The sequence below is a fragment of the Homalodisca vitripennis genome, chromosome 1 (assembly GCF_021130785.1).
Source record: "Homalodisca vitripennis isolate AUS2020 chromosome 1, UT_GWSS_2.1, whole genome shotgun sequence".
NCBI lineage: Eukaryota > Metazoa > Arthropoda > Insecta > Hemiptera > Cicadellidae > Homalodisca > Homalodisca vitripennis.
The window spans coordinates 27484742-27628920 of record NC_060207.1 but is presented as its reverse complement, the minus strand read 5'-3'; the positions used below and the strand labels follow the sequence as shown (position 1 = coordinate 27628920).

The window sequence follows — 144179 nt, the reverse complement described above, 5'->3', positions numbered from 1 at the left end:
CTTTATTCTTAGGAGGTTGTTTAAATAACTCTTTTGAGCCAAAATTCTTGAATGCATTAGTATTATTAACTTGCACAAGATGTCTGACTCTGTAATAACCAATACAATGTTGGTTGTGACAAACATTGGAGATGTAGAACAAGGAAATATAATTGCACAGGTCATAATTAATTCCACTTTTATTCCTCTATAACTTTGTTAGTTGTCATTTTCACTCTAAGCTATATATTTTTATGTTGTGGATGATTGTAATAGATTAAGAACGTGAATCTTATATTTTGCTACTCCGTCATTTATTTTCATATTCACCCTTTTATCACATCTATAAAATTTATATATTTATGATTTAATGACCTTGACAGTATATACTTCTTTCTTGTTTGGTTGCAAATTGATATGAAATATAAGCTTAGGATGTTGTGATTTCTACTAATCAAATTTGTACTCCTTTGGTAATATTAGGTTTAGGAATACTATCAACGACAATCTAAAACTACAAATTTACAATATACCTGAGTGTGACAGTTTTTATTAGAACCACAAATGTTAGGGTAAAAGCTATTAAAAAGTAACCTATCACAATTTGATAATAACAACCAAAATTTAACCTAACATCCACTTAACTAGGGAACTGGGAGTGATTCATTGGTAATTTTGAGCAGTTACCAACTTCAATTTCTTCCATGTTTTAATATAATTATCAGTCAATGCTAAGAAAATAAGAAACATCAAAATTAAGAGTTTGTTATATCGAGGGGTGTTTTTTTCTGCCACCAAAATTGAAATAAAAATTGTAAGATGTGTTATAAAAAGGCAATGGTAAAGGGGGATAAAAAAAAGCCAAGAGTGTATGTAAAATTTCAAAGTATTGTGAGAAATGTCCGGACCAACCTGACTTGTGCAGGGAATGTTTTCAAAGAACACCATAAATAGATGAGTGAATGGCCAAATCGTAGTTTTCTACTAAACTTGCTTATTTTAATTTAATACTTTTTAATTATAAGAGTAGTCTTTTTATAAACTCCGAATAAATTAATGTTATACTCTTTGAATAAAATTATTTATTTTAGTTTTTATCCATTCAAATAAAACTAAAAATGCATAAAAAGAATAAATAATCACATTTTTTGTTTGTAAATATTAAAAGTTTGTTTATAAAATAAAGTCCTAACAAATCATATTTCTAAATAGTAGGAACGCAAAATAATCTGATTTCCAAAAACTGATCAGCCAACCAAACAAAGCCGTTACAGTAAGGCAATGCAGTTAGCTTGGTCTGTATTCTGCACAGTTCGTTAAAAAACATGTGCAAGAGCGCAGCATCGGAATAAACTCGTCTCCAACACAATAGCCTGTTCCGCCATTGTTGCCGTACCTATAGGTACGGCATCATTAAGGCCGTGATGATAATGACACTTTTGTGATGTGTCTGATGAAGACAGCCTTGCTATCAAAAAGCCTCACAAAAATAAAAATTATTAGTATTGGTTGGTGTTCATAATGTTAATGTTTTTTTTTTCAAAATTAAAAAAAATTATGTTTAAAATTAACATTTTCTTTAAATTAATAATGTATTACAAATATAATTCATGTTTTCAAGGAAAATTTTACTGAAAAGACGGTGGTAAAAAATTAATGTTCAACCTTTTAAGGATTTAGTTTTAGACAGACTTTTTACCAAAGTCTTGACCATTTTAATTACTGTTACTGGTACTGCAGATGCCTCAATAAATACTTCTTCATTGGGTTAATATTGTACAGAAACCATCCTGCAGATTGTACTTTATCCTTTTCTGTGTTTTTTGTTCATGTTGTGGTTCTCCCTGCCCAATTATCCAGATTAACTCTCGGTTTATTGAGTAGTTTTTTATGTTGGCATAGAGAGAAGGTGGATTTGAAAGAAATTAGGATTTAATGAAAAATGTATAAATGTGTCTGGTGATTAAATTTTTTATTTTGAAAGGCCTCATCATAAAATTAACAATATTGGGAATGTGCAATTGTCAACACCTGCAACAAGTATTAGTCAGTATTCACATCTGGTTTTATCAGCTACAAGCTAAACTCCATTTTACCTTCTGCTCAGTGTAGCATCTGAAATCTGACACTGGTATAGATTGATTTCTGAAATCTAGAGTCCATGTCTGTCTGAAAAGATCCATAAAATGTCAGTGACAAAGACATTCCGAATGAACTCCTTGCATTATTTCAATGTCAGAGACAACTAGTCTTCAAAGGAGCTCAGTCTGGTTACCCAGCAGCTATCCAATGTTGTCTAAATAAAGAGGTATTTTAATTGTTTCATCAGGTGCACAATTGTGGAAATAAGGTTGTAACAATTTCTTCAATCTAACCAAGATCACACCACGATTGCCAGTATGCTAAGCTGACTGCTGCAGCTTGTTACTCAATCAGTAATGGATTACTTTTATAGAACACATGTTAAATTCTTAAAATGTCATCAATGAAAATTCCTTTTTCACTTCTTATTTCCTTTGTATCTCAGAAATAAATCGTTCCACGAAACAGTTACTACAATTTTATTTAAAGTGATATAAAGCCCATTTTCTTTTTTCAATCTATGATCTCGCACCATGATGGCCAGACATGTCGCAGGTCTGCAGTGTGCTCATTAGATCGATCGCACATCTTCCCCGTTACAACTGCCGAGTTCAAGTAGCTAGTTTGCGCAGGTCTGCAGTTGCATAAAAATGACCACTTTTATTGTTTCTCCCACCAAATGTAAATTGAGAAGTGTTATTCGTTTCCTGCAAACTGAAGGGAATACTGCAGAAGGAAATTCTTTGGAGAAGGACCTGCTACTTATCTGGCCGTCATGGCATGATATCAGAGGTTGAAAAACAGCCCCCATATATGATAGCAATCTGGAGTAAAATAATTGTAAAACATATAATGTAACAATTTTGTAATAGTTAATTTAGGTACCGTACATTATGATATAAATTATCGTCACTTAGGAGACAGTACCAAGTTAGTAATACTGTAAGATTATAACTGAGAGTGCAGAATTTTAAACAATATCCATATTATTAATATAATTACAAAAAATATAGTATGAATAATGTTGAGCATTTCCATTCACTCAGTTTTCCAGTACTCAGTGTAGAAATTGTTATGAATAACATATAGTAAAATGATGTATAAGCTGTTTATTTATGAAAAGGAGTTGGGCAGAAAAGTGCTCTAAACAAATAAATTGTATTCCTACAACAGTTTGTTTTGTCCTGTGATTTGATCAGTTTAGTCTCTCTGTCATGTACTAATGTTTTAATTTGTCTTGATCAAATTTAAAAAGAATGGAGCTTATTCATCTATAAAACAAATTACCTTAACCACACTAATTGAGCTGGTCTGAATAACACAAGTCACTTATAACACTTTCAGTCTATACTTTGTTTTAACTAAGTCACTAAACTTGTTCCACTGTTTTTCTGCAAGCTCCTGCTTTTTATAAAACTTGTCTATCTGGTTGGCTGTGATCGGCATCACAATGGAGCACATGGTCTCATCCAAAACTTGTGTTATGAACTTGGGCATTTGACCGTTCCAAATTTTCTCCGCTTCACTGTGTATCGTTTCATGTGTGTTACTGAGTATTTCTTCAACCAAGTTATTCAAGCTTTTCAGGTAGAAATCCATAGTGACTAAAAGGTTATCCCAACTGTTCAGTGATGCTGGATTATGTATACACTCGACTATCTCGTCATCCAGCGCTTTGAATTCCTCAGCCTTTTTAATCAAATCCTTGCACATGACAGAGGGGAGTGTGAGTACAATTAATGTATATATGACAGTAATGTTAATGTCAAACACTTGATTGGCCATGTGATGGTCAATACGCTTAAAACTAATGTGTTTATCTCATCAACAAGTGGAACACTCAACCAAACTAATGAGTGATGCTAATCTGAAACATCATCTTTGTTAGTGATAGGTGAGCGCTTTATAATCACCATCAATAACATTAAGTCTTTGTTTAAAAAACAGCCCTTGAGTAAACAGTGATTATTTTATATCTCATCTAACTGTTAAGTACAATAGTTTTATATAAAAAAATCATTATTTATGCTCTTAATTATAAACCTGAGTCACATATTTTAATTTCTAAGTAGTCTAACTCATATACAAACTGTCTGTATTTATACATAATTAGAAAGACAATTTATTAGTTTCTTTCATATGCATATTATTGGAGAAAGTTTATGATGGTGTAAAGACTTGATTTTGAGTATTGAGTGGAAAAATCCATTTTAGAATTCCTTTAGCTGAAAAAAATAAATTTTATAAAAATTTTGTCCATAATATGTTCATATTCATAGTGTTTGTTTTTGCTGTGGCCTTAACAGATAGACTAATTTTAATAAATACATTATTGTCGATGAAAATTGTAATTTTCCTATCTAAATGGTGGAAAACAGCTTGTCCTGTCAGAAGCATTTTGGGTGACCTTTTATGGGACTTGTGTTTTACAAATCCCTAACTAAACTAACACACAATCTTTTTGAATTAATAGTTTTCAACAAACACACATGAAGAAGAAGGAAATTGTGTTTGGTTCACTGTTCACTGTGGTATATTTGTCTCCTAGTTAGAATCTTCAATCTGTCTTCTGTCTCTTAAGCAACAACAATATATAAGCCTCTTTTCTCATCTGCATTGTTCTAGAGGGTACCATTTGTAGATATGTTTAGTCAAGATGATGTCGCTCTAGCACAACACAAACACTTATGCATCATCAATTAAATATGTCACTACACCAATTAAAAGTAACAAGAACTGGAAACAATCAACGATATTGCAACAACAATAATTGTCAGACAGATCTGCAGCGCATGTTTGGTGTTAAGTGCCTTTGACAGAAATGCTGCCCTATTGCACTGAACATATTAAAATGTATACCATACCATATTTATCTTTTTATATTTTTCAATAAACTATTTGGTATATTTTAATTTGATAATCAGAAAAAATTTCAAACGTTTTTGTCGTTTATCATTTAAATATTCAAAAATATACACTTTACAAGAAAAAAACTATAAAGCATTTGGATATTTATTAGCGTTAGCTTTAAAATGAGACATCTGTCATAATTCTACCAACAAAAATGAGGAGGTTAAAGTACTTAAAGTTTAACATGGGTTTAATGGGGTAAAACTCAGCGTTTTTCACTATATCCAGCTCTTAAGTAATAAAGTCAAATTCTTCGAGCACAAATATTTGAAATGGTTGATGTTAACAATCTCACAGTGGCTTACATAATTTGAAAAGTCTTTGGTTTTTTTGTCTTTATCAAAACATTGAGCCTTGATGGTTGATTTTATTGTTGTGTGTTTTGCTAAAGAACAAAACATACAACAATACACAACATTACAACATACACAACATATACAACACACACATATACAACATTCTGTGTATTTGAAGAAAAGAATCCATTACAAAGTCCTGCACCCTAAACTTCCTAAATGTAATCTCTTTTTATGGGAAGGTTAGATAACTTTTTTGTTTTTATTGAAAATAATTTTGTATTTAATACTTGTTCATTTTAAGACTAATATCATACAAAATCTGCCAAGTGGTTATTGTATTATAAAATTTTTTGTGACTATACAGACTTTTTCCGTGTTAGTTACACCTATGTAAACAGCATAGCACATCATTTTATATAGTGCTTAGTTATATAGGTGTTCTTAAATCTGTTGTTGCTCTGGATACAATTCCTTTGAGTGATTTTTTAGTTTCCTTGTTTATTATTATTGAATTGGGATGGATTTTTTAGTTTCCTTGTTTATTATTATTGAATTGGGATGAACAAGGACAGTTTATCCTATGAAGTGTGTATGGGCCTAATGACTGAGTTGATAAAATTATTCATGTTATTATTTTGATGTTTTTGTAACCTGTTAAGATTTACTTTGTATTATCCTTTGTTATTTTTTTTATCTAAATTAAATTTTGTAGCAGGTTATATACGCTATCGAATAGTGTTAATATGAATGGCATTTCATGTGGAACAATTTTGTTTATGACATGGTAATGCCTAACCGAAACATTTTTTGGCACAAAAAATTAACTTCAGACCAAAATATTGGTACGAAAAAATTATATTTTTATTCAATGCAGATATATTATAATATTATTATAAACAAACAATAATGAGTATCACTATCACATAGCAATTACTAAAACAAACAGCTGTGTCCAGGTACTAACAACCTAAAAATTGATTACAGATAGTGTTATTTACTTCAGAAATAAACCAAAACAGTTCAAACAAACTTTAGAAGTTCGTAAACGACTTATAAAAGATTTTTTCCTAAACAGCTGATTAAAAAACTACTGCTATTAAAGGTTTTCACCTGGACCTCGGCACTCTGGTTGATCGGATGTTGAGGTTTTTTGACTAAACTTTGATGGTCCGATCAATCAGACGTTGGCATTCAAAGGACCATCAAAGTAACTATTTAAAATTGGGTTCAACGAACATTAAAAAAAAGTTTATTTATAACATGTGTTGTTTGCAGGCTGTAAATAGGGCCAGAAGAGAAGGTGCCCCTGTTGAAACACAACAGAAATGTAAGTTACATATTTGTAATTAAAAATGTACATACATATATTTAAACTACATAATAAATAGCAAATGTTTTAAAGATGTAGTATCTAAGATGTCTAGACATCAGATTAAAAACTAAGTAGATTTGAGTTTAAAGTAACAAACCCCTAGAGCAAGAAATTTATATTCAAACTAAAATAAATTTGAGGTTATCCAACTTCTCGTACCAGCATTACAAGAATATTTAATTACATCAATAATGTGCACCATTAGAAATTAAAATTGAAGATAAGGATTTGCTATAAAAATTATTTATGTATTTTTTTAATCTATACAGAGTAAACCTAGATGATTCATTCCAAGTATGTTCTCCGGGTTTCATAAAATATCAGTTTCTTCTTCTATTATATATCTTCATATTGTAATTTTTTCTTTGTATTAAAACTGTGATTAAGGTGGTATTTTTGTGCATAACACTTCTCCTTTAAAAAGACTTGCACTGTTTTAACAATTCAAGTAATTAATCTCTTTGTAATAAATTTTAGAGTCTCATTTATGGTGATAGTAGCAATTAGCCAAACACTATTCCTAACTCCAGGATAACATTGAGTATGCTGGATAAATAATTTAATAAGATTACAGTTTTCTTAGTCTTATCCATTAAAATCCGCTTCCTGCTGTAAAATTAAAAATATATTTTTTTACGTTATTACTAATGTTAGATGAATTTAAACATAAACAACCTTGAACTTAACCTTTACTTCAATTCAAATGGGATGTTGTTTCTCGAGATGTGATTGCTAAATTTCATGGATTATTTACTGGGAATGTCTTGTGTGCCTCATTGTAATGTATTACACAGCTGGTTAGTGTTTGTGCAACTGTTTACATATCTTAACACTGGTGAAATAATGCTTTTAGTGTTCTCATCAGAATAATGTACTGACATTTTATAGTTTTGCAGAATATTTTTTAACCAAATTGTCAATGTAGTAATTTATAAACCTCTGTTTGGCAAACACTATCAAGCATTTTACTTTCAGTATTTGTAAAGTTGAATTAATCTGTATTGATTAGTTACATGAAAACAGTTTTCTTATCATGTTTCCTACATCTCTTGATTGTTGATATGTTAGAAGAAAATAATAGATTAACAATTTCTGTTTCCAGTTTTATTAAAAGTCAGGATAAAGGATACATATGAAACGTTAATACTGGTTTTCGTTTATGAATCTATAACTAGTTTTCAGGTTTATTATGGGTTAAAAGTACAAGCTGTATACCAGGCCCATGAAAGCAGAAAAGTGCATAAATTATTGGCAGAAAACAACTGGAGGATTAATGAGGATTTTGGTACCAATATAAATTCTGTTCACTCGTTTTTAACTGGTTTTTTGGGTTTAAAGTGTATAATGAAAGACTCCAACATCCTCAACAGTTTTTAGTAAAATGTAAAATTCTACAGGCTTAGCAGATACACTACTCATGTAATATTTCTCTTTCTAATACTTTTTCTCTGGTATCAAGAATGTGAGGATCTTTATCTTGAATTTAGTGAAACAGGATTGTTGATCTACTGTTCTGCCTCCTCGATATTGCTAGTAGAGAAAAGTGGGAGAAAACTGTAGAATCCTTGGACATAGCAGTCAAAAAACTTAGTAACTTTTAAGGTAAATCTCCTCTGAAAAGTCTTTCAGCCAAAGTGCATACATCCACACCCTTTGGAATTTCCAGGCCCTTAATTCTGAGAGAGTTTGAAGATGCGATCTCCTTTCTGCCAACTGGAAAAGTCACCAGTGTGTGCAAAATATGTCCTAAAACATGCCAGAATAAAAGTAAATCTATATCTCTTAATGCTATTCAATGTGACTATTCAATTAGACAGCGATAACTACCAAAGTCTTCAAAAAGTCAGGTAAGGAAATGGATCGTGTTGAAAGTTATTACCCAATAGCCCTCATGAGTGAGATGTTTAAAAGGATGCTGTACAATAGAATTTCACCCATTGTCAATGCTAGAATTCCTGTTGAACAAGCGGGTTTAAGACCTGGTCGTAGTTGGTGTGACCAGGTTCTGGCTCTAACATCTTGCCATCTAGGCGTCAGAATGTTCCTACATTCAGTGCGCAATCAGCCGTAGTAGATTGTGTATTGCACCTATCGTACTTTTAAAATATACAGTGGTGTGAAATGAATGCTGCAATTAAGAATTCCGCTAGTTGTCAAGTGTGATCTGTGATAGGGTTTTCATTGGTGAAAAATCACAAACCAATTAAAATGTATCGCCACATTTGTAATGTGTACAGTCAAGGAATAATGAGTGAAAGCCGAGTGGGAAAACACACATTCGCCCAAGAAACCAAGGAATTTTCTGTTCATTAACAGGTCAATCAAAGTTGTCTTGAGTTGTAAAGAAAGCTTTTTTTAGACAGCTGAGGAAGTTTTTCTAAACGCTTTCTAACTTATTTATTTGTTATTATTTGGCTTCCAAACATGTGTTTATACACAATAAAAAGTAAAAGATTTAGTTTATGTAACAAACCAATTGATTATGAACAAACCAAAATTAATAACCAAAATGTTGTACATCAAAAATATAAAACATTGAACCCAATACTATATCAGCTGCAAAACAGACTTAGTGCATGCACCAAAGTAGGCAGGAGAGACTGACGAGGAAGTCACCATCTTGACACATCACGGATTTATCACTGACACACTTGAAGCACGCACCAAAGTAGGTAGGAGAGACTGACTATATTTATTTCTGTTTTTTGTTATTTTTGCAAAACAGAATTATTTTATCGTTGCACAATAAGGTCATCAGCCTCTCTGTTTTGTGAAAAACACTAGTGAAGTGTCGGATTAAATTAGTAAGCCAGTAATTTAAATATTAAACAGTTTATTTTGTTGTTAGAATGAAAAAATATACAAAGTTGTTTTCCAGGGGGCGGAGGACAAAATAAGCAACATGCTACTACCAAGAACACTGCCAAGTTGGATAGAGAAACAGAAGAATTGAAGCATGATAAAGTGTCTTTAGATCTTGGCAAAGTCATACAGCAGGGTCGTCAGGCAAAGGGCTGGAGTCAGAAGGATTTGGCTACTGTAAGATATTTTATGTAATGGAACCATTAAATATGATAACTGATATATAGAATAATATGCTTTGGCCTAGTTTAACCCCTTTAACTACCGCGTTCCTGGATTTGAGGCGATACCCGTGCACCGGGTTTAGTTACATACTAAGACCCTCCAGCGCCAAGTATTTTTCCATTTATAGGAGTTTTTGGTACAGCACATTATAGGTCAAAGGTCAGTCATAGGTGGTTGGTTGGTTGGTTGATCTAGACCTATTGTGACATGTATTCTGTAGTTCAGTTTTTATAATTAGTGTTGTGTTTTGTTTTATTAAGTGCATGTTTTAGAGTTAGTGAAGTTGACACACAACATGGTGGTTGTAATTCCTGACTTATGCGTGTCACAACGCTCTGGTATGATTTGTTTAGTTTAACCTAGATTTTAAATTATGTGCTAGGTTAGTTATTTAACTGATGAAAAGATCAGATTGCAGATATTGAAATGAAAAATAGTGTTACTGTTTTTTTTATCACTGAACAATAGCAAATGCCCGGAAAATTCCTGTTTCCTTCATCAAACTTTAAACTTTTCTTAAAGTTTAATAAATAGAGTAAACAATTAACAATGTTTACAAACATCTCAGATAATGTCAATTTTTCAAATAATTACAACATATTACTACTATCACACAACTATTTACAAATAAACATAGGAAAAAACCATGTAAAATACCAACGTATTACACAACCATTCTTGAACTCGTGTATGATACAAAGCACTTGGCATCCAAGTGGTTTGAGTAATGTTCACAAGATTTCACCACCAACGGGACAGCTATCTTGTAGACATTCCTAACATAAAATTGTGTAAACCAGTTGATACAACAAAAATAAACCAGCTGATATGAAAACGGGAGTGGCATTTGTTTACACAACTACAGTTCTAAGGCATATCTTTGGCCGTGGCAGTTTAAAGATTTAATTGTTTGATTTATTACAATTCCTTCTTTTGACTTCTGTTTCTTTTTCACCAGAAATGCAATGAGAAACCTCAAGTTATAAATGATTACGAAGCTGGTCGAGGCATTCCAAACCAAGCTGTAATTGGGAAAATAGAAAGAGCCTTGGGTAAGTTTTACCTAAATTATATAAACTACTATATAATAATTGTTACATTTATATAACATTTTCTTCTCTCTTATATATATATATATATATATATATATATATATATATAATAAATTATTAGATAATGAAAAGTCAATTAAAACCTTTTTTTAATGTTTTTATTGCCATACAAGTGTTTTGGTATCAACCATCATCAGTGAACATTAACCTTTAAATAAATAATAAGACAACTAAATATACACATGTGGATCATTTAATCATGTGTTAAATTTAAATTACACAGTTGTAATTTTTATTAGTAATCTGTATTTTATTTTTTCAAAAATTGGGTTTTTCTTATTTTTCAGATTACTTTAGATACTTTCAGATTTCTATTTAAAATGTTATTAGGATCTTTATTATAATTTAGATAGATATGTAATTCTTTTTTTGTGTTTAATTTTTCCCCTTTCCTTTCGATATCTAAAATTTCCTTGTTCTTTTCAATATATGTGTGGTTATGGTCAGTTTCTAATAAGTGGTCAGCAAAATTTTATTTTATTGTAGACATGTTACTTGTTTTCAAAGCTTGTATATGTTCCTTAAACCTTTTTTAAAATTTCTGCCAGTTTGCCCAATATAATAGCTTTCACAGTCACTACAGTTAATTTTGTATACTCCAGATTGTTTCTATAATTCTTGTTTGTAATAATTTTATTTCACTTTGTTTTCAATAAGTTTAAATATATTATTTTTTGTTTGGCAACTGATGAAACATGTTGAAATAAACAAATACTTTTGGAGTTGTAATAAAAAATTAAGTATCATTATTTATGTAATATTAATTAATTGGTCTTAGTTATTTTAAAATTATATCTAATTTGTAATTTTCCTACCTTATTTACTAAAATGTCTACAAATTATTGTAATAATTATTAGTACAAGATGTTTATATGTATGAACCTGTTGGGATTCATCCTCATCTTAGGATTGAATAGAAGCAACTAATGTAAAATGATCACTTCTAAATCAATATTAATTGATGTATTTGTTAGAAGTTTTAAAACTAAAAAACGTAATGTATACAATTAGATTTAATACCAAAGTTATTAGTTAAAGAATATCTTGTCTGAGGATTTTATTATTTTTCTCAAATGGTTTTAATTGAGGCTATCCGTCATGACATCCTAAGTATGTCATTGCTGGTTAGACAGAAAAATTCGAAGAAAATTATCATGTAGAAAAAAGCTAATTATAAGAGAACTGACAGTTTCTGAAAAAAATTCTTTCATGAGCTCCCATTTTCCAAAAAACTCTCAGCACAGCAACTTGTTGTATATGTGTATCAAAGTCAAAGTTGTACTGTTATAGGAATAAAACTTCGTGGTAAGGACATGGGCAGCCCGTTACTGCCCCCTGGAGCCAAGAATTGAGTTCCTGGGGGCAGAACCGATCTCACACACCAGACACTGCTGGCCGCACGCCGCAGTCTCCTGCCCTCACTACATGGGCCATCACATTGCATCGTTACTGCAGTCCTCTACTTAGCTACAAAATTGATAACCAAATAACAGACGTAGGTGTGTGCACATTATATTGTCATTTCAACTTCCTTTATAAAATTCTACAATCCCGGCTGTTTTTTGTTATTTTTTTACTTCTAATGTTTGATAAATAAATATGTTTAACAGTAGTTAAAGTGAGTTTATTATTTTTTGACCAAACTTCTATAATTATTGTAAACACAATATTTATTAGATTTACTTTTAAGTTTTATAACAAAATAATCGTTATGTCTTTGTGGTTATTGGTACTGATGCTCAAACATATTGAATGAGACAATGTTGGTGCAAAATATGTTAGACACAACTACTCTTGTCAACAACATTAGATAATATGTTTAATTTAGAGAAGTAGAAGATAAATTGATATAGAACAGCAAGTCAGTAGACTAATGACAGATGTTGCTAACATCATATACTAGGCTTGTCTAAGTGAAGTTTTTAGTGTGGAAACCAACAGAATACTCACTAATTGCTCATAGGTATTACACAAAACAACTTCACGTGTAATTTAAGTATAAAAATAGGTAAGACAAGTGCCAAATCAAGAAGTCACACGACTAAATATTACACCACAATGCTGATATACTTTGACAGACAGCAACTAATTCTTATTAATATATACCTACTTTCTCATGTTATTTCAAGAACACACCTGCAATATACACCTTTCACATTAGTAAAGGAACAAAAATAAAAGAACCAAAAAATCCAGTAAACAATATAATACACTTTTGTGACGTCACTCTGCAACATTAAACTCATACATAGCTAGTAGTAGCGCAAGATTTAAGACGTAGCAGTGCTCAATAACTGAACACCAGCTGTGTGTCACACAGTCACCCAGACTGTGAGTGTTGAGCGGCAGCTAGACATCTGACAACACTCAAATCCACTCACTCGACTCCATTGCCATAAATCAGCACTGTTAACTTGTTTATTGACATCATATTCTGAAGAACTCAACATCACATCATTTTAAGTATTAATAATACTACACCATTTTAATCAACAACTATACATTTCATCACTCAGACAACCAAATCTTTTATTTAAGCAGTATGCCAAAGCTTCAATAAAAAAAAAAATTGGATCATGTAGACCATTTTTTTACACTAATCGTTAACAGAGAGATTCTACTACCTACTACCTACCTAGGCGATTGATAGCAATACAACTACTTTTTTCACATTTAACAACAGGAAACATTGAAATCTAGCACAAAAACTAGAATATTCTTTTACAATTTCTTTAACATAATAATCCTACAAATAATTCCTGACATTGGACGTTAACAACATTGGTGCAGTAATGCCAGGGTGTCCATTTGTAAAATGTATGTGAAGTACCAGACAACTCAATGTACTTTGTCCTGTGAACAATAGTAGTGCTCTAAATGCTTGAACATGACTGACAAACATTTTAAAATATGACAAAAGCAGAAATTCAGTCACGGAAATGTGACGATTGTGTAATGACATGTATACCTAAAAGCCCTGAAAAATCTTTCAAACTAAACTACAACACCCTTCTCATTTAACTTCCCCAATACTGGTTATGCAATGTTAACAGAATGATATGCTGTAGTTATTAATAAAAAATAAAGTCATGGATATCCTCAAGACATCAAGTCAGGATGGCTGTGTGATCTAAGATGCTACTCTCGGATGCAGGCGATACCATTGGAGTCGCAGATTCAATTCCTGCATACACCTGACAGTGTTTTTTTGTGGTCTGGCGTACACTTATGAGAGTTGTGGTCTATGGTAAAGGTGGCCCGTCCTAAATTAATGGTTGGCTATGGTGGCATCAATGATTTTCTTGTAAAAGTGTACAAGACACAAAACACTCGTTTTGTATTCTTTGTCTTTACTATTGAAATATAAACCACTTGGTTTGTGTTATGTTCTGCGAGGCATTTATTATTGAATCATAAGCATAATAGGTTTCAAGAGTTAAAAAGTTTTTATACCACAATAAAACCCAAATTGTATTATGCTAAAGTCCGTACTCTACGGTACATTTCGTGCACGTCTTGTGACATGAATACTCCCTAGAAAGTTAAAACCTTGGAAAACACCCATCTTAAAAGTAAGTTTTAAAATAATGTTGTTGTTTTTAACCTCTTATGACCTACTGTTGCGATTTTGCAACATAACTATTTGTATGTATTGCTTTTATTAATACTTATTTCCAGCCATAACTACTTTGTAACAGACTGTTGGGAAGTTTGGTGTGTCTATAATGACTAAACTGACTCCATCTTAGGCCATATTGTAATGTTGCTCTCAATTTTTGGACTAAACACTCATTAGCTTTTTTTGCATTTCTTTTCTACAAAAAAGCAAGTTATGATAGTTATAATTAGACCATAAGAGGATTGTTTTGTACAAACACTTTTTATTGAAACTCTAAGAATAAAAATTAGGGCTTACATTGTTTTGACATCAGAGACACCTAGACTACAAAGTATAGTGTGCTTAGAGATTGTGTCCAAAACGTTGTTCAATGTGACAGACAATGAGCATACCTCTTCACCTAGACAACAAAGTATAGTGTAATCTATACAATGAGAATACCTCTTCACGTAGACTACAAAGTATAGTGTAATCTAGGTGAAGAGGTATTCTCATTTTTAAGTGTAAGAGTGCCCTACGATGTTTTAGACACAATCTCTTAGCACAGAGCTCTACACATAACATAGCTATGGTGGATCTCATCATATTCCAGATGCTGCACTAAGTAGAGGTTGAACTGGAACTAAACCGAACAACCCTTCCTGCCAGAGCTACGTTATGTGTAAAAAATCCTGAAAAACACCATTTTGGAACATAAATATGGTAAAAAGAATTTTTTATGTGTTTTAAGATTTGAGTTGTAACAGGTTAAAATAGGTATTGTTGTATTTCATAAAAATAAGTTTATTGGATATACTCCAGTTTAAATTATGTATTAATAAAATGTTCCAAATATTCTAAAAAAATTTTAACGAAGGTTGCCTCTGGGAATTAATAATTGTTATTAGTTGTTATTTATATAACATGAAATTATAAACCTAGTTTAAAGGTAGAACTTTTTAATGATTCAATTTTGTTAACTTTAAATAAATTAAGTTCAAATTACTTTGTTAACACAATTATTTGTTCAAAAATGGATTCTGTATTGTTATGAAGTAATTATGTGAAAATACAATGTTTATTTAATACTTTAAATATAAAATTCTTTTGTAGCTCGGATGATATTTGTTTTTAGATCCTTAAAACAGTTTTAATCTATTTACAATAAATTGCAAAAAAATAAATATTTGTACTGCTACTAATTTGTAATGCCACTATTGATTTTTTTAATTCTAATAATGCATTAATTCCTAAGTGCCAAATGTAATATAATGTGAAAAGTGTGTTCATGTCAATTTATAGATAAGATAATATTGACAGTTTCTGTTGTTGCAGTGGTTTGACGAGGTCGTTTTACTTCGCTTTTTATAAATATCACTGTTATTTCATACATTTCAGAGTTGAAACACGTTTTAAAATACTGATCGTGACAATGGGTAAGCAGTCATATTTTTTTCTAATCCAAGGGTTAATACAATAGTTCAATTTTTAGTGCAATGCAAGTTTGGTGGATGTAAATGTTATGGTGATGAAAAATAAAGCAATAAGAAGTACGTCTGATTCAAATAGAAAGTAGCAATGTGGGTGTGAGTATGTCAATTCGAAATACAATTTGAAAATATTGTATGATTTGTACTGGTATTTGTTATTGTTTTATTAAAAATATGTCTGAAACACAATGTTTCAATAGAGACGTCAGCTTCCACCTTCATGTAATATATCCCTTTAACATACTAGAATCATGCAGAATAGTAAATGAATAAACAAACATAACCCACTAAACTTAACGCTAGAAATGTGGCAGGTGCACATGGGTTTTCATGTGATTAAACATGTATTTATGTTCCAAATTTTAGTTTATTTTGTTCAGATGCATTATCATTAGTGTAGGACATTAAATAAAAACATGCTACATCAACTTTGACATCATGTGCAGTTGTTTATTGTGTTTGAAGAGAAGACACAAAATATCGATTCATCTCTAAGAAATGATTTATGTAACTGTGTGTAAATTGTGTGTGAAACTAAAGTGATGCTATGACTAGAAGACAAATCCAGTTTGAAAGTTTCTGTTCTTGTCTACTGAATGGCGTTGTGATGTTCTTTAATTTACAGTTTTTGTGCGTGTAAGTTACTAGTGTAAAGCAAACCGTGTTTTATAAGTGTATTAGTGCAACAATGCTTTATTAATACAATTTAGTTTGATTATAAATTACTATATCAAGTATTTGTAGATTTTAAAACATTGATTTATCTTACAACTTCTAAAACTTTGTCTAAAAATAATGGAAATATATTTAATTACAACATAAACATATCCATATAATATATGCTGTACAGTTTTCAGTTTTACCAGAATATTCATCATCTTAAATAAAAAATTGAATCCTTACATACAACGCTGGATGAGCTAAAGCCTCATATTGTTATTTTAAGTGAATATGACATGAAAGACAAAGAAATTGAATGTTAAAATATCAAGAACTGCATAATTGGCACTCAACTTTTCTCACAGATTGTCATGTAAGGACGGAGTTATGTTATTGTGCAATAACAAAGTAAAACAGAAACAAATTTACAATTTCTATGTCCTTAAAAAAAATTATTAGAAGAAAAACAGTTTGAATTTTGTGTTTGCAAATATACAATTGACAACTTTCAATTTATTGTAGAAGCTATCTATATCAAATGCTGAAGAATTCCTGAATAGACTGTTTACTTATAGAATACATGCAAGAACAATCTAAAATCTTAATAATGGCAGGATATATCAATATTATTGTTTTAGTTTGTTCCAAAGATCACACTATGTTACAAAAAAAAACTATGCTAAAAAGTAATAATATGAACTACTTAGTGAATTTTCTAAAGAGAATGTTTATATAACTTTCAAAAGAGCAATTGCCAATTTCATAGTTACAAAATCCCATAATAACTTAATGTATGTCAGCTGTGTGGTAACTTTATTGTCCGATCATGATGGTCAGTGTCTAAAAATAACACCTCCGAACTTAAAGACTGTAAAGAATTATTCTATTCATCATGAATGTAGAAACATTGGTCATGAAAATATAAATCTTTCTGAAAATGTTAATTAAGGAGACTTGGGTTGAAGTAATTTTGGCACCCTGTGTAAAGAACCTGTTTCAGACCTTAACGTATTTATTTAATATAGCCTTCTCCCCAAAAAATGTATTGGTAAAAACATTTGAAATTAGATCAATTAAAAAATGAAGAGTGTAAATTGGTCATACTTGTAAAAGAATTTAGATTTAATGGTTGTTCTGAAAATAATTTAGTATTTAATAACTATTTTGTTGATGTAGTAAATCTTACACAGTACATTACTATACAGTAGCATAGAAAACAATAGTACTGTATTTTATTAGACCCTAATCGTGTATATCTAAAACTAATATTCAGATTGAGAAACAAAATGATTTATTGGCCCAATAGAACATTACACTGTTATATGACTCGTCAATATAATAAAAACACTAAATAACAATAGAAAAAATAATAACTAAAACACTAGTAACGTATAGCTAAAACTAGGTGAAGTATATTTTCATAACTTAATACATTTTCTGTTGAATTCAGACAAAATTGATCAAAAGTATAAATTGAAGCATATATTCTTTAGTAGTTTTTCTTTTTAAACCCTTTAATTTAGGAATCTCCTTCCATGCTAAAGGTACTTTATTAAATAAATGCTGACTGTTGTAAGAGATAGATGTTTTAAAATGCGTTGTTCTGTGTATAGGCATAGGTAGAGAGTGACTGTTACGTATTGTGTGGTTATGATGTGAGATCAAAGGATTAGACAGTATTCTTTTATAAGTTTGAATTAAAACTTCCGTTATTTAAATACTTCTCACTGTCAAAATTTGAAGAGTAAAAAATTGGCCTTTACATTATTGATTAAGATTTAAATTTCCTAGAATTCAGATTGATTTCTTTTGAGTTTTGAGAAAACCTGTTCAATAAATGGGGAACTATCCCAGCAAACAATTCCATATCTCATCACAGATTCAAAATAGCCAAAATAAATAGTTATTGCTGTTCTTAAATCCGTCTCGAGTTTTACGAATTGCGTAACATGCTGAATATAGTTTTCCGTTTAAGTGACTGATATGATTTTTGCATCTCAGATTGTCATCCAAAGTAATACCAATAAATTCACAATTTTTCGTGGAAGTTAGTTTATTTTAGTAAAAATTTATTTAAAGTTGTTCTCTAAAGTATCTAATAAAGGGAAAATTAAGTATGGATGTTTTGGAATTATTTAAGGAAAGTTTATTATTTTTAAGCCAATTATAAAACAAATTAATGTTTTAATGTAATTTTTTAGATAGATCAAGTTTCTTGTCAGATTTATCAAAGTTATTGTATTGTCAGCAAAGAAAATTAATTTTGTCATGTAAATTGAGCTGCTTGGGTAAGTCATTTGTAAAAATTGTAAATAATATGGGGTCTAAAACAGATCCTTGGGGTACACCTGCCTCTAAATAGCGAGAAAGAGACAGAGATATGTGGACAGAGCAAGCACTGTTTCCAACTGTCTCTACTACCTTGCTGAGACCCCTCAGGAAGCTACTAAACCAATTGAGAGCAATTCCTCTGATGCCATAATACTCCCAATTTATTTTACAAAATTTCATGGTCTACACAATCAAAAGCAATCCGGAGGTGACAGAACAGGCCCCAAGTTGCCTCTCCATGGCCCGCAGCCAGCACATAGTCAGTTAAACTTATAATAGCATCTGAAGTTGACAAATTGGATTGGAAACTAAATTGACATTTACTTATTATTGAGTATGATTTTTAAAACTGTTCAACCCGTGATTTTACAACAGTTTCTAATAACTTTGACAAAATTGAAAGACTGAAATAGGTCTGTAATTTATTGTAAAGTTTGAATTATTGTTTTTAAATATCGGAATTACTCAGGATACTTTGAGACATTCAGGGAAGACGCCATCAAGCAGAGAGCTATTTGCCAGAGAACAGAAAGGTTTTGACAGGATGTTGATGTGTTCCTTCAATATCCTTGGGAGTATTCCATCCAATCCTGGTGATTTACTTGATTTAAATTTACTTACAACTTCAATTATCTTTTTTCGCAAACAGAATTAAGATAAATTAAACTACTTTAGTCAATCTGGTTAGATTATAATATGAGGTACACTTGTGAAGTGGCTATTAAATGCTATTGCGACATCCATTGGATTAGTTATATCTTGTCCATTTATAATTAGATTAATATTTTTTGTGGACAAAAATAATTTTGTTTCTGAATTAATTACATTCCAGGTTGTTTTTGGAATATTTTTAGAGGATCCTATTTTATATACTAGTTCTTTTTCTGCATCTAGGACTATTTTCTTTTAATGTTTAAGATAAATACTATATTCTAAAACCTAAAACAACTAAATACTTTTTTCCTTTTTAAATCTAATTCAAATAATAATTACAGTTTATTAGAATTAGATGAAATTATCACTATGGAGGAACATTAAAAAAAAAGTCTTCACTAATTTTACAAATATCATTTCGTTCATTTAATTGTATATTATTCTTTACAAGAAGACAGGTACTTCCCCTATCAAACTAATTCTACAATAAATTGAGGCTGTAACGTAATTTTTGACCTGAAAATACTTTTGAAGTTGAATACTGAAGTTTTGTGCTGACAACAAATGATCGTCCTGAATTTTTGTTACCTACAAAATGTATGAAAAAGCAGTTTACAACCAATTAACGATTTTTTTTGTTAAAGCAAAATTTTATAGGTAGCATTGAGCATAGTTTCTTTAATAGAAAATCATTAAAGTGAACAAGTGTCTTTTCCATAGAACCCCTAATCAACGCAGTGCTGGAGAGTTTAAAAATTGTGTAAAAGTTTTTATGGACCTTTGCAAGGCATTTGGTAGCGTATTCAATACATCACAAACTACTTCATCACAAATTAAATTCATTTGGTATTAAAAAGTATTGTTGAATTGGTTTAGATCAAATTTAGATAACAGATAACGATATGTTTATATAATTCATATCACAAATCCAAAATTGTTTGTGTTATTCATTACACTAGCCACGGTAAGTCCAAAAGGGACAAGGTACAAATGACGTCACGAGTGACGTAGGAAGGGCCGGGGGTTATAGCGATTAAGTCAGGAGTCGGGGACAAGCTCTTGAGGCGTGCAGACCACGGATGGATGAGTACCTTAGTTTAAGATTGTAGTAACTTATTAATACCATGTTCTAATTCACTTTAATTAGGGGTAGAGTCCCTGGGGTGAGGTGTCAGGAGGGAAAATTAGTTTTAACAATGTAGTTGACAATTATTCAGTTCAAAATTAGCAGGCCATGTGGAATCGGCAGGAATCAGCCAGCACTAAATTAGTTACACGATGATTATTATCTCAATTATTCGTAGGTCCTCATTAAAGCTGGGTGTGATTTTAATTAGTAATTTAGTTTAGGGAAACAGCTCTGGAGTAGAATTAACTATTTTTCGAACTAATAAATAAGTATTTGGTCTTCCAATAAGTCTTCCAGTCTTGAAGGAACACGATGTCGAGGCGAATTGTTGTATAAAATTACATATCGGCATTACTATTTGTAACCGCAGGTTACAGCCATCAGAATTAAAACCAGTAAATTTTGGAGTGCCACAGGGATCAATATTGGTACTGCTGCTTTTTGTGTTCTACTTGAGTCACATTTCTCAGTGCTTGATAAACACCTAGAATAGTAGTTTATGTTTATAAGCTGATAATTCAAACGTCAGAATCTCAGCTGAATCCATAGAAGAAATTTAAATTCTATCTTCTATAGAACTAGAAAATATAGTTTATGGATGGTCAAAACCTACAATTGAGTATTGAGGAAACAGATTATGTTTGTTTTAAAATGAACATAAATAAGATCTGATGGTAATATTAATTCTAATATCCAGATATAAACTTTAAGAAAAATATCCAGTTTATATAAGGAATCTACACTCAAATCATTTACCACTCCAATATTTACTCCCAATGTTTTATTTGGAATAAGTTTGTATTGATTAACAAAAAAAAGAAGAAAATCACTATAACATTTTTAAACAACAAAATATAGCGGAAGAGATGAGTCAAAAGTTTGAAAGGGAGATAGCCAGTCTCAATGGTCAAATAAAGCTGTTGGAAAATAAAATTCTCAAGAAAGATGAGAAGCTGGCTGAGCTGTATATGAAGTTAAAAAATATTATTTCAGAGGAACTGAATTACTTTGTCTCCAAAAGTGTGCATTTCAATTAGTACCCAGACAAAAGAGGAAAATAAAAGTAAAAAAAAATACAGAATGCAACATTAATGAAGAACTTGTAACTAAACTGGAAGAATATGAAAAAGAATTAAATGAAAAAGAAATACTTATTTTAAAAACTTAAAGATGATATTGACGAACTCAATGAATCAGCCATAAATAAAAAATGTCTCCACTGTTTTCCTCCCTTGCAGGGACTCTGAGTTCAAAGAGGTCAAAATTAAATTCTTGAATAAAGAAACAAAACACATGTCACCTCCCACAAAAAAACCATACTCTGACAAGCAATAACCGTTTTAAAATTCTAGAAATAGAAGATGATGTTGAAGATGATTTAAGAGAGAATGAAATAGTCATTTTAAATAATAAAAACCCACCCAGACATCGCACTTCTTAAATAAAAAATCCTGTAAAAATGTCAAACAAAAAAATATATAGAAACTCATACACACCCAAATTCTGTATCAACATCAGCTGCTTCAATCAAGAAACAACTTCTCATCATGGCTGATAGTCATGGAAAAAATTTAAGTTCACTGTTTCAGCAAAGATCTTCAATTAACGTATTTTCATGTGTTCGGCCTGGAGCAAAGTTTAGTGGGGTGGTGGAAGACATTACAGCGTTAAGCAAGAACTTTACTAAAGATGACAGTGTCCTTATCATAGCTGGAACAAAACAATATGGAAACCATGGGTATAAAATGTTTCCTGAATGAGGTTCAAGAATTGCTCAATAAGTCCAATGATTTGAATCTGATCCTAGCCACATTACCAATGAGGCATGACCAGCCTAATTTAGATTTGAAAATTTCTAGAATTAATAGAGAAATTGAAAGTATTGCTGCTAACAGAAATTGTCCTGTGCTATCACTCCACCATCTACCTCGCCATCTTTATACAAATCATGGATTACATATGAACAAGAGGGGTAAATCAAGAGTAGCTGAAATGATAGTAAAAATCATCAACAAAAATAATAATCTAAATAACACTCACTCTATGCTTGAACAACCTTGTCCATCTTTATTACCCATAGAGGGCGGAATTTCTGTTGTGGAAGCCGACATGAGGGAAGTTTTCGAAGAAGTCAAGAATACTTCATCAATTGCATTAGCACATTCTGTGTCATCAGATTTTCATATATGTCAGCCGGAGTGGTGGCTGTGACTTTTTACAGAGACTATCGTTCGTGAATCAACATCCCCCAGGTCCCAGGATCAGAGTGTTTTGTGTAGCCCTGAAAGTCAGTCTAGTTTTAATGAGTGTGTAATTGAGGTAGAGAGTGCAGTGCAAACAATACTACACACCAACTAAATAGTTTGTATACAACTTCACCCTTAAACATAAGTAAGCAGGATATTTAGCACTATCAAAAGTAGTAAGCCTACAAAACAAAAAAATCAAAAGTCACCATTGGCCTATAAATCTGAGAACTTAACTTTAATTTTTTTTATTTTTAAATATTCAAGGCCTATTCAACAAAACATTAACCCTAGAAACTTTTTTAACATCTAATAATTTGGACGTAATTGGTTTTATCTGAGCATTGGCTTAAAGAAGTAGAAATTTTCTCAGCTTTGCCTGATGGTTATTTTTGTAAAAGTGCATATTGTAGAACTGAACATATTAGAGGGGGTTCCTTAGTACTTATACATAAGAGTTTGAATGTAAGAATATGTGATGTTGGTCAGTTTTGTTCTGAGTTGGATTTAGAGGCGGCAGCTGTTTTTGTGGATAATTTAAAATTGATTGTTTTTAACTATATATCACTCTCCATCAGGTAACCCAAATACTTTTCTTGACTCTTTTGACAAATTGCTGCGGTTTTTGACAAAATGGTCAAATTATACATCTGTGATTGGAGGGGACTTTAATTATAACTTTGATGTAACTAAAGGTAGTAGATTCTCAAAACCAATTCCTTAATCTCTTGGGACAGTATAACTTTTATCATTTGAATACTAAACCTACTCGAAAAAATAACTGTCTTGACAATATTTTTGTAAATTGCCATAGAAATAATGTACTAAATTGTAGTATTTTTAATTTTCCATATTCGGACCATTGTGGTCTCACACTGAATTTGAATATCAATGATTTTACTTCAAAAATCCACACAAACATACCCAATTGTATGCAGTTTCTTAAAGTTATTTTACCTAAACAAAAGGTCTCCAAGTTAACAGATAGATTGGGATGCTATGATTGGAATAATATTTTGAGCTCTGATGTTGTCGGTGCTCGGAATGTCTGTTCTGTCATTCTTTATATATTGACAAACAATATTAACCATTTCTCTAAACCAGTAAGAGTTAATTCCAACAGTGGTAAAAAAAGGAATAATGCCTGGTTCAATGAATGAGTTAGCTGCTATGAAAAGTAGATTAATTTTCTTAGACGTCTTAGTTAAGAATAATATGAGAAATTTCCATGAAATTAAACAAACATACAATTACTTGAAGAATCATTACAGAAAAAGTATTAAAGAAGCTAAAATCAAATTTAATACAGATATAAATAGAGAATAGTAGTAACAAAATGCAGAGCGGCATGGAATATCATTAAAAGTAATAATAATGTTAGTACCGTAAGTTTAAAAAATTCAGTAATATCCCCAGACACTTTTAATAATTAACTTTTTGGATTCAGTGGAGACTATTAAGAACAAAATAGGCACTGCCCCTTCTAACTCAGAGCAGCTGCTTGCGTCTGTTGAGAAACCTGTTCCAAAATGTACATTTTACGTGGATATATAATAACACCACTGGATGTAATCAATGCAACTAAGCGTTTAAAAAACTCTAATTGTAATGATGTTTATCAAAATGTCCATTAATCTTCTAAAACAAATCATTGATAACATATCTTTGCCACTATCCTGCTGCTTTAATCTTTGCCTGTTAGAAGGAATCTTTCCTGATGAATTCAAAATTGCAAGAATTAGTCCAATTTTTAAAAAGGGGATCTAAAGACAAACCTGAAAGTTACAGACCCATTTCAGTTTATTCCTGTAATATCAAAAATATTTGAGCTTTTAGTTTTTGATCAGCTAAGTGCCTATTTTGAGAAAAATAATCTTTTAAGTATTTCTCAATTTGGATTTAGAAAAGGTAAATCCCACAGTAGATGCAATAGATAAGCTGGTGCACGAATTGCTACTAGCATTTAAAAATAAGGTTTTTGCTCAGGCTACCTTTTGTGACCTGAGCAAAGCCTTTGATTGTGTAAATTACTCTGAATTATTGTTTAAAACTTAAATACTATGGTATTCAAAAATTTGCAACTTGAATTTTTTAAATCTTATCTTTTTGAGCGGAAGCAAAAAGGTTCTAGTGAATAGTGATTTGGTCACAGGTAGTTACAATTAAATATGGTGTCCCCCAGGGATCGGTTTTAGGTCCTCTTCTCTTTTTAATTAGTATAAATTACCTCTCTGCTTTTATTGACTGTAAATCAATATTGTATGCAGATGATACCACTTTCCTCAACATTAATTCAAACATTGATGAGCTTAATATCTTGGCACAAAGTGCTCTGGATAAGGCATCGGATTGGTTTAAAGCAAACGGTTTTCTTTTAAATGAAGATAAAACCCAAAACATAATTTTTACTTTAAGAGCTATTGGACGGTGGTCTCCAATCAAGAAGTTCCTAGACCTGAATGTTGAGTTATCAACAGATTGCTCAAGAGTGGAGTGACAGTTTATCATCATTTTAATTTTAATCAGAACAAGAAACTCCATAAAATAGTAGTAAATGTTATTAAAACAACACTTTTCCAATGTAATTTATTTTTTGGACGAGGGCTTTCGAAGCCAAAGGTTTCATCGACAGGCACTTCACAAAATATGGTTTTGTTTTGTTTTTTGTAACCTGACGATGAAACCTTTGGTTTCAAGAGGTCTTGACTAAAAAATAAATTACGTTAGAAAAGTGTTGATTTAATAACATTAGTACTATTTAAAATTTTTTTCTAATTGTTCCAAGAATTTTCATACTCCATCATAGTCAGCATTATTACCATTAACCAAAGCAGATGGTTTGGCCACAATTTTCCAAAGGCTGCTTTGATGGGAGCAGCAGGAAAATTGAAGATTTGGATTTCTTGGGGCATAGAGAAGTGATGAATCTTGGTTTGGAAGTCTTGAATTTGATCACTTCAAAATGTATAGTCCTGGTCACAAGGGTACAAATGTACGTCTTAACGAGCCACACTGCACACAATTCAAACATTTTCACTTCACTGAAGAATGGCAAATGTCCGGAAACCCCCTGTTTCCTTCACAATCAAAGAAGATTTGATAAAAGAACATGCAAGGGTCTTAGGTGAGGGGAGGAGTTCTTCCATGAGAGGGAATTTGTTACATGGTTTATTCTTGAAACGCAATTGAAAATTCAAGACAACAACATCTCTTTTACAAATAATCCAATACATCTGGTTTATGAGTCAATTTATATCCTGATTGAAGTGTTTCTGGTGGTAATACTCTATATGATGTAATAGGTTAAATTTTGAGTTTTTTTGTAATTATTGGAATAAATCATATCCGAGGAGAGTGAAACTTGAAATGTTAGATTGTTGAAGATTTGGAGACTTGCTCGGCATACCCTGTAATTAGTCTTTGTACAGACTTTGTTAGTCATTGTTAGACTTTTTACAGGCACTGATTAAGAAATTAAAACCCCAGATAGTAAACGATCAATGGCTTTAAGGCAGATGGATTAGATAAGATGGGGTTGGTCAGAGAGCTAATGGATAGTGCTCGCATCACCAGCCATGCTTGCAAAAGTACTTCTCTACCAGTAATCCAGGAGCTGTTTTTAAATGCTGTGACACCCTCCACGTCTATCCAGGATTGTCAAAATGCTGCATTGCTAGAGTAAGGGCTTTTAGTAGCTTCATTCCTTCGAAATTACACGTGTAAATCATATCCTGACAGCAGTTTTAGTGAGCCATCTTGTAGTTGAAAGTCCAAGGAACTTGATATTTCAACACTTAAACAACAAAGTAAATCAGTCCTATAAAGAGTGTCAAATCATCCAATAAACATTGGAGAGAAAGTGAATGTAAGAATTAAAAGATGTCAATTCTCGATAGCTACAAAACAAACCATCTCTATCAAAAACACAGTTGCTGTATCAGTCATCTGGAAACGTGAAACAGCTAATATCTTTCTGGGAGTGGATCTTTACTAAGCCAATCGCTTACAAGCACGCTTTGAGATTCCAAAAAAAGGGCAAGACTGAAACTTTGTAGAACACTCCTGTTATTTAATCAAACAAATAAATGTTTTTAGAAAGAATTAAGATTTCCAAGTGTTGTACTATTTGAAAATGAACTGGGTTAAGTCATTGGCGAAAATAATTAAGTAATGTTCGGAGAATTTTAGCAAGTTTATAGTTGTATAAAAATCTAGAGCGATGTAGGCCTTTATACGTTGTAGGGTCAGAGACGAGAATTTGTGTAGCAGTTCTCATTCAGAAAGGGATTAACGGTTAAGTCAGAAAGAGAGATTAGATTTGTGTAAGAATCAAATTAAATTGTTCTACTTTCGGATATGCCGTTAGCAGTATGAGGGCATGTAGTTCTTGTGAATTTGATCCATGAATTGATATGTATGTTTTTAATGATACAATATGTTCTCATATAAACGAAGATTATAAAAGTTGTACACTTGTAAGAAGATTTTTCAAACTTCAAAGACCAATGAAAATCAAGGATTGAGACTGTTGGCATTATTCCAATAATATGGCCAATAGTCTCAAAACAATCCTAAGGTAGAGCCTGGAAAATCTGACTATATTTATTCTACTGTTTTAGGGGATCAAATCCACCTCGGTTGGGCATGGAGTTAGGTTGAATTTATTTATTATAGGTTTATTATTTATTATAAGATTTTTTGTTTATTTTTGTATATGTGTTCCAACAGCTTACAGCTATCACACAATGAATAAGATAATTGAATTTGTAAGAACAAAATACAAGAATGAACAAAGGCAAGATTCTGACCATGTGCAATCATTGTAATTTAGAATAAAAAAGCCAATAATAAACAAGTGTAGTGAAACAATGAAAAAAGAATAGCTATAACAATAAGTTAACGATAACAATGATATTAAATAACGATAACAATACAGATATAATAACGATATAACAAGAATCCCCAGCAATAAGAACATTAAATAACTAACATCATAAAAAGGCAACAGCAACAAATAATAAATAAACATTTTTAATAAATAATTTATGGATAGACATAAATAGTGCAAGTGGAAAAGGCAACCCAACCAAGCACTGCTCTACACATGCAAATGTTTTGATCCCTTAAGCCACCACCTGAAAATGATCATTAAGATGCATAGAACTTAAATAACAAAGAGGATGTGCAAAAAAGGTCCAAGTGGTCTAGTAGTGGTGTGCAGGTGCTGGATTCTTGGTATGGAGCTATTACTCGCATAGTAGGTATGTGACTTCAAAAAGTGCCTTCGTTATTGTGCGATAGGGTGCTATGAAATGTATTATCTCCAGCACAACATCAATTTTTCCATTTAATAGCGAGAGTCATTCAATAATTAAAGAGACGAACAGGATTGGGGAGAAAACTGTTGGTAGGGTACATAATTTTGGTATTTTATAGCTTTAAGTTGGCATCACTGGGATAAACCATGATTAGCTGATTAATTAACATTGTTGTTTTTATAACCTCAAAAATATATTTAATTGTGATTGTGGCAAGTCCACTTGAAAATTCCACTTTAGTTTAACAACGTTATGTTTTTCGTGTTTTTACTTGCTGAAGATGAACATCCGTGAATATGTACTCTAGAATGACTAAAGTGTACGGTGAAAATTGTTTGAATCATGCAAATTTTACAAGTGGGTAGAACAGTTAAAAGTGGCCGAGTCTCAGTAAAGGCGCGTTCACACCGCAGTCTGCAACTAACAAATCGGCATTTTTTGATAAAAGTCTGCAATTTTTTAAGAAACGCCAAATAAATTTGTTGCCAACTTTTCGTGTTGCCAACAAAATCCTCGAGTTGCAGACAGAATTGCGTGTTTCCGTTCAGAGTCGGTAAATATTGCAACTTTCTTTTGATCTTTGTCTGCAACAAAAGAAAACGCCAAAAGTTGCCAACATTTTAGTTGCCGATTTTTATCTGCCTCCTTGCGCAGGCGCGCGCGCAGCGCCTCCACTGGTCTCTCGTTGCGTCTGTCTCTGAACCTAATCTATTCGTGCGTTTTATTCGTTGTTCTCCTATTTGTGCTTTAGTGGTTGTGTTGTGGTTCAGTTGTTGCTATATTATATATTCAGTTGTGGTTCAGTTGTGCTGATGATGGAGGATGCTGCTGAAGGAACCTTCGACGAATTGGTTTGGTCTAAGGACAAAGTATTAAAACTAATAGAAGTGTACAGGGAAAGGCCGCTTCTTTGGAACGCCACAAACAGCTTCTACAAAGACAAAATTATGCTTGGCTGGAGATCGCTGATGAACTAATTGCAACGAAAGCAGATGTCAAAACAAAAATTCGAAATTTAACAACTCAATTTAAGCGAGAAAACAAAAAACCAAAGAGTGGCTCTGGCGTTGATTCAGAGAAGAGGAAATGGTTTGCCCTGGACCACTTGATGTTTTTAAAAGACACTACAGCTCCTCGTCACTGTCGTGATACTGCAAAACATGATAGCATGTCTGAGGTAAGAGAGTGTACAAAGTTTATAGAGTAGATTTAATTTTACGAGCACTTCGTATTAAACAACTGTTTTAAAACATTTTTAAGTTTTATTTTAGATTTAAAACAATACAGGAGTAATAATAACAATGCACATTACGAAAAGGCCAATAGCAGTATAGTAACAGAAAGTCTACTAAATGTCTGTTGTTTAGGTCTAATTCACTTTATTTTACATATAATCTACTAATATACCACATGTACGTTGTACAATATTCGTTTCGAAATCCAATTTCTGCTAACATTTGCTTACATCAAAATAAAATGATTTAAAATGAACAGATAACATAGAACATTACATGAACATTAAAATGAACATTACATCTGCATAGATTTTATCTGCTTCTCGTACCAGCATGTTCGTGGTATACACTGTAGCTTCTGCACTCATTGTTGATTCTGTCATGAGACAGCACCTTCTGCACTGTTAAAGTATGCTGTGAACTCTCCTCGAATTTCCTTTGCTATTTCAGAAGGTTTCTTTGGAATTAGCTTCAAACGCACTAGTGTTCCAGAGGGCATTCCATCAGCCCTCCATTGACCAGGGAGGGCTGTTGCTGAATCCTCATAGTCAAATGACCCAGGTGGTGTGTAGGATCCTTGAGATGCCTCGCTAGTTCGTAAATAGTTGTGTAAGTGTGTGCATGCCAAGACAACTCTTTCTACGTTTTCGGTTTGTAACAACAGTGGTTTTCTTAGAACTCGGAACACAACCGATACAATCCCAAATACGTTTTCTACTACCCTCCGTCCACGACAATGTCGGTAGTTGAAAACTCGTATGGGACTGCCTATACGATGTAAACCTGGAAATGGTTTCATTATTATATTGTCGCAAGGGAAAAGGCATCATCCGCCAATAGTACATATGGTATGGGATATAGATCTGGCCTGGTAAACGAGACGGATTTGGAAATGCCCAAACTTGAATTTTTCAAAAGTTTATTGAGGTTACTATGCTCAAACACTCCACCATCAGATAACCGCCCTTGGCATCCAACTGACACATACGTAAAGCAGTACTGTACTTGGCATCCACAACAGCAAATAGAACAATGCTAAAAAACTCCCTATAATTAAAGTAGTCACTTCCTGAATTTATTGGGTGCTTGTATCATCACGTGTTTTCCCATCCATGCTTCCAATGCAATTGAGGAAATTCCATAGTTGGTTGTACTGCTCAGATAAGTGTAACCACTCGCCTTTTGATAATGGTAGCTAAAACCAAGAAACAAAATTGATAAATAGTTATCATTAACAACTATTATATATATATCAGAAGAAGCGTATAATGCACAGAGGCTTCTTATAAAAAGAAAAAACAAAGAAAAGACCTTTTATTCCTATTAATAAAAGGTCTTTTCTACATATATATATAAAATAATATAATATATATAATTTTATTGTATATTTTATATAAATGTTATTTATATATAATAAATATAATGTTCATTTATCTCAATGAGTGAAATATTATAATATATATAACGTAACTGGTCTAACATATCCTATAATTGCCAATCTATATTGTGACTCTAAAGAATGTAAGTTATGAAATTAATTGCAAATTTTGTAATAAGAAATACATTGGACAAACATCTAATCACCTTAGAGTCAGATGACAGGGCACAGATTCGATATATTTCATAAGGATAAGGAGAAGCTATTGGCCAAACATGTTTATATTTATTGTTTAGCTATTTCTTGTTTATATTTATATTATGTTTCCTGAAGATGTGGGTATAGAATCCCACGAAATATAGAAGCTTTCCCAAACCTTTTTTTCTTTTTATTTCAATAAATGGAATATTATATATAAATAACTTCACACGTCCATGCCGCATATGCAGCGGGCTGGGTTTTAATAATGCGCGGGAGGTTTTTTACAATAGCGGTCTTTGTTACAGGAATATTTGATGAATCTGCTGACACGACTTTGGATACGCCAAGTCCAGGCCCGTCAACACCGCTCCAGAGCACATTGACAAAGCCACCAAAGAGAAGGCGGTATAACCCTGTTGCACAAGAAGCGCTTTCTGTAATGAAGAATTTAGGAGACAAAATAAAACCAAGGGACGAGTTTGATGCTTTTGGGGAGTACGTCGCTGGCCAATTACGTAAATGTACTGATCTACGGCAAATGGCAGTGACAAAACACAGGATTAACCAGGGCACTATTTGATCTGGAAATTGCCAACCTTCCCTCGAACCAGCTAACTCCTAACACTCTACGCCTTCAAGAATGTCATATGAAAACAGATGAATCTGTGTCTTTGCTTGATAATTTTCTTTCTGACGATACAGAAACTCCAACTTACACTTTGACTAATTTGTAAATAACTTTATATAACTATTTTGTGTTCATTTGATTGAATAAATACAGTTTTTTAAAGTAATTACTGTACTTACTTTTATTGTTGTCCTTCAGCACATCTATTAATGCCTCGCACACTTGTGGAACAAACTCCGACGAAATAGCACTTTTGGAGATTTTAAAAATAAGTAACTTAGGGTTGTGTAAGAATCACCACTGGCTAAAAAACGTAGTGCCACTACTAGTTTTTCTTTTGCGGGAAGGGCAAGTCGATAATTAGTGTTTTTTCTGACAATCCTTGGGTCCAACTGGAAGTAGCAAATGTTCAAAGTCACTACTTGCCATTCTTAAAAAGTTCTTGATACTCCCATCGGTTTTCAGTTTACCTGACATTGGATCAGTGTCATCCTTTTTCAAATCATCCAAAAGCGCACTACCACTATATCTACTTCTAGCCCGTAGCGATGGCCTTATCTTCTTGGCGTTGGTTGCGTAGCTAAAATGTAGCAAGCACTTGCAGCAGCAACCACATCCTGCACTTTCCACATCTTGATAGAAACTAGCCTAGTACCTAAAAAAGTTGCAAACAGTGCAAAATAGCGCACACTAAATTGTTGGCAATTTTTGTTTTGCCAACAATTAAATCTGCAACTAAAAAGTTGCAAACATTCCTAAAAATTGCCGACTTTTTAATTGCAGACTGCGGTGTGAACGCGCCTTTTCTGGCCGACCAATCGAAGATTCAACTCCCTCACTGGAAAGTCGAATTATGACGTAATTCGTGCTGACCGACCAGTCACCGTGGAAATGATAGTTGAAACAGTTCTTGTGAGTACAGGTACAGTTCTTCTTATTATTAAAAACAAGTTGAAGTACCGCAAAACACGTGCAAGATGGGTCCCAAAGGAGTTGATACGGCTACACAAGGAAACAAGGTTGAGAGTGTACAAACTACAGGAACGTTATGAAATAGACTGTGAGCACTTCCTCAACAAAATATTAACATGTGATGATACTTGGGTTCACTATTTTGAGCCAGAATCAAAAATGCAAAGCATTGAGTGGAAACACACCAACACACCTGTCAGGAAAAGCCAAGCATCAGCAGGAAAAGTCATGTTGACGGTGTTTTGGGATGCTGAATGTCCGGTTTTTATGATTATCTTGAAAATCAGCGTAAAATTAACAGCCAATACTACTCGGATATACTTTTGAACAAAGTGAAGCCAGCCGTGAGAGAGAAACGTGGATCTCAGAGGAGAGGTGTGGTTCTCCAACAAGACAATGCATGCCCTCATATGCTCAACTAACCCGAGAAACCTTTAACAAAATTTGCTGCCTCATCTGCTTCATCCCCTCGTACAGTCCCAATTTAGCACAAAGTGATCTACACTTGTTTGGTTCGCTGAAGAAGGCATTGCGTGGAAAGAGGTTCCAGGATAACAAGACTTCAAGAAGTTTGTTTGAAATTGGCTCAAACACCAAGATAAAAAGTTCTTTGCAGCTGGTATAAAAAAGCTTATGGTCCGTTGGAACAAGTAAATACATGTTCAAGGCGATTATGTTGAAAAGTAGTAAAAGTGTTGTTTTGTAAAAATTGGTTTCCTCTCTAGACCTGTTTGTCTCTTTAATTAATTATTGAATGACCCTTCGTAACTTGGAAACGTCTTCTTTATAGAATTACACAATTTATTTTTTATATTGGCACAATTGAATATTATCAAGTTAAATATAAAATGGTATAAATTAACATGGTTTCAATATGGTATAAAATGTTATTGAAAAAAATAACACTAAATAAATGAGATATAATTGGTTTACAATACTTTTTCTGTTGGCTAACCTGTAACAGCTGATTACACAGCTGGCAGCTGGTGACTAAACTTCTAAATCTGATTAGAACTTTTTGCCATTTTAGGGTTAGGTTTTATACGTGCATCAATTTCATTTCTACTTGTTTGTTCACTCAGTTAATCGTACGATGTAGTTTGGTTATGTTTATATTAGTTATGTAGTTTCTATTTTGAATGTTGTTGTGAATTATGGTCTAGTTATAAGGACTGTTTTGATGCTTGCTTGGTTTAGTATTAATTTGTTGTAAGTATTAATTATACACTTAAATTAAATATATCATGATAGGCTAATGTGTAATTGTTTACTTTAGCCTCTTTGCTGTTTTTTCTATTGGAAAATGCTTAAAAAGTAAGTAAAAAAATATATAAAACAATGAAGTTTTGGAAAGTCAGAAGATTTTTAAGAAACCTCGTAAAAGGAACTAGTAGTTGACAGGGCTGACAGTAATGCTTCTGGCTCACCTAGGTGGCCTGCCCCACAATGATGGTGACAAATGAGTCATCCTTCGAGATAGTACTGATCAGTAAAAACAAAATTCAAAAAGGCTGATTACTAACGCTTCAGAGCTAAAATATTACAAAACTCACTTAATCTTATTATTTTACTTAGTAGGGCAATGGCCGCTACTCTAGAAGTACACAAAGAATTTAATTATATTTTAAAGAAATCAACGTAACATCTTTTCTGTCCATTCTGACACACTAACAATAAAGCTAGTCTACTTTAAAGTGCACTCTCAACACATCACTCACCAGCACCATTAAAGAGAAAGAACAAAGTCTGTTTCTTTTAATGAACTAAACTACCATATCTAATTAATGAGGAAAAGCAGCACTAAGATGCCCGAAGAAGTTCCGCTTAATGGCAAATAAAACCGAAATAACAAAAGAAAAACAATTAATTATAATTAACTTAATTTCACCATGGAACCTGTGGCCAAAATGATTAATTAAAATAAAAAAAGTATCAAAAAACGTTAGAGTACGATAAGCGGTTCCAGTTTTTATATTGAAATTGATAAACAATATTGCTAAATTATAACCATCTGATACTGATCAATTAATTTGATAAATAGTTAACTTATATCATCTGTAGCAACTGAAAACACTTCTTCAAGCACTAAAAATAATATTTTACTTCTTAATAAATGACTTTGTCGAATTAAAAAAGACGGCCAACTTTGGAAAACTTAATGAATTTGCTTTAACAGATGAATTTCTCATTATCTCTTATAAATGTTTGTTATGTTGGTACCATTTCATTATTATGTATGAATGTTTCCTATATAGGTACTGTTCTAATTGTTTGTTTGATTGTTATAGTTCCTTTATTATTTATGAAATTATCACTTTATATATTAAACTAATTATTTTTATTTCAAACATGATTGTTATTATGACTAGTAAAAAATAACTGAGATATTTTGATATCGATTGATAGTCTCGTATTCAATATAGAATATTATGTATTGATAATTATACTAATTGATACAAAAAACTGGGTCTTGCAGTTGGTAGACCTAATCTTCCTGCTCAAATTCTTAGCCTTTGTGTGAATGTTGATAACCCTGTTATCCCCAGCGTCTTATACCTACCCCTCCTTAATTTGTTATCCTCCTCTACCCAGAAACACTGAAACTCTACGGTCCCCTGGATCGATGAGTATCATTTTATTTTTTTGTAATGTTGCAATAAATGAATAACATAATAAACACGGTTTTATAAAATTATAGATGTCACCTCAAACGTTAACACTTCTGTCAATCATCATAGACTTAATTAATGAACCAACCAAGCTCTCCCCTTTGTAGTCTATATATAAAGAACTCATCTCATAGGTTGCTTCTCTTATAACCATCTCATTATGCATGACGTAACCCCTCTTCATTTTTTTTGTAACCAATCAGTAATTAAGAAAAAATGCAATATATCACCATTTAAAGTACCATTAAACACATTAATAATGATGTAATAAAATATTATGTTTAATACAAGTCAATATTGTGTTAATTAAAATTGAAAATTTTAGTACCATTGACCCCCAACAAGGATTAAGCAGTGCCAATAATTTAAATTTATAAAATACAAGTAATTTTAACTTTCTTATTCTTTTTATTTTAGAAAAGATTAAATAAGTTTTATGGGCCTATAATGAATAGGTCTATTGATATAGTGTGCAAATTTAAATTTTTATTAAGGTTTCGGAAATCATATAGGCCTAGCTTAAGAGAAGTAGGGTAATAACAATTTGTGTATGCATTGGATGTATATCGATCTGTATATATATCGAATTGTCCTTCGATAATAGGGACTTAATGAATTTCTGGTGGGTTGTCTTTAGTAATGGGTGCCTAATACTGTTAGCAAAGTTTTTTGTTACTTTATTTTAATAAAGTAATTGATTTTAATAATCAATAACTAGATATAACTTTGATCAATAACTAGAGTAGCGTGTTGTCATTGTATGAAACAAAGTTTTAAATGAAAAGCAGATGTGTGTTTGGATGTTAATATTTCTCTGGAAATTTTCACACATCCGAATACTCTCAATTCAATCTAGCTGCCGTGGAGTTATTTTGATGGCCGGAGATATAGTATCATCCCATTTAATTACTAGTTCCTCTTGAGTTTAAATTTTTTTTTAAATTGTCTGTACGTGATTGTTTTTTATTGCTTTCGTGTGCACGTTATAAGAATTTTTTATTGAAAAAATCAATAAACGAAATGGTATTGGGTGTAAGTAAATTCAGGAATGTATTTTGAGTCACTTCCATGTGTTGGAGCTGAGGAAAATATCTGGAAACCTCACATCTATTATAAGCACCCTTATTCCCTCAGTAACCTTCAGTTTAAAAGATATCCTGTGGGAAGGCGCAGAACACTTCTTTTGTTCCTCTGCTTGGTGTTTTTTTTATCCATTTTTGACTCTTTCTTCAGATGTCCGTCAGGGTGACAGAGGTCACTTTAACCTCTTCTCTACCTGAGTCCGTACTTTGTACTTTTTGTATTAAGCTTTTTTTGTTTTGTTTTTAAGGACACCTCCATGACCTATTTTACACAATACTCATTTTTGTGCAATATTTGACTGAATGTGGTATATTGCTCTAGTCTCCCATTTTAAACGGATACCGTTGGTTCTTATTTTCATATTTCAAATCGCAGAGAATGGATTTCAAACAACATTATTTAATAATGGAGAAGAAAATAAATGTGACAATGGATGTCCTACCTTGCTCTAAAGCACATACAATAAAACCATGACGCTCACTTTCCACTTTAGTTCCTATCAAATTCTATTCATAGAGGCCTGTCACCTACAACTACTCTCAAAACCCATTGGCATTCCTAATTTTTCCAAAATATATTAACAGTAGTAAAGGGATTTACTATCTAATACCTTCAGCACATCTAAAGATGCAATGTGCAACTGTTTTTTAAGTCAAGGTGTCAAATACTTCCTCTGTCCAAGGTCACTGGATTCCTCTGGAAGAATTTAAATTGTGTCTCCTAGACATGTGGTCTTTGAGATGTCATGGTCAGCCTATAAATGTTTCACCATTCCTCTTTCAGGAGAAATTTCCTCATCTCTGGTCATACCACAAAGCACCCACCTCCATTTCAGCTCTGCTTATATCTTTTCTGAGCAATATTTGAACTCATACATACTCTTATTGCCTCATCATCTTATATGAAGGATTAACGAAAGTATATGAACACAAAACAGTGAACTGTTCAAAGGAAAAGCATCATTCATTTTTCAAGCCCCTCCTTCATTAATATCCAAGAACTACTGGTAATAGAAAAATTATCCTTGTGCATGACTCTGGACACTCAGATGATGTTAGTGTTTAGAGTGTCTGTAGATAGTTAGTTGTACCAATGGTGGACTACTAACTATCTAAAGATGAGAGAGTGGATATAAGATATATCTACTATTGATTTCAAGTCCTGAGCTGTTTCTTCCACATGGACACTAGACTAGCTGTCTGTCAGATATCCCTGGTTGCATCAAAAGAATGATTAGGAACAATCTAATTAAGATATTGATTTAAAAACTGAACACCTTCCTGTGCAGCCACTACCTCTTCCCTCACTATATTATATAACTCCTCTAGAGTCCATAACACTTTGGAATTTTCTGAGTACGCCTGTCTTCATTCACCTAGATATGCTGATGAATAACCAGACCAATAGGTTCTTAGCAATTTAGACACTCAAGCTCATCAAGAGCTGCAGGACCTCAATTTAATCAGGTCTAGATGAAAGTGGAGGTCGTTTTAAATCTTTAACCATGTTTTAAAAATTTGTGTTCATTCAAGATTGTAATCTCTAGATTTAAAACATGTTTAAATATTTGCTCTTTTTTATAATATTGTTAATGTTACTAATTTTGATTTACATCAAGCTACAATATTAATATTTTTAACTTACCATATTATTAGTAGTAGGTTGTAATATTGAACCCCCAGCAAAATGAAACAAATGTTGTCATAAAAACTTTTATTTAATGTATTTGTAGAAATTATTAGAATATAAACATCTGATTATTCATTGATATGTCGTTTAACTTACCTTTAACCGATATACACGATGTGATGAATCATAATGATTGTGTTCCATAGCAACAGAATTGTTACCCAGAATTGCTTCACGGTTTCTGCGAACTTGTTACAATGGTTCCGTGAATGGAACGGGTTGGCACACTTGTACATTACCACTGCAGCGCTTGGTAATCAAAACCATTTCTTAAGTATAGATTTACCAATGTTAATCCACTTATAGTAGTAGTCAGCATGTCTTGTACGTCATTGCAAGTTATAGTTTATTTTGGAAATCTATTGATCTAGAAGTTTCTTTAAATTCCTTTAAATTTAATTTGGAGTAGTTTTTTCTCTGAATTAAACTAACTTCAATTTCTATTAGGCAGAACCAGGACAACATTAAGACATGGCTGTGGTGAATGGTGTGATGGTTAGCTTCATACCAGAAATGGAGCAAGTTATCAGCCAACTGGAGAGGGGAACGGTGGTGACACGATTCTACCCCAGAAAGAGGCCTGAGAAAAAAACCCTTATGATCAGGAGAGAAACGAGGCAGATTGTTTGGGCACGCTCTGCAAGTACAAGGTCATTTGAAGGAGCAGGTAATATATAGCCTCAGTGAATATATTCATTTTCAGGTAACATATTCATAACAGTGAATGAAAGATTTATATTTACATTGTAAACTTATAAAGTTCATAAATGCCAGAATGTATGTAAAAATATCTATGCTGTTCTTTAGTAGCACATAGAACACACTGAAAAAGATCTTGAACTAACAATTACCAAAAGGACTATAAAAATACATTTTTCATATCAAAGACATAAGGTATACTACGTTATGTATACTTATTATTTTCGATAGTATTAATAGCTTTATTTGTCATAAGGTAAACTGGCACTGACAATGTCCATACAGGCCATCATACAAGATATGTTTTGTCAAAATTTTTCATTTATACAGTATAACTGAACATTAGAGGTAAAACAAATAAAAATATTATGTGAATATTAAGAAATGATTATAAAGTGATCGGGCAGAGGAGTGATAAAATAGTACAATAAACTATTAAGCAATAGTAGAGTTGGCTACAATATTTAAAAGCTCACAGAACATAGCCAATAAACAAATAGACAACAAAGTTTAGCCGAAGGATCACACATTCAGTAAAATTAAAAAGTGATAGTCTTTAAAATTTAAATATATAAGAGCTACTCCAAAAGTAACCGCCTTTCGCTTACAGCACTAGTAGTAGTGCTTTCTCTCGCACATTGGCAGGCGTGGTAGGTCAGTTAGCATCTAGCTGTGTCAGTTAGAAAATTGTAAGAGCGCTCGTTCATTTTCTATAGCTTCATAAAATGTGTGCTGCAATTAAATTTCTTGCTAAATGAGAAATAATTAGGTTTTTGGGCAAAACAATATTCAGTGGCAGCTATTCAAAAGGAGCTTTCTGCCGTTTATGGGCCAAAAATTGTGGATGAATGTGATTGATCTTTTTTCAATGTGGATGAACAACAATCCATGACGAAGAAAGGAGTGGCAGGCCATCAGTGGTGAGAGATGAACTTGTAAATATCAATGAAGCAGTTAGGGAAGATCAACGTTTTACAATCTCTGAGCTTTTGGATATATTTCTAAACCACTGACTTGGTTCTCAGCGTTTCAATGACGACGGTGAACTCAAAAACGTTGGGTGGCTAATGGTGCAGAATTTTTGGAAGAAACCATTTTTAAGATAGTAAAAGGATATGATAATTGCTTAAATCTTAATGGAAATTATGAAGAAAAATGAGGATATATGTAGTTTTAAAATTCAAATAATAAAATAATATTATATGGCTGGGTGTTTTTTAAAAACCAAATGGCAGTTACTTTTGGAATAGTATTTGTATACAAACATGAGCAAATAAAAACATAATTAGCACGCATATATCTCAGTTCAAAGTATAATGTTTTAAACATTTTAAAATTTTTCTAGAGTATAAAATTAGTTTTCTATTAGCCAGGTGCAAAGCTTATTCTTTAAATTATTTTTACTGTAATTTTCAATGAAAGTTATAATTTTATTAGAAATGATTTTAGTATGACATTAATTTTAAAAATTATGTACAACATTCATCTCTACATAAAAATTTTGGATTATTACTCTTAAATTTACATGAGAAATATCTCTGCAATGAAACAAAGTCCTAACAAAATATGTTTCATTTTTATAGTTGAGATGAGAGAAGTTCATGAAATTCGAGTGGGAAAAAATTATAAGGATTTTGAGCGATGGCCGGAGGAAGCAAAACGCATTGAAAATCTTCGGTGTTTCGTCGTCTTCTATGGTTCAGAGTTTAAACTCAAGTCACTATCCATAGCAGGTAAGAGTAGATTTTTGTGTTTTACCTACAGTGTATTAATAACTGATACTAATTTGCTTAGTAAAAACATGAAATATTACAATGTTGAATATTTTTGATACTTCATGAAATAACTATCAAACTAGAATATTAATACTTCTAATTAATTAGAATGGATCATTGAGTGTGAAACAGGATGTAGCTTTCTGTCCAGTCAAGCACATGTTCAAGGTTGTATTTCAAGAGCATACTGATTACTGTACAGTCCAATCTAATTAAATTCATTTTGCTGTATGGAATAATAGAAACAGATTTAATACTTTTACTGATCATTGTTGTTTTTACCTTCAAACTGGCAGTTATTTTTTCCTCTTTGAAACTCTTCTTAACTGACTGCTGGAGAGAGAGTTGTATTCCATTGAAGAATTTCTGGATAGAGCAAGATCACCACAATAATTTATATGAACCCAAGAAAAACTCTGACACCATGACTGTACTCTATGTCCATGTCAATATTAAAGAGAATTTTGTCTTTGTCTTTGTCCTCAAAAGGCAGGTCTTTTTTGAGTGAAGTGGTGGGACTGCCCCTGGTAAAGTGTGATAATATTACAAATATTAGAATCTGAGATAGACAATTTATTTTTCATTTGAAATAGTTTCAGAAAATATACTATGGTATCGAGGTTCTCTTGAAAAAACATTGTATATATTGTATTGTGTATATTGTATTGTATTGTGTATTGTATATATTGTATTGTGTATATTGTATTGTATATATTGTGAAAACCACAACTAGTACACAAAAGGCTAAATTTGTTACTATAGATATGATTATTTTAAAAATTAACAAAAAATATAATTACTATACTAAATGTTACCAAAATATACAAACATTTAGAGAATTATATACACTAAAAAAAAATTATAACCAATTTCTATTTTTTTAATTTTTTAAAAGTGTGGAGCATACCTAAATTTGTTACTATTGATACGATTATTTTCAAAAATTAACAAAAAAATATAATTTGTATACTAAATATTTCAAAAATATACAAAAATTTATCATAGTATTGCCTAAAAGTCTATAACAAGCCATACACCAACATAATAAACCATACCCATTATATAGAGCCAATTTTCAAAATAGGTAGATGAAGATAACGTCACTGTGACATCACTGTTGTCAAAACATCAAGACAAATTTCACCATTGAAATCATCAATTCTTTCTGTTTAAAATGGTGTATAAATAAATAGTGGTGGTAGTATATATATGTACTATATCAACTGTCAAAACACTTGCATGTCAGATCAATATTATAATGTAGATTGCCACCCATAAATTGATTCAGATCGACATTATAATGTTGATTGCCAGTTATAGGGTTAAAAAAAGAAGCTAATCACCATTTTAGTCTTATTCTTATCATAGGCTACTGGTCCTTGCAGAATCTTATCAAACAGAATAAGGAGGAGAGTTGGTACAGTACAAAGTCAACAGTACTGATATAGTCACAGAAAGGATTTAGACCTGCACTTTGTCTATAAGTGCAAAACCAAACCAAAAGGCTGCAAATGCTGCATCAATATCTGGTTCCCTGCATAAGCAACCAACAGAGACTGCCCCAGTGCTATCTCTAAAGCCTAACATGAAACAGACCAAAAGCCCACCCCTAAACTCAAAGCCAAGGGCTAGAGACGAGACCTGTGAGGTGTTTTTTCTCTAAACACATCATGTTCTACAAGAACCACATGACTGAACACTATGGCTGGACTGACAGTGACGACCCATCCCAGACCGGCTCCCATGCGCTGGTGCCACCCCATCAGGATTTGGACCAACGACCCCCAACCTCGGGCTGGCTGTCTCCCCCCGCGCGGCGCTCTCAAGGTCGGATGTCCTGCTAAATCGCCCCTACAGTTTTTTTTAGACCACAACAACTTAATAAACAGCAAGCAGAAGTAATTGTCAACTCTCCAGCCAACCCGGACATGCCCACTCCAGAAGACAAGATATCAGAAAAGGCTTTAAAGATACTACACCAGAATATTGACTCTCTGGCATCAAAGTCAAATAGACTTGAACACCTTCTCCAAGACCTCAATCCTGATATTGTGCTCATCACTGAACATGGTCTCAAGGATGATCAACTCCGCAATACAAGACTCCCTGGGTATAATCTGGTTGGTGGGTTCTGCAGGAAAAACTCTAGAAAAGGAGGAGTTGCCTTTTACTCAAACGAGGCTCTTGGAAACACTATACACATTGTCAACACCTCAAACAAACCTATTGAGCTTACATGCGAACTCTACATGATAAGCTTAAAAATAAACATGAAAACCATAAACCTGCTCGGTGTGTACAGGCCACCTGAAGGAAATTTAGAAACTTCCCTGGACATCTTATCCGACACTCTTGATCTGGTCCCAACCTGGAGGCCCAAACCATCATAATGGGAGATGTTAATGTGGACGGACTTGCAGAAACAAAGAACAAGAAAAAACTTGATAACATGCTAGCACGGCACAACTTAATACGACTCAACCTTCCACCTACGAGAGTCACCCACACTTCATCATCTTCCATTGATTTTGTGTGCTCCAATGTGAACAGGGAGGATATAAAATGTTGAAGTGATTACCACTGGTCTCTCAGATCATTGTGCCCAACTCTGCACCATCAACTTGCAAACCAAGAAAGCAAACTGTCCAAGCTCTACTCATAGAAGACTTTCTCAAGAAAACTTAAATTATCTGAAGCACCTATTGGCTGTGGAGTCATGGGACAATGTATACAACTCCCCAGATGCAGACCAAGCCTACAACTTGTTTATTGGGAAAACTACTACAGCGCTCAATACAGCCTGCCCCCTGAAAAAAATCCAGACCAAAGGGAAAACTCAAATCAGCTCTAATAAAGAATGATGATGTCTGCCACCTTAAGAAAGAGTACCTGCAGGCACTCAATAATCAGATACTCCGAGGAGGAGAAGAGGACAAAGCACTAACAGCAGCAAAGAAAAAAGACTACGACTTAAAACTAAAACAACTTAAACAACAAGACACCACTAATTTTATTCAAAATGCTGAAAACAAACAAAAAGCACTATGGAAAGTAGTTAACCGTGAAAGACAGCAGAACAACAAAATAGCTGAACCCATAAAACTACTAATGGACGGGACACTAATTAAAAAACCCCATCAAGTGGCTCACCAACTCAATCACTACTTCACAACAATAGCAGATAAGACTCTAGGAGATGCTAATCAAACTCATGCACACAACGGTCCCCTTGAACCAAACGGGAGACGAACCCCCCGAACTTATCCTACAGCCCCACAAACTACCAGGAAGTGGAAAATATCATTTCCTGCCTGAAATCCAAAACATCCGCCGAACTGACGAAATATCCTCCATCATCCTCAAACACTGTAAGGAAGAACTGACATCCCCTCTCACATACATAATAAATAAATCCTTTTCCCAAGGTATCTTTCCACAAACCCTTAAACTGGCAAAAGTGTACCCAAAGCTTAAGAAAGAACCATCGGACCAAATTAGCAATTACAGACCAATATCCTTGCTCTCAACAATATCAAAGGTGATCGAGAAAGTCATGCTAAACCAACTGATGAAACACCTGACTGACCACAACATTATTACCAGCCAGCAGCACGGTTTCCTCAAGGGAAGATCCACAACCTCTGCCCTAATCCAACTTGCAGAATTCATTATTGACCAGAGAGAAGAAGGAAAAGAGGTCACTAGCCTGCTCTTAGACTTCAGCAAGGCTTTTGATTGCCTGGGTCACAACCTTCTTATAACAAAAAGTAAGAGCCATGGGTGTTAAAGGGATGGCAGGAAAATGGCTGGCAAGCTATTTAGAGGGACGATCACAAATGGTAGAAATAACATACAAAAAGAACAACACCATCTACAAAACAACTTCAACACCATTACCTCTAAATAGGGGTGTTCCACAGGGTTCGGTTCTTGGTCCTGTACTTTACATACTGTTCAGCAATGACCTCCCCAGGTGCCTGGAAGAATACTGTCAGGTAATTTTATACGCGGATGACGCTGCCATGCTAGTGGCAAAAAAAAGAAGTCCAAGACCTTGAAATAACATCATATGTGTCTTTAAGCCTGGCAAAACAGTACTGTCAACAAAATGACCTTGTGCTAAACGAACAAAAAACCCAACAACTTACTTTTGGAAGAAGAAATACAGAAGCTGCAGGTCTGCCAGAAATAGAAGCCAGCTATGAAGCCAAGTACCTGGGAGTTATCATTGACAATAAACTGACTTGGACACCACACATTGACCAACTAATCAAAAAGCTCAGCAGTAACACTTATGTCATAAGGCGGATAAAAAATATTAGTAACATGGACACAGCCAAAACGGCTTACTTCTCTCTTTTTCGAGTCCCACCTGAGGTATGGGATAATAATCTGGGGTAAACTCCTCCCATTACAACCTGCAACGTGGTTCTAGTGGCACAAAAGAAAGTCATCCATCCGAATACTGGCCGACCTAAACCCACTTGACTCCTGTAGAGCTGCTTTTCCTGAACTAAAAATACTTACTGTGGTGTCGTTATATATACACGAAGTTATCTGCTTTGCCATGTCCCCGCAATCTTACAAGATTAGGAGAAACACACCCCTACAATACAAGAAACGCTAACAACTTTGGCACTGCCCATTCATCACCTTGCACTGTATGAAGAGAAACCCAGCTATACGGGATCAAAGCTGTACAACCTGCTGCCAAATCACCTTAAGGCAATAACAGAGGAGCGGCACTTCAAGAAAGAAGCTCGACAATGGCTACTGGAGAGGACATTCTATACCATTGAAGAGTTTTCTCAACTGGAAAACCTAATCTTAAGATACCTATAAAATTGTTAATATTTGCATCTATGACACCATTGTATTTCTCAAAGAAATTATAATAAAGATGATATGACTATGACTATGACTATGACTATGATCGAATATCCTTAGACTGTGAGGTTACTGGTACTCTCCCACATAAAAACTAAGGTGTTTTGAAGTTTTACTTATTCTACATTTTACAAAGTCGTATTATGTCAAAGTTGTTGTCTTGAAATAACTACTTAATTCTTTATCACATAATAACAAAAGGAGAATATTTTAGTGATTAAAATGTTATTTTTAAAAGCTGGATGAAATAACTTGTTATTCAAAAGTAGTTAAATTTATGTACCCCAGACTTCCAACTGTTAGTAATTTTGCCATTCATTGTAATTGTTCCAAGAAAACTATCCACGAGATGGATTAGATTCATGTAGTTTCCTGCTATCTCTTCAAACCAGTTGACTTCATCCAATTGATTCAATGTAGAGGCCAACAACAAATCACCACTAAACAGTGATTCATGAGTTTATTTTGACACATTACTATGGACCTAACTGTAAGTTACAAAACTCTGTTTTAACTAACAACTACATATTTACTATTCCCACTCATCTATATATATAAAAATGAATGTTTGTATGTTTGTCCTTTATGGAATCGTGAACTATTGGACCGATCATGATGAAAATTTGTACGTATATGTATTTTTCCACGGAGAAGGTTTATAAGCTATGCCCATCCCTTTCCCGATTCAGGATTCCGCCCCACTGGTTACAGAAATACCCATAAGAAATGCATTGCAGCAAACATATGTTAACGTCTTTTCAAATTTTTAATCAGCTGTTCTTTGTAAACATATATTACACTTATAGTTTTAAAGCATAGAGTAAGCTTAAGAGAAACGACAAATTTTGTTTAAACTGTTTTTTTGCAATCACTGTTAAACATAGACTTTACTATCCAGATAATACAATTCAAATTTGACGTAAAAATTCACCTTTAACTGCAATATTTATTTAATATAAACCATGCTCATGCTTGATCAGAAGAGTAATGCAGATATCATAATTACTATCTTACGTTGGCTACAAATATAAAGAATGTTATAAAATCAACCTTAGTTGTTTTTTTTGACAGAAGTATGGTTCTCAAAACTCCGTGTGTACATATTCTCTCGATCGAGACAACAAAGCAAGCTCAATCGTGGCATCGGAGATATAACTAATTTCATCTAAAATTTATTATAGTAAAAAAAAAAATTTACTAAGTAATATAAGGACTTCGGTTCTTAAGATTTGCGTGCGAAGCCGTGGGTAACAGCTAGATAGAGGCAGGAATATGGTACATACCTTCATAATACGCCCAAGAGGCTCACGATGGAACGACTATCAATTATCTCAGCAATGTTTAGAATGTGATAGAAAAAGAATAAGTGAATATAGTGTACTGTTTTCAACGGGAAATTGCGTGCGAAGCCGCGGGCAACTTTTGCAAAAAATTATTGAAATGCGCAGCAAAGCGCGCCGGGCCCGCTAGTTGTTTTTATAAATTAATAGATGAATTCCAGTATTTACATTAATATATACTTTAAAGTATTATACTATCATTATTAATGTTAACAATAATAAAGTTACAATTTTGATGTACTTATGTTAAAAAATTTTAACAAGATAAATAAGTGATTAGTTTTTGGGCTGGTGAAAGAAAAACTAAAAGTAATAGAAATTTACCCCTATTATAAATTTAAAACATACCAAATGTGCCACAAACTGAAGTTCTTGTGAACTTGTAAAAGTAGTTTTTAGGAAAAAGAATTGTATATTTAATTTTGTTATTAACTTTAGTGGATTATCAAACATATTAGCTTTGTTTTGAAATTTTGTAATATTTTTCATAATTTGTTGATATAAATGCATTATAATTGATTAGTGAACTTAGTGGATGAATCTATCCATCAGGTAGCGAGAAATTTCGTTTGTGTGTATTTGTGCAGTAAAGAGGAATAGACATATAAATCTTTAGCAATAAGCTTAATTTCTTAATGAGAACATTAGATTTTCTCTGCACAAGGTCCTCAGAATTTATGCAAAAATATGCTTGTTTGTAATGAGTTAACGAAGCCCATTGCTCGTGGGACTAGAAACATTTCATTTCTGTCTGTCTGTCGGAACAATATCCCACAAAGGAATGAATAAGATAAACTTGATAATTTGCACAATACTTCACATTTCTACATGAGAAACACTGAGTTTGATGATGGTGCATGTCACTTCATGGGATTTGGCTGAGTGTTAGATAATATTTTTACAATTTTTTTCCTATGGGTAACTATGGGGAAGTCAAGATTTGATTTCGGTGCATACTAGCATTGTACGCTTCCGAGCTCAACGGAACCTTTATTATTTGAACACTGCTATTGAACCAAACTTAATGAATAAATTGGAATGTAGCATATTGGAAATTGTCTTGAGACAGATTTCATCTATAGACTTTATAATTTGCTTGAAACTATATTTCTACATAGACAATAATAAGTTCTATTTACTAATGGTGGTGAGGTAGTGTATGTTCGTTCAACCATGGATTTGGCTGAGCATCATTGAAGTCTACCATTCAGTAGGCTGACACAATTTCTCTTTTGTCTACTGGGGGATGTAATCATTTCTTTTCTCTATGATTGTCTGTCTGTCTCTCTGCATGTTCTTGCTCTGAAATGAGCTATAGATTTTAAATTTTGCGTGCTACCTCAGTGAAGCCCGTTACGTGACACATGGTGTGATGTGCTCCTATCTTCTATATAAGAAAAACAATGGACAATTTTGATTTATAAATACATTACTTTTTGAATTGTTAAATAAGTATGTATACAAATGTCCTGCAAAAATAAACAGTCATGTTTGTCATTTACCTGAAGGATTCTAAGGATTATTTGAAATTTTATAATTAATTACCCATGACCTCCATTTATTGGACAAGTATATTCCAAAGCAACAGATATGATATGTGTATTCAATAATCATCATGTAGATTAGAGATGCTGGAAAACATTTTGCTTTTTAATTTTTGGTTTGAGTTAATCTTCTCCTTATTGGTAAATTATAAACCGTCTTAAAGCAGCGTTATAAAATTGAGTGTAAAAAGATCCGTCTTTAGAATTTCTCAATTTAGTTTAGAAATATTAGGAAATCATTAATTTTTTATGTTATGGTTGTGGGTAACCTCGTTGTTGGATTTTTACTGTTGTATTTTTTGGTCAGCGTGGAGTGTTTTCTTTTAATTCTTGCCACTCAGGTTTTCTTAAGACAATTTTTAATTTAATACAGTCATAATAAATATTTGGGAATGCTTTTCTAATGTTCCGAATCAGGATAAACTGTCTGGGTTACCTGGAGAGCTGAGATAAAGCAATCTGACTTAAAAAGGTTCCACTGTATTTACACCACATTATAGAAAATTGAATAAGCTTAATTTCTTATCTATGCATTTCTCATACAGTATAATATCGTCTATAATATGTCTTAATGCACAGTAAAAGTAGAGGTTGACTGTCTGTTTTGTAGCTCTGTCGGAGAAAGAATGTGAACTATGGGTTAAGGGGTTGAGACATCTTGTCCCAGACACGATTCATGCACCTTACCCTCTCCAAGTGGAACGATGGTTGAGAAAAGAATTTTACGCCATGGAAAATAGCAGGGAAATGTAAGTATCTTGTTTTACTTTGCCAAATGGGTGTAGTTAAGTATAAATGCACATGTCATCTTATAGTAGGTAGTAGTGTTTAATATTATGTTATTGTTATTCAAATAATTTTGCATTCTAATAATCATAAATACCCTGGAAGTGTGATTATTTTAACCTGATAGCAATAATCCTATCGCATTTATCCTAGGTTTGGTGCCATAGTGAGCACTCAACTTCTTTCTGATTCTTAAGACAATTTCTTCGGTCACAATGCTTGGCTGTCCACATTGTTCGTCATCATACACATTAGTTCGGCCATTTTTAAACCTAATGCATCACTGACGCACTCCACTTTCAGTAATCACATCGTTCCCATAAGCTTCATAGAATTGGTGATAAATCTCAATTAGTTTATTGTGCTCATCCAACAAAAACCGTATTACCGATTGCACTTTACAACTCGCGGGATTTTCAATTGTGTCATACATTTTAAACTGCTATTGTAAAGCAACAAGGAGTGACAGTAACCTCTCACTAGCACGGTTGGATAGTCACTGAATGGAGGAACACCCTGACATCAAAATGGCCGTGATAGTCCTGGCCCTAGCGGCTACAGAGCGAAATGTAATCTACTTTCTGGTTAGCCCTCGTATATATAAATTTTAAGGACTTTTATCATCAAAAACAAACTAGTATAAACTGACCTCATTTATCAAGGATCCTGGATAGCTCATCCAGTTAAGTAAGACTTGTAATGTGGAGTCCCTGAGTTCAAAACCTAGTTAATTAGATACTTTTTGCATATTTAATAATATAATAAAGGTGGATCACTGGATTTAGTATTATAAAAATAAAAATTTCTTATTAGGGTGTCATTCAGATTTATAGTAAAATACAATTTATTTTTAAAATTTACACTAAAGTACAATTTAATTAACCCTTGCTGAGCGGCATCCGTATATATGCGCCAGCGCTCAACTATAGAGGTTGAGTGGCATCCGTATATATGCGCCAGCTGCGTTCCAGCTGGCTGCCGCGCTGTTGCCACACGTTACTTTCAACGTCACCTACTACGTAGCAGCACTTGTCAATGTAGCTCTGTACACTTAGTACGCCTTTCTGTTTAGTAGGTAGCAGCACGTATCAATAAACCTGTGTGTTATTTGTTTTCCCGCCTTTTCCAATGCGATCATTGTAAAGTAAACAAAACAAATAACTCGTGATCAGTGATTTTGAAGTAACCTTACATTTACATTATGTTTATTTCAGCTGTGTTTTATGTGTTGTGTTTTTAGTTATATATAAATAATGTAGAGACTCTAATGTAGGAAATTAGTGACAGTAATATCGTGCACGTTGTTCCCGTGCCTCGCTCGTCTTGGTGTTGTGACCCCCGCCAGTCCAAGGACGCTACACGTTCACCACAGCCATTTCAAGATAATATATTTGAGTTATACTAACAAATAATATTTCTAAACATATAAATATGGATAATATACAAGTATTTTACTCACTAACAAAATATAGGCATTGTAACTTATTCATATTATTATTGATTGAAAAATATCGAGTTTTAATTATTAATTTTTGTAAATATATAATTAAAAAACATTTTATATACTTTTTTCATGCAGTTATGTAATTATAATGTTAAAACAAAAAAGAAAATTTAATTAAAAAAATATGCGTGGTAAAGTGTTTTTCTATCTTAATATGCCGCTCGGCAAGGGTTAAGTCACACTGGCTGGTGAACCAACCTAAAAATAAATTTAAAATTGGCAATAAGGTGTTGGTGGTCATTCTGCCTGATATTATTAATGTGAATCATTTGGATTCAAAGCTGTCTAAATATGATGTAACCTTTTTTGGAAATAAAGAAATAGTACATTTAAAAGAAGGAGTTTTTACAAACAAACTGTACAGTGGTTTTGAGGCTGTTTGTGCTCATCTCCATGTGTTTAATAAATATTGGAAAAACCAATAATATTAAACAATAATGATGATTTATCGTCCTAGGACACCTCTTGACGTTACAATAGATGCTATAGCAACGGGTTATCATGGATTGAGCATGCCATTCCATGCATTTTACAGTGTGGTAAAAACTGGTCACCGCCATTATGTACAACCTCTCCTTACACAAGTACCACTTCTAAACATCACGGGAAGGTGGGAAATGTTCTTACATCTGTGTTGTGTTGGTATCAGTGTTGTGTTAAAACTCAGCTGATGAAACTGTCTTCGTGAAATTCAAATTCAAATATAAACAATATGATTTGAGGTAATCAAGTCCACTCAACATGGAGGATATTAGGAGAGTCTGGACTAGGTGACATCAACTCTAATCATTATCAGTGTCACTTAAAAACATTACGTTCATGTCAAATGTTATATGTCCGTTTGTCATTTTGTAGATCAGTAACAAAATTCCCCTTAAATACTGATCAATTGAATACTCCATGGAGAAAATTTGTTTCTTATAACAAGTTAGCCTAATCTTTTGTTATATTTAATGTTGATAGTTAACACCTTGCTGTTTTCTAAACCGACTGGGCTCAAGTGACAGAGTATTAAATCATATGAGTAGGAAACACTGTATCATGGACCTGGTGAAGGGTACATGAAGGATTCATAACCTCATTTTTTGGTGATGCTGACATACGTTTAAAAAAAATTTAGTAATAACCCTGTTTACTGTTTGATTTAAAAAACTAGTTTAATTCAGTTCATAATAAAGTTGTAGGCACAAGCATTTTCTCAAATAATCCTATCTTTATTATAAAATGTTGAAGCTGGGGCTTATATTAGTTTATAATTGTAGTCACTATATTTATAATTCGTAATAACCGAAATTCAAAATTTGTATTCGCGGGGCCTTTTTCTTCATAAACTTCACAAAAGTAAAGTGTCTGACTAAAAGTTTTATATATTGGTTGTTGTGATTTTTCAATATAGTGATTTAATATAGTACGTTTTATATTTTTGTAAACCAGTATTTTTATTGCTTTAAATTAGTTATAACTTGCAAATCTACTTAACATATGTAGCTTGGTAGCGTGGAACTTTCTATTGGTAGTTTTCGGAAGGATCTTGGATTGGGAAGAAGTTCTGTTGATGATCATTGATGTTTTTTGATCTATGGCTCAACTTGAATTTATATGTTCACTGGTTTCCCTGATTGGTTTATTTAGTATTTTTTAAGGTACTTATAAAATTTCCTTTATTTTTCTATAGTAATATTAGTAATAGTTCACAGTAATATTATTTTCTACTTGGATGCATCATAACGACCAAAGTTTAGTAAAATAAAATTAGAAAAGGTTTTTTTCACATTAAACTTGTGCTACCAAATCATAAAAATTTGCCACACTTTGATTGGTTGTTGTGTTAAGCTATTATATTTCATTGATTAACCAATGCCACTATTATAATTTGAGATTTTCCCTCTTTTTTGTTGTAATGCAGTCTTTCGAGTACAATGACATAGGGCAGTACCAGCTTCATTTAGCAATTTTCCAAGTTCTATGGCTTCTTTGCCATGCTGATAATTTCTGAAACCAAGATCTTGCAAACTAGGTCTAATATTTTGTCCCACTTTGCTTCAACGTAGATTGTTTGTGAGAGTCTTTGTCACAGAGAGATCAGTTAATTTTATAATGTTGTTTACATATGAATTGCAAGAGCCTTTGTCACAGAGAGATCAGTTAATTTTATAATGTTGTTTACATATGAATTGCATAACAAAGAAGCATCTGAGAATGCATAACTGAGAAGTTTTCCAGTCAATTTAATATAACAGCAATATTTCATGTTTCTAATTCTTGTCTTTTAAGATATTGGACAATGATAACCTTTGTATTTTTGCCCAACAAAACTATCTGTTTAGATATCTGAATCATAAAATATGTATTTTAACATACTATCACAACAGTATTTGTAGTATAATCATATATTAGTGATTATTATCCTAAATAATACAGATATTTTGCTGAAAACTATTTTAGTTACAGTCATACTAATAACAAATGTCCACTATTTACATTTTCAAAGCGATTGTAAAATGTGAATAAAACATTTCTTTATGCTCTTTATATTATTTTCTGTATTTTGATTTCTTATTGGTGGTTGTAATTTAAAAATATAAATTTTGTTATTTTTACAGTAAAACATGCAAAATGATCACATTTGTTTTAAATTTTAATTACTATTTTATTCAACAAAATAATGTACTTATTGTTTACTTGAAATCTAGTGTAATAAAACGTACAATCCATAATTGTGGTATAAACTGTCTACTCTGAGTACTGTTGAAATATGTTTATTGTCACTATTACGTGTAAGTTATTAGTGCTCACCAGCGTGTTATAGTAAAGATAATATTGGTGTTGTTTTTCAGAGTCACACTGAAGGATCTAAAGGGATTTTTACCCCGTGTTAACTGTAAAATATCTACTAATAAATTAAGGGAAGTCTTCCAAGAAGTAGACACAAGAAAGAGAAATGAACTGGGATTTGATGATTTTGCAGAACTTTATCACAAATTGATGTTCGATGAAAGTGTAAGTAGGCTTATTTGACATTCTTAACACATTCGAGTCTACGCTCGAGCCAGACTCGAGCGCCGTTGTTTAATCACCCGGCCGGCGCTCGAGCGTGACTCGAGCACAGCTTTGCCGATTGATATACGGAGTTGCCCGAGTGATATTTGAGTGCCGTCTGCTGCATTAAAAAGCCAGCTTTGTTGGTTAGTTCAGAAAAATTCCGCTAGGCGCTACTACGTCATACCCGCTTGAGGCTTTTGTTTATCGACTGACGTGGCATGGCGCGTCGTCAGTCTGTCTACGACAACAATAATTTTTTTAGCATTTGGAATTTTTTTGACAAATAAAATAATTATTTGTAAATATGTATATAGTAAATGCCTTAAAAAAAATTGAAATTACTTATATTATTTATTCAAAAGTTAATTTTCAATTAATACAAGATATGCGGGAGTTTTTATTTTTCTTCAAAAAATGTAAGTTTTGAAATTTTTTTTTAAATTTATTACATTTTATAGGAATAAAGTTTTACATATTAATTTAAAGAGGAAAGATAGAACTTTCAAGAAAATATAATATCATATACATAATATTTAACAGTTTTCTAAAGAAAAAATCTGAAAACCCAATAATTTGTGCAGACCAGGCTATTAAAACAGCAAATAGCGAGCCAGACTCCAATGTGTTAAGATTCTAATAGTAAAACTCTAAAGTCATGATTATATTTGGGTTCCTTATTAAAGTTTTAGTGAGTAAAAACTTGAGTTTATCAATTGAAATGAATGCCTGTTAATTAAAGGGTGTGCTATGCTACAGAATGAAAATATGGTTTTTACACAAGTAGTGATTGTGGGTCAAATTTATATATTTTTTTTAAATTTCCTAGTGGTCTAAATAAGATTTCCTAATAAGTTCATAATTAATTGTATAAAGGATTTCAAGTAGCTTGTTATCCGTTTCCACTAACACATGTTGGTATTTTATTTATTAATAACATCATTTTTGTGTAGATGTTTGGGAAACATGTTTTTGACACATGAAGAAGAATGAAAATTTCAGTCCTTGAAACAGAGTTTTCTATTTTTGTAATATATAATGATGGTAAATGTTTGAAATACTATTATCCTTTTTGGTACATCAATACCTGCAATCAGCTGTGACCCCTGTCCGCCCCTACTTAAGACTAATCAATTAGCCTGTTACCAAATGCTACAATCAAGTGAAATACATTGAATATCTTTATTACCTATCCAGAGTTGATGACCATGTACTGACACAACACAATCTTTACACATCAACACATCTTTACCCAATACCCAGTTTTAGCGTTTGCTATCTCACAATGAAATGACTTTCTTCTCATCTGTAAACATTTTGAAGAAACTATCAGTGTAATTTTTATTTGTATTACTCACAGCATTTTATAGATTGAATACAGTATTGTGCTATAAATTTTATTTAATGTATTGACATCGTAGTTAACAAAATTAACTTAAAATATTGTATGTACTCAAGAAGAAAACGATATAATCAAGCTAATTGTTGGATTTTTTTCCAAGTATTAGTTTTATGAAATCACTTGTTGCTAGAACCATATGTTATAAATCCTTTGGTTTCAAAGCTTTTAATATTTTTATGTTTGTAATTCCACCTAAATCACAACTTGTGATTGTATAATCATTATGATTGCAGATATTCCATGAGAGGTTAGAATCTTACAGTGATGGAGGGAAGGTTGTGAGTGTCCAGCAGCTGACCAGGTTCCTGGTGACGGAGCAGGGAGAGAGGGTGGAGGAGAGGGAAGTCTCCCGTCACATGCGGGAATATCTGCAGGATCCCCAGCGCAATGTGCAGGAGCCTTACTTCACCACTACTGAGGTACGTACTTCTGATACCACTAAGACTCAACAAATAATTCGCATACTTTGTGTTACAAATTTGAGTTGGAAATCAGTTTGCAAAACTAAAAAGATCTTTTTAGTGACCTGTTGTCAGAAACACAATTCTTATGACTGTAGCATACTAATTGTTGATTTTTATATACACAGTAACCACAGATTTGAGTTAATTGAAAACAGAACTTGTATTTCTTCCAATACTTGAAACACTTCTCAAACTCGATCTTTGGAATAGCCTTTAGCTCTTTCAATTATGTAATTTTAATGTAATCTATGATTGTAAAACAATTACATTAACATTTTTTTAATATTAAAAAGTATAAAATAAAAAATGTCACACTGAACCATGTCAGGAGAAAATGGAGGCTGAGACATCGTTATAGTAATATTTTTGGCAAAAAATTCACGATTAAGCAATGAAGTGTGAGCAGTAATATTGTTATGGAGCAAAAGCCATGAATTGATTTTTGAAAATCAACATTTTTTGGAATACTTCATGCAAACGACATTGAACTTGCAGGTAGTACTCCTTATTGACCAAGACCATTGTGGCAAACATTCATGATGCACTGTGCTATTAAAATCGAAGAACACAGTGAGTATAACTTCATGTTTGAATGCAGTTGTCGAGCCTTTTTCAGTCTTGATGATCCAGAATGCATCCACTGGGATGATTGAGCCTTTGTTTCGACATCATATTTGTAAACCTATATTTTGTCATCTATTATAAAATGTTTCAGTAATTCTGCATTGTTGTTGAGTTCATTTAGAGACTCCTGAGCAATTTCCATTCACTACTTTTTATTAAAAATCCAACAATTATTAAACCAATTTTGCTGCTACACTTTCCATAACCAAAAAGTTCCAGAGACATGTTGTTGTGATTTTGACAATGCTCGCCCTCACATATCTTGAGAACAAATTAACTTGTAGCCAAATTCAAATGGGACAATTTTTATCATCCCTCATACAGCCCGGACTTGGCTCCTAACAACTTTCAACTGTTCTTGAAAGTGAAACGTGACTCGTATCATCAGCAGTTTGACGATACGAAGATCTTCAAAATGCTGTGGAAGATCGACTAAATTCAAAGGTAGCAGATTTTGATACAGAGGGTATTTCAAAAATATGGCTAGTGTTTGAGTGTAATAAAATTTATGGTATCTTTGTTGTTTTACTTTTTATTTTAAAACGGAAGTTACTTTCTGAATAACCTTTATATTTTGTTGTTTTTTCAAGTGTATACTTTAGAGTAATATTTAACAACTTGATATAACTGAACTAAATAACTAAAATAAGCTAATTTTGACAATGCAATTTTTCAGTTCATGGACTTCTTGTTCTCCAAGCAGAATGAACTATGGGACCAAAAGTACGACCAGGTGTACCAGGATATGACCCGACCATTGTCACATTATTGGATAGCTTCTTCTCATAACACGTAAGGCTATATTATTTTTAACTCCTAATTCATAAAATTAACCATACAACTGAATGTAGAAATCCTACCTACTTAGGGATGTGAGAGAGAAATTATAATGAAGAAACAAAAGCAACTAAAATTTATTTTTGCCACAATTATTGATAAACCAAAAATCTTCTCCCTCAAAACACTATCAGTGTGAGATGTAGGAGACATTTGCTGTGCTAGAAATTAAGTTAGTTTTATTTAGTTTTGTATAAAGATTCTCAATTCTTCATACAGTCTAATTTGTTACAAGCCCTTGTTCTGGGTACTTTGTTCAGATTAATTATAACATATTTAGTTTTCCACAGTAAAAATAATTTAAAGTTACAAGAATTAAAAAAATTTTCTCATGTAAAAGTTTAATCTATTTGGTTTCATATAAGTCATTTTGAATTTTTGTATTATAGTCATTATTTTATTATAAATTCCAGTTAATTCAAATAATAAAAATTGAAATAACAGTAATATACTAAAACAAAACTTTAAAAATATGTCATAAGAAGAATAACTGGGATATATTTCTGATCACAACAAAGCGTTTGTGTCGATACAGTAGTGGCATGGTGACTAAAATTCATCACGATTATGCCTGTTCTATGCCTGTAAAAAACTTATCAATAGTGAAGAACCACAAGGATCAGTTTTGGGCGCTTTGCTTTTCCTTATCTATATTAACAGCATTAGTGAGACAATTCTGGAGAGCAATCTCTTTGTGTTTGCTGATGATACAACTATCATTGCTAACCATACGATAGTAACAGGTCAGGGGCTGAAGTCTTTATTAATATTAATTGTCTAGCCCAATCATTCATACAAAAAATTATATCAAATTGGATCTAGAAAAAAACAATTATTGTCTGCTTCCAAACAAACAAAGAAACCATTGTAAAAATTCCTACTTACAACTGATCTTTTCATCAATGAAACACAACTTACAGTTACACCCTTAGTTGACTTCTAGGAATGAAGTTGCACTAACATAAATAGTTTTCCAGAATTTTAGATAATTTTTCGTAATCTAGATAGTTTGTATCAAAATAAAATTATATTGTGTTATCCTTATGTCATGATTAAATTAAGAAACTTATTTTATAAGCTCTGTATTATAGAAGTTACACAAATGCTCTTATTGTTTCTATTTAAAATTTCTAATAAATAAATAGCAAATATGAGAAGTAGGAATTAATATGTTACAGATATCTAACTGGGGACCAGTTCTCCAGTGAGTCGTCGGTGGAAGCTTATGTGCGTTGTCTGAGAATGGGCTGCCGCTGTATAGAATTGGATTGTTGGGACGGACCTGACGGCATGCCCATAGTTTATCACGGACATACACTAACTAGTCGCATCAAGTTCCTAGATGTTGTACGGACGATACGAGAACACGCCTTTGTCACATCAGAGTAAGTACTGACGCATGTCCATAGTTTACCACAGACACACACTAACCAGTTGCATCAAATTTCAAGATGTGCGGATGATATGAGAACCTTTGTCACATCAGAGTAAGTACTGACGGCATGCCCATAGTTTACCACAGACACACACTAACCAGTTGCATCAAATTTCAAGATGTGCGGATGATATGAGAACCTTTGTCACATCAGAGTAAGTACTGACGGCATGCCCATAGTTTACCACAGACACACACTAACCAGTTGCATCAAATTTCAAGATGTGCGGATGATATGAGAGCCTTTGTCACATCAGAGTAAGTACTGACGGCATGCCCATAGTTTACCACAGACACACACTAACCAGTTGCATCAAATTTCAAGATGTGCGGATGATATGAGAGCCTTTGTCACATCAGAGTAAGTACTGACGGCATGCCCATAGTTTACCACAGACACACACTAAACAGTTACATAAAGTTCCGAGATGTTGTGCGAGCAATATGAGAAAATGGCGATTTTCACAAACTTTGTCATTGATTTTCAACTTCAAATCTTCAGTCACTAGGCCAGGCCAACCGCTACGACTATTGTCACGAATATTGGTGCGGCCATTTTTAAAGTCAATACACCACTGCCTTACTCTGCTTTCACTATTCCATTTCTATAAACTTCGCACAGTTGGTGATAGATTTCAATTGATTTATTATTTTTTGCTAACAAAAACCTTATCCCTGAACGCACTTCACAAATGGCGGGATTTTCAATTTTAATTAACCATAGTGAGAAAAGTAAAAGAGATACAGACCACGTGTCACTACAGCTCAATGCGTACTGAAGAGTGGTTTGACACCAAGATGGCGGCTGTAGCCCCACCATTCAAAAACGTATGTTACTGTCTGGATAGTCCTTGGAGTATAATACCTAGAATTGTAAGGTATTGGAGAGAGGTAAGACAGCCTCCCACCCAGTGCAGTGTTAAAGTTAGATATACAATTGAGTTGTACTATATACCTCTAATAGCTGAATCTAGAGATTTTAAATCGGAACATTTTCTCTTTTTGAGACCATTGAGGTAAGTGTCGTAAGAGTTTTGAGATTTTAAAATGTTTTAGCTTCCCAGTAATCCTGTCCATTGAAGACAACTGTTCTCTGCCGCAACAACGGAATATGGCTGCTACAATGCAAGAAGTCTTTGGTGACCTTCTACTTGTACATCCTGTGGAGAAGAATGAGACCAAACTGCCATCACCAGCTCAGCTCTTCCGCAAGATTCTGCTGAAACATAAGAAACTGCCGGAGGGAGCAGATGAAGCTGCTCTTCTCATGCGTTCTGAGGAAGGTGAGTAAACTTCTAGCATGTATTAGTTTACAATGTGTCTTTTAAAATAAATTTGTATATTTTTGTCTTGGAGTTCCATTACCTTTTAATCTTTTTTCTTTAATTTGGATTTTTTGAGACCTTCATATCAAAATTACAACTCTTTTATAATAGTGGTTCCAGACTAAATTTTTTGAGCAATTCCCAACATAACAACATTTGTAAACAATGATCAAAAACATTTTATTTCTTTAAAGGTTTATTTTGGACTTGTACAATTTGTGAGTAGAACACATTTAATTATTATATACACTTTTTATATGATTATTTAATTGTATATTTCTAATATAGTCATAATTATTTATTCATTTATTTTGTTTTAGAAGTAATTATGATCAGCTATAACAGAAAAAAACAGATCTAATTTCATTAAAGTACAATTAATATACAGAGCCTAATTGAGTAAAAATAAGTTATGAGACAAATAGTCATAAAAGAAGTGAAATTAGTATCTACTGTACTTGATAAAATTGTTATGGATGAATTTACTCACACTAATTAATTAAAATACTCTAATTATAAAAAATGTACAAACTGCTAAATCAGTAATGTAGCAGTTATAAGTGATCATGCTTACACATTGAGAAAATTCTTTTAACATTTTTTGGTTGACTAATATTTTGTAAACTGTAGTAAATATATTTGTAATATGAAAAATAATACTAAAAAGCTTCATTCTTGTTAACTGATTCTTCAATTGTAAATTTTTATATTTAACGTACCAATACTGTGATTGCCTATGTTTTTGTTTGGATGACATTGACACTACATATGTAGATGCAGAAGAACATCTTGCCTAAATTTAATCTGAATAATTATAATAACTTGGAACTAACATTGTAAACATTATTACAAATTCAAGTATTTAATTACATCAAATACTTGTGGGGTATTTTGTGAGTTTTTTAGTACTATTAGATAGAACATAAAGGTTAAAAAAGTCAATTAAGTGACCCGAATACCATGCTATCTACATGTAAAATCTTTTGATCAAAATATCGTGCTTAAAATAGTGAAAAAAGAACTTCTATACATAATGAAGTTTTCCTATTAATTGAGTATTTAATATTTAACTCCAACTTTTTTTTCAGGTCGAGGAGAAATGGACTTAAGAACGACTGTCAAAAATGGTGTCCTTTACCTCGAAGATCCAGTTGATAAGGAATGGAACCCTCACTTCTTTGTTCTCACTCAGAATAAGCTGTTCTACACTGATAGTTTTCATGGTGATGAAGAAACTGATGATGACGGTGAAAATGAAGAAGATGAAAACCATTCTGGATTCCAAAGACCAAAAGAGGTCTGAAATTATCTAGAAATAATGTTTATTTTTGTTCCATTATATGCTTGTATTTTAAATAATTTAGTTTCAACAATATTCACCACGAGAAATAGTATTTGCTAATTGAAATGATAGTCTCAGACAAATGGATATATTCTTCTCAAATAACCTGTTGGTTCACTATCTAATGTTTTCCATATAGTTTTTGTTATTTTAGCTATTTGCAATGACAAATTTTTCTCACTGTGAATAAGAAACTGAAGTATACCTATAATTAGTATAATTGTTATGAAAACCATATATATATATATATATATATATATATATATATATATATATATATATATATATATATAGGAAAACCTTTTTGTGAGTTTATTACATTCTTTTAATATTTTTGTAGGGGGTACCTAATGATGAGTTGCACTTTGGAGAGAAGTGGTTCCATGGGAAGCTGGCAGGGGGCAGGAGTGAGGCAGAAGACTTGCTGCGTAAATACTCTCGTCTGGGTGACGGCACTTTTCTAGTTAGAGAGAGTGAGACGTTTGTGGGGGATTATTCACTTTCATTCTGGTTAGTTGTCATATTTCTTTAATAGAGTTTACATTTTGTAATAGTAATCATTGGTAGTAAGAGGTTCAAAGTGTATTCATTAATTATGTATTAACTCTAATGCTCATTGCAGGCGGCAAGGAAAAGTTAACCACTGCCGAATTCGATCCAAGCAGGACAGGGGACAAACCAAATACTTCTTGATAGATAGCAACTGCTTTGATTCATTATACAGCCTTATCACTCATTACCGGAGTCACCCACTGAGAAGTCAGGTACGATGTTCTCCTTACTATAGAGGTCAAGTTGTAGAGAGCACTTAACTTTGCCTCTTTAATAAAGGCTGATAATAAATCTGTTATACAAGCTTGTTCGAATCTTGATTAATTTATGGATTTATTTTAGTTATGTATTTTTAAAACCATTTTCTTTCACAAAAGACCTGTTATACAAGCTTGTTCGAATCTTGATTAATTTATGGATTTATTTTAGTTATGTATTTTTAAAACCATTTTCTTTCACGAAAGACAAACTTTATCCAAGATAACCTGATCAGATGGCAGAAATCTGGCTGTGTACCTGTATATGCATATCGTTAGTTATGTCATTATCAAGAAGAGATTTTTAACTTTCATTTTTATATATAGGTGTCCATATTGACTATGCCACCACTGGTATCTAAAAGTAACTAGTCTTGTAGGAAATTTTAAATTGAAGATGCCAACTACCATTAAAAATATGAATTTTAATTTCAAAATATGGCCAAACCCTTCCTTTTAATTTTGAATATAGGATAAAATTTTAAAACTTATTTTTAACAATTTTTTAATTAATTTACTGTATCCATCAAAGTTTTTTTAAATCCCTGTTTTGCCATATTCAATCACCATTTTGAAAGTAATTTCAAATGTAATAAAACTTGAAACATTAATGGAGTTATTAACAAGTGAATTATTAGTATTACGTCCAAAATCAGTTTTAAGACTTAGTGTAAGTAATTAGTTACCGATATAAATTTTAAAATAGAGCACTAAAAATATAATGGCCGCCATAGCCAACAAACGAGTATTTTATTCAGTAACTTAATATCAACTCATATCGAAGTTATTTTGCTTTACCTCTTAATATGTTTACTGTGACAATTAAAAATAGCTGTTTTTCAGCAGCCAGCAAAAATAATTATTGTTAATTTTATTTTTTTCCGTTTGTGGTATACTTAGTGCCGTTTGTCTAGTGCAAAACGCTAATCAACTGTGACATTTATTTTGCTGTATTAGTTTGTTTTGCGTATATTTTGTATTTAGCTTTAGTCTGCTGAAATTTGTTACCAAAAAAGTAGTTTATTTGAAGTAATGTTCACTAAGTACATGTTGAGATAGACTACATTATTAACGGATTTAGCCCAATGATACATGGTTATGAATTTTGAATAAAGTCCTTGTTTATTTTGAGATTTTAATTACCAGTAATTTATTTTGGAAAACATACATCAAGTACTTAAAAACAGTTATCCTCCCTGGCAACAAGCTTTAATTTTGTTAACACAAGAATAAGTATTAAAATGTTTTTAATGTAATAGGCATGCTTTATGAAAAATGTAACATAGTACAAAATACTTTAAAGCATTATATATTTTAAAAGTAACATTAAGGCAGCTTAGTACTAAATTTTAACATTGATCAGCATTTAAAATGGTTTAGTTAGTACTTTTTGGAGAGTTAAAGTAATTCTTAACAAATAATATAAAAATATTCTACAGAGTGTTCAAGAAAAATATTTTGGAATATGGCTAGATAAGTGAAAATAAACAAATAGTTCACTATGACACTGTGGTCTATTTCAAATTTTTACTGTATGTATTTGTAAATAAAAATATTGTAAATCAGAGACGGTTTAAGTACAGCATTGAAATTTTGATTAGTATGTTACTTCTAAAACCAATTGCGAAATAAACAAAATTAGTGATTGTTCGTTTGCTTCCCATCGGGCAGTTGACTTCCACACAGCAGGTGCAGGGTATTGCTGCAACATAATTTGCAACCTCAATTAGGTTACTATTTACAGGTTTTAAAACACTAAGTTCGGCAAAAACATGTTTTAGTGATCAGTAGTAATTTGAGTACTGCCGGTCGGCCTAGATAATTAATGACATGGTGGATTTCCACAGATTTGATTATCGAGTCCCGTCAATTGATTCTCGAATCCAAATTGTTTCTGAAGATTTGGTGGATTTGAGATTCAGACTCAATAAAACACTAGTATATAGTAATATTTATGTTTTTGCATATAGATATTTTTAGTAGATTCAAGAATTCCTATCAAGTTCAGCATTATTAGTGATAAAAAAATGTATAAATTCCTAGTAGGAGCATCTGTGACATGTAAACGTTCATCTATGCTTGCAAGAGAAAAATTGGAATTGTAATTTGTATAAAAAAAATAAGGATGTATACGCAATAACTCCATACACATTTATATTTACAGCATGATCTGGATTGTGAATGTTCTGTTAAACAGGAGTTCTTGATAACTCTGAAGGAGCCCGTGCCACAGCCTAACAAACATGAGGGTAAGGAGTGGTACCACCCCCTGGCTACGAGGTCAACAGCTGAGGAGCTCCTCAAGAAAGTGCCTTCAGAGGGAGCTTTCCTGGTCAGGCCTAGTGACAAGGACCACAATGCATACACGATATCCTTCAGGTACTCTCATATATATATATATATATGTTTCACATAATAATCTAAAATCAAATAATGTAATACACTTTTGTTTAATTGATTTCTGCCAAATATACTATGTGTTCATTATGTTACAGATTGATTTAAAATGGAAACTTTGAAAGCAGTGTATTACAAACAACTGTCATGTGTTTTGTACTGTTTATATGGTTTGTTTGGTACAATTTAAAGAAAAGTTACAATAAGCATTTTCAAATTTAATTTAATATTTTTGTTTTATGAAAAATTTATCACCTATGTGCACTTAAATGTAAATCATCCCCAGTTAATTTAACAATAAAACCTGATGGTAGTGGAATGGTGTGATGTGTTGATTGGTGAGGAGAGAGGAAACAAAGAGAATCAGGATTACGTGGTATGGTTATTGGTGAGGGGAGAGGAGCAAAGAGGCTACCACTCACAAAGTTGATTTCTGTAATCTGCGTATGAGACCTGTGATATTTATCAGTAATAGATAAGTAGTGTATGTTATTAATTTTTTTCAAAACATGATACTTGGTGTTGTAGAGCTGAAAAGAAGATCAAGCACTGCAGAATCAAGGTGGAGGGCCGATTGTATACGATAGGGACTGTACAGTTTGAGAGCTTGGTGGAGCTAGTCAGCTACTATGAGAGACATCCCCTGTACCACAAGGTCAAACTCTGGTACCCGGTCAGTGAGGAGCATGTGCACCGGTTAGCTCTGGTAAGTCAAACATTAATGTTACGTTGACAATAAATATTCAGGAGAGCTTCTAGACTAACTCAGACAGGAGGTTGATAGTTCCAAATCCAGCACCCAAAACAGCCATGGGTGGGTAGAGTAGCATTCCGGTAAAACAAAACTTTTCCTTTATCATACTCTTGTAACGTTAAATGATGTTCTTAAGGTTGTACATATGTCAGCATCGCACACCCAGACTGCTAGGTCGCATGCTCATCATGGTTTCCTGTTTATAGCAGTTGTAGCGATAATACAGTCTGCTGCCCCACTCCTTCTTCACTCTGAGTACCGCGAAATGGTTACGTGTTATCTTTGTCCAACCTGCTTTCCACCTCTCATTCAATTCTCCTAAACCCTAGATCTGGCAGTTAGAAATTTATTTAGTGGCAGGATACGTTTTCATATTTTGCAAGCATTCTTTTACCCAAATTTGAGGTTTTTGGAAAAAGAGTTATAAAAAATAGAAAAAATAACAGTAGCTTTAAATTTCTTGAACATTTTTTTAAATTCTGATTTTTGTTGTGCAATATTCGAGATTGAAATTTTGCACAAATGTGAGTGGCCGCCATCCTAAAACTTTCTACTGGTTGGGAGTAGCTAAAGAACTTATCCAAGTAAGTTCAGTATGAATTGGGTATACAATATTGCAATCATGTGTTCAAGATTATTCTGAAATGATACTGTATATAATTCAAAGGTTTGTACCACCGTTATCTAAAAAACTTTACGAGAAACATGTAACAAATGTTGTGAATTACCTGACAATTCTAAAACACTAGTTTGTTTTTCTTTAGGATGAATAAAATACGAGAAATAACCATTCCTTATCCAAAACTTAAACGGCCTTAACTTGAAAACTTAAGAAATATTGTAAAAAGAGAAAGAATAATAAAAGTTGTTAATAAATGTCTTATATTAAAAATTGTCATTACATTTACATTTGTGCTAAATTTCTTTCTCGGGTATTTCACATGATAAATCAGAATTAGCATGTTTCTTTTAATTTCAAGCAGTTTTTTTATCAATCTCCAAGCTGCAAGGTAGTGGTTATATCAAAGTTTGAACATTCAATTTCCAACCTCAGATGTGAATCCATTATAGATCCAATTGAAAACAAAGTTTATTTGAGTATTCTGCTCAGGTAATTTTCAATTAAATGTGATGTTTTCATATTTCATGAAGTTTTGTGGTATTGGCCAACAGGTTTTGGGAGTATATTAAGTATATATTTAAACAGTTATAAGTAAATACAGTAAAGCATCAGAAATTCAAATGTCAAAAATTCTGGTGAAAAATAGTTTTTTTATGAATGTAGAGTACTTGTATAAAACAACAAAAACTCGCTGTCCCAGAGCACGTGTGAAAAGTGTACAGTTTTTGTTGATTACTTAGGAGTCCTTTTTCGTTCTAAGGAAACACAGAAACAGATAAATCGGATGAGAATAATAATGAAAATGAAATTGAAGACACTGGGCCGACACATTCTGAAGATTTTATGGCAGCAGGGACTTTGATGGTGTAGTTTGTAAAACAGACTTAAAGCACACCAATTCAGCTAGTTTCCCTTAACCAAATAAAGAATATGGGTGCAAAAAAGAAATCAATAGAGTGGTTCAGAAATCAAAAACAGATTCTTTAAAAACTTCAAATATTTCGTAATTTAAGTTAGTTATTTATCACGTTTTTACATTAGGAACAGTTTTTTAGTTCTGTATAGCTTAGATGTACATTACACAAAATAAGATGACTGTATTTTTCTTAGAGTGTTTAACATTTAGAGATTTTATGAATACAGTAATGAATAGTTTTGTTTATCCATTCCACTTCCGTAAACAACAACGTGATTTGTGCTCAATTGCACATAACTTTTTATTACCTCTTTTTATTATTCATTTCGAAAATCCGAACTTTATATTCATGCTCTACTGTATGTTAAGAAACATAATTCTGATTGATTGTTATTTAATAATTTGCATGTTTTTACAAACAAATTTATGTGTCTAAGTATTTTGTTTGTAAGGTTTCAACAAAACAGAGATTTTAAATATTTATAAGTGTTGTTACGAGTATCATGCCAACCCTCTTAGTCATCGTACCATCAGTGTTGTACAAAGTAACCATGCATGTTTAGTTTGACCATTTCAAGATGGCTATCTAATGTAAAATCTACTTTATTGATTTATCTGGAAGAAATATTTACTCTTAAAGCATATATATTTTTAATCAGATGTAGATCGTACTCGCAATGTGGGTTTGTCGTATCCATAGAGTGTCACTCTTTTTTTATGTTATAAGGATAAATTTGAAATAATCATAGCACAGGAAGTCCTCCAACAACTCAAATATGTTTTGACTGTTTGATTTTGTTGAAGTTTAATATGTGGGTTTGTGTCGTATCCATAGAGTGTCACTCTTTTTTTTATTTTTTTTTGAAATAATAATCATAGCACAGGAAGTCCTCCAACAACTCAAATAGCACAGGAAGCCAACAACTCAAATATGTTTTGACTGTTTGATTTTGTTGAAGTTTAATATGTGGGTTTGTCGTATCCATAGAGTGTCACTCTTTTTTTATGTTATAAGGATAAATTTGAAATAATCATAGCACAGGAAGTCCTCCAACAACTCAAATATGTTTTGACTGTTTGATTTTGTTGAAGTTTAATATGTGGGTTTGTCGTATCCATAGAGTGTCACTCTTTTTTTATGTGATAAGGATAAATTTGAAATAATCATAGCACAGGAAGTCCTCCAACAACTCAAATATGTTTTGACTGTTTGATTTTGTTGAAGTTTAATATGTGGGTTTGTAACACTTGTACATCCTTGTAAGAAGGATAAGATTGATATAGCTACTGAACTGGAAATCCTGCGTTAGATTCTATCAACTCGAAAGTATATAGGAATTTACGATAGTATATTATAGGATAACACAATAGTCTTACTATTCCAGTAGATAGGGACAACAACTTTTATTTGGTACTGTGTAAGAAACATTTAACATTTAAGGTGAGAAGATTTGACAAAATTATAGGCATTTTGTATAAAGTTTAAGTTAAGTTTTAGCATACTCTCCAAAATACATAAATTTACAATTTAAGTAGGAAATAAGGTTAACAAAAAACTCATAATTTTTATTTTATCCAAGTTCATATGTTTGCATAATCTTGGGTTATTTTGACTTTGGGAACCACATATTGAAACCATCATTGAACACTATCCTGTCTATATAGAAATGAGGTATGAGTACAACATACATGTCACTTAATACGCTTTGCTGTGGTTGCAGTAAACATTTCAAGTCTATAGCTCATTATTCCATTCTTGATGTGCCTTGTGGATAGATAGACATCCCTCGTAGACTAAAGAGAAATTGTGTCAGTCTTTGACTTCAATGACACTCATCCAAATTCCATGATTGGACATGCACCATCATATAAATAATTCTTGTCTTTGTAGAAGTGAAATTTAATGCAGATTTTAAGTATACAGATGAAATCTTTCTCAAGACATCTTGCCACATGATACATTCACATTTTTGTTCAGTTTGTTAAGTTGGGTTTCATAGCAGTGTTTAAATAATTAATGTCCACACAATAAGCTACCTGTGTAGGGGTAGTCAGGCTACATGTGTTAATATGTCACATGTTAAAAAAATCTAATTTGACTGTACTCGATTTGTTTACTTAATTTATTTATTCTGCTATTTTCTTGTTGTCATCATGGTTACCTATAAGACCAATGTAAATATATTCACTCAGCCAAATCCCATGGTGACACGCACCATCATCGAACTCAGTGTTGCCTGTATAGAAATAAAGCTTTATAACAAATTTCATGTCTCTAAGTCAGTTTTTTTTTTTTTTTTGAGATAGCTTGTGGATAGACAGACAGACAGACAGACAAACCCCCGACATTTTACTTTTCAAGTGATTACTCATATATATAAGTTAAACCTTTGATGTTATTAGTTGAATAACTATCCAGTTGAATAGAACAGCAACAGTGGGTGTTCTAAGTAAGCCATATGAACAGAAAGACATCAAGTCAGGATGGCTGTGTGGTCTAAGGCACTACTCTTATCTACTATTGTTACTTTTGGAGTCGTGGGTTCAATTCCTTTACGTTAGGGATTTTTGCGGTCTGTTGTACACTTATGAGAGTCACTGGTCTGCGATAAAGCCGGTGGGAGGGCCTACCTTAACCCTCCATCAGGCGCTTAAAATTAGAAACACCATCAGGCGCTCACGGAGGTTTCCTCCAGGTTAGCGAATAATGGATATCATAGTCGTTTAAACTGTTTTTATTTGTTTACATATTCATACTGATTTAATTACAATGTAATATATTCATTTTTAGAAATTAAATAAAAATTACTCTCTTATGTAATGAATTTTCCAAATGAGAAATTCAAAATCTTAAAAAATTTTATTGTATAGTAACAACATGATTTATTTTAAGGAATAATGCAATTAATTGTAAAAATGTTTAACCTGCTGTAATAATATATGGAAATTAACTTAGTTTTTAACTTCTTACAAAAATAACATAATTCAATTCTTGAGATATTATACAATTTTAATTTCAATTATTACTCTGAAATCAAAATTTATTCTTTACTAAACATTTTTTTACACACTACACAAAGTTTCAAAACATTTTCCTTCTGGTTCTTATAACGACAATGTTCACTCCATAAACAGTACTGAAATGTTCCCTAGCACACTGGTACTGTACTGACAAGTCTCTCGTCTTCATTCTCCATTTCACAAAATTCAAATAAAATATATTGTAAAACTTAAAAAGAAACCATCACAGGTCACACATTTAGGCGCACACGGATTATTACTCCATAAAAACTATACACAATAAGGCGCTCACGGAGATTTCGTCCAAGCACTACAAACACAACATCGGGCCATCACGGAGGAATCGTCCAGTCTCGCACGGAAGTAGACCTCATACTGACAGATTTTGACAAAGATAAGCGGGAGGCTATTGTTTCGCTTCCCCGAAAGATACTCGTGAAGTACACTGCGGAAAACTACTGCCAACATCACAAAAGTAGTACTATTTTTAATAATAAAAAATACACGGAGGAAAACTCCGTTTAGCGCCCGATGTAGGGTTAAATTAATGGTGGTTGGTTGGCTTAGGTGGAAGTTGATGGGATCTGTGAATTTCTTATATAAGTGTACCTGACCCAAAACACCCATTTGCATTTTTTGTCTTCACTATTGTCATTTATAATTGAATCATGACCATAATAATAGCTTTTAAGAGTTAAAAAAACAATTTTTACTAGAATAATTGTAATATGCATAAGCTATAATGCGATTTGAGCAATATTAGCATAGGTAAAAATGAATTTGTGACAGATGAATGTTAATCATCCAAATTTTTGATATTGACGTTTAATATTGAAATGCCTAAAGAAAACAAACTCAATATTCAGATGTCAATACAATTTTTTATTTAATTTTACACCTCAACTAGGATTGTAAAATTAGTTTAATTAATTTTCTCTAATGCAATTATAATTATGGTCACAATGTTATTGATGACTTCTTTATTCTATTATAGTATTGTTTTATTACTTGCGTGTGTAAATGCTGTGTTTACAATGTTCATCTTAAAATAAAACAAATATTGCGTAAGCACTTATGGTTTTACCATGTTAACAACGCCTTACAAATTAAAAAATAAATCATTGTTCTAAGTATATATATAAATTAGACTTATATGATTAATTCAATACAATTCAAACTTGTGGTGCTATCATTGTTTTTATTTTATTTTTATTATACTATTTTTTATATTTTTTTAATGAGTATTTTTTATTGACACACTTTTATTGCCATTGTGCTAGGCATTTATAGAAGATTATAAATATAATAAAAATTTTACTAAACTTGTTTAAAAGATATTTCATGCACAGTACATAATATATTCAACAAAACTAAAAATCTTTGAATATACACCAATCAAACCTTTATTTCAAAATTACTTGGTTTATTTAGTTGTTGTTGAAAGAATAACAGGATTTCGGACATTTGCCATCGTTATATGTTATAAAAGGTATAACACAGTGTTTTGAGGTTTGGAATCTATCCTCTTCATCTGCTGGGGGAGGTATTAATACATACAAAAATAAAGAACAGAAAAAAGAAAAGGGAAAGAAAATGATTCATACATAACCCAAAAGCTGCTTGGAGTCCAATCCAGGCATTTCACTGCACACAATGCAAGTTCCAAGCACAAGTCATAGGTACGAGAATCACAATCACATATCACAACTATCAGCACAGGCTGTAGTGGAGTACTGACAAAGAGGATAGATTTCAATCCTCAAAACGTTGTGCAATGATTTGTAACATATAACGATGGCAAATGTCCAAAATCCTGTTATCCTTTTAATACTTTCATCCTTATTCTTACTCAAGTAAACAATTGCAGGTGCTTATTTTAAGTGAGAACCACTTTTTTACTCAGTAGCATAATGGATATGTCCACTGAAAATCAAAATTTTCTTTTCTTTATTGTTATAATAACTTCTCTTAGAATGTGTATTGAGAAGATAGCTAAAAGAAGCCTTTGAAATAGAAATTATTCAAGAATAAAAAGGAGGGAATAATAAAAAAACAAAACATTTAGAAAATACATATTTTATTTTTCCATTCCAGTAAACTTGTAGTTAAAACAAACATAATGTATTGTATCAATATCTGAAAAACTATATTATCAACTAATCTTATTAATTAATTATGTACCTATATATAATTGTTATAATATATCTATATAATATATATCTAATAGTAACAATAACACTATAACACTCTTTTGAAATTGATTTATATACAACACATATTGCCATTAAATAAAATCCATTTTAGGACCATAGAAGTATTTGGTATAAATATAGGGCTTCATTTAAATGTATTGTGGGTGAGTGATATTTATTATATTGTATTTAGAACTCCTAAGTTGTGTTCTTTAAAATAGAAAACATATCTCAAATGTAAACTTAATTTCTATTTTAATTATGAAACTCAAAGAAGAAATGTTCTTCCTGTATTTATGTCAGACTTTAAAAGTGAATACAATATATTTAGATGTAGGGTTATTAAGTTATTGTTGGCTTAGTGTCTTTTAACCCTAGATCTGGCTGTTGATATTCCTTTATTGTCAGTCACTATGTTGCTGGTTGTGCACAGTATGCAAACCTAAGTAGAATTTGTATTATTGAATTGAAGTAGGCTATTTAATAGTATATATTTTCTTTTTCATTACATTGCAAAACACATTTATATGGCATTGGATTTATTTTTACATTTCAATTTAAGGTTTTTTGGCATTACAAATGAAAAAAAAGAAAAGTAAATAAAATAAATTCCAAAGTACACCCTATAAAAATATAAACAATACTATTTAAAATTGTTTAGACGTTTTAGGTATGGTATTATATTTTGAAGCTTTTACTATTAACCCTACAACACTACCGTGCATAAGTTTTACGTATATGCGTCATGTTTATAGTCACACCTACACTCCCCCCAACTTTCCGGTTTAAGCTTTGGGCAGTGCTTCTACTGATCAATGGTCGTTCGTCCTCCGAGGTGTAAGGGTGTGCGTAGTTCTTTTTCTTATCTCAATATTGATTTTTATTTAGGCCGTGCATCAATTTTATGTAGCGGTAGTATTGCTTGATAAAAAAATATGTATATTTTACGTATAAGTATGTATAGTAAAATAAGTAACTTATACTATTTTAGGTTGTTTTTTGGTAAATAAAAGTCTTGGAGTTAGTAGACAATTTATAGGCTTTTTGAAAAGGATGAGTTTCTATGGCATTGTAGATATTAAGATAAGGTTAGGAAAACACCATGTATCACACATGCACGCATTAAACACACGCACACATGCCTAAACACATGCATAATCACCTTAAGTAAGCACATAGGCAAGAATATACACAAACACAATACACAGGTATGAAAATAAACCTTTACATAACCTAAAACACAAAAATTAACATGCTACTTAAAATTTACGTATCGGTAGTAACAAAGGTATATCAAAACACGGTAGTGTTCTAGGGTTAAATACCACTTGATGGGAAATTTCATGTTGAAAAGAAAAATTTTACTTGGTACAATAACAATTCAATTCTAAAATTAAAAAATAACAAAATACTAGTGACTAGTCAGAACTAATTGACATTAAAGAATGCTGCTAAAGTGTTTACAATGGATGTCTTTTCAGACCGGAGAGTAATAAACAGATGTTTGAAGCAGATGCTCTTGTTGAGAAGGAAATTCTAAACGCAGTGATGTTGCCAACCTTTTTCTTGAACGAAATATTCCATATCAAAAGTAGAAGACAAAATCCCATTATTTTGCATTTTGTCGAAGTGGGCGAGCAGAAATGGCAAACCAATATTTTGTATTAGATTTTTATGCACTCAGGAGTGCCTATGGCTGAGCGTTTTAAGACGTTGGTCTGACTTAGAGATAGCACAGGTTCAAATTCTGTCTGTGGCTAAAGCACTTTTTATCAGTATAATTGACTTTGTACAGTATCAACGCCTTCCCTTATTCTATTTGATAAGATCCTCGCACAGGCCAGTGGCTCATGAGGACGGACAGAATAAGGCTTAAAGAGGATCGGCTTGTCCATTATCATTCCAAAAAAACAAACAGGTTTACAAAAATCTTACACCAAAATATATGCTGACAACAACAAGATAGTGAGATGACCATTATAACAATAACAAACATTTTACTGATATTTAACAACATTAAATTTGTTATCAATGCCAGTTAAATATAATCACTTTTTAAATAATGTATTTACCACTAATATCTTACTGTTAAAGAGGATATCTTACTTTGGATATATCCAGATAATTGAAAATAAAAATGATATACACATCAAAACAATAGGTGATTCCTCAAAGGCATCGTAGGGTGCATGCCAACTCAATATTTTCATAAAGCAACTTCATTTTGTGATACATTATTTGAAAGACAATATAAAGAAAGATTTTGGCATAAATTATAGGAAAAATATTTTTCTTCATTTTGGATTTTTCAGGTCAAAGTTAATTTAGAACCAATAAAAGAATATCTCAACCTGTTTAAACATTTGGTAAAAGTAAACTATGGGTCGCTAATGCTTGATGATTTAAGCTGTTTTGAAATAACAAGCAAGTTAATCTTTGATGATATTTGTGGAAAAAAGTTTTGCTCCGTTACGATCTTTAAAGGAAAATGACAAAAAAGGCAATGGTAATAAATTAATTTTGTGTATCTTTAGATGGTGTTTTATTGATTTTACAACCATCATTATTATTGTAATATAACAATATTCTAGTATACAATCCCTATGAATATATTCATATTGCTTTTGAGGTTTTGAGGCAGAATTGAAATGGATTAGTGATTATGATTATCAGGCATTGCTGGATCGAAAGTGGGAGCAAAATTAAAATTGTGCGACATTGGAAGAACAAATATAGGAAACCTTTTGTTGTGAGTGATGTGGTTGGATCTATGAGGATTGGGGTGTATCCAAGGGAAGGGGATGAGGTGATGAGGGTAGTGACTGTTGGGGAGGGTTCCCTCATCTCTCACTCTAGTGTATGTTGAAAGTGGCAGTGGTTGCTGTGGACTTTGCATCATAAGTTTGTTTCCTGGGACTAAGACATCAGAGTGGGTGATTTGTGTTGGTATTGTTGTTTTTGATTCGTCTGTAAATGATGTCACAACACCTGGTGCTTGAGCACCTAAGGAAAAGACTGGAATTTGAGATGAGAATTTAATTTTTGTTCCTGGAGATGATTCAGGGTTCTGCACTGGGTTATAATTTATTATTTGAAGTGGATAAAACGGAATACCTGTTGTTAAAACTAATCTATGCTGTTGAATATTTTGGTGTTGATTTGTCACCGTTGCTACAGGCATAATACTAGGCACAGTTGGTACCGTTTTCACAATTTGTTTTTCAGTTGTTTCAGGTAAACAAGAAAATTGTAATAGTGTGGGATGGGGATTGACTAATGCAGCCAGCATTACACTGTCTCTTAGCTTCAAATTGGGAGTTTTCCCAGAAGAGCTGGAATTTGAGGAGTTTGAATTACTTGTGCTGTTAACTTTTTCAATGTGGTCAGTTTTAACTGTAACAGTCTGTTGTTTCCCAAAATTGTCCTGGATCGAAAATTTATTTGAACTGAAAGTATTCGATAATTCAATGAACTTATGATTAGGAATTTCAATTTTTAAGTTGTTTATTATTTCTGTAGTTGTGTAGTCCTCCGAAGATTTGTAGTCTTCAGTGGGACTTATATCAGTGCTTGCGTTTTGTTGATCACTGGAGTTTTGTATATTATTGGAGTTGTTTGAATTAATGTGTTCTTGCAGTTTGGAGTTTAATATAGAACTGCTACTTTCTTTACTAACTGAACTTTTATTTAACTCTTTGTCATCTGTATTCTGTGGTGGATGAACTTGCTGTTTGTTTTCATTTGAAATTTGCACATTTGAATAATCAAAAGTAATTTGTTCATTCTGGTTGCCTTCATAAGTCATTGTGACAATGTCATCATCACTTGATAAAATTGGACTGTATGTGCTCATATCAATATTTGATTCTGGTTCTACATCAGTTTTAATAACCAAAGGATCTTCCTGTATTTTAACTGGTATAATTTGAGGTCCCTCAGATGGATTATCCTGTGAATTTCTGTAGAGAGTAGGATCTCCTACAAAACCTTCTTCTTGATCATCTTCAAAAATATACTCTATTTTTGGGACTTGTTTATTGGTAGCTGGAGGTAATTCTTTTAATAGTGTCATTATTTCTTTACCATCCTCATTGGTAGGCTGACTCATGCTCTCTGGAGTATCATGATTAGATTCTGTTGTAATATTTCGAAATTCCAGTTTTGATTTTTCCTTGTTTTCTTCTGAAAGTCTTTGCATGATTTGGCTATGGTTTTCATTAGCAGTTTCATTTGAAGAGGGGGGTGGTATTACTACTCGGAAGTCGTTCTCAATGTTTGCGTTTGTCTTGTTATGAGAATTACCTGAAGAATAGAGTTTATGCTCACTGGAAGTCAAGGAAGCAGGTGACCCAGCAGGATGCACCTGAACTACCGCTTGGAATCCATGAGCACTATCTGCAGTGTAAGTTACTACTCGCAAGTCTCCATTTGGTTCACCTACTGAGTACATACCCCGGACTTGCTTGCCATCATTTGTTTCTTGATGTGTCTTGAAATCCCCATTTTCTTCATTATTTACAGTGTAACTGAACTGGTAGGCCTTAGGATGCTGCAACATACAATAGTTTTTCAATTTTCTTTTAAGAAATCATGTCTTAGAATTATTCTATTGTCATGCAACCTTATTCAGTTTTTAAATAACAGCATATATAAATCAGAAAATCTTGAGTTAAAGGCCAAATTGGAGTTAATGATCTATATGGTTAATACATCAAATGAACGACGACAAAATATATTACAAGAAATGGCACAATATGACATAGTACATGTAAATATTTTATAAAAATTGGAAAGTTTGTTTAAAAATTGTCACAAAAATGTTATTTTCTATAATGTTCTAAATATTTATTTATTTATAACGGTCAGTGCCATTAATACATTTTATAGTTTTCTTCTTAAACGACTACATTCATAAATTACAACAAGCAAGTGCAACATGCCATTAGCCTAATCCAATATAACACTACATCATCCTACAAGCATTCCTGTCTGCAGCACAGCAAGAGAGAAAATCAATTTTATTTTATTGTATTTTGAACAAACTATGGCAAGGAACATAATTGAGCTGCTCAATAATTAACTAAACTTAGCATATACAATAATGACTTACCATCTATATCTACAACATAGCCCCAAAGTGGAGCATAAAAAAAATAGTTACTGTAAATTTCCGAATCAACAAAACGATTAACAACGAAATCAACAACAAAATATAAATAAATACACACTATACAGTAGGTAAGTACATATAAGGTTACATTAATTTGTGCAAACACAATTCCTAGCAAAACATCAATACACTGGTAAAAATATTGAATCTTTGTGTCAATCTATGGAAGACAACAGTGTACAACATAGAAAGGTCTAGGTTTTATCAAATAAACTAACAAAAACAAATTTCTAGTAGGTAGTCAATCAATTTTTCAGACCATGGAACCGTTGAACATTCAGATGTCAGAGTTATTTAAAACGATTGACATATAAAAAATCCATTGTGTTATATAATATAACACTAATTTTGATTTAGATTGGTGTTAAAATATCAGTAAGGTGAAAATGAGAGGTGCAGAGAGAGAATGGAGTGCTATAAGATGTAGGATGTGGGAGGGGAGTGGGGATGTTACGTGAACTTTCTAAATATTTAACATGGATTTTACTGTGTGAGCTCATCGTCTGTCAAAGGCTAGTAGTAGTTAATTCACTACATTTATTTGTGGGATTTCATTTTTAATATTTGATTTGTTTTATTATTCCTCACAGTATTTATTTTTTAATTTTTTGAAACTATATAGAATAGTTTCCTGAGAGTTGTTATTTATGTAGTAATAAATGTTTCCAAATATCATTGATTGATAATTTAATCTATTATCACCCCGATAAGGTTTTTCATAAATTACTTTGCGTCTTTGTCCTAAGTGTACATTTGAGTTCTAGTTCTCAGCATAATATACTTGCAAACCAATTATTTGCACAATTTAGTTTATGACATGTATATAAGAAATTTTAGTGTACATAATGCATATGTTATCTTATTAACCAGTCTTTACTGTATCTTTGTCTTTATACAAAAGCATTATATATATATATATATATATATATATATATATATATATATATATATATATATATATATAATAAGAAAATTTAAAAATTCTGTTAAAAGTTATTGGAAAAATAGTATAAAAAATGTAAACTGTGTCCTACAACACTTAATTGTGAATAAACACAATTCTTTAACTTCCAGTGTGTATATCAAATTACCTGGAGAAATTAAAATTGAAAAAGCTTGTATTAATAATAAAAAATAAAGATGATTATTGTTTTATTTATAAGGTCAGGTGTGCCATTGAAAAACCCGAAACTCATGTTGACCACATCCAAACAATATAAAAAATGTGTAAATAAGAGATTGTTCCTGGATTTGACTATCCAATGTCATTTAAGGATGAAAAAGGATCTGATAAACAAAGTTTTGATTCTAAATATAGCTATCCAAAAATGTAAATATTTATAGTTATGATGAAAAATTTATTGTTGATGGTACCACTAAAAAGAATGACAGTGTCAATTTTTAATATTTGAATAAGGTCCATGAATCCATGTTATAGCTCTAGAATGGTTCAAAGTGAATTCTCTCGCTGTGCACATTAATAAAACTAAAAGATTAATTTTTCTCTGAAACACTTGTAGACAGTGTGACATTACTTGGTATTCAGCTAGACAATAAGCTTAATTGGAAAAGTCATTTTGACTAGTTGTGTGAAAAACTAGCTAGACGTACTTACTTGATCTGTAGGCTAAAACAATATGTGAACATAGATATGTTAATATTAGTCTATTATGTGTTCTTTTATCCTCGTCTTTCATTTAATATAACTCTTTGAGGAAACAGCAGTAAGGCAGGGAAAGTTTTCATCTGGCAAAAAAGTGTTACAATGGGTAAAAAATATTTCATCTAACAGAGAGTCGGGCCTTGAAGTTTTTTACGAATGGCAAATTATGCTCTTGTTTATAAATCTCTAAATGGTATTTTAGACATTAAGGAAACTATATATAACTACATCTAATGGCAGGACATTCATAATCATGCTGCAAGGAACAAAAAAATGTATAAACTTGTTATCAGTGAGATTACAAAAACAGAATGCAGCTATTTTTGTATGAAAAGTAAATGTTTATTAAAATCTTGAAATTGATATGACAGTGACTAGCTAAACTTAAATCCACTATAAATAACTGGTTGAAATCAAGGAATTTTTATTCAGTTAACAAATTCATTACCTTTATATTAATTCAATGAAATTTTGAACAGTTTTACTGTCGTACTCTAAACTTAATTACAGTGTTTTAATTGTTATTTGTATTTTAAACTATTCTCTGTGTTTAAGTGTTGTTTAATGTTAGCTTTATGTTAACTATGTTACTGTAAAGTTATCCAGGATTTTAGGAATTTCAAATGAAAATCTTAGTGGTTAATTTATTAACATTATAACGTTACTTTAAGCTTTCTCCATTTTATACAACATGCATTGCTAGTATTGACTATATCTGTTGCACAATTAAAAAAATGTACCTAATGAAAAATAAGACCTTCACCTGGTAAAATAAGACATCTTTATTTTACTTTTACTCTAATGACAATAAACGTCTTGTGTTTTTGACTTCTGTTACTTTAAATTTTCAAACCAATAGAGATAATAGATTTTGTTTTCGTCAAAAATGCAAAGACCTTTAAAATAATGTACAACATAACGTGTATTTGCATTTGATATTTTTAAGACTCAAATGTGAGACCATCTATTTCTATATTAATACAGTTTGTTATGCCATTTTCTGAATACTGTATCTTGATTTGTACAATATAATTTACATTTAAAAAATGTTCCTAGATTCGAGGGACATCTCTTAGAATAAAAATTTCAATTGAATTATACTCATTCAAAAACATATACATACCTCAGTTGAATTTGATGTTTCATGGCTACTTGTTATTTTGCTTGTTATCAGTAAACATGTCACCATCTGCAACAATGTCAAATATTGTAATAATATAAACCAACATATTTGATAATTCCTTTATCTAAGTTGTTACAATTCACTAATTCAGGAATGGGTTATTCCACATCAAATAAAAAAAAGGATTTTAACACCCACCATCTCAGATTTTGATTGAACTTGGTATAGTTGTTCCATTCACTTATATAAATACCCATGCCAAACTTTTTATTTGCATCTCTATGGTTTAGATTTTACAGGGTCTAAAAGTTTAAGAAATATTGTGATTTTTATTGTTCAGTTGCAAGAAACCAAACTTGTTTTCCAATGGGGAAAAGTATGTATCTTTATTATGTATCTTACCAACCGTGTTGATAATTTGTTAAAATTTGATCATGAAAAGGTCAGGAATAATATAAAAAATAAATAAAACTACCAATAGTTTATTTGGGGCCAATAAAATATTTTAAGGTGTTATTTATAAGATTTTGAAACAAAATGAAAAAAATTTGCAAAAGGTAAAAAGATAATCATGAATTTTGTTTTGTTTTATGATATATGCTCTACTACATGAAACATTTGAATTAATGTTTTTTTTACTTATTTGTTATTTTTCCAATTTTAAAAACCAAAAGATTAAGATATTTTTATAAATAATATTTTATTTTTATTATAACATTAAAAATCAGTATACCATATCTACTTACGTTTTCTATCTATAATACAGAATATTGTTCTGTTTTACTTTTTCCTGTACTAACAAGTTTAATTACTATTTAATTAAACCTCCCAACAGGAATATTAAAAGGAAGTATTTTACGAGTATTTGGTTACGGCTATGTTTATTCAGATATTCATTTGTACAGTTGGATGGAAAATGTCTGCTGTGCCAGTAAAGAGCGCAGGTGTATGCGTTTATGCAACTTTGATGCTCATGCAATTTTAACTGAGTTTGCCAACAGGCAATACGCTGAGCTCTGTTGAAAAAGAATACATTTGATGTATTTTTCTTTCCCATTCTTGTTTAGTATTAAGAGAACATGCTATCTTATGTGTTAAACATAGAGTAATTATTTATGGTATTTATAAAGTTATATATAAACTCTTTTTACAATAACCGTTTTATAATGTCTAACTACGAAAATAATTATTAATTCTTAATTCGATATGGATTATATGCCCAAAGTTATCTTCAAATAAAAATAAAAAATAAAACACCAACATTGATTTAATCTGTGAATTTGCTGTACTTTTTAAAAACTACATTCTAGTGCTCGGGATATAACTCAGTTATTTTTAAAGCGTTTAGCGTATATTTTAGGGTCTGTATGTACAAAATAAGTAACTAAACATACCATAAATTCTAAAGTGTATATGTTCTGTTGTATTGAGAACTCAGTGTTAAAGCTGCTGAAGTTCAGTGTACATCAGTAGTCACTTGTAGCCTATAAATTGTAGTGTTAATAGGTCATCCTAATACTGCTTTCACACTAAGGTGATTTACATCTGAGTACCAATTCTTATAGTCTCCATGAAATGGTTTGAACAACAACCCTCTGGGCCCTTACAAACATTTTTAATATGAATTATTTTGAAATAGCCTGTTTTTTTCAAACATGTGATAATGCCCATAACTCTTTGAGATATTTGTATATAAAAGTGTTTGGTTGTTAAAATGTTATATATATATATATATATCAAGCTCTCTTTATTGTGATCTCCACGCTCAGTTATTGGGTTAGTTTAGACAATATTTTGTTATTCAAGAAATAAAAAATATTTGAGTGATTAAACTTCAGCACTCTACATAGCCTAATTGTGTTTAAAACCTATCTAAATATTAAGATGTCACATTAAAGAGATTTTAATTTAATATTCTGATTAAACACCAAATCTGCTAATGACCTATGCAGTTGATTTAGAACAGATATAAATACGGAACAATCTAAACCATGCACTATAACAATAAATAATGGTCAGCACAAAAAATGAAGTTTAGAAGAAAATGAGTTAAGACCAAACAACTACTTTCTTCCATAATCAGAAATCTAAAAAACTCTGAGATGATCTGCTTTAATTTTTAAGGGTGTAAGTTAAAAGAGCAACCAAATCAAACCAAGTCAAAATTTATAGCAGTTCGTAATAATTTATAATAGCATCATATGAACACATGTGATCGTAAAAACCTATACTCTTCTAACTCATTTTCAAATTATTTTTGGCTTAGCTTTAGCGAAACCTATCATTCATGTGGCTGGAAAACTTTTATTTATGTCTGTCTGTCCGTCTGCCTACACAATATCTCGAAAACGAACTGACCTATAGACTTGAAATTTTGCATGAAGCTTTATTTATATATTAGAAACACTAAGTTTGATGATAGTGTATGTCACTCCATAGGATTTGGCTGAGCCTTACCAAAGTTTTTAATTGGTCTTATGGGTAACCATGATGGCAAATAGCAGAATAAGTATATTTTTAAACAAGCTGATTTATTGTACCATAATATGAGATTTAATATGTGACTTTTGTTTATAGAGTAAAAAGAAAATATAATAGAGTGGAAAGTCAATGTTAAAAGTTGATGACAAGATTTGATTTCAGCGCACTCTTGTGTTGTGGTTTCTTCCTAGCTCAATGGAACTTTTATTTGTACACTGCTACGAAACCCAACTTAATTAACAAAAATGTGAATGTATAATGTGACAATATATCTCAAGGAAAATGTCATTGTAGACTTTAAATTTGCATGTAACTTCATTTCATATTGACAAGAATGAGTTCTATGATGTCTAATCATGGAATTTGGATAAACATCATGGAAGCCTACATCACTCACTTTTTTACTGTCTGCTATCTATTCGCATAACATTTCAAGATTGAAATGAACTATAGACTTGGAATTTTGCAAGCAATCTTAGCGAAGCCTGTTACATGACATGTGTTATGGCGTACTCTTATCTTGTAATAAATATACCATTTGTTATTATAACTATGAGATTACACATTTCTGTAATAATGGGCTTAGTTTTGAAACATGTTAATAGACGTAAGTCATGATTTCTACCAGTATTTTCTTGTAATACTCAGATAACTAATCCTCAGTACAACAGTTGTGCATAAAAACATTCTTGCACTTTGTTATCATTTTATTCTAAACAAATATATACTAATTGTAAAATTTTAAATCCATCAAAAATATATTGGGGAAATCTTCTGATTTCGAAAAAGAAAACTACTTTTATAAAGTTACATATTATTGTACATTTATTTTAGTATTAAAATAAATCAAGAAGTTCTATTTTTTTAAATAGTGTCTGAAATATTCATCTAAAGTAGCTGTTTTTATTTACTGAAAAAGCATCAATAACTAACTAAGAAACTAAGTGACTTACTGTTTGTCACCTCTTGCAATGTATAAACACAGCATGATCATTTTAAAACTATCCTTACTGTGTTCGAGAATATTTTACAATAGTCTTCTTTTGTTCGTTGAACAAATATTAAGGTTAAGGGAGTTTTTATCAAAGAGCTTAAATTAATTTTGAATCGCAAAAAGGCCTATCCATCCAATGTTACGTTTCAAAATTCTTAAATAACAGGGGGTGCCTCATTTTAAACTGCTTGTAAAACTATGCAAGAACAAAATCAATTTGAACCTCTTATTTGATAAAAAAATGTATTTTTCAAGAGTTAAAATGTAATTTTTTAGGCTAATAAAAAATTATTATAAAAGCTGCTGATTCATATCTGTTCAGTTGTAAATTTAATTAAAGTACTTTCTTTGTTAAAATTTTACAAAAGTTTAAGTTTTGATTCTTTAAAATAAATTGAGGTTTGATAATTTTTTCTGACAATTTGTTGGGTTAATTTTAACAGAACATGTGTTTGTTTGTTGTCCTTCACACTTGATGCATAGTAGGTGGAGGAAGTTGCAGCAACTGACCAGAAATTGTGATGAAAAACTGTCATTTTATCAAACTAAAGAAGGGTTTAACAACCTATATACAAGTTAAATAATAACAACAAACGTAATAATAAATATTACTCATTAATTCAAATGTGTGGATAAAAACTCAAATTACCCGAATAATGAAATTATTTTTGCCTCTTATTAGTTTAAAGATAATTCTTATCACAATTATCTGATGTGAGACACTTCTGTTTACTACGTAAAATATTGTTCTCTTTCCTTGGGTGTCGTCCACAACATACCACTAAAAAAACTTAAAATATTTAAAAATAATTATAATTTGGTACTTTTAATGAGGGCACCTCAAAATTTAATAATGTAGTACAAGACTATATATGTGTAAGGTATTATAAAATACTCAAAAAGAAAGGATTTTGGGTTCCATATAAATAAATGGGTGTCTATATAAATTTACCCAGAGAAGCTAACTACATCCTTAGTCCCAAGAAATAAAAAAATGTCCAGGCAAGTTTACTACACTCTTAGTCCTGAGTAATAACAAAATATCCAGATAAGTTTATTATACTCTTAGTTCTGAGTAATAACAAAATACCCATACAAGTTTACTACACCCTCAGTCCTGAGTAATAAAAAAATACCCAGACAAGTTAACTACCCGTAGTTCTGAGTAACATCAAAATGTCCGGACAAGCTTGCTACACCCTTACTCTCAAGTAGTAACAGAATACCCAGACAAGCTTACTATACCCTTAGTCCCGATTAATAACAAAATACCCATACAAGTTTACTACACCCTCACAGTCCTGAGTAATAAAAAAATACCCAGACAAGTTAACTACCCATAGTTCTGAGTAACATCAAAATGTCCGGACAAGCTTGCTACACCCTTACTCTCAAGTAGTAACAGAATACCCAGACAAGCTTACTATACCCTTAGTCCCGATTAATAACAAAATACCCATACAAGTTTACTACACCCTCAGTCCTGAGTAATAAAAAAATACCCAGACAAGTTAACTACCCATAGTTCTGAGTAACATCAAAATGTCCGGACAAGCTTGCTACACCCTTACTCTCAAGTAGTAACAGAATACCCAGACAAGCTTACTATACCCTTAGTCCCGATTAATAACAAAATACCCATACAAGTTTACTACACCCTCAGTCCTGAGTAATAAAAAAAATACCCAGACAAGTTAACTACCCGTAGTTCTGAGTAACATCAAAATGTCCGGACAAGCTTGCTACACCCTTACTCTCAAGTAGTAACAGAATACCCAGACAAGCTTACTATACCCTTAGTCCCGATTAATAACAAAATACCCATACAAGTTTACTACACCCTCAGTCCTGAGTAATAAAAAAATACCCAGACAAGTTAACTACCCGTAGTTCTGAGTAACATCAAAATGTCCGGATAAGCTTGCTACACCCTTACTCTCAAGTAGTAACAGAATACCCAGACAAGCTTACTATACCCTTAGTCCCGATTAATAACAAAATACCCAAAAATGAATGTCGTTTTTCATAGTGAGAACATTTTCGTAATAACTATCTCAGTCTTCATATGTCAGTTTTACATAAACGATAGGCAAATAATAAATAGTATTTATACAAAATAACTCCACTGCTTCAATCACATAGTGGAGTACAAGTCCAGTCTACCCATGTTGTACTAATACAGAAAAATTTATAATTCATTAAACTCAACAATTATGTTACAGTATTTCTAAAATTGTTAAACAATTCTATTAAAAGGGGTATATCAGTTGTAGTACGTCATATATAGTATTTCTGACCTTATCCTTCCTGATAATCACTTTTTACTGGTATAAAGTATATAAGTAAGTATATATAGATAATCAAACAATAGATTATATTACATTTGATTACTACTTATTCCTTAATAATAGTTAAATATGTATCATGTTTGTTCTGCTTGCACTCTTGGGCTACTGGCCTGTTCTTATCAAACAGAAAATGTAGTAGAAAAATAATCCCTTATTTAGTAAGAATAATTTAACCTGGGATTACAATCACTACGTGGGATGAAAACCTACAGTTTGGTACTGAATATCTGGGTTTTGAAATATAAATTGCACATGTTTGCCATACTGTGAACTGGATAGCGGCACTTGCTGACAGACATGTCATCATTGGTGGCTGTTTTCTCCATAATTTGTCAGAATTTTCAGAACTAAATAATTTTGGATATATAATAACACAAACTAACATATGTAACTGTACACAAAGTGTAAAGTTTGCAATAGTTTTAAATAATTAGATTTCATTTTAAAACCATGTACAGAGAGGATGAAGGTTAAGCGTTTTATTTAATACATTATTTTTCCAACTAATTAATTTTTTTGTAATTAAAGGTTTTAAGGTTTTTAAATATTGATCATGTTTTTACAATAGTAATTCTAAATATTATGCTAAGAATATTATTTGTTGTTTAATATTAAGGTAATAGTAAGATGTGCATTAAAAAAATACATTTACTGTATTTAAAAAATTACTTTCAGACTAAAGCACAATAATAACTTATTGCATTTGTTTTACTAATGCATGTAAATTTGACAAGGACTTATTATGATATGGTAAATTCTACGTAATGAATCGTGTACTCTAAATGTTAGTTTAGTTTGATGTTAGTGTTGAAAATGTTTTGTGCATTATGGCAAGTGCAGTGTCGTTTTGTCCTAAACACGATTACAGCAATATAATTTGTGAAGTGACTAATGATTCTAAATTGTATCTCTTATAATATATTAATAGTTGTACAAACTATTCATAGAAAATAAAACCAATATAATTCACTTGATTACAAAAACATATTAGCAATATTATTTCATTTACGAGTGAAATAAAGTTTATTTTTAACGATGGAAACCACTTTAGTGGTGGTAAGTAATTGTTTTAAATACAAATAATAAAATTTTAACTGGAATGTAACGTGAAGCTTACCTGTGCTAGCCACATGGCGGTCGGTGAGCGTCTACCCTGGCGTAGAGCCGCGCGCCCGCCGCCGGCTTGTGCTCAAGTTGACTTTTTGTTTCTTTTCGACCCCAACCCCGACCCCACCCGCGACCCGCGCCACTGCCCCGTTACTTTATAATGTAATAACATCTTTTGTCGGGGCTCGCGCGCTCGCGACAATACAATAATACAGTTCCACTTGTTGCTTCGTGTTCTCAATAAACTGCCGCCATTATTATTACAACCCTCTCTCCCAGCTCATAAATACCGTACTCGTGTTAGGCGATCCTTTATTGCTTGCTGACATTCTAACCATTGCTAAATTTCAAGCTGAAACCGTATGTTGAAGTTTCAAAGCTGTATGATAATATCCAAACGGTACGGTAGGTTGCCATTTGTTCAGCAAAAAAAAAGGTATCACATTATTTTTAATTGAACATTAATGCCAAGTTATATTCATCTCTTTGTATTGTAACATTATTTAACTAAATATTAATCCCAAATCTTACAACACATTTGTAGGAATAGCGCTTTGTTGTAAATTTCATAAAAACCCAACGATTTCCTATTGGTGTAAATTGGTAAAAAACAAATGAGTTATGGTTGTATTAGTTGTTAGGGTTTTAGATATTGGTTGGAAAGGACACTTTTAATAATTGGTGTTTGCAAATTTAGACATTGTTTTTCTTTTACTAGATAAAATAGAATAGTGTACTGTTGTATTATCCGGAAACCACATTATTAGAAAGAACTTTAGATTTTATTTGACTTACTGTGAAAAATTACAGATGGAGGACACTCTATTTCTGTATACTATATATTTTAGGTTATATAAGTAGGTAAATACATACGTACGTGTTATAAATATAAAAGTTTAAGAGCGCTCACTAGGTGTGGGTTTAAGTACTATTTCGAGGGATGTTTTCAACCAGAAGTGCTGGATTGCGCCGAAGGTGCCAACGGGGAGCCCGCATTGTGGCCACGGGCATTTCCGATCGGTACTTTCCCGACCTCAGATAAAGTGCCAGATCCCCCAACGTGATCTGACGTCAGAAAAGTTGGACGATCTTGCACGTGATCTGAGGTCGGGACAATACGGATCTGAAATGCCCGTGGCCACCGGTGGCTTCGGTGGCGACTTCGGTGGAAAGAAAAACATCCTTCGAGGTGTACCCAAATTCAAGCTCAGATCACGTGAGCACTCTTAGAAGTTATTTTTAACTTTAGCACTAGTAACATATCTATGATAACCTAATCTAAACCAACTTATTTAGATAGCCTAATAATAAATAGTGCATAGGGACAGAATGGCCTCCTTCTCTACGACATTGCTTCCTTTTGCGAGGCAGGAAACCGATCGTCGTAATGACATACAATTTGTACAGTGTCAGATAAAGTCTGTTCTTTCTAATAATGCAGTTTTTTAAATACCCGGTAAGAAAAACTCTCCAAAAAACCTGGACAACACCAAAGTACCTAGCATAGTTACTGTATTCCTCGAGGACATGAATTTGTACATACTCCTAAACATAAATTATTTAATAATAATAATAGTCAACCTTCGAGGTACAGAGATTGAAATTCGCCCTTTCATCCGTATATTATTGGCTGACGCAGATTTAACTTTATTTATGTTACTTACTTGGTACTCGATGATATTTGACTGATCCAAACATGCCTCAAGGTTAAGACACAGCATTCTTCCACAGTTTCTAAGCTTATATGTCAACAGTATACTCGTGCTTCTCAGCTGTTATGAGTAGCCAAGAAACGTAACTTGTAAAATGTAAAATTTATGCTTTTAATCCTTCAGACGATGCTCTCTCATTTTGACCTGCGTCGAATTCCCAAAAAACTAAATTCTGTGCAGTGTGCTTATCCAATGCAGATTGGTTCCTGGACTATATTGTTGTTTATTGTATATCTAATAAGTAACTCAGTACTTTCATAATTTTTACTTCTAACACGTGTTTCGGCAATTAAGCCATGATCACGGTAACATAACCCCAGAAATAAACTATAAACAAACCAAAATCATAGCACATATGGTGAAAAATTTCATGAACTATAGATCTTCATTGGTAAAGTCTACTTCAAGGATTGCTTTCTTAATGGTGATGTTTGTTCAAATATTGGATGTTTTGTAGTTGCGTGCATCGTATAATTTCCATGTTCTCTTCCATACCTTTATAACTACGAGCTATTCGCAAAAGATGTATAGTAGTTCTTATTATAAAACTTACTTCCCCCAAATATTTAAACTTTTTGTCTGTACTCTGACATAAGTATTTGTGGTACTTTGGGATTATACCGACCACACCCAGACATGAATCGTTATTTCACATTTCGTTTCTACTGATTACTAGATTAGCGTAGAGAACAACATTTCGTCAATATAAAACAGGAATTGTCTTATCGCAAACACCTCCCCATCCTCAGACAGAGGTCAAAGTCGAGCGTCTAGTAGATAACGTGATTGCAGAGTCTCGCCGCCCGTTCAGCTGGTGCATCGCTTTGTTGTACTTCCGTGTTTTACCTCTACATTTCTCCAAACACAAAAATTCAACAAAAACAAACATTTACCAAACTAAACTCTTTATTTAAAAAACACTCAAAACTTGTTTTTATTCTTGATCACATTCCGCCACCCAAAATGCGAGTGCCTCCGGCCATCAGCGCGGGCTTCGGCAGCACCTTCGGTGCTGCCCCGCGCTGATGTCGACGAAAGAAAAACATCCCTCGAGATAGTACCTATCAGTAAAATATCAAATTCTAGAGGGGCTAATCAGAAATATAAATTGAATTGTAATGGAAAGGTAATTATGTACCGTGCAAATCACGTGATGCCGCGCGGCCTGCCGTAATCAGGATTCTCGAGAAAGATAAGATAACAGCGACAACAATACCGATCACAATACCTGGAAATGCTTGTAAGTTTGTAATTTTGTAATTGAAGAGTTGTTTTTTTCGTTCTATCATGTTTGTTTCTATAAATTTCTATTTTTGTGTTCTTCATACTGGTGTGGTCGGTATAATCCCAAAGTACCCAGATTGGTTCCTGGACTATATTGTTGTTTATTGTATATCTAATAAGTAACTCAGTACTTTCATAATTTTTACTTCTAACACGTGTTTCGGCAATTAAGCCATGATCACGGTAACATAACCCCAGAAATAAACTATAAACAAACCAAAATCATAGCACATATGGTGAAAAATTTCATGAACTATAGATCTTCATTGGTAAAGTCTACTTCAAGGATTGCTTTCTTAATGGTGATGTTTGTTCAAATATTGGATGTTTTGTAGTTGCGTGCATCGTATAATTTCCATGTTCTCTTCCATACCTTTATAACTATGAGCTGTTCGCAAAAGATGTATGGTAGTTCTTACTATAAAACTTACTTCCCCCAAATATTTAAACTTTATGTCTGTACTCTGACATAAGTATTTGTTGTATACCAGGTATATTTTGAATAATTATAATTTGTTGAGAAAACCCTAAGCCTCTTATATACTGTATAATAGCAATTTAATACATAATACATTTAATACATGTACAAGTGTTTTACAAACAATAATTATTTAGAAACTAGGTCTGACCACGTGAATAAAATATGTATATTTATATACATACTTCAGTTGTAGATAAGAAAGTAAATAAAAAAATGTTCAATTCATCACTAATTGTACAACTAAATATTAATATATACAGTACATAATTGTAGAAATTTTAGGGCCTCTAAGGCTAAGCCTTTGTAGAGGTTCCATCATTAGTAATAAAATGTTTAATGTGCGATCAGACAAAAATTATACTTATACTTGACATACTCAATCAAAGATCATTAAGAAATTAATTTGTATAAACATATTAAATGTTGATAATTATTTAGATCACGTTGTTTATTCATTCTACTCCACATAATATGGTAACTTATTGGGTCTACATAACTGATAACTGGTTTTTCAACACCCAACTTGTTATGATTAGCCAAAGCCTCTTTCGCCATTTGAGAAAATGTAGGCTATGTGTGGGTGTGTATTTATTACATTTAATTCTTAAGATGTTTATAGTTTATTTTCAATCCATCCAAGAACAATGGTCAGTAAGTAGTATGTGGGCAGCGACCTACCTGTTGTTATCGTGTACCCTGTATACACCACTGGTCGCTTCTTACTCATAATTCACTGGATATTACTTGAGAAGTTTCAGTAAGTGTCGGCGTGACGGGGGGCGGTTATGAGGAGGTGTGAGGGACCGGTCCGGATAATGAGTAAGGGGACGGGGTGGCCACATTCCACAGGTATCGACTGACTGTCCGGGCTTGTCCGGTCTTCCTTTGAGGTGGACCAATAAAAACAAACACCGGCCATCTAATCTCGTCTCGTCCACACACACGGATATTATTTTTGGCCAACTGCATTCCACGCTCCTCTCGCAACCCTTATCAAAGAACGACTTTTCATTTGCCGTGTGCCTCGAGTGGAAAGTTTATGACTTTCCGACATCGCGATTTCACGTTGCGGTTATCTTGATAACTGTACACTAACACAATTCAGTTATTTTTAACTTATCAACCCTTAAAATTTAACAATTTAGAGTTAAATGAGTCCGGACCCACCCCAATTGTCTTTAATTACATTTTTAGCAAACGATTATTATTAATTCATTATTACTAAAATGAACTGCTGAAAAATCGTTCTCAACATTAAAACAAGCTTTAAGCAACATTAATATGGAATGAGCGTTTGACTGCACTCGCCTTAATTTCTGTCCACTACGGGAAAATTTCAATCGTCTTGACCTCCCAAAAATTTTTCCTGGCTTCATTATTGAACCAATGGTCTCAAAAGTACGAGTACATAAATATAAATGAGGCCCGCTCCGGATCGATAAATACATTTTTAAAGTGTGCCTCAAGTGCGTAGAACAGGCATGTTTACAATGATTTAAATTTTGAGGAAATATACAACAGCTAAATAGTGATGTGGTGTCACTCTAGCAGATCATTTATGGTGTTCGAAGCGCATCGTCAATCTCCACATGCGCTCTTGACATGAAGCCACAGATCCTTCGCATCTTATTCCTATATCCTATCATTTGAGACAGAAGATTTGTAAATTCAAGCGAAAAGAACTCAAATACTAGTTATATTTAAAAAAAAAGACTTAATACCTTACTCTTACTCATCTAAATAAAACTTAAAAGTTACTTAAAAGTTTTATTAACAAGAACCGTTTCGAATCAGTTTCTCTAATTGTATTTTATCAAATGATATTGTATAATTTACAGGACGTCTTTTTTATTGGGTCCGCATTGTGGTGTTGGAAACTATAAATCTGACACCAAACTTAGATGGGAATCTGTCCTTATTTATTTAAAAGGACATATTTCAAACTTAACACAGCCGACATTTTCCTATAGATCGGTCAAATGTTTTCTCATTGGAGCATCTGTATTTCATTATTATTTTCGATGGAACAAATAATTTGTAAAATACACACTGTATCAAAAAATACAATATTGTACGTAATATAATATAATTTTACTATATAAATTTTGACATTTTTATATTTATTCTGAAAATATTGAATGTAAATTGTTAACCAATGGACTTAATGCACTGAACAGAACTAATCTGTCTAATTATTTGAAAATAAAAATAAAGTACCAAACAACATTTTTTATTAAATGCTTGATTTAATTTGATATATATCTTCTGTAATACCAATCGGCTTCAATACTCTTCTAAGTACTTTAAAGTTTAGACAAAAACAGAATATCCAGTGCTCATGTTTTAATTTTCGAGTTCTCAGAACCCTTCATCGGAAACACACTGAATTAAAAACTTACAAACAGAACTCAAACTCAAGAAATTAAAAACATAACCAAAATAAAATGTTAACAAATAAATACCATAAACATCAAGATTCCAATCAGCTGTATGTAGAATTTTTGTAAACATAGAACTAAAATATTGTTTATAAGAAGGAAAAGAATCATCTCAGGTTCAACCCATCTGGTTGCCTTGATTTTAAAATTAAAATTAATTGACCTCCTCCCAAACGTATTGACCGATTTAATGAAATGTGTTGTATGTAAGAATGTTAGTATAGAAAGTTCGTATCCTCTTGTGAAATTTCTATATTGCCCAAATGATTAGTAAATATACATAATTCCTCTTATGAATGGACAATGCATATATTTCAGATAAAAAGGTTTTACTTTGTTTTTGGGAAAGGTATTAAAAAAACTTTCTGTCCCTATGAAATTAAAAAGTAACCCAACCGAATCTCATTTGTACCACATTGCGGTATACTACATTTGGGATAAAAACACATTTGCTGCAAACTTTGCTAATGCTCTTATTTCAATCAATATCCTGTACGTAAACTATTTGACTGTTTAATAGAGCGTTTTAATTGTTTTTTAGAATACTTCAAATATATCCTCGTTTGAAAACTGAGAAGTGTGAGTTAGTAATGCTAAAAGTATTAGTTTCGCAAGAACATGTTAAAAACGCAATGAGGTGAGTTGGTGAACAACACGCTGCAACTGTTCGTCGGTTTGGCAGTGAATGAGGTATTAAAGAGCTCACGGAAGCAAATGTTGGAAGAAATGAAAGCAAAAGGCGTAGGTAGCGTGTAGGGCAGCAGGGTGGGATTGTACTTATTGTAATAGGCCGTGAGTGAGAAGGGCACTCGGTACCCTCCCCCTCCCCCCTCCCCCTTACTCTACTCGCTTGTTATACTTTAATTGCTTGCTGCCTTTGTGCTGGTCCTGTCTCTCATCAACTGTGTCCTGAGTCTTGATACACTCTCATTTCTCTCCTCCTCTCCCTTCCTGGCCAACATTTTATACCGTCGGGTTTATTGGGTTGTTTGTGTCTTAGCTGTAGGAGCACACTGAAAGTAATATGTTGATACGTTAAACTCCAAGACTGAGTTCAGGCGAGTTCACGGGAGGATGGTTGCGGATTGCATGGGAGGCTGATAGCGGATTGCACGGGAGGCTGAGTTCATGCGGGGTGTTGTGGATAGAACGGGTGGCTGAGTTCAGGCGAGTTTTAGCGTATTAAACGGGGGGCTGAGTTCAGGCGGGGTGTTGTGAATAGAACGGGTGGCTGAGTTCAGGCGAGTTCTAGCGGATTGCACAGGGGGCTGAGTTTAGGCGGGTTGTTGTGGATAGAACGGGAGGCTGAGTTCAGGTGGGTTGTTGTGGATAGAACGGGAGGCTGAGTTCAAGCCAGTTCTAGCGGATTGCACGGGAGGCTGAGTTCAGGCGGGGTTGTTGTGGATAGAACGGAAGGCTGAGTTCAGGTGGGTTTTTGTGGATAGAACGGGAGGCTGAGTTGAGGCGAGTTCTAGCGTATTACGGGGGGCTGAGTTCAGGTGGGTTTTTGTGGATAGAACGGGTGGCTGAGTTCAGGCGAGTTCTAGCGGATTACACAGGAGGCTGAGTTTAGGCGGGTTGTTGTGGATAGAACGGGAGGCTGAGTTCAGGTGGGTTGTTGTGGATAGAACGGGAGGCTGAGTTCAAGCGAGTTCTAGCGGATTGCACGGGAGGCTGAGTTCAGGCGGGGTGTTGTGGATAGAACGGAAGGCTGAGTTCAGGTGGGTTTTTGTGGATAGAACGGGAGGCTGAGTTGAGGCGAGTTCTAGCAGATTGCACGGGAGGCTGAGTTCAGGCGGGGTGTTGTGGATAGAACGGAAGGCTGAGTTCAGGTGGGGTTTTGTGGATAGAACGGGAGGCTGAGTTGAGGCGAGTTCTAGCGGATCGCACGGGAGGCTGAGTTCAGGCGGGGTGTTGTGGATAGAACGGGAGGCTGAGTTGAGGCGAGGTGTAGTGGTTTACATGGGAGGCTGGGTATAGGCGAGGTGTAGCGGGGATTGCACGGGAGGCTGGGGTTCACAAAGCAAAATTGGGTTTACTACCTCAAGAGAAACAAAGTTTTGTCATCAAAATACAACATACAAAAACTTTGTTCTCTCATATTTTCTATCCGGGGAAAACTTTATACAGAAATAGACGTTGTAAAGATGGTTTACATGTTTTTTTATATTTAATGAATATTCATTTAACGTGGTTTTATCTATTATATTGTATATAAAAATATTTTTTAATTAATTAGCCATCAGATATAGCTTTTTTGCTTTAAATTCTGTATCTTTTTCAAACATAAAATAGTAAAATTGTCCAAATAATTTGTACGTGTAAGTGACGTGTAAAACTATGTCCACCTATATAATACATAACATAACATAAATACCACGTCCGTGACGTCACCAAGCGACCACGCGCGCTCTTTATTACCTATTGAGTTGGTCTATCTTTTGCATAGTATAACGTTCCGTTATTTGCCCAAATTATTTGTTATTAATAAAGGACTGGTGCCATAACTTGTACTAGTCACGTAAATAATAGTCGCAAGACTGACGTAATACATCGTAATATACACATATTTTTAATCAAAAATTGCTTATAATATTCTTTCTTAAGTTATTGGAATTAGTGATAATTATTAGGCCGACCTCATGCCGTACGGCATTGAATGCTACTGTCTTGATGACAACACGTGTGAACTAATATTGTACAGATATATAAAAATATGTTCAATATATCAAATTGGGTGTTAAAATAATTTGTAATATATACATTTTGTATTATAATATTAGATTACTATATTATAATTTACCAACAACCACATGGTTTTAAAAGACTTTTAGGAGACGTGTGGTTATTTTGTTTCAGGCGGAAACGTAATTTTAACTTTTTCGTAGCTTAAATATGGGAAAAATGGTCGTTGAAGTATATAAAAACTTTATTTTCAACGGTGAACAATACGGGAAGGATGGCTCTTTTTCTGCTTATTCTGTATTAGCGGCTACAACAAGTAATTCTTTCCGTATTTGTAGTTTGTTTTCCTAAAGAAGATTTTTGGCGGAGCCGGATTCCGGCGATCTCTCTTATACCCTAAACATCTCATTTCAAACATGAAATATATTGTATATTAATTAAATATAGATTATTAAATATACATCTCAAAACCCTCGGAGATAATGTTTTATTGATTGGGTACGGAGACTAGGTCAGTTCAGTTCGCTCAGTGAGACAGTTCGGCCTTTTTTGACTTAAATATGCCATTATTTAAAAACATAAAGGTTTAATTTAAACATCTCGCTGTTTGCTCCGTGTGAAAACAATATTTCATCTTTTTTAAATCACAGAAAAACACATAGGATAGATATGTGCGTTTCATCACTATTCAAATTCAAGATTCATTTATTTTCAGAATATCATTGACTGAATTGCAGTATACATATAAATATATCTAACCCTCTAGCTTTACTAATCAAGGGAGAAAATTTGATTAAAAAAACTAGATTTTGGCAAAATATAGTACGCTTGTGGCACAATGGTGGGTTAGGCCAGCTCGTCTAGAATTCAAGTTGTGGCTGTATTACTTGATGTGCACCCACACTCACAAGTTAGGACAGTCGGTAATAAAAATTGCCTGATTTATAAATAAATATATGTCTAATGAGTAAATAAAAATCCAAATTAATATTCACGACCAGAACGCACATTATCATTCAGTATTTTCAAAACCTCAAAATAATAACTAATAACAGATTTTGTAAGGTATACACAGAAATTAATTACGCCTTTAATTATTAAGTTAGAAGTCTCAATGTTTGATATGTCGTTCTTCAAGAAACATAAAACAAATGCTGTATAAGACATTTTTTTTTACTGTAGTTACTTTTGGAATAATACTAAATTAAAGTGGAAAAAAAGCTTAAATTAAAAAAAGAAAACCGTGTTTTTCTCCACATTTTTTGTTATCATAATTCACAATAACACACAAAATATTTATTCACTCGAATACATGGGTAAATACTACCCAATCAGTAAACAATTATTTCCTACGTAATATAGGTAGGTGTATGTTTTAATGTGGTAGGCGTTTGAACTGAGATGTTTAGCGTGTAAGAGAGATTGCCAGGACCCCCCCGGAGCGGAGGTTCGCTGAGGAGGTTTTTTCCGTCAGGGATATTCTAAAAAAACAAAACTGTAGATGACAAATCTAATACGGAACAATGTGTTTGACTCTTCTGCTGATTGGGGAAATGAATATCTAAATCTTGATCCGAAGTATTAGGCTTCTCTCTTAAAGTTACCTCACAAACTTAATTCTATAACAGTTTTCTTCGTAAATATGCCGTTAAGTATTTGTAAACTGCACAGTATTTTTAACCCTGATTTCTTCCAAGAAGGGTCTAATAATTAGAATAATTAATAAGTTATTCATATAATATTGATTTAACAATTATATTATGCACATAAAAACACGTATAATAAATGACATAAAGACAATACTGTATTGATAACGTTAATTTTTGTATTCACAACTAATATATCAATTAAAACTCTCATGAGCTCCTCAAGGGCCTCTTTAAATTTTAGAACACTTCCATAAATCACAAAAAATTAATAATAAAAAATAAAAAATATGCTTTGAAATTTGAGTTAATGATATAATCCATTGTTTAGTTACGTATTCAAATAAATACATGTGTCACAAAAAACTAATAAATAATATATCTACCTAACACAGTCATCATGCCAAAAATAGATTAATAAGATATCTAATATAGATTTTTGAAATTTGCTATTGCTTACTAGTTCTTGGAGTATATTTATACCTGTGTTAAAAATTTATGAATATAGATTTCACTTTATTATTACTTATTTTATTTATACAAATTCACTGAGACTTGTATATTTTGGTTTATTTTCTCCTTAACTTTCTTATGGTTTATTGTTGTAAGGTAGTATTTACAATAAGCTCCTACAAAGGCATCGTATAAAATTATATGTCTTAAGGTATAATGTGGAGGTTTTATTTTGATTGCATATATTTTATGTAGTAAACCTTGTTAAACATTATACTAAATTTACTTTGGAAAATAACATGGTAATTTTTTTACGTTCGAACTGACTTCAAAACCCTTTTCATAATTGATACAAAGTATTATAATAAACTTTCAACTAGATATCTAAAATAAAAAAAATAAAAAAAATAAAAGAAATATTAAAAGCTATTGTTTTATTTTTTCACTTAATGCGTGGCATATTAATCATTCTGTACAAGTTAACTTAATTTATATATTTGACATTGCTATGTTGTTAATATGTTTTTAAAGCAATAAGTGATTTATGTTTTTATCTCTTTTGTAATATACTCTATATCTATTATATTACTATGGCAATCTCTCAGCAGCTGTGTATTACAGGAAGCAGACGATGGGACTGTATCCGGGACTCCAGGTTACATCGATCCCAGCAGTTTCACATCCAAGGTAAACTATTTTCTATGTCGTCATCACAAGTTTTGTGTTGTTCCTTTTTACATTTCTTAATTTGTCCATCTTAAATTATATGTAAAAATCTGCTTGGATGTTGTATTCTGCATGAAAATAATCTTGATAGCAGAAAGTTACAGTCTTCTGTCCATTCTTTTTTAACTCTGTTACCTGCTCGAATGTCCAGTCGCTTACTCGGTGTTGGGCAGCGAGTTGATACAATAAGAATAGGCTAGCGAAAGCAAAGATACACAACAAATTTGTCACTCTGTTCTTAAGAAACAAAATTATAACGGGTGCAAACAAAGAAACCCCAGTTTAGAATCACATTTTTGCTCGTTTAATAATAAATTCTGTGCAACATGAGCAATTTTGACAGTGTAGTGTAAGTATTGACGAATGTTCAAAACAAGTTTATGTTTGTTTTACCCAGCAATGAATTTAATCAACCATTATCCAAATATTCTGCAGTATTACAAATTGCACCCGTTCTTTTTACAAAATATAGCCGCTGATAATAAATTAGTAAAAATGGTAAATAATAAATTTTTGACTGACCTTAAGTATAAACAGTAACGAATCAGACAGCAGACATCTGGGTCAACACATAGGGTCTACCATTCAAAACTCAGCTTTCATCCAATGTATTCAAAACTTCTAAAAATATTAATAAATTTATACAGTACGAGCCTAAACGTAATAAACACAGATTTCGGTTCCAAGAGTTGTACCTTGATTACGTGAATATAGATTTACTGAAGTTGAGGCCCTATGTAATAGGGACTGACCTGTTGTGCTCAAAATGTATAACGTTTTAACTCGGAGTTAGATCCAGCGATCACATAAGACCAATAGATGGAGCAGTGGGATTGCCCGTTGAAGTCGACTCTGGCGCGCGATGCTACAACAATGGCGGCGACCTTGGGATGATTCACCCTAGTGGCGAGCGCTCAGACTGTGTTCGCTGCTGTCTGGCAGGTTTTAGAACATGAGAAGGAAGATGAAGATCTCGACTATTTTTATGATATTGTAGGAAACACTTCAAATGTAACGACGCATATTGTGGAGTACCTTTCTGGTTTTATAGTAAGGACGTTAAGAAATAAAATAGCCTGTAGCGGGTGCCTACAGCTGTTACAGGCTAATGAGGAAACGCAATACCGCAACTGTTTGATAAGTTGTAAAAATCGAGGAGGACTTTTACAACCTTCTGAAGGTGTTGTGAAACTTTGTTTGTTATGTGAAACATAAGTAAAGTTGCGTATTAATAAAGGCGACGTGACAACTGTGAAAAAACTAGAGGAACAGAATGGTAAATTTAGTGTTATGAAAGTGTATCGGTGTAAATCTGTTCCCAGGAGGGCATTGTTTTGAACAAGATCCTGGGGTAAATCACCTTATATTAGTTAAAAAAGCTATTTGTAAACAATACTTCAAAGTGCGACTACATCACCACTGCAAAAATGTCAGTGCCTCATTACACAAAAGCAGAATACGCAGTCATTTATTAAAAACTGTAACATTTTTAGGACAGTAGAGAGGTACGTTTTATTGTAAGCTTTGGATATTTATGTTTCTAATTTTCATATTGTAATTTCCATTATATTAAATACATTATTTATAAACATAATAAGTCTATGTCTAATGGTTTACTTTATTGTACCTTATATTGCCTCAAGTTTAGTTAATATTTAATTGCACTAAATGACAGTTTCTATTTAAATGAAATGATAAGCGAATGCCTTATAAATGGGGTTTAAAAAGGTTTAACATATTAAAAATAATTAATTACATTTAAATGAATTTTTAAATTAACGATATGTTGAGTTTTAATTTAAGAGCCGAGAGCGGCCTGGAGTGTAGGCGATCTGTTTTAGGTCGGGCGATGCGGTCAGGGTTTTCGCCTATATTCTGCCGATAATATCAGGAAAACGACTGGTCTTAGAAAAAAAAGTTTCGAATGAAAAAAATAATTCAACTCTTTATCTCAAACTTTCCCGCTTACAAAACTTGCCTGTCCTAAAAACAAAAAAATTCCTCACAGACCGACTTTTTCATGTTACGATTGCAAATGTGTATAAAACTTTTAAAGTTTTTTGCTCATTAAAATTATATAGAGATCGAAACAGGTAATTTGAGTTGCGCCATTGGAATCGGTGTTTTATGAGATATACGAACACCAAATTTGAACATTTTGGCTTAATCCTAAGTGGGCTAGGTGGCGATTTATTTATGCGCGCGCACTGCAATTTGTAAGCTTCTCTGGACGGCGGTTGGCGTTTCTAGATGCTCTCAAGATGGCCGCCACTGGCTTCAACACCAGTAATGTTGTAGGAATAGGAGTGCTCCATCTATTGGTCTTATGTGATCGCTGGTTAGATCACATCATGGAATACACTATATGGCAATAAAGGTAGCGCCCCACCAGTTATTGTCGCACGACAATAGTGATCATACTTGCCGCCTGTAGGTCAAACTTTGAAGAATTTAAATTTTAAAGAAAGAAGACCAAAAAAGGTGAATATTTGTCCACGGCGATACTACCACCGGAACTATAATTTCCGTTCAGTTATGTTCCAATTTAAAGCGCGAGTTATGATACACATTAATTACATACATCTTTTGCGGGAACCTAATAGACGTCGAAAACGCTAATCACAGCAAACTAGAGGCTGCATGACTCATGTTTTCCCGAAATATTAATTTATACAAGACCGCCATTCACGGCAGGCCAACCTACTCACGGGATCCTAATAGTCAACGGAACCGCTAATCATAGCAGACTAGAGCCTGCATGGCTCATGTTTTCCCGAAATATTAATTTATACAAGACCGCCATTCACGGCAGGCCAACCTACTCACGGGATCCTAATAGTCAACGGAACCGCTAATCACAGCAGACTAGAGCCTACATGGCTCATATTTTCCCGAAATATTAATTTATACAAGACCGCCATTCGCTAAAATATATTTTTGTCTACATTTTCTTTTAATAATGGAAAATATAACCTTATTCACGAATTATCTCAGGTTTGTAAATAACATTTTGTTTGCAAATCTGTATTTTTGTGAATGCGTTGCCCTGTGGCTGCTTATACTCGCGGACAGCGTGTGTACAAACATGCGTACAAAAATAAGATGCCAGTACACAATTTACCGATTGCTAAAACGTATTGCCGTACTTACTCTATGAAATGCGTAGATAATTACCAAATCAACAAATTATCGCATTTCTGTGTTTATGTTTGTGCAATGGTTGACATCTGCTGTGGCTATGTGCGGGCGTCAGCTGCTTGACAGGAAACGAACAGACGGTCGCTAATTTCCTTTCTTCGCAATTATTGTAGTTTTGTGTATAAAAAGGAACCTAAATTCTTTGATAGGCAAGGGTATTATGATCACTGTAAAGATATAATTAGCTGATTAGGGCTGCTAAATGTCAAACATCTCATTGGTCTATTGGAACAAATCAATCTAAATTTGACACAATGATCAAAAGTTTTTAACAAAATACTACCTAGAAATTTGTAATATTAACAATATTCATAGAGTAGTATACAGCTTATTGGACAGCTCTGCTTCAACTAACAAAGTTTGCAAACATAACCCAACAATAATATTTAGAAAAGTACCAATTTTGAAAGAAAATTTAGTACACCAAAAATTACTTGAATTCAATGAGCACACAAAATAAGAAAACATAACAGTTGGATCACATCCTTGCAACAACCCCAAATGTTAAGTATGCAAATGACCTGCTCCACTTAAAAAACATTTACAAGTAGTGCTATACAGAAGTCCCATAGAATATTTGAAGATTTAATCTGTTATTCTAAAGATATTATTTGTTGCATTCTATGCAAGATAATGTCCTAAAGATTACATTGCTTTCACAATAAACTCTCAAAGAACAAGGATGATAGGGTACAGGTAGCATATTGTCAAAGCATGCTAACAGGAAAACGGTGGTGTGTATGTTTAAAACTTAAACTCTATTATCAGGAAATATTCACTCATTGTGCTACAAAAAGATTTCAGTACCTACATCAAATAAATTTTTACATGAAACATAATAAAATAAAATTGAAAAATGTAATTCTTGTCCTCAAAGGCAAAACACTAATTTTATAGACTTAATATATGCCAATGTTCAGTTTAGCTCCGTTTCATCTTCTGCTCAGTGAAGTACGTCTGAAGTATGATGCTGTTGTATTGTACAATGATATATCGTACAATTTTCAATTATTAATGAAACCCAATGTTTCAATAACTATTATTACAATACATAGTATAATAATTTTGACCCAGTTACTTTAAATAAGGCACAGCAAAAAGCCTACTATTTGATACTTGCGAATTTCTATAGCAAATGACATACATATCACAGCAGGAGTGAATCTAGATGTGGAATGATTTTTCTATAGCTTTATCTCACTTCAGATGTAAAGGATAGAACTGATCGGTAAGATTGATTTTTTTATCATAATTGTTAAGATGATTAAACAAAGTTCAACTGAAGCCTACAGGCTGCCTAAAATAATTCACTGCTAGCGTACTGTCTTTCTGTATGTCATAACGCACTAAAGAAGAATGAAATACCAGAATTTAGAATTGTTTGTAATAAAATTAGATTAAATATATCAATAAAAATATTTTTCTTATTTTTATAAATGTGAATAAGGTATAATAAGGTAATATATAAGGTATTAATATGACATAAGAATAACATTGTATCTCTGCAGACCCGACAACCATGTAATGGAAAAGATGAAGAAAAACTAATTCCCTCTCAGTTTTATGTATTAGCATTTTTGTTAATAATTGGCCCACTCCCAAGATTTGATCTGCTTTATCACTGAAAAAGTTGGGAAATTAACCAACATGGTAATGTTAGAATAGAATAAAATAGTACCTGTAAATATATGCATATAAATGTGTCCTTATGCATGTTCGTATGTCTGTACTGAGTGCAGCACCAAAGAAATGGTAGGTTAAGTTTATAATAATGTTAGATTAAATTACATTGAGATGTCAAGTGATCCAAGTAGTTTGGACCAATCTTCAGATCTCAGCTATAACCAGTTTTTTACATATTTACAATAAACCAAACCACATAGTAAATCATCAAAGCTAAAATAGTTAATTACAGAACACTTATGCAGGCAATAGTTTGTATGCAGTATTAAATTGTGACAATATTATTAGTCTTTTTTAACCGTTCAGTTTAGTATTGAAGTCATAATACAAACAGTATATAACTTTAGGGTACAAATTAAGTCAAATTAATATCTATTCCTATAGGGCGACAATTAGAGCAAATTTATTCAAAATATAATATTTATATTATAAATATTTATAATATAAATATAAAATAAATATATATATATATATATATATATATATATTATATATTTGTAATATTTTTTTATTTATTATATATATTTTTATTGTAAAATATTTTTTGCCAAAATATTGTACAAAGCTACTTTCCATTCATGCAAGTGTATCATTTCCTTTTGATTCTACCTAAGAATTTTAATTTTGGATCATGTAGCGGGGGTTAACTCCAACAGTCCTCATGATTACAATTACATTTTTCTATCAAATTTGTCAATACTGCTAGTCTTGATACAAATTAAAAGCCTTTTAAATTAAAATTTATGATTTGTCTCGTGTAAACATTTTATAAGTTTCAAATCCAAGTTATAATAAATTATATTTATGAATTAAATTTCATTGCAAAATTTATTTTAATTAAAGTTCATTATGTATGTTTTATATCTATTCCAATTATAACTGGTCTTTTATAACTTTTGAATAAAAATTTTTCTACATTTCTAGTTTTTGCTAGTTCATACATCAGTTTGCTAGATTTTTAAGTTTATTTATTTGTTATTGCTGGTCACCAAATAAATATTTTTTATGATCTCTTCATTTTAGTTTCCTGACACTCAAATTTGAACTTAAAGCATAAAAATGAGTGTGGGCCTAATTGTTGTACTAAGTTGATTTCAATTATTTAAGCGATTGTCTTAATATGTCATTCAGTTTGAAATAACTTTAAGCAAATGAAAAAATACAAACGATTATGCTAACAATTGTGAGTCGAGTTACCAGTTCACTTGTGCCCCAAATGTGACATTGCCATATCTAGAACTTTTAGTTTTTTAGGTTGATACAGTTTAAAAAAATCTAATGTTTAAACTAATATATAGTATTTAGTATTAATTCTAGAATTATTATTTATTATATTAATATAGTATTGTTTTTTTATTAGTATAACCACATGCTAGGGATGTACTGGTGCCAGAATGCAGTTCTGGTACTGCTTTAGTGGAAGAAAAATTATTATTATATATATATATATATATATATATATATATATATATATATATATATATATATACATATATCTTTAGTATTCACAGCTCAGGATGAAGTTTATAAACGAAGTACCTACATTTAAAATAAAAACAGTTAATTAAAACTTAGAAGTACTATATCCCTTTTTCTTGGTGTTCCAGATCACAGTAAAAGCCATATACGATTACCAGGCTCGCCATGATGATGAACTGTCATTCTGTAAACACGCAATTATCACCAACGTGAACAAGCAGGATGGAGGGTGGTGGAGGGGGGACTACGGTGGGAAACGACAGCACTGGTTCCCCTCCAACTACGTGGAGGAGATTGAGCCTCAGCAGGACAGAGATGACAGTGTATTACTTCAAAATACTTTACATTATATTTAGCTTGCCAAATACTGCAGAAAATGGAGATTTATTTTATAACAAACAAATTTCTGAAAATTAAGTAGACACATCAGTATATTTTTTATATTTAGTAATTTAACAACTATTGAAAAATATATTTTTACTTTGATAAATGAAGCCCAAACTTTTATTTTCTTGTTTTAAAATCACTAAGTAGATTTTCCATCTAAAATAATTTTGTTTACCATATCAAGTTACAAGTTTGTATGTTTGTAGAAGCAAATACATATAATGCACTCACAGAATATTTCAGTTACATAAAAGTATTTAAATATGGATACGTTTAATATTCCTCTTACTAGTATATTCTTACCATATTATGTTGCTGAGTCTGGGTAAAACTGGAATGGGGAGCCTTATTTCAGCTTCTCAAACTTTATTGGTTTTCACTGGTGTAAAAGTAGTTTTGTGTGAAATTGTGCAGTTTTTTAGTGCTCCATTTTATGAGGTAGTACTTTTAAGACTAACTTTTTAAAGTATAAAATATAATAAAACCTTTTGAAAATCTTTGTTAGTTCCAGTTTTTTGCAATTCTTTAGTGATAAGAAAGAAGAAAGACCTTTCTTATCTGATGTAGCTGATAACAATAGTATGAGGCAATTCATTATATCCATCATCATCAGACAATCTTTCATCAATCTTGCAACCAAAACAAAACTGGACAACCAGTATAAACTGACCACATTTATCAAAGGTCCTGGATAGCTCACCTGGTTAATTGACATACTTGTAATCTTGAGTTTCTGAGTTCAAGACCAAAACAATTAGATCCGTTATGCATCTTTAATAAGTATAAAGAAAAGTGGACCTCTGGATTTAGTGTTATAAACATCAATAATTTCTCATTCTGTTGTTATTCAGATTTATAAATAATAAAGTAAAATTTACACTAAAATATAATTTAATTAAGAGTCACACATAGAATGCTATTGTGCATGGATAAAAATCTGTCGAAAGTGGCATTTATTTAATATTTATTTGGATATGGTATAAGAAACTAATCTTAGGAATAATATCATTTTGATTCCTTATAAAGTCTTAAAGGATTGTAAGCCAACCTACATAAATTTAAAATTGGCAATAAGGTGTATAAATAAACACATTTTAATATTTAATTTAAAACAAAACCATCTAACGCCAATAGATAATTATTTGTAAATTTGCAAATATTTGGGAATTCATGTAGATAGTCAATTATTATCTTTGACTCCACATATAGATTATTTTTATATTGTATAAATAGAAGTTTGAATTGTGTATTATTTCTGCAAAACTACTTCAGGACAGATACTATTATTATTTCCAGTCTGTCTTTAGATATGGTTTGATTCTGTAGGGGAGCTGTAACAGCACTCAGGATATTTTGATTCTGGAAAAGAAAGTGATTGGAGTCATGATTAAGGCAGGTCCAAGGGATCACTGCAGACCACCTTTTTACAGTTACAAATTCAAACTGTTATTAATTTGTACTTATTTGATCTCAGTATGTACATCTTTAAACATCAAGATAGTTTAAAATTTAATCATGATTGCCATTAACATGATTTCATGAAAAGAGGTGATGCTGTTATAAGATATTACCACCTAAATATGACCTCAAATAGCTACACATCGTTTTGTCTCTGAGAATATTTAATGTCCTGAAACCTATGATTACTTTGTACTCTGAAATAACTACATTTTAAAGTAAGATTTATTCTTGGTTCTTCAAAACTATAAATAACTTAATTTTTAAACATAAGTTTTTATTCAATATTTATTTTTGACACAAATTATTTCACAGGTTTGTTCCTTCATTTGTTGCTTTCACAGTAGTTGTAAGTAGTAATTGAGATATTGTGTGACCTCTGGCTATGTGCTGTAATTTCTGACATTGTTAACGATGTTTAAAAATTCAAACAACAAATGAAGACTGTGTATCAGTTCTCTGAAATTACTTCTCAGATATCTAAGCATAATGATTGTCCATGGTGGTTAAATTTTTTCTTTTTTCTAAATTTATTTAATTGTCCATGACGTATCTGACTTACCTTCTGAGTTTCTCAGTGAGTTAAACAGTTCCTGAGTAAGTTAAAAGGGGTCTGTCATACAAGTTTGTTATACTGGTCTCAATATGAGCTTCTTGATCCTTGGATTTCTAGATTTGTATGATGTTTGCATCTCTCAAATATTGAATTTTCGTGTATAATAATAGCACTTCAAATCCAAGATCATAATTATTGTTTCTTGACGGGTACCAGTAGACTTCATGATAGCATTGTTCTTTTAGCTGCCCAATTATTTCCAGAACCTTCTTTGTCCTAAATTCATAATCCAAAGTTTACTGGATGTGTAGATTCTATGGCTTCATGTGTGATATCTGGTTTCTAAATCTTCTTACTTGTTGAAATTTCTATGGTATGTCACTTTTGTAAATCGTCCGTGGCTTTGTATCCAACAAAGGTTTTGATTCTATCTTCACAGCCACTCCCCGTATTTATCAGCCATGAATATTTTTTGTCTTCAATCCTGTTGATTCTCTTGGGAATATTAATCTTTAGTTCTCGAGATTTTCTCGATTATTAAGATTAATGAGTTCTCTATGTTTATCAAACATCTTAGTCTTAAGAGTTCTTAAACACTTCTGAATTATAATATTGTGATCTCTAGGCAGTAGGCCTCCTTTGCTGATGTAGTTTTTGGACCATACTTCCTCTTCTTTTCCCAATACGTCTAGTTCTGAGACATTTCTTTAAATACTAACATGAAATATTTTCAAATCTTTGAAAATTGGACTAACTGCTCTTAGACAGGGAACATGTGGTGAACACGTTATTGAACATCTGAAAATTCTATGATCTGGAACACTATTCTTATTTTACAAGATGCACCAACTATTATTATATAAACTACGGTAAACCAATGCTATCAATATAAATTAATTTGTGTTGCCTGTTGCAGTCGACAGACTCCATGTTCCTGGGGAACCTACAGAAGGGCAGTCTTGATGTGATGGGTGCTGTGGTAGAGTTGGCAATGACCGGGCGGCCAGGACTGGAGTGGGTACTGAGGATACAGGTGCCCAGCATGTGTACAGCATTCGAGGTGGCAGCTCCTACACGTGACCAGGCTCTCGAGTGGATGTCAGCCATCAAAGAGACTGCCCAGACTGCCATTGTCAGAGTATGTCAACAATTCTTTCTTGTTACTGTACTTTAGTGCTCACTTAAAACAGTGTTTTAGTAAAGTTTAGTGAAGACTAGTTTAATCATGAGGTGTAAAATATTTAGTATTTTACATCTTTTAGAACAAACTACTTCCTTTACACTTAATAGTATAATCTGAATAGATTCAATTAATTAATAGTGTACTCAACAATGGTAACATAATATAATTAATACTTATATTATTTGATAATGTATTTAGTATTTGTAAATTGATCATTAAATGTTAAAATTATTGTAAAAAATATACAGTTATAAAAATATTAGTTTACATATCTACTATTGAATATAAGCATTATCGGTTTATACGAATTTTATTTGTTCCTAAAATATGATTTTTTAAATAATTTTTCCCGATTGATAAATATGTGGTTATTATTTTTTACAGGAAAGCCAAAACAAAGAAATGGAACGCACTTGGAGGATTGCCAAAGAGATGTCTAATTTAATAATTTACTGTAGATCTGTGGCTTTCAATATGGAGAGGATACGGCAAAAAGGTTTTATATACAATGAGATGTCCTCGTTCCCAGAAACAAAAGCAGAGAAAGTAATCTGTCAGCAAGAGAGCAAGTTCTTTTTGAAATATCACCAGGTAGTATATATTAAATATTTATATATTATTATTGTGGTAATACAGTGGCTATTAATTTATGATATACAATGACTCAATTATTTCAAAGTATAGGCTGATTAATTGAACAATTCATAATGGTATGTTTTTACATATACAACATTTTTATATACCAATAAACTATATCAATTGACCCAAATGTTAATACCAAACTGAATCAAATATGAAAAATAAATTAAATAAACTAAACTATCTTTTTGGTACCTTGAAGAATTAAAAAGATGTTTATGTGAAAAAAGAATTTATTTTTTTAGTAAAACTATAGTTTAAAGTGTGTTTCAATATTGACTTGTATAATTATTTCACATGTAAATTTCTCGCAGTATTCTAAACAAAAAAAATCCTCAGTTTCAGTTTAGTCGAGTTTATCCAAAAGGGCAAAGAATAGATTCGTCCAACTACAATCCAGTACCGATATGGAACACTGGCTGTCAGATGGTGGCACTGAACTACCAAACACCGGGTATGTTATGTCTGTAAAGTAAAGAGTTGTTTAGTGGAGTCATACATTTAATTTGTTAAAGAAACTCCAATAAAAAATGTAGTTTGGTAAGATTGTTTTTAAGATAACTCCCAAATCTCCTAAAATATCTCAACTATAACTTTAATCGTTTATGAATGAGGTAGTTAAGGATAGTTATATACTATATGTTTAGTGGACATGAAATGAACGTGTTTTTATATGATAAATATTTACACAAACAGATAAAGCAATGCAGTTGAACCAAAGCAAGTTCCGGCTGAATGGTAATTGTGGCTACGTGCTGCGGCCGGACTTCATGTTCCATCCTGACTACGAGCCCACAGAACCCAGTGGCCTGCTGGGAGTGGAACCTGTGTCTGTTTCCATCCAGGTGATAGCAGCCCGTCATCTGATTCGTTCCGGCCGTGGCACCACCAGCCCCTTTGTTGACATAGAGTTGCTGGGTGCAGACTACGACACCGGCACCAAGCTCACCACCAAGACTGTCTGTAAGTCAAATATTGATAACTCATTCGTATTCACAGATTATATTACATTTTAAAGCTTGCTCCCTCCAACCCATTGAGGTTGATTTTGGACCTAACTGTTGGATTTCATATACACTTAGACTGTATGTGTAAACCGCATAAATGTATAATGTCAGTTCAATATTGCTGATGTTCCCAACCACCTGTTCACTGCTCCTCTCTCTATCTGGAATGTCATCAAATGCTGCAACATATGAATCGATTTTATTAAAGGGCATAAATAAAAAAATAATAACTTTCGAAAATTTTAAAAACTGTTTAAAGGATATTTAAATTAAATATTTGATTTTAACTATATAATAGATGAAAGACAGTTATGAAGAGAATTATAATCTTCAATTCTTTACTCTTATACAGGGCCGTCCGAAGGGGGGGGCGAACGGGGCGGTCGCCCCGGGCGCTGCGGCCAAGGGGGCGCCGCGCCGCGGCTAGGAGGTGCCTTACTCATAGGAGGATTGCCTACTCATAGTCAATATTACAAAACAAATTTCAACGATAATATTCTACTATATACATACAAACCCCAATCCGGTGCCTTAATATTTGTTAAAAAGAACTTGGTTTGAACCATATATTTAAAAATACTGTTTATATTTTTAGTAAGTTAAGTTTGGCAACACCGCGCGCAAAAAACAACTTAGACCATTTGGCAACACCGCACTCGCAACTCCAAATGTCACTGTCATTGCGTCTAAAACCGTATAGGTAGGTAGGTTGCTAACTACTCTCGTGCGTTTAGTGTTTGTAGAGACTTAGAGCTGTGAAATTAGGCGAATGTGTACGTGAGAGGTGAGCTTCGTATTGTATTAGTAACCTACATATACAAAAGCTACAGACATGTGGGTAGTTAAATATGTGTTGGTTGTCATATGTATTGGTTAATAATTATGTAAATGTTGTTTCGACCAAGGTACTACGTGCACTCTAGCTTGCATGTCGTAGCGTAGGCATAAAAACTACGCAACATGTAGACCAACAGATTTAAACATTATTTTTTAATTTCATTTTAAGTAAACAAGCATAATTTTTTTTAGAAGTTTCATTTTATTTCAGATTATTTATTAAAATGTCTAGAAAACTATCAGGTGCTCAGAGACGAAAATTAACAAAAGACAGTGAATTAGCTCACAGTGCTCTTTTAAGTAAAGTACCCAAGTTGACAAAATTCTTCACAATAGCTGAGGGCACTACCCAACAACCTACTTCATCTTTACTCGCTACTTCAAATACCCAGGACTTCGACCATGAATGTGAACAAGACCTAATTTTAACTGAGGTAGAGAGGAGACTGCTGAAATACTGAAGGAGGAAGTGACAAGCTTAAGAAGGGAAACTGTTGAAATTTTAAACTACCGTACCAAAATAAAAAATGTTTCAAATGACTGTCAACTTGGCCTGAAAATTTAACTGTCAGAGAGAGAGATGAAATCATAACAAGCGTGCTCCGTCATTTAAAAAAAAGTAATGATGACTATCCACTAAACAGTGAAAAAGCGTCATTTTTCAAATGATTTTCAATATCGCCACGCAGAAAATGGCGGAGAAAGTGAAAAGGCGGTGGTTAGTTTATTCTTGCTCTTCTGATGCAGTGTTTGCTTTCCCATGTCGTTTATTTGACAATAACCACATGGTTTTGGCAAAAAGCAAGATTCAAGGATTCAATAATTGGAAAAAATTTCATGAGCGAGCTTCATCTCACGAAACGTCATCTGAGCATTTTTAAGTTTACCCAGCAATGGATTGAAGCTGAACGTAGAATCAACCAAAATGCAGCAATTGATACTGAGCTCATGGGCCAAATACAAAAAGAAGCCGAGAGATGCAAAAACTACTAAGAAGAATTATATATTGCTATTATTATTTACAGCAACACACAACTTGGCTTTTGGTGGAAACTCAACAAAACTTTTTACTAAAAATAACGGAAACTTCCTTGGCCTTATCCAGTTTACTAGGAGAGTTTGATGATCCGCTTATGATGGAACATTTAAGATGCATTGAAGAGAGTGAATATCGAGTTCAAATGTTGTGTCAATATTCAAAATGATTGATAAACTGTCTGGCAAAGGAGGTGAAAAACAATATAATCTAGAAAATAAAGCTGTCACGGTACTCTCTCAGTTATGTTGGATGTACGCCAGACGTAAGTCTTACACAAGGAACAAACATCTCTCACCATTCGCTATGTTCACGAAGAAGAGGAGATCGATGGTGAAATTGTTATTGAAGAAAGTTTTATAGGCTACACGATTTACTGAGGAGTCAACAGGGGAAGCATTGACTCAGAAGAGGTAGAGTTATGTGGTTTGGACATGAGTAACTGCCGCGGGCAAAGGGTACGACAATGGCGCAAACATGGCAGGAGCTAAAAAAAGGGGTCCAATCACGAATATCATCAGAATATCCTTTAGCTGTATTTACACCTGCGGATGCCACAGCCGCATTGGTTGTTGCAGATGGAACCAGATCATCCGTCAAGTCTACTCTACTTTTTGGAATCCTTCAAATGATTTACACTATTTTCGCATTCATCTCCAAAACGTTGGTGCGTTGTCAGTGACCATGTTTAAAGGTTTAACTTTGAAAAAGGTTTTGTGAAACAAGATGGGAGGCTCGAATAAGTTCTGTATCTGCCGTTCGATACCAGTACAAAGACGTCCTTGACGCTCTTGTAGAACTGAGTGAAACTGTCAATGACCCTACAATCTCATCTGAAGCTAAGTCCCTCCAAATTCACATGGAAGACTTTTCATTTCAGGTTTGCCTTATTGTTTGGCACGATGTTTTGTTTGAGGTAATACTTGATAAGTAAAACCTTTCAAGGTAAAAGCACTGATATTGCTTTAAACATCAAGTCTGCTGCAAAAAACTTTACAGTTCATAGATGATTTTCGTAAAGACGGTTTAAATGACTCAGTTTCAAAAGCCAAAAAGATTTGTAGTGAAATTGGTGTGGAACCATTGTTTAAAAGAAAAACGCCAAAGAACAAAAAATAAGCTTTTTGATTATGAAAGTAAAAGTGACTACAAAGCAACCCCAGAAGAAGAATTTAAAAGAAACGTTTTTCTACCCACTATTGGACATTATGCAGGCTTCCCTAAAAGAAAGGTTGATTCAGTTTTCAAACCACAAAACTTGAAATGGGGGTTCTTATACTACCTTAAACAACTCCCTCACGCAGAAGATTTGAAGGAATGTTGTGAAAATTTACAGAAAACACCTATCGTTTTGGGCAAACCTCTGACATAAGCGGGAAAAGAACTTTATCAGGAACTCCTTCATGTCAAAACTATTGTGAATGAAGTAAGCCTAGCTAAAGGCAACCCCATTACAAGTTTTTAAAAGTGATTAAGAAGACAGACAGAAAGGACCTATACACAAACTTATGGATTGCATTTCGAATCCTTCTAACTATTCCCATATCTGTTGCCAATTGTGAAAGAAGCTTTAGTAAGCTTAAATTAATAAAAACCTACTTGCGTTCTTCAATGTCTCAGGAGAGACTGTCATCCCTTGCCATGCTGTCTATTGAAAATGAAGAATGTAAAAGGATGAAGTTAGAAGACGTTATCAAGAAGTTTGCTAGTGCAAAGGCCAGGAAGATTTCTTTTTAAAAAATAAAACTATCTCTGTCAAAGGTAAATAATAGTTATGACATTAAGATTGAAATAGTCATGCATTGCGTTTATATCTGTTACTACTATTAATAGCCCTAAAGTTCCACAAAAGTATTGTATGCCAAAGAGCCAAAGTAATAATTTCTTTATATCTATGTATATAGGTCTATTCAATATTATATTATCTATTCTAAAACATGTTTAAATGTACATATATAATATATTTGGTATTTTTTTACACACAGAAAACTGGAGTATTTATTTACATATAACAATTTCCAAAAATTCCTTATCACTTGGTATGGCTGTACTGACGAAATGTAATTTTTATGTGGGGGCCCCCAAGGCATGATTTGCCCCGGGCGCATTAAATACTGGGGACGGCCCTGCTCTTATAAATTATTAAGTAATTTTCTTTCAAAAAAATGAAAATATCACCCCTAGAACCAATTCAGCATGGCTTATACTTAATAATAATAACAGTGAAAGTGCTCCCATAAATGTGAAATTTTTTATGGTTAATCCGACAAAACACCAACCAATTACTCGTGCATACAACTTTAAGAAACTGTAAGTACTTGCCAGCTTTACAAGCCAAAGCTAAAAAACTAAAAAACAATTGAAACTGTGATGGCACTAAAACTGTCAGCTCACAGGTGCTCAGTTCCCTACTTCCAACACTACATTCCAGCTCAAAGTCAGACAGTCTGATGTATGTCACACAGTTGGAGCGTTGACCTTCCTTATGCTGACAAGCCACACTGACCTCACTCACTGGATACTGATTAAGCTGTCTGTTCAACTTAATTATAAAAACTCCAATCTTGAAACAACAACGACACATTGACAGCATTTTCTCTCTTTATTTACAGTCATCAAAAGCACAGACCAAAGGGGAATGCAAACACTAGCATCAAAAAATTTAAAAAGCAGCAAAAGAGACATTGTTTTCAGCATCTCTATGCAAGTAGCACAATTCAAATCATCAATTGTGACAGAAGGATCCAGTCCAGCCAGCTGACAACTTATGAGGTAATACGTGAGGGAGGGATAACTTATATTGATGGAGGGAGTCCAGTCAAAGTCAGTCAAACCCAGACTAAAAAACTGTCCACAACATCTTTGGCAGGAGGATCCAGCCAGCTGACAACTTATTAGGCATGGATGGAGGCAGTCAAACCCCAACAAAAAAACTGTCTAAAATATCTACTCCATATTGCAGAACACCTAAATACATATTTCACGACTGTATATAAAAAGACACTGGAAGGAGCTGGTCACAATCTTGATCTAACTGACAACCAAGTGGAGATCATTGACAATGTATCTGAATTTAAGCTCTATTTGATAAATCTGCCTGAGGATGAAAAAACTATTCTTTCACTGGTCAAAACCCTCAGCAGGAATTGATGATGTATCAATGTTCACAAGCAGTACTGATAAACGTCTATGCTGTCAGTCATCAAGAGAAGGATTAAAAATGAGACTAAAAACATAGTGTAATTTTAACAGCATTTTGTCATCGAGTAAATTAGTTTTGTTTTCTCAATTGTATTCATTGAATGATAACTATCAATACAGTGTTGAGCGACATTGGATCACAACCTACAACACATAAACTACAAAATTATACACAACAACAATTTGTTCACCTGATGAGACATTGAGAATACATCTTCGTCACTGACTTAGATCTTTTCAGATGGACATGGACTCCAGATTCCAGAAATTAAATCTGTGATGTGACAGTGTCAGATTTCAGATGTTGTTGTGGAAGGTGAAATGGAGATGAACTCAATATTTGTGGTGGATCTTTGTTTACTTTTCATTATGTCAGACTTATGTTGATTATATTGCTTTCTATAAGATCTACCAGTTTGGCTTACGTAGGAACACAAACAATCGGAACGTTTAATGCTGTACACACCTCAATTATTAAATTTATCGATGATTTGGCTTCGGTTTAATAAAAATGTTATAAATACAGTTTTTAATTCTATATGTGAATTCAATTCAATTTTTCTTCATTTCTTGTTTTAACTGTATTCTAGTGAATAACTTGATCAGTACACACGTAATTCTTTTCTTAATGGTCCTTGACATCATTTTCATTTTGCTCTTCTTTATTAAACTTTATTGTTTCTTTATGAATGTGTCAACAATACTGGTTTGGAAACCAATAGAGGAGGTGATGAATTTTACAAGTTGACTTCTTTGTTAAAATTATCAGGATTCTAAGGAACTGCAAATAGTTGATATACTCGTACCATTAGACGATATATGGGTGCTATGTATTGCATTTATTGTCTGAACAGATGTAGTTGGCTTAAGGTAAATATTAAAATTGTGTTGTTTCTTAACTGTGAGGTCCTGCACTTAGTCTTAAATGGACCTTTGCGCTTTCCTTCTTACTAACCCTAAAATCTTAGTTGAGTTAAGTTAAGTTAAGTGGACATACTTGCTCGTAAATCTTTGTATCATCAGTGATAAACAAAGTATTGATATATATGTCAAAGCTAATTAAGTTACCTGTACAGAGTTTTAATAATAGACTAAGTGTAAACAAAGAGTGTGGGTTTAACTTTAGCAATCATACTTAATATAATAAAGTTACAAACATTTAATACTTTTCATTCTCAAATACAATATCAACACAACATTTCTGATATGGCAACCTTAACTTATGTAAGTTATGAATAAATTAGTGACCACCAATCTTTTTTTTAGTTATACAATTCTAATTTGGTTCTGCCTTAATGTATTTTTAAGAAAAAACATGACATACATCACTTTTGAAGCGGTGGTTAACATTTACAAAATCTGAGCTTGTGCTTGTTGTTTGCAGCGGACAATGGCCTAAACCCTGTGTGGAACGACTCTTGTGACTTTGACATAATCAACCCACATCTGGCACTACTCAGGTTTCAGGTCCAGGACGAAGACATGTTTGGAGACTCAAACTTTATTGGGCAAGCAACTTATCCTGTAAGTGTAAATTTACAAACCGATGAGAGTGATGATTAACTTTGATTATTCAAATAAAATCCTAAATGAAGAAGTTTGAAAAGTTATTATTTAGGTATATAATCTTTGTCTATGGATTTTGCACTGAAGGAATTGTTTGCCTGACTTCTCTCTAGTTGAAACATTTAACAATAATTGTTGTGAAGTAATAAAGAAAAAGGTTAATTTATCAAATATTGTACACTGTGAAAACACAATAAGTAAATCATCAATAGGAACTTTACTATAAGTTATGAACATATTAAATTTAAACAGTTAAGTTTAAAAAGCATGTAAATAACGTAACGTAAAATATTTAATTTTGCCAACTGGAAGACAACACATCATAATATTCAAATTAAAGTGAGAAAGGTGTAAAGGGTAAAAAATTATGATATTGGACTTATTATGAAAAGCCTTATGCAGTATATACCCCAGATACTTATGTTATAATGAATCTTTTGTAAAGAGGCATATCCATAACAGAAATAACGGTGAATGTGACAGTTTAATCAGACAAACTGGGAAATAATATGGTGGAACATCATTTAGAGAATACATACAGGAATTAAAAACAAATATAAGAAATCCACTCTTAGTAAACACTTTGAAATGAACCATTATTTTTTTGTAGAAATTGTTATAAAAAGAAAGAAATTCTCAAAATTCAAAGAAATTGAGAATGGTGAAATAAAAAGGCAGAAACACACTCTTATCTCAATACATCAAGGTCCTCAAGACATTTGAAATACATTGTTAAAAACAATAAAACCAGAATATTGTTCAGCGCAGGATGGACAAGTAATTGAAAATCATTACTTACTTTAAAAGGATTTTGTATGCTGTATACTGAAAAACTGTCCTAGAAGGTTGAATTATTGTACAAAATTTGGCTTTAAAATAATATACGAGGGCCATCCGGAAAGTAGTACCCGTTTGTGAAATAAAGACACAGAAGTAAATATTAACAAATATAAACATTTTTATTGAAAAGAGCATGCCTTAAACTACTTCTCCACATAATCTCCAAGCAAATTTAAGCATTTGTCATAACGTGTGTGACGAGTTTTTGTATTCCAGCGTCATATTCCTCCGCCGCCAGCCGATTGAAATACGTAGTCACGCCTTCTTTAAGTTCTTCATCGCTGTCAAATCTTTTTCCAGCCAAAAACTCTTTAAGTTTTGTAAAGAGATGAAAATCTGAAGGGGCCAAGTCCGGGCTATACGGTGGATGGTCGAAAATTTCCCAATTGAAATGCTGCAGAAGTTGTTGTGTTATCCCCGCTGCATGAGGCCTGGCATTGTCATGGAGGAGAATGACGCCATCAGACAATAGACCTCTCCGTCGATTTTGTATTGCCCGCCGTAATTTCTTTAATGTTTCACAATACGCATTAGCGTTAATAGTGTCTCCACGGGCCATAAAATCAATAAGCAGTACACCACGTCGATCCCAGAAAATGGTTGCCATAAGTCCTGGTGGACAGAACAGTCTTGAATTTTTTTGGTTTCTTTGGTGAATGAGTTGATGCCACTCCATTGACTGTCGTTTACTCTCAGGTGAAGCATAACAAACCCACGTTTCATCACCATTAACTATGCGATTCAAGAACGTGTCTGCTTCATCAGAATAACGTTCCAAAAATGTGAATGCAGCAGCCATACGCTTGGTTTTGTGCTCATCTGTAAGCATGCGAGGGACCCACCTTGCACAAATTTTTTGAACAATGCAGATGGTCTTTGACAATTTCATGAACAATTGTTCGAGAAACATTAGGGAAATGTTCACAGATGTCATCAATTGTGACGCGCCGATTGTTCCTCACGAATTCGTCTACTGACCTCAGCAGTTGATCTGTAATGACAGATGGTCTCCCTGAACGCTCATCGTCGTGTGTGTTCCCCCTCCCCAAGTTGAAATTACGACACCAGTGCCGAACAGATGACTCTTCCATCACATTGTCTCCATACACTTCCTTTAATTGGCGATGAATATCACAAGGTCAAACGTTTCTTGCGTTGAGAAATTTTATTACAGCCCTCACTTCACAACTGGCGGCGTTTTTAATTTTTTTAAACATTATGAACTGCCACAGAAACAACACAGGCAATGCTAGCGTCACGGAACTTGTAACAGAGAAGGCAGACAAGCCACTGAAGCGATCTGACCTTGACCGGCGGCTACTCGCGTCGTCAGCGCCTCACGCGGCGGAAACGGGTACTACTTTCCGGATGGCCCTCGTATATTAATAATGTAAGTAATAATTATAATAGTTAATACAAATTCTATCAATTGCTTACCTCATTATGACATTCACAAAATTTTAGGTGGTTGCTCTACGCACTGGCTACAGAAGTGTGCCTCTACGGAATGGATTTTCAGAAGAGATGGAACTGGCAACTCTTCTTATCCACATAACAATAAGACATGGCAAGGTAAATTTCCCTCCAAAACACAGGACAAGTTATGTCACTTTGCAGGCTATATTAAAAAAAATTATTAATTTTATGCCTATTCTTATCATGGTGCATGTTGTTATTGTGACAAAGAATGTTCGTTTAATGTTATACAGCACAGGTTTTAAACTAAGGCCTGAAGGCAAAAATCAATTTCCGCTCATAGGAAAGCAACGATGGATTTTTTTACTATTGAGTGTTATGCACTAGCTAGGCTGAAATACAACAATTTCTTATAGTATTTTTTATAAATTATACACTATTCTATTATTAAAATATTGAAGTACATTTTCTATATAATTTGGCTAAGGCTAACTGCTCAATGCTTATTAAAATATAAATCTTGTTTTTTTTGAACAAGCATTTTGTATACCGCAATATGATGAGAAATAGGCACCCTAGTCATAGGAAAGTAAAGGAAATAGGGCTACAATTATATACTAAGTCTATATCGCTAGATAGGCGACGAATTGCTGCTTCAGCAAGTGCACATGTTCCTTTTATAGACTGAGCTCGGCAGCATATAGAGTGGAGAGGGAAGGTGATAATCTGCAACATGGACCCTCACCTCATACCCCTCACGGCTCACTTGAGTACAGGCTGTTTTGTAGTTCAATCGTCACTGAGCAATACAATCCACTTCACTTGACTGATAACACTACATTTGGTTTGGACATACTCTTGTGTGGAGTGGAGAGGGAAGAATGGTTTGTATGCGTATGCTAGTCATGGTACCATCTAAGAGGCTCAGTCTGGAATCATGAGTAAGTTGTTGGCACAAAACAAACTCCTTTAGCCTAACCAAGCTTTACTCACTTTTCACTACCAGTATTGATTACCACACTGTTGATGGGGAGACATTGATAAGCAAATTTCACGTGTTTAATAATAAGTGGAGTGTTAACTTCTTTGTAAAAAACTACATTGCTTTATACTGAAAAAATACTGTGATATAATAGTATAATATTTGTAGACGTCATGAAAAAAGAGTTAAAAACAAATAGTGCTCATATTACGTCAGTTCTGAGTAGGAAAAGTGCAATCTCTCAAATTTGACTTCAAAGTAAATTGAGCAATACAAATACTCATTGTATATCGTTCTTCGTTGTATATTTTCGTAAACTGCACAAAGGCATAAAGCCTGTGTTTGTTTGAGCTGTAGGACTCAAAGGGTTAAATGTTTACAGGCTCTCAGAGGAGATAATGGTAGATGCCACACCAGCAACCACATGGCACGAGGGGTTGGAGATGGAGAGTCCTCGGAAGCTGGCTGATGATGATAGCATCAAGACTGGCCTACCTCTAACAGTTATGTTTCCTTGAGAACTTCCTGTGTTTTTTTGAGTTGTAGGGCTCAAAGGGTTAAATTTTTACAGCCTCTCAGAGGAGATGCTGGTAGATGCCACACCAGCAACCACATGGCACGAGGGGTTGGAGATGGAGAGTCCTCGGAAGCTGACTGATGATTGATAACATCAAGACTGACCTACCACTAACAGTTATGTTTCCTTGAGAACTTCCTGTGTTTTTTTGAGTTGTAGGGCTCAAAGGGTTAAATTTTTACAGCCTCTCAGAGGAGATGCTGGTAGATGCCACACCAGCAACCACATGGCACGAGGGGTTGGAGATGGAGAGTCCTCGGAAGCTGACTCATGATTGATAACATCAAGACTGACCTACCTCTAACAGTTATGTTTCTTAAGAACTTCCTGTGTTTTTTTTGAGTTGTAGGGCTCAAAGGGTTAAATTTTTACAGCCTCTCAGAGGAGATGCTGGTAGATGCCACACCAGCAACCACATGGCACGAGGGGTTGGAGATGGAGAGTCCTCGGAAGCTGACTGATGATTGATAACATCAAGACTGACCTACCTCTAACGGTTATGTTTCCTTGAGAACTTCCAATCACCTGCTGCTGTCTTAATCTGTTTATTTGTTTTTCATACTGTAATGGGCAGGGACCTATCAAGTTAAGTGTTATATAACTGGGAATCTACTATGTAGAATATGGTTATTCCATAAGCATAAGTGAACAAAGCTGGTACGAAAATTGACAATTGCTTCAATTTCATTCTATATCAGCAGCTATTAAGGATATTGGATCATTATACATAATTTTATTGGATCATTTTGTACAAAAAATCATAATGAACAAAGTTGATATATTTATACTCTATTTTAAGTTAGATTTGTTATTTTATGCGTGTTTATTTTAATTTTATCTCATTTTATTTTATTTTTAGTTTTTGGATCAGATTATATATTAATATACTTTTAATTAAATAGAGTTGACTCTATACAGTCAGTATTTCTGTTTTACTCTGGAATGATAGCAACAAATGGCAGCAATCAATCAAATGGACTGATTTATTATTTAGTGGTTTGTGTCTTACGGTGATGGATAGTGTGTATAGCCTTCTTACTGTCTGTTCTAGTAATGGTTTTATTTGGGAATGGTATATGTTTAACACGTTTGTAAAAGATTAAGTCAAACAACTAATTTTAAATTACAAAAACGTATAACATACCAGCTCGTACTGGTAAATTAATGAAGCTTTCTGACGCAATTGTTCTTTTTCTACCATTCCCTCACAAAGAAAATATATTGTATGCAGATTATATTTACAAATAATATTCCGTTCCATAATATCTTCTTTTTACGCAGAGATAGGCTACTGTAGAGTTCAGTGTATTAATTGTGTATGTTTGGACGCAACAGTTTCAAAAACTTTCAGGATGCAACTCCAGATTTCTCTGTAAACTGGAATTACTCTATACATCTAAAATTCCTTGTGATAAAACCCCTTCCATATAGTGAAATTTAGAAAATGACATTGAGTTTCACCATGGTTAAGAATAGTAACATGCAATGATTTCTTAGATTGAAAATTGTGTGTTTCTAATCTCATCTAGAATATTTTATAGACAAATATTTAAAAACTGGGTATACAAATCATTGATTATAATTACAGTATGAAATGTTTGTAATTTTTAATATTAATAAATTTTAGGAAAAATCAGTTATATTCTGTGTCACATCCATTCATCTCTTGGATATGGGAACAAATTATTATTCTTTATCTCCCACGTCCTTTTTAAATCACTTTGTGACTGTAAGTTTCTTAATGAAATTATTTTGTTCTATTTACAAGTTAAAAGTAGTGTCGTTTCTGCATTTCACTCTTCAAATACTTACAAGATGTAGCCACAGCAGTAACACTGACTTGTAAGCTAACAATGATCTTTACACCTATTTACACGGACCATTTCGTCGTTCCTCCATTTCACTATTCAAACACCTACAAGTTCTAGCCACAGCTGCAACTCAGTAAATTACAAGAGCAATTGTACCATTGCCTCATTTTCCAGTCTGCTAATGTAAATCACTGTCTTTGCTATGTTTCAATGTACGTTTCTTCTGCTTTTAGTGAATAGTTTCTGTTAATTACTGTTATTAACATTCACATTTTATTTATTCTCAATGTTATTTTATTTTTTAATCCAGTTAAATTTATTGTTGAAAAATGACTTGTCATTATTTTAATTATATTGACATTCAATAAAAAATTCTTAAATCTACTCATGTAAACTTATATTAAACATAATAATTTATGAACCTCGCCAATATGCTTAGCTAAGATATTTAGTTCAACCATCACGTAAGACAATGATTATTGCACAAGTTGTGTTTAGTTTCTCGTACAGAAAGCATGTCTTCCATGATGTTGTATCGCATGTAAAATGTACCTGTGTAAAGACTGTTTGTCTTGTGATGATGCATCTAATAAAGAAAGTCAGGGTTTTTAATCAGTCTGATGCTATTGAGCTTTGTTTAAATTCTCACAGATATTTTGACACAAAAATACTGATTTTTGTGTAAGGTTGCAACTTTTGTAGACTACCAAAGTTTGTTGTTTGCTTTTCAAACCTGAACTGTTCAATAAATAAAGTTGTAATATCGGTGGAATGTTCACATCGGATGTCCCACAGAAGTATCTTCAAACACAATGAGCAAAGCATTTTTGTGGTGTCAGATTTTGTTACAAAATTTTCATTACCACATGAAAAACATTTTTACAATCTTTGTTTTGTTTGTTCTAACTTAGGATTAATATAAATATTTAAATTTCTGGTAGACTGTTCGGTAGATTGGAATCATGCATGAGTTTTGTGCTAGATAAGTGTTGGTACTTGACGAGAAAGTTGCCTGTGTTTCTCTCAAGTTTTTTTACTATTATTCCATTTTTAGTTTTATATTTTTTACACTGTTATGTTCAATTAATATGTTCTTTACATAATTCTTTTAAGATATTGTTTAGTGTTTAGTCTATCATAATTGTATCATATATTTTATAGCATTATTTATGTACTATTTTGTATATTATTGTAGTTGGTAGTGAGCAAATCTATGTTTTATATGTATTGAATTGTTCTTATTAGTTTAATTTGTGCATTAAACTTGTTGTTTAACTCGTGAACACATTGTTATCTGTTTTATTACGTACTCAATTTATGTGACGTTTAAAGTGTAACTAGTAGAAATTAAAATTGTTATAATAGTTACTTGTGGTTTTAAAAATTATTCAAACAGTTTTTTTAAACAATTATAATGAAATTAACTTTACAATTCATCTTATATTGTTAGGTACTATTGTACCTACGTAATTGTACCTGCAGGGAACTATACAATTATGTTTTTATAAGAACATGAAGTCAATTGCACATAATTCAATGGCCAAAGTATACCTCTGTATTTCCTAGTAGCTTAGTAGATATGAGGGTTTAGCAGAATGCACAAATGGTTTATATTCTTTATTATTATAGAGTACACTAATATAGTGATTATTAAATCTCTGTCTGACAGTTCACTCGTCCATTTCAGTGCACCTATAGATTCAGCATACTCCACAATTTCCACTAACAATTTTCAATCAGCAAATTTCTCAATCTATCATCAAAATATACGACACCTAGAGTAAAAATAATCTTTAAAAATAATACGAGACCAAATAAAATCTAATATTATTGTAATGACAGAGCATAATATGAAATAAAGAGATTTAACTTAAATAACTTTATTTTAACATCTGAGTACAGCCACACCACTACTTCTGGTAGGGGTATGGTTATATTGTCGGAGAGGGGTTTCAAGTCAAAACCTTTGACCTTAAGAAATATTAATCAGTTAACTGAGGATAAACTTATCAGTTTGACATTTCAAGATGACAGCTTCATGTTAAATCTACCTGTCTCCCAGTCGGGTCTTAGTCAAGTGAGAAGGGATATTCTAAAAATTTATATTTCTTCACTATTTTTGTATGTATACACAGCACAAAATATAGATGTTTGATTTTGATCTACTGATTCGGCTATACCTCGAAAACCTTTTGAGATAAAACATTGTAACTAATGTGTTCTAATATGAAAGAATATTTATTATTGGAAAGGTTATTAAGTGCATATCTTATACTAGTTTACAAACACACTTATCTTCACATATTACATCTCATACAATAATTATGCAGGGGTGAAAAAAACATACGCACAAACTTTTTTACGCCATTTTTCTGCTAACCATATCATGCCACTAATGAGCTAAAGTAGCCAGACCATTATTGGTCATCTTTAGTTTATTCTACATAAGCTGTTACAGCTTTGATTTTTATTACCTTACATTTTGCTTTTTCCTTCAAATACACTAAATTATTTTTAAAACACCTGTGTAACATGAACAAGAATTAGTTTTGGTAAAATACTTCTTTTATGTATTTTTTGAGGTGAATTGAGTATTTGCTGTAAAATTTTTACTAGTAAGAAAATGCTCGTCTATTATTGGTGTATTTGTCTACACACATATTTAATTTTGTACTAATGCACAAAAAGTTATTGTTTTTGTGCATGCACAAAAGAGTATTGCTTTTTATCCTAGATTAAGGATTTAATAGCAGAGTTTCCAAATATTGTAAATTAAGAATTTTGCAGTGTCTACTAAAAACTTTCTTATGATCTATGTATAATTAGGTGAAATACTGTGCAACTCACCGTGTCTTTGTGTTAAAGCTTTCATTACTTCATTAACACAATATTTTAAAACAAAGCCTTTTTTATTGGTTTTTATCACAAATAGTTAAAATTCCAAAATAAAATAACGGACAAATCAGTAAACATAATGATATCCATCACGTGTATTAATTCACTAGCACTTATCCTAACCCTTATTTACTTCTCCTGTATAATTTTGATTCTTTTCAATTAATCTACATAGATTTTTGAGCTAGCTGAAAACATTTGAGCTGGCTCAATCATAAAAACATGACTTACCTGCATATCTTGAGATTTGCCACATGTGTTTTGGGATAATTGAATAATACACTAGGTTATACTATCTTGTAACATGTTCATGACAACGGCTTATTTCGGAACTTTTTATTTGCTGTTGAATTGTTCAATAACAAAAAACCGTAATAATTGACTTAACGTTAAACCTCTAAGTATAATGGGAAAGGTATGTATGCTTCGCATATTTGTAAAAAAATTGTTTCAATATGTTTTTTAATGTTTTTCCATGTACCCCAAGGGGTACCTAAAAAATTTATTTACCTTAATAAATGGGCAATTGAGCGCCCAACAGGATACACGATTGTAGAAATGGAAATGCATAATGACGTGTACCCCATCAGGCATAAGACACACTTTACGAAAGCCTGTTGTGAAAGATTGTGTGTATGTGATTGTGTACATGTCGTGAACATGTTAATGGACGACAAACGAAGCTTTTTATGTAGATATGTGTATTTACTAATAGTATCTATATAACATATTCACTCAGCCTATTACAGAGAAAATTATTATACTCCTTGTTATTTTCGTAAATATTAATTAAAAAAATACCTGCATTTCAATGTATGTTAGTTAGTTTATTTTCTTGATTCGTCTTCTAGGTCTTTTTGTATCACTTTGGCTTGTTACAAAATGTCAGATAAAACTGTTTTATAAAAGAAAGTCTTTACTTAAAATAATCTGCAATGTTTGTTTTCATAAAGTCCATAGAAATATGTAAAATAAATAATGTAAGTTATTCCTTGCAGGAATATTATAAAAAACATTTCAATCAGAGCTTTGCGTAGTGTAATTACACAATTTTTGCAATATATGGTGCTAGTAGTGGTGAAAAATATATATTGTGCATTATATGTACTAAATATTATTAGTTGAGACTAATAGATCTATATGTTTGTAAATTTAGTTTCATTGTGCTTAACACAATTAGACATTTCATTAAGTTTTTGTAATAAATAAAATTTAAACAAGAAATGTTAATTTCAAAGTAAGATGAGGTTGTTTTGTTTAAGTTGTTGCATAATACGGGGTGGGAGGGTGTAGCTAGCAATAGTATGAGAGATTTCGGTGATGAGGGAGGACGAGTAATAATCTACTCATTCAATATCCGGCTACTGTGCCAATTCTATCACATAATATACTTACCTCAGAGTTAAAATACATAAAATTCTCATAATTTTTATTAGATTAGAAACTGATTCCAAACCTTCATCTCATGAGGGAGTTCATTTCAAGTTTTGGTACATTTTTCCTGGTAGAACATATGGTCAAAGCATTACTACCCAGAATTAATGATTTGATCTTGGAATTTTTAATGCCAAATGTTGAATGCACCACGTAATCCACATTGTGGTACTTACTGAACACCCTTTCTATATTGATGTGCTACTTGTTACAACTGCAATGGCAATGCTTATACTGTAGTGATAGTATCTTGTTAAGAGATTTTAAAAATATAAGGAACAAACAACCAATACATATAGAATTATTATTTACATCGTTGCCATTTGTTATGAAAATAATTGTTAAAATTAATATGTTATACTACTTTTAACTACTGTTGTGTGAGTGTTATCTATGCGACTGTTTTATGCATGTGCCTTCGTAAAACTATCAATTGATCTTTTTACCATTAGTGGTTTGAAAGCTACTATGTGTGATGACATACCTAATCCAAGCTCACAAGTTTGTGTTGAGCTGTAGATATCTCAACCTTGCTTATTTATGCACGGACCAGATCAATTTGTTCTTTAAATAATACACATACAATATTAAAATGTAAAATGATAAGAGGTTACAAGTTTGCACACTTATTTCTCTTATGTAATAGTTTCAGGTTAAATTTACTTTTAGAATTTTTGTGAACAATAATTTTCAAATTCATTATAACAATTTCAGCAATTATCATCAATAATGATGGTAAATAACTTCCATTAAAAAATACTCTTAAGAATTTGAAACAAGCATGCGTATCATTTAAGGTTAAAGGTTTAAAGTTAAGCACAGTACAATCCCACACACACACACACACACACATATATATATATATATATATATCCATATACATGTTAGGTTTCATGTTTATGTGGGTTGGAGTGGGTCTATGAAGTTTAGTTCTACTATTGAACAAGTGACTGTGAAGCTGAAAACAGATAATACATCATCATATAGTTGAAGATTGTCCATGAGGACTAACCTATCTTCATACGGCAGATATAATGGATTAGAACAACCGTTCCCTAGTTTCTGTAGTCGTATTTATGCTTTCACTCAAGCTTTTTGTAGCTTATAATTTATTTTCTGTAACTATTTTTAATTCTAGTCAGTACCGAAATTGAAACCATACATTATATATAATTTATCCTTTTTCAAAATAACAGCCATAAAACTTGTATTGGCTTCCTAATACTGTTTTCATGCCACAAGATTTAATACTCAATTATAAAATACAGTGTATATGGACTCTATAATTATGTTAACTGTGGTCAGTTGCTTTATTTGCAATTTCTATAACATTATGGCAGCAGACAGTTTCATAATACCAGTTGCATTTTTTTCACTTCATTTTTATAAATGTAGACCATAGTGAACACTTAAATAAAAGTTCATATTGTTTATAGTAAACCCAACTCCAAACCTGTCAGTTTCATGAACATATCTGTCTGTAGATGAGAATGTTGTCCGTGTGTATTGCTAGAAATGAGACATGTTTAGATTTTGGTTATATTGGGCTTGCAGTTTAAATACCCACATCAAATTTTGTTTAATTTTCTATTTTTTCACAATTTAGCACATTTACAATGTTGAGTGTGGTGGTGAGGACCTATCTACTATTCTAGTCGTCTTGTGTGTTACAATAAACATATATTGTACCTATTGAGTGAGTGCTATTGAAAAGAGAAATTTTATATATCCTTAGATGGCCAATGTTACCTCACGTTAGTATCTGCAGATTGGTTAGAGTTATCATGTTGTTACATTTAAAAAATTAATTGTGCAAGATAAAAGTTCTTTATTACCACTCTAGAGAAGGTATCAAAATATTTAATCTGCTGAAAACAATACACTAAAGTAATGCATCAGACAAACAATAATGTTTACAAAAAATTATAAATATTTATATAGGTTAAATAAAGTTGAGCTCATTTTTTATCTCAAAGTAGACATACATTATAGAGTAGAAGATTACAGAGATATACAAGTGGGGTTAAGGGGAATAGAGTATCAGCATATACAGTATCTATGGGACATGTCAGCACATATTAGCTTTTCAACCACTATTAATAGTTATTACAATGGACTGATGATACTTCAATATCTTCACGCAGTTCTTTGCACATTTATGACATGTTGTAGACATGACAGTGCAATTAGTAAATAGAATCTCTTGTATTATGTATAACCATTGTTTCACACCAAAAATTATATTCTTCTGTATAACACAAATCCTGTTTATGTTAATACTGCAACCATTTAAATTCAAAGGTACATTATTTACTGTGTCTTCCACAACCCAGTAAATTCTGATTTTGTTTATTAGTCTTAGTCTGTTATATACTAATGTAATGAATCTACAGTAGTAATAAGTATAGGCCTACTGGTAGAAATTGGTATAGTTATTATCACTACATTTTCATCTTAACAATAAAGAAATATATATTTATGTGTATGCAAGTGCAAAATATCTAGTGTTACATTTGTAAATATTCAAATTTTATCATTAAATATTTATGTAAAAAATTATTTATGTAATTAAATTTTATTATTCTAAGCTTTTGATGTTTTATTCCACTCTTATTGTTCTATAATTTATCTTTTGATTTCAGTTCAACAAAAACACAATTTAAAATATTCCCAAAAACAAATTTTTACTAATGTTTTTTAAAAGGCAATAAAGCAGTAAGGAATTAAGTATGAAACTATAATGATCACCTTTGTTTTGGTTGTAATAAATTCTATAAAACTTTATCATTTGATTTTCCAGGCCAAAATAAGTAAAAATGTCCTATAAAGGATAGTCCTATCTTTATTGATTTACCGTATGCCTGTCTTTGTTATTGTGGAAAAAATTATAGCTTTAAATTAAATAAAGATCAAACTTTGCAAAAGGTTTAGTCTAAATAGAATCTGATTTTTTTAAGTTTCAGAAAAATATCTTATCAGGTTTAAAAAACGACGCCCGTACAAAATTTTTTAACAATAATAATAAACCGAAAATGTTATTACAAGTTTATAAACCAATACTTTTATACAATTATTTTGAGCATATAGACTAAACGTTCTATTGTGGCTTTACACACAATTTTCAAAAACCAAATTCCATATATTATTTAGTAAAAGCATTTATGATTGTGCAGAACAGTGTGGAGTTCTATGAATTTTTTCAAATGTAAGTAAACATACATCAGGTGTATATTATTTTAGTACTCATATTAAGGAGGATCAAAGTTTAACTTGGCTCTCATATCATGTTTTGCACATGTACGAGCATTTCTGGTTCAAATTAACTATATTTCTGACACCATAGCTGAGACTTGTCTTTTGGCCCTGTTCAAGAAAATACAAATACAAGGTCTCGAAAACACATTTACTTCTAGACCTTGTCAAATACTTCCGATCTAAGATATTTCCAGTGCCATTGTAGAGTTTTCCTTGTTGTTTCGATGAAGAAAAAATCTATATACATACTTACAACTGAGAAGCCTACTTCAATTAATTGGTGTATACTCCAATTCATTGACTGTTTTAATTCATTGTGCCACAGCTCCTATTAAAAAACTATATACGTATATAGCTCTCGGAAATCGACTTCCGGCACATGTAGTATACTTTGGTCTAAGATATTTTCAGTGCCATAGTTAAGTTTACCTTGTTATCTCGATGAAGAAAATATAGGACTGAGAAGCCTATTACAATCTAGGGAGAAATTCTACCTAACTACTATATATTTCCAGTGTAAAGGGGAATTCCTTATTAAGTTCATGTAATATTTAAAAATAATCGTTTATAAGGTTTTGCATGAGAGAAGTCTAGTTTTTCGGACTGCAGTCTGGGAAGAAAAAATCATTGAGATATGTTATTGTTCATTTCACCAGTTTTCCTTTAGGTACTGTTAAAATGCTGTCACAATGTCAAAAAAAGCATTAGTTTGGAGTACCTTATGTGCTTTGTTCATTAAGATTGGTGTGTTTAAATAGCATTTACAATACATTGTTTTTAATTCGTCACTGGGACAGACTAGAATAAAAGTTAGATATAAACTTTCTCTTTAATTGCAATACATACTTAATATATTACAAAATTTAAATGTAAACAAATGTTTCAGACACTTTGTCAAACTTCACTTGAAAGTGTTAACAGTGTCAGTTAAATTTGGAGATTACAAAACATACAAATTACCAGTTTCTGAATTCCAAAATATTCCAGATAACTTTTTCCAATCTTTCTCTTTATGTAAACCTTCCCTGGATTTTAACAAATATTTTACAAAAAGAATTAGCTGAATTTAGTCCAACTGTTCTCAAAATTAGCGTTTAGCATCACATTTTTATTTATATATTAAACATTGTTGACCTGTAGACATCCATGCCTTACTATTAGTTGAGCCTTTCATGAAGTCATAGCAGCTATTTTGTAAATGTACTGTATAGCCATCTGTAATATATCCAAGGGGCATGTGATAATACCGTTTTATTAATGTACAGAAAATATAATATCATTAATTTGTACGTATCACTATCAGCAGTAAGATGAAACAGCTTAAAGAATTAATTATAATTGGGTAAATAAAATGCAAAATACTACTTTAATATTTTATTGCCCTAAGTTAAAGATAAACTTTCTATGTACAATACATTACATAAACTCTTGTCTGTGTTTTTGGCTTTTACACACGTTCATATTTAATTTTTTTTACTTTCAAGGGATATTGAAGTGACAGTAAAAGGATTTTAATCCCTTGTGTACTTATGTTTTTCTTCACCCATCATCTCAAAGAAATCTGCTGGCACGCGAAAGTAATGAGCCAGCAAAAATCCCCGTTTTTTATCCAAATAGTACTGATGATCTTCCATCATGAGGTAGATTGGATTTTTAAATTTGGACTTAGTAGCACTCTTAAAATGAAATTGACGTAGCATCGGAGGTACAGCACTTAGGAACATTGCTATATATTCTTGTTTGGCTTTGTGTTTATAAACTCTGAAAGGAAATTTAAACAAAATAGAAAATATCAATGTCGCAAACACACATGAAACTGCCAAGAAAAACCAAAGCTCAAATGATGGGTTTAAAAAGGTGATATTTTTAAATTCTTGTGATAGTTCTAGTTTTCCTTCTTTAGAATACAAGTATAAAACGCATGCAGGAGCACCTATAGTTACAGACAGTACTAGTGGATAGGCTATTCTGAAAGTCAGTTCAAAGGGTGCTTTATAGATCAATTCATATTTTTCAGACACTCTGTCTCTCAATCTCAACTTATTAACATGTTTAATGCCTGTATTAAATCTGATTTCAGGTTCATAGCGAAGAACTGAAGAGGAAAGGTGAAAAAACTTCTTTTTTACAGATGCTGGAGTAAATCTGCAAGGTATTCTGAAGACTTGGTAGTATACTGCACCATACAAGGCCATGATTGCGGTACCTGAAAAATATCTATTGTTAACTGAATAAATTTAATTACGATGAATATTGGATTAACAGGCCGATTACTATTAGTTTAAAGGTTTCAAATCTTTTGAAAAAGCATTAATTCCAAAAGAATTTGGCTTACCATTACCTATAACAAAGATTATCAATAATGTCTTAACTTTTGAACATGTAAGTTTGATTAATGTAACAAAAGTCTCATCGTCAATTACATTTGATTACAATGGATTGTAGAGAATATTATATACATATATATATCAACAAGGAAAATGCATAGCAAATATTATTATAAGTAAATATAGATAAAGAAACTTAAACCTAGGTCCCAAAAGACTAATTGAAAGTGAAAACTACCATTGTGTCTGTTGGTAATCCAGCGGCTATGTCTATCTCTTATTTTCAGGTGAAAAAAGCCTAGCTGTGTAACAGCAAACTTTACAAACACTGTAAAGTGCTCAACATGTATGTCTATGCAAAAGTAGTACAAATAAAAAAAATGTATAAACAATATTGTAATAGTACCAAAAATGTTTCAGTAATAAATTGTGAGGCTTCAGTTGCTGAATTTTAAAATATTGATTACATATTTATATGTATTTAAAGAATACCAGGCACTAAGAAAAATTACCTATTTCTTACTCAGTTAGAACTTCTCCATCACGTAACTTTAAGAAACAAGATAGTACAAGTTAAACAATTGTTCGGAGTGGTAACGTAAACATAAACACCTTTGTTACTGACAAATGCTCAAAGCAGGTATTGGACATGACACGTACATTATGTATGGACTTATTCCCTGCATGATTTGCTGACTTGGACAGAGTACAGTACGTGTAAGTAAAATATAGCTGCAGTATAAGCGGCCCCAATACAACTTAATCAAGTAAGGAATAGAAATATCTAAACTATTGAATATAAAAACATTTGACCTATAGATATTCATAATCAATAATTGACAGCTGTTTTTATTTACAGGATAACAATATTGTTTAATTCAATCTTAGAAGTCTATAACGTAATGCGGTTGGATATTACTGTTCCATACTAATTCAAAGTTAAATCATGTGTATGGTATTTGATTAATTGCCGCTAGAGATGGGAAATACTGTTATTGTTCAATAACCTATAACCAAAATAACGTGATCACATATTACGTTCCAGTAACATCAGGTAACAGGCTTTTTTTAACAGGTCAGTATTTTTAACAGTTTTTCTCAACCAGGACTTAAGAAACTACATTGTTAAAAAGAACAGACTTTATTTTACTTATTGTATGTGATGTGGGTTGGGAATATTCCTAGTGGGAGGGAACTTATAAAATGGGAATGTTGCCAGGAATATTTCTTTGGCTCGGGAAGAATTACAATTGAGACTTTATAAAAATAACCATTAATTTTGGTGATCTCAATACCAGAACCTATTTTGCAGATTTCAAAATGACCAAAACTGAGAGATAATGCTGAATACACAGCAGAGATTATTGGATTTTTCATTGAGAAGTATAGTCCTAAAAGTTTTTGGTGGTTATTGACAACAATGCTCTAAACATCAAGGCAGCCTTAAAACTGTTGAAAGAAAAGTATACTCCTATAGTACCATTAAGCTGGATTGCTCACCTTCTCCATTTACCAGACTCCATCTTAGGATGTCAGACTGTTAAAAGTTTCTTTGTAGAGGTGACAACTATAGTAAAAACTATCAGCCACATATTGACAGCTTCATTTGATGAAATTTCTTCTAAGAAAAGGTTCAAAGATTGAATATCTCTGAAGTTGCTTGGCCAGACCAAATGGGGCAGCCACCTTTTTTGTTTGGAGAGTTTACAATCGAACTCAGTGGTCTGCCAAACATTGGCCATCAATGAAATGGCTAATAAACGATAAAATTATAAAGCCTCTCTCATGGTGGAGGGGGTTGAGAGGCAATTGTGACTTGACAGATGTAGCCATAAGTATATTGGGGATACCAGTAACTTCGCTGCTACAGACCGTACATTTAGTACGTTTTCTTGGATTAATTAATCCAAATTAGGGGAATTTATGAATTTTGGAAATATTCGCTCGATTTTAAATTCTCAGAAGTTTCACATCATAATTTTGGATGATCTGAAACGTGATCTAGGGTCGAGAAAGTACCGATCGGAAATTCCCTTGGGCATCAGGCTGACTTCGATGGCGCCTTCCCGCACTGAGACGTAGATAGAGACTGAGCATACTTCTATTCCTTACTGTTATTGCTTCCTTTTTGGAGGTACAAAACTAGAACTGATTGTCATAATGATATGTAATTTTCATAGCAAATCAAATAAAGTCTGTTCTTTCAAACAACGTGGTTTTTTTGGGTCCCAGTTAAGAAAAAGATGTAATGAGAATACCAAATCATTCAGCCAAGCTGATAATGAAATAATAGGGTGTTGCTGGTAACACGTTATCCCGGTAACAAGTACCACTGAATAACCTAAATGTCACTGACACTAATACGTTATATACCGCCCATCTCTAATAGAGGCAAGCGCTGCAGTATAATAAGAGGCCACCATCGATATTCATGATTATTTAAACCACCAAACCAAAATTTTGAACCAAATTATATTATAGGTAGAGTTTAACTGTTTTAATATTTAAAGTAAAGTGGCCATTATTCAAATACCATATACATAATTTGGTATCAGTAAGGTTAATGGCCAGAATAGCCAATCAAAATTTCAACGTTATTAACGTTTCTGCTGATCCATCGGAAACAAAATTCGCAATTGATCTATTAATATTGTCTTACTTAACAAAACAAGATAAGGTTTTAGAAAGTTATAGTTTGGTGAATTTACAATATTTTTTGTTTATTCAACTTGTGTTTCCTATAAATGAGTAATGGTCGGAGGCATTCATAATCAAACCATTTACAATTTGGTTTTTCGACATTTACTGAAAGGTAGTATGTAAAGGGATGTTTTTCGTATGGTGCAGGAGGCACTTGTGTCAGGCTGATATAAACTTTTATTTTTAAAAGATCTAAATTAACAAAAACCTCCTTTAAATGGGTAAAATTTCCCTATTTCAGCATTATTATTATTTTACATATTCAAAGATGGCATAACGGCTGACGTTAGCAGTAAACAATACGAAGTTGACTTAATGATCAAAGACCATATAATGCCCATAAACAATGAATTATTACTATGCACGAGAAAAGTAGTTCCACTTTTAATGTTCTATAATTTTGTTATTTATCATTTCCACCCATTGAAACGTTATATTATTTTATTCAGTAGGTTGATAGCAATAGTTTAATAATGTGAAACTTGTATTTAGCTACTCCGGCTATTAAGTTCCAATTACCCATGATTTTACTTTAATTGAATTAATTAATTAAGGTAAAATCTGTATCTATTAAAGTACTAAAACACTTTTCTTATGGATGTAATAAAGATATTGTTCCTGCATTATCAGGGGTTAAGTTATCGAGGAACAGATCTGTTACAGAAAAAGGGAAGTTGAAAAAGGGAGTTGAGGGGAGAGTTGAATGATTGAATATCTAAGGGTGAGGTTGGTTCCATTAAGTACCAGAATGAAAATCCCAAAATTTATCAGACAAAAATCTAGCACATCTCAGTAAACATTATAAGCTGAATGTCTACTATAAAAATATCAATGGTATTCGTTTTAAACTCAACATATTTAAGCTTTCTCACTCCTTACATGACTATAATATCATCGTTATCACAGAAACATGTCCTTCTAAGGAGATTTCTAGTGCTGAACTGGGGCTCGAAAACTACTATAGACTGATTGTCATCCACGAGTATAAAGAAATCGGATGGAGGTGTCCTGTTGCAGTAAAGAAGTGCTATTCATCATGGCTTATCTTCATTGATGAACCATCTGTTGAAACCTTTTTGCTGCTTTGGGGTGTGTGCCATCATCAGTTCTGCTCCTTAATGCTGTTTATATTCCCCAGATGCTGAATACTCCAAATATATCGAATACCGTGGCATGATTTTCTATCATCTCAGGCAACAAGGATTTTTCTTTGATATTTCGGGCTGGTGACATTAACCTACCTGGGATGGACTGGTCTGAACACTCACCGCAGAACCTCTTACCCTCTGCTCACAAGATTATGGAGCTGACGTCTTTTCTTGATCTTAGACATTCAATACTATGGAAACTTATATCTGATCTTATATCATCAAATGTTCGTTTTGTTTCTCATAGCTTCTTTGTTAAGGAGAGAGTTCATCCTGCCAAAACGTTCAAAGCAGATCTTTCTCAAGTATCCTGTAATACTTCTGATATTTATATGATACCTAATTTCAGAAAGTGCAATATTACTCAAATTTGTATGGCTGTTGCCAAAATGGAGGTGCCTTTGACTGGATGCCTGGATTGGGCTTTTAGTGTCTGAAAGGTTGAGAGGAATGATACTTGAGCACGCATTCATGAGAAGAGTTGGAGTATCTACATTCCCTCTCTGGTCACTTGGGGAGACTTCATGAGGTTCTATAATGTCAGGGCTCAATGCACATGCTGGCAAGATTGTTTTAGTAAATATGTAGGCCATGTTGACAAGACTATCACTACAAAACATAAAATCCTTCTGAAGTTATGAGAAGCAGCTACAGAAGTCCTCATCCACCCCCACCCAACTTTCCTTCAATAATGTATGACTGATAAGTACATACAGCCCCAAGGATGATACATACTTATTTTGATTTTGCTAATGGCTTAAATATAAGCCATTTCCTGGTCAGTGAGGAGAAAGTAAAAGAGAACTTAACATCAACTAAGGCTGTGGACCAGATATCATCCCTTAAACAGTGTAGTGTTCAACTAGCAGGACCACTTGCCAATTTGTTTAGCAGACTCTTCGAGTTTGGTGCTTTGTCTACAGCTCTTAAGACAGGGTGTGTTGTTCCAATTTCGAAGACAACTAATTCCGACTATTGGCCAGTTGTTATTCAATCTGCTTTGGAAAAGATAATCGAGGGTTTGGTTCTTGGTACGATATCAAATGATTGAATAATATTATCCTCGCCCAACAGCATGAATTTTGTAAGGGGCGTTCCACCGAAGCTAACCTGTTGTTTATACAGACTACATTTTATCTGCCTTCTCCGCAAGACATAAACTTGGACTTTTCAAAGGCATTCGAACAAGATAAGTCACTCACTGCTGACATCCAAGCTTAAGGAATAAGAATTTGTTTGTGCACCACTGAAATGATTTCAGAGCTATTTGAAACTCCGAGTCAAATTCAGAAACTGTTTGTCTAGGTTATTATTTGCTACTTCAGGGGTCCCTCATGGCTCCAAGCTGGGCCCTACCGTCTTTAATTAATTTATTAATGACATCATCAAGTCTATCATTTGAATTTCCGCTTTTTGCCACTGGCCTCAAGATGTTTTCTTTAATATCTAATATGAAGACTCTGTAGTTCTCCATGACCTAAAGTTAATAACTGCATGGTATGCTAATAACAGCATGGTACTCAATCTAAAGAAGTGTTAAGCTATCACCTTCTGCCGACTAAAGAACCCGATTATATTTAATTAAATTGAATTCATGATTAAAAGAGTGGACTTGGTGAGGGATCTTGAGTCTATTTCAGTCAGCTAGGCCTACATTGTCACCTGATGCACAAATTAATATTGTGACTGTGAAAACCAGCCAGATGCTAGGATTTATCTTTCACATTTCTAAAGGAACTTTCGGCGATAAAACGTTATTTTTGTATAAGGCTTTATTTAGTTTGTCTTCACCTCGAACACTGTACTCTAGTTTGGTCCCCCCACAATGCATCTCATATACATGTATATATATATATATCATCTACATCATATATACATGTTCTACAAAGTGTGCAAAATAAAATGTTTAGATTCTTATGATCCCAGAGGGGTACTTCTTATCTTGAAGTCTCTGTGTTAGCACTCAAGGAGGAATTTCTGCTACCTCCACTGGCATCCAGAAGAAGAGAGTTTGACATTATATTCCTGCACAAACTTATTAATGGAATAATAGATTCTCCAGAGCTTCTTCGGGGTATATCCTTCTTGGTTCCTGCAAGAACTAGATCCAAAAGTGTTTTAGCGATTGACCATCATTCGAACTTCAGCTACCATGGTTCTATAGCCTGTCCATAGATTTGGCAATGGTATTCCTGAAGATGTGGCCTTCTTTTGTGATATTGGAAACCAGCTGAAGAGTAAATTGCACTGTTGATGCACCTTTAGTTTTAGTTATGTTTTTAATACCAGTATAATAATCCATACTTGTTAATTAATGCATTGTTTGTTATGTATGTATGTTATACATTATTATGTATATAAATAGCAATTATTTCATACTTTTTCTATTTATTGTTAATTATTTAATTCTGTTACGTTGTACACTCTTGCATTACTTCGGATGCATGCTGCCTTTGTAAATAGTATGTGGACTTGTTTTTTCTAGTATTGTTGCACTTTAATTGTTGATGTTATTCTAGTGTTATGACTATTATTTGTTGTTGTTCTTTTTGTTGCCTCTATTGTTGTTACATTTGTATACTGGTGAGTGCTGTTGGTAGAAAAAAAATTTTGAACAATGTTGTTAGCTATTTAATACATTAAAAGAGCTTGCAATAATTAATTGTAAATAATGATTATTTATATTTTTTTATACTCAATAGGTTAGGTATTCTAATCATTAATTTGATACCCTAATTCGATTGTGATGGTGTCCACTTCTTTTTTTGGGCGGCCTACCTTTTGCGCACCCCGGAAACAGACCATGAGGCCTACCAGTCTATAATTTCAGCAGTTCCACAAACCGCCGAAAACAATTTATCAGGTCCTCCTGGGGAAATTCACCACCCCTGTCCAAAATAACAAAGATGGCATACCGCTCCCTTGCTATTGAAGGGCAGTCAAAGAGCAGGTGCTTAGCAGTTTCATCCTCCTCATTACACATTCAACAGAGTGGATCCTCCTGAAGGATGCAACTCTGTGAAGATGCTTCCTCAGGTGACCATGCCCCGTGATAAGACCAATAACCCGAGAAGACATTGATCTATTTAATGAGAGAAGGTCCAACGCCACCCTGGAGGAAGGCGTCTGTAATACCATTCTGCTCATTCTCAAGTCTGGATGCAACCCCCACCAATCATGCTCAGCGCGAACCTATTACGAGACAACCCTAGAGGATTCACACCTTGGAACACCGCAGAACCGAGAGCCCATCATAATTGTCGCTGAGCCCCGGTTGGCCAGGGCATCAGCTCTTTTGTTCCCAGGGATCCCCTCATGACAAGGAACCCAACAAATGGTCACATTGTTGATTCTGGCAAGGGATAAAACGGTTTGGAAATAGTTTGGATTTGATCACACAAGAGTCCAGCGCCATCAGCGTTGCCTGACTGTCCGTGAAAATATTAATCGTCTTGCTCCTATATCACAGACGAAGATTCTCACGAGCACATTCCATAATAGCTGCAAGCTCTGCCTGAAAAACTGTCGGATACGGACCACCAGCTCCCTACATGGTCTCACTCCCAGAATTCCAGTGCCTGTGCCGCTTTTTGTTTTAGAGCCGTCTGTGAACCATTCGAGCTCCGCTGGTGGTTCAAGAGGTTTCCTTCCCTATGACCAATCATCCCTAGAGGGTACAACAATCCTAAAGGGTTTATCAAAGGAAAACTTTTGTGGCATCTGATCAGAGATCATATGCAGAAGTGGTGTCCACGGTACCAGTAAGATTAAACGCCGGGGCGGCAAATCACGAATTTGACGTTACCAACGTATTCTGCTCACCCTCCTGAACAAAAAATATATATAGTACTATGGGGTGCAAATGACAAATAACATGATTTTAGGGGGTATATTGATAAGTGGTAAAGTTTCTAATGTTTTAATGTTCAGTTTGTGTGCTGTGTCTGGATAATCTGTTTACTTGAATATTATCTGCGGCCGGGACTGATAGCAGCCTGATAGCATACCTGTTATCTGAGTTGTCCGGGGCATAGGTCAGTTCTACACAAGATATCGTGTTCAGTAGGTCGGATTGAGTCAGTGCGTTTAGAATGATGAATCAACCATCCACTAGTTCAACCAACCCTAGTGAATTGTGTGTGTCGGAGTGTTTGGTAGGGCACGTAAAGAGCTTACGTTTTAACCGAAACGAAATTATCTCTTTTTTAATTGAACATGGTATTTTTAAAAATGAGTGTATTTGTTCGTCGTGCGGTCGAGTGGTGTTTTTAAAACCGGGAGACTTTGTTGTTTCGTTGTGATAGACAAATTAGGAAAAGTAGTAAAAAAAAAAGTTTTAAATGTTGCAATTTTAAAAAATCTGCTCGGGAGGGCAGGTTCATTTTTCGAAAGAACGCGACTAGATTTAGAGACCTATTTTGGTTTGGTGACCACGTTGCTTCACCTCAAGCCTCCGAGACAACGATACATTTCCTTGGAGTTTGGCGTTTCTTCAAATTGTGTGGTGGACTGGTATTCTTTCTGCCGCGAAGTGTACTTTCATCACATTTCAACGACGTCGAAGAAAATTGGCGGACCTTTGACAGTCGTTGAAATTGACGAGGCAAAATTTGGAAAGAGAAAGTACAATCGCGGCAGAAATATTCAGGGACAGTGGGTTTTTGGGGGAATAGAAAGGCAGAGCAGAGAGTCCTTCCTTGTTCCTGTAGATCAACGCGATAGGGACACTCTGCTCGACATAATTCAACAATGGGTTCTGCCAGGTACCACAATTGTTAGCGACTGTTGGCAGACGTGGATGTAGAACATGGAGATATTACTGGAAAGTTATTTAATTTTTTATTTTCTAGAACTTCGTTATTTCTCATTTCCACCCCATCAAACCTTATACTTTTTTTTATATAGGACGATTCCAATAAGTTAAGAACGCAAAAGTCGTATTTATCCGCCCCGGCCGATAATATGATAATTACCGTGTCCACTTATTATACTGCAGTCGAGGCAAGTAAAATGGCGATGTACATGTGTTATTTGTGTCAATCGTCTATGGTTTAAAGTTTTTTTTAAGTAACTTAATGTTACTGTTTTGTTTGTTACATTTAATTAATAAACATAGTACAGACAGTATTTTATTCATCATTAATTTATTACTTTTAAAAATATAAAAACAGCCAAATTAATATAGGCCTACTATGATTTGAAGTAGTTATAACATTTCAGTAGTTATGTCGAAGATCCCTTACTCATTAATATGGATGATTCTACTGTAGTGGTGTCTGCGTATTAAACTGCAGCCAAAATATTTATTAAATAAAGTATAAAAGTTGTAAAAGTACTTTTTGATAATTATTCTAAAATCAACAAAGATATGAAGTAGTGAACTAGTAGGCCTACAAGCAGATGAATAATGATAAAAAATTCACTTAGTTTTTAATTTATTCAAATTAGTGTAATGATTGCCAGACGTATCCCTTTGAATTATATTAGTATGGAACTAGGACTTACTCCTTGAGGAAAAGCAATACTCACAAGAACCCTCACCCCTTTCGTCCTTTTTAATTATATTGTTATAGAACTAGGACATATTCCTTCAGACAAAAATATACCCAAAGTACCCTTATACCAAAAAGTCTCTCTATATCATAAAAATATAGTTTTGAAACTTTTTAATGTTAAACACTGTTTTGTAATCCCAATATAAACGTTGAAAACAACCATAAACTAAAAAGGTTAGCTGTTTAGGTTACTGCTACTCCCCAGTCTCCAACCATATGCTTTGGTTTAGCTTTTTTCGGCTTGGGAGCGACCCCATGCAGCCTCGTATATCTCTAATAGTAAGTTAAAGAACTGTCATACAATGAGATGAATAATTATAATCAATTTTTTTAAGGTCCAGGTGTTGTTAGTAGACTGATGTTTACTATTACACTGTTTGTATTTAGTTAGTTGGTAGGAGAAATTTGTTAGGTTTCTAATGGTAGATGGATTGGGTGTCATGAAATAACTCCTTCAAGCATTCCTAATCTGAAACTTGGGCCACGGATATAGAACACGACACCAGGGAGACATCGATGTTTAATGTAACGATAGTATATTTGTAATTATATATGTTTTTTTTTTCATTAAAAAAAATCTAAACTCTTTATATATTTGGCCTTTAATAAACGAATTACGTTTATGCTACGTGATGAAATTAAATGTTTTGTTAACTTGAAACACTAATCCCTTCCGAACTCACATGCTGGACACTTAAGATTATGTGATCGAGCGTTTCCCGTTGAGCGAAAGAGCAACTTAAACATACACTAACGGCGTAATACTCTGCTTGACGTCAAAAAGCCAAAAGTTAACAATGACATGTCCAAATCTTAATCTAGTTGTAATAACTACTACAATCCTCTTGAGATCTGTCATGCTATACCATAGGTTATGTAATGACGTACGTGTCTTCTAGTTGTTTTTACATTTTGCCCTTTGTGACAGATGGTACAATTGTTCATTTCCGACTGGGAATCATTGCGTCGGTGTGATATACAATCTTCTTGCCTTTGTGCCATCATTTATTGCATCTTTAGCTAATTTATCGACATATACATTGTAGTAAATACCTAGGTGATCAGAGATCCTTTTAATGTAAGAGTGTTAACACTTTCAGTAATATTATGGATAATATTTACCGCAATATCTTCACCTCTAAATTTGTTATAAAGACCTTCTAGTATTCATGATTGTGGATCTGTGATGATTACTTTACCCTGGAGTTTAACTGAATTGTAGACAATGTTGCCTTTAGAATAACAAAGAGTTAGACATAGTGGCTAGAAATGGATACATAGTGGATGCAATGAAACTTACTATTCACACCAAGATTTCGTATGTAGTAAGTGTTATGAAATGGAATAAAGTTTGAACCAAACTAAAATGGTTTTATTCAACAAAAACAAAGCTACATTTAGATAAATGGATTTACAGAAAGTAAACAGTAAACATAAATATTGAGAATAAATGAACAGTTGTTTTAGGACAGGAGAGATATAACGTAATACAACATTCGACCTCTCCTTTATTAAAAAAATAGTCTCTGGAAAATGTAGGAGCTCTTCTTACTCTGGAGGAGCTACGGTTGACTACTGTAGCCAATGTGTAGACTGTGTAGTCGTTATAGAGGAAGGATTGTCATTTTCAAGATGGGTTATGGTACTATCATTAGGTTCAATAGGTGCCTCATCTTGCTGATTATTGTTAAATTCTTGGCTAATCGTTCTCATTGTTTGAGGTAAATTTCAATCTTGATTTGTGTTAGTGGATGCAACATCAGAGTCTGAAGATGCTGGTATGAACAAAAATACCTCATTTTGTAGAATAACCGGGTGGCGCTGCAAGGTGACGGGTTGATGTAACTGCTTCTCTCCCATCGTTGTACTTGATGAAAGCGTAGTCCGGGTTAGCTTCATCAAGTTGTGCCTGCTCAACCAGAGATTCGTATTTGTTACTTCGCACTTTTCTCCTGACCAGTACCGGACCAGGATTCATCAGCTACTGCGGTTGCGATGTCCCAAGAAATACCTTCTTAGATGTTTGAAAAGGCGTTCGTGTGGAATTTTGTGTGTGGTAGAACACAATAAGGAACGAATACAGTGCAAGGCTTCCGGAACAACCTATTCTCATTGATCTGTGTTCATTCCTTTACTTTTCAGGATAAGTGGATTCGTTTTCCAAATGATTCCATTGTAGTTCTCTACTTGAGAATTAACCTGGGGATTGTAGGGCGATGAGCGACTTGTGGCAATTCCTTTTGAATGTAAGAAATCCTTCATTTCTCTGGACATGTGGGCAGAACCTTGATCGGAATGAATGTATTGAAGCATTTAAAAATGGTAAAGATTAACGTCAAAGCTTTGATTACTGAAGATGCTGATGTTTCTGAACATGGAATAACAAATAGATAAAAAATCGACTATTGTTAGAATGTATTATTTGTTTAATTTAACTCAGGAAATTGGTCCTTTGAAATCAATATTTAGTCTCTCAAAAGGTGGCGGAGCGTTAAAAAATGTAGTTGCTAGTTTGCAATAGAATCTTCGCTTGATTTCTGCGCATACAGAGTATCTAGCAGTCATCCTACGCAAATCCTCTATAGAGTAGAAAAGATTCCTGCTTTTCAATATGTGAAACATTCGCACAAAATCTGGATGTCCAATATTTGTGTGCATCTGATAAAGCTTTCCAGATTTCGGAGTTGAAAGAGAAGAGGAAACACGAGAAAAAGCCTCTGCTACAACATTTCCTTTGCCATTTCGGTAGACAATATCATAAGAGTATGGTGATAACTCCAGGTGCCACTGAGGGTTTTGTTATTCTTTGTTCTACAGCTGTATTCTACCGATTTCCAATTTCTCGGGCAGAGAGCTTCAAAC

General features: G+C 32.7%; 3 protein-coding genes across 5 annotated transcripts in view; 2 read left to right on the top strand and 1 right to left on the bottom strand.

Moving 5' to 3' along the window:
* The window catches only part of LOC124358607 (endothelial differentiation-related factor 1), a 16489-nt gene extending 4036 nt beyond the window's left edge, over nt 1–12453 (top strand). Inside the window, exons 2-5 of the mRNA XM_046810913.1 lie at nt 6546–6597; nt 9521–9681; nt 10688–10781; nt 12132–12453. Coding sequence (XP_046666869.1) covers nt 6546–6597; nt 9521–9681; nt 10688–10781; nt 12132–12193 — 369 coding nt within the window. The 3' untranslated portion in view covers nt 12194–12453. The remainder of the gene's footprint in view (nt 1–6545; nt 6598–9520; nt 9682–10687; nt 10782–12131) is intronic.
* A 21245-nt stretch (nt 12454–33698) lies between these two features.
* On the top strand, nt 33699–123286 carry LOC124358584 (1-phosphatidylinositol 4,5-bisphosphate phosphodiesterase gamma-1). Of its 3 annotated transcripts, XM_046810896.1 has the most exons (24): nt 33699–33890; nt 38269–38375; nt 38574–38789; nt 40405–40554; nt 48978–49116; nt 53495–53657; nt 55332–55517; nt 56863–56978; nt 58202–58408; nt 59515–59741; nt 60872–61080; nt 61466–61635; nt 61748–61889; nt 64132–64313; nt 64860–65037; nt 98043–98108; nt 104636–104830; nt 107825–108046; nt 108476–108682; nt 109070–109184; nt 109427–109693; nt 116196–116335; nt 118682–118789; nt 120187–123286. In XM_046810896.1, the coding sequence occupies exons 3-24, from the start codon at nt 38594–38596 to the stop codon at nt 120271–120273; spliced, it is 3672 nt and encodes a 1223-aa protein (XP_046666852.1). In that variant the 5' UTR covers nt 33699–33890; nt 38269–38375; nt 38574–38593; the 3' UTR covers nt 120274–123286. The 3 variants fall into 3 exon arrangements, with proteins under 3 accessions (XP_046666852.1, XP_046666854.1, XP_046666847.1); XM_046810898.1 differs by lacking the exon at nt 38269–38375; XM_046810891.1 differs by lacking the exon at nt 38269–38375 and having other exon boundaries at nt 38570–38789.
* On the bottom strand, nt 71714–86815 carry LOC124358599. Its single transcript, XM_046810906.1, has 3 exons — nt 86733–86815; nt 79793–79858; nt 71714–76385 (listed from the first exon to the last, which is right to left on the bottom strand). The coding sequence occupies exons 1-3, from the start codon at nt 86745–86747 to the stop codon at nt 74490–74492; spliced, it is 1977 nt and encodes a 658-aa protein (XP_046666862.1). The 5' UTR covers nt 86748–86815; the 3' UTR covers nt 71714–74489.
* Nucleotides 123287–144179: the final 20893 nt, after the last annotated feature.

Excerpts from the sequence above, each read along its gene's own strand:
- LOC124358584 (XM_046810898.1), top strand. The coding sequence starts at position 38,594 with ATGGCTGTGGTGAATGGTGTGATGGTTAGCTTCATACCAGAAATGGAG. Across the intron at positions 40,555-48,977 it reads CAAGTCACTATCCATAGCAG|CTCTGTCGGAGAAAGAATGT; the intron begins GTAAGAGTAGAT and ends TCTGTTTTGTAG. Across the intron at positions 61,081-61,465 it reads GATTCCAAAGACCAAAAGAG|GGGGTACCTAATGATGAGTT; the intron begins GTCTGAAATTAT and ends ATATTTTTGTAG.
- LOC124358599 (XM_046810906.1), bottom strand. Across the intron at positions 76,386-79,792 it reads AAACATCAAATTCAACTGAG|CATCCTAAGGCCTACCAGTT; the intron begins GTATGTATATGT and ends TGTATGTTGCAG.